General features: G+C 32.0%; 3 protein-coding genes across 4 annotated transcripts; 2 read left to right on the top strand and 1 right to left on the bottom strand.

The window, feature by feature from the left end:
* The first annotated feature begins 79872 nt into the window (after positions 1 to 79872).
* Positions 79873 to 94137, top strand: LOC107455323 (beta-1,3-galactosyltransferase 1). 2 transcript variants are annotated; one of them, XM_016072838.5, is made up of 3 exons: positions 79873 to 79949; positions 87530 to 87647; positions 92982 to 94137. In XM_016072838.5, exon 3 carries the CDS (start codon positions 92994 to 92996, stop codon positions 94023 to 94025), a length of 1032 nt encoding a protein of 343 aa, XP_015928324.1. In that variant the 5' UTR covers positions 79873 to 79949; positions 87530 to 87647; positions 92982 to 92993; the 3' UTR covers positions 94026 to 94137. The 2 variants fall into 2 exon arrangements, with proteins under 2 accessions (XP_015928324.1, XP_071037744.1); XM_071181643.2 differs by lacking the exon at positions 79873 to 79949 and adding an exon at positions 80059 to 80079.
* An 8464-nt stretch (positions 94138 to 102601) lies between these two features.
* On the bottom strand, positions 102602 to 111253 carry LOC107455329 (uncharacterized). The gene is made up of 5 exons (XM_043052370.3): positions 110950 to 111253; positions 109965 to 110042; positions 109714 to 109882; positions 106485 to 106837; positions 102602 to 103893 (listed from the first exon to the last, which is right to left on the bottom strand). Exons 3-5 carry the CDS (start codon positions 109751 to 109753, stop codon positions 103558 to 103560), a joined length of 729 nt encoding a protein of 242 aa, XP_042908304.2. The 5' UTR covers positions 109754 to 109882; positions 109965 to 110042; positions 110950 to 111253; the 3' UTR covers positions 102602 to 103557.
* Trp1 (translocation protein 1) lies at positions 111222 to 128820 on the top strand. Its single transcript, XM_016072851.5, has 8 exons — positions 111222 to 111684; positions 113371 to 113491; positions 116261 to 116366; positions 117954 to 118143; positions 118904 to 118990; positions 123008 to 123068; positions 125501 to 125620; positions 128142 to 128820. Exons 1-8 carry the CDS (start codon positions 111649 to 111651, stop codon positions 128528 to 128530), a joined length of 1110 nt encoding a protein of 369 aa, XP_015928337.3. The 5' UTR covers positions 111222 to 111648; the 3' UTR covers positions 128531 to 128820.
* The last annotated feature ends 15359 nt before the right edge of the window (positions 128821 to 144179 follow it).

Raw genomic sequence — 144179 nt, 5'->3', positions numbered from 1 at the left:
TCAATAAAATTCTAAAATTGCATGATAGCATAGAAAAATTTCTAAAAGGTTTCATTCACCATATGAAGGGGTTAGAATAGCATTTAGTAACACACCTGTTTTAGTTATTTCAGCATAAATGACAGACTGATGGTTAGACAGACGTACCAACTTGCTCTGAATTGCAGATAAATATTTTCTAGCAGCATTTATGTTTTAATATACCCACCATTACCTCTAAATAAATCTAAGGTTTATATAAAACACCACTTTTTACAGTTATAAGCCGTTTAAAAAAGCTTGTAAAATTAACCCAAAAATATGCAAAGATTAATTTTTAATTCTGGGCCATTTTTTAAAATATTTTGCAGAATCGAGAGTTGTCTTTTCAAATTTGTTTTCTACTAAGTGCATAACTAGCTTAAAAATATTTTAAGCTGTTTTTTAAATTAATTTCTGTAAATATTTTATTAAGGAAGACTGTATGGATGGTGTTTTCTACACTAGGGAGCGCTGCAAGCTCGGGACTGCCTAAATTTCCGGGTTACTGTTTCAGTTGTATTTTAAAGCCATTTGGCATCATTGGGCTTTGAGATTCTTGCAAACAATGCATTTGATTACTTATTACTTATGTTTACAATGCTAAGAATACTTGTGTTTACAATACTAAAAGTGTTAACACTAACGTAAGATGGTGCACAGCTTGCAACACGAACAAACAGTAATAAACAAATGGAAAGAGGCCAAATCAAGACTGCCAAAAAAGCGAGTTATTCAAAATCTAGCAACCATGTCACCTTTTTTAATAATAAATAACAAAATAACTAAAACAAATTTTCACTCCAAACTCCCCAGAATTACATAATAACATTAATATCTTATGAAATACGGCAGATTTGAGCTCAGAAATTATCTAGTTTATTTCTTTTATTGAAAACAAAATTATCCGTTTGAAAACATCGCCTATCAGAATAACATGCAGTAAGCAGCTGCAAACTTTTTAACCGGAACTAGAGTAGGTCCCAAGCTCGAGATTGTTATTGTTTACATTTCTATTGAAAACACCATCCATACAAAAATTCTAGTAGTATTTTTTATTCAAAAAAATTATATGATATACTTTCTCTTTTAACTTTTAAGACAACTGATATGAAAATATTTACCCCGACCTGCCCCAATTGAGGGCATACGGGTAAATGTTTATTAAAAGCCAAGTAAAGAACATAAAATACAAAAAATGCATAAAATACAAAAGTCAAATGGCAACAGCCCGTAAACTTTGCGGGCGAACAATACTCTTGAACAAAATTAGTTATCTACAATTAGTCAGAATATTAAATCTTTAAGAAAACTTGACAAATATATCGGGCATGTATGCCATGAAAAGTCCAGGTCAACAGACCCTAAAATAAGGATTAAAAGCACAATTAAATTTAAAACACCAGCAACATTAGAAGCAAATTAAAATATAAATTGCCTTTCCAGGTTAACAGACCCTTATATTGAGGCAATCAAATGGCATAAAATTTAAAAACTAATCATAGGGCAAATTGCCTATTAAGGAAACAATTAAACGAGTTACAAATAGTAAAATCATCAAAATAGTGTTGAAATAGTAAAAGTGGATTAAAATGGTGTGAATGACGAGGACAGTTCAAATCCAACCTAAGAACACCATGAGATTTAAAAAATTTTTAAAGTCACTAAAAGTCCAGTTTTAAGGATCATCCCGGCTAAAAATCAAAATCGCCGAACCAGAGTCTCCAGTGATGAGGTAATTAGAGTTGACTCAGGGGATATGGAAACGCTGACCCATACGGTAGTTGGACGGCCAGAGTTAGTAAAAATTTACAGTTGGTTTAATGTATTCTAAAGTTGTTTTGATAATGTCTTTGATGATTGATCTGCAGGTCAGGTTAGAGTAAATCTGGTGTTCTGTTTTGTTGTGAAAATTGTTGCCTCGTCGTGTTTGAAATTTAGGACATTGAAAAATTAGGTGATGGATGTCTTGTTGTGAGTTGCAATAAGTACATGTTGAAGATTTCCCGAAAAATCTTGCTTGGTGTGTGCCAAACACACCGTGGCCGGTTAAGAACTGATTAATATAAAAGTTTGCCTTTATTCTTGTAGTTTTTGGATCCTTAAAAAATTTGTAAGTCTGCCGTCCTTTAAGACAACTGATATAAGAAATTTTATGCATTTTGGTCTCCCAAAACCAAATTTTATTTTGAAAAATTCTTCAAATTGCCATCTTTCGAAAAACATTGTGCAAACATGATTTACCACTACCAACCACATAGATTAAGAACTATGGGATTCTCCAAGACAATCTCTTTTTACAAAAAATTCATCTCTCTCTGAAGGGGATAAAATTATTTTTTCTCTCTCTTGGCGTTTCTCGAAAGAAAGCTAACGTTAAAAACCTGTTGGTTTCGAAGGAAATTCCAGAGGTGATAATTTTGGAATTATAAAAATTTATTGTATTGGAAAATTGTGATAAGGTGTTTTGCCGAGATTGGTAGCGTGTATTTTATCAACATTTGAAATATATCATTCGTCAATAACAAAGAAAAGTGTCAAATTTAAACTTAACTTTAACAGGACTGGAAAATACAACTGGAAAACTTTAACTGGAAAATACAGGGAATTTAAAAATCACCTTAAATAACAGGCAAAAGGCAGGGAATTTCGAGTCTTTCTTTACAAACTGGTAAAATACTGGGAATTTGGATGATATTTCAGCTGTACTGAATTATTTCATTTATTATAGCATTATTTCTTTTAAGTACTCATTTTGAGCTGTTCTTTAAGTTTTTCCAGCAATTAAAACTAGTATAGCACAGTAACTCTCAAAAGCACAGTGATTGTGTGTTTTCTTTTAATATATTGTGTATAATATGTACAATGGGAAAAACACATGAATTTTTTTTTCCAGATTTGAATGGCTACCCTGTTTACTAAGCCTGTTTACAGTAGCTAATGAACTGTATTTACAATGTCGGGGGCCCCACTACAAGAAGTTGGATCATTCAGGGCTGCATTACCAAAATAAATATATAAAATGGAAAACCGCTGCTAGAATCAATACACTCCACCATGGTTATTTTGCATTAGCACAATTTAATGTTATTTATTGTAAAAAAAAAAAAAAAAAAAATCCATTCAGAATTTCTTTGACATAAGATTATCAAAAATGATCGGTTTTAAAAAAATTTAATTTTTGATATTCCACCAACATTTTTAATGCATTAATTAAAAATTCTCTTATATTGTCAGGCTTACGGGAACAGTATGTCTAATACTTCATCCCAAAAGATTTATAACATTTAAAGCTTACTGTCAGGTAATTAAAAGCATATTGACGGGTGTATTGGCATTCCTTACATTTTTATTTCATTATTTATTTTTTGTTTTGTCATGTTTTCCAGTTGCTAAATGTTGTATCAGCTCAATATGGATGACTCCCCATGTAGTAAATGGTTACTGATGAACATTATATCTGTTGGGTCACAAAGTCCTCCTTGTTCCCATAACAAATCATACCTCTGGGGGTACTGATCCAGGAGTTTCTTTCAGAGTGCGTAGCGTTTTTAAAAAGTGCTTACAGGGGCTTATTTTTGTTTTACGTTTTTAAAAGCCTTTAAAGGTGCTTTTTTTATTCGAGGTTTGTAAGAAGTGCTTAATTTTTTATCTTTTAAAATGAAATTTTTTCTTTGCCGTCTCGATTCTTGTTCTAAATTTCAAAAAAATGCATGATTTTTCATGATTTTCTCTGCAATATTTATCAGAGACTAGCTATTTTATCATGATTATGTAAAGGTTTTGTAAATGTTTTTGAATTTTCTTGATTTTTATGTTTACAAATTTATACTTTAAACGATAGACGAAAATTTGTTTTATTTTTGTACAGATCCTAATTATTAGTTTTTTTTTTCTTTTGGAACGTGATTAAAAATATTTTTTGAGTGCTTAAAAAGTACTTAAAAGGTGCTTATTTTTTGTTGAAAAATCTGGCTTCGCACCCCGTACTTGTCTTCTAGATTGGGTTCAAAATTACAAGACTATAGAGTTGAACATTAGTAGTCGTAAACCCTAAATTAGGTCGGCTGTTCAGCAACGGTTGTGAAATATGGATGGTTGACCGTGTAAAGCTAAGCGCTGATGGCGATATGGGTTAAAGCACGTCGTAAGACTTCCGTGTTACGACTTCCGACTGATTTTTACGCCTAAGCATAAAAAAAGGCACCATCCAATAATATTTTACCTTTAGTGTTTTCAATATAACACGTTCTTTCAACCTAACTGTCAACGAAACAAATAACAAATGAATTCAGAAGCCTCAGCAAGCTTGCTATGATGCTACCCAAAGAATAACAAATGGTACACAAATATAGCTGAATTAGGGATAAAACTCAGAACATGGCTAACTTTACGCTTTATTTATGCTGTGATATTAGTTTTGTTAAATTTTTTTCATGCTCAGGACCTGTTAGAATTTATAAATTAACAGAAAATTCTTGTGAAGGTGAGATTAATAGCAGATTTAAACACTAATCACAATAATAAAACTTCGTAAAACATTAGGCCTGTTCACCGCAAATCGTCTCGTAAGCATAACTTAAGCGGAGTGATACACCGGAAGTTCTTCCAGTTTTAGGAAGTTTATTATTGTTTATTATATTCAGTCAACCATCCATACAACTGCAAAAAAAGGAGGAAAAATTAAGCAAAGAAATACGCCAATTTCTGAAAACTAACATTGAACTTTGGCAAAAAAAAACTCCAGCTGAACAAGCAGTAAAATTCTAGTGAATCAGAATAATTTTCCAGTTGGAAAAATTTTCTGTCAAAATGTTTTGACACATCTTTAAGAATAATCTGAAAATAAGCCTGGTGAATCTGGTAAATCTATTACAATTGAGAGCGAAATAAAATTCAAGAATTGATTGTTACGATTGCCACCGATATGTTGACTGATTGCTACATATCATCTGATGAAAAGTGGCACTATACCTTGTATGTCGACTCACAACAACAAGTCTTTCTTATTTATCTTCATAATGTGTAAATAAAAATTTTATGTTTACTCAATTTTGCAAACTTAAAATACTGTTAAAGTGCGTCATTATAACAGTTCATAATAACAGATAAAATTTTTGTTAAATCAAATACACACATTTACACCCTTGTGCAAATTAATCGAAACAAAATTTTTTTCTTCGTGTTTTTTAAAGAAGATGTTTTGGGGTTGCTTCGGTTACAATGGGGTTGGACCTTTGCAGCCTATTGACGGTATGATGCGTTCTGAGTAGTACATTACTATTCTGGGTAAAAAAGTTGTTCCAGAGTTGAAGAAACGATACCCTGAAGGAACAGGTATTTTTCAACAGGATTTAGCTCCTTGCCATACGTCCAAAATTGTCAAGAAATTCATGTCTGAGAATCAAATTGAGACATTGGAATGGCCAGGGAACTCTCCGGATATCAACCCAATTGAGAATATCTGGGCCATATGCAAGAATCGCCTATTAAATATGGACTGTACAACTATGGAGAAGCTAATCACGGTGTTAATTCATGTGTGGTACAAGGACACAAATATTATAAATGACTGTAAAAAATTAGTGGAATCCATGCCGAATCGTGTCCAAATGTTAATAAGGTGTCGTGGAGATCATATTATGTACTAAAAATTTTTGAGTTTGTAAAAATTTAAATAAAATAGCATTTTCTCTTAGTTTTCTGAATTTATTGAGTTTGTTTCAAATAATTTCCACAAGGGTGTAGGTAGGTAGGTTACGTCGCGGTTGAGCTGCGCAACGGGCTATTGGTGCCTATCTAAGAAACATCCCTGAGAATGATCCGAAGGCATGCCATCGAAACTTTGATCCTCTGCTTAGGGGATGGGCCCCCTGCTATGGTATCCTGACGATTTGCGCACAAAGTCGAGCACTTTACGGCAAAACAGTTTAACGAGGACCGATACCGCGCACCCTCGGTCCATACGCAGCCAGTGGTCACCCACCTGCACACTGATAGCAGCCAGTGTTGCATGACTTCGGTGTTCTACTGGGAACCGTGTCTTTTTGATCAGTCCACTGCAGAACTACACACGTTTAATTTTAAATCAAAATTAATGTTAACACATTTTATGTTAAAATAGAAATAAAAAAGTATCCTACGTAGAGTCGATTGATTTTGCTTAGACTCGCTCTCTCAATGATAGGGATGTTTTAACAGCAAGCTTGAAAACAAAAGGAAGTGTAGTATCTTTTGACGTTATTAATAATAGTTAATGTTGATTTTATTTGTAAGTAGTTGCGTAACATAAAGGTGTCACACTTATTTATATGTATGTAATGTTAAAGTGATTATACATTAAATTAAATCCATAAATTAAGCTTATATCTAATCTATTAAAACCTTTCTCACAAAGAAGTTAATAATATTGACTTAATTATCTCAGAAAATGAGATGTAGCTTGGGAGCGTGATCAGCCTCACGTTACTAAGACGAATATTATTTAAATATGTTGTTTAGAAAGATATAAAAACCCTCTTTCCAAGGAAGGTCACACTGTCTCTTCTTTTATCTATAAACAAGCATGAAATGTGAACTTATGCGCTGCTGCATCTATTTTCAATAAGTATCAGCCACACTACGAAATTACAATGTTTATATGTATATGTTACGGGCAATGTAGTTATTTAGGTTAGTATTCAGAATGCTTACCTAGTTATTATGAATAATGACCATTAAAATTGGGCAATTTGATAAATTTGAATTACTTTACGATAATTTCTCACATTGCCCGGTCATTATAAATACCGCTATTATTTCTTTGGGCACTTTGATTAATTGACGGCAATGGGACAACCACGTGAGTGTGGTGTGATTCTGGCTGGCCAATGTTCACCGGTGAATGTTGACAATCAAATGAGTCGCTTTGGTGAATGTCCGAAATATTTATTACATCCAATTTGATACTAATTTATTGGTGGATATAATTACATTTATTCGATATTTTAATACTTACTGAAGATAGATTAGAACAAACATCAGTGTTTGGAGTATCGGGCAAATATATACCGGGCAATGGCACTTGATTTTAAAAAAAATATCAGTGTAGGGTATACCGGGCAGTGGCACTTTGACCTTAAAAAAACATCAGTGTAGGGTATACCGGGCAATGGCACTTGACCTTAAAAAAACATCAGTGTAGGGTATACCGGGCAGTGGCATTTGACCTTAAAAAAACATCAGTGTAGGGTATACCGAGCAGTGGCACTGAACCGTTTCATTTTTCACCTAAAAAAAAATAATTATCCATTCTTTCTTCGCAAACCCCATCAAAAACAACATGTAATAGTCCTTGGCATCTCCGGTGAGTCTTTTCCGGGCCTTGGGAGCCCAATTTTTCATGCTTTAAATTTTTAAAATTGACGTTCCATTGATTCAGGCTTAATGTATACGATCGCCATCTTAGCATGTATCTCTATGCAGAATTTTCCTATCGCTAATTTTCAGCACTTATAAATATTAATAAATGAATCTAAACTTAAAATTGCTTGTCCATTTCAATGCTAAAAACGATTATCTTAATGTCACTATACTTTGTTTTAATTTTCGGCGATCGTATTACTATTTTTCAGCAACTTTAAATTTTATTGTCATTTCTAGGTATAGGCCATCGCTATGTTAAATATTTTTTATTTTGTACTCTGACTTTGAGAGATATTTATTTAGACTTAATTGTTACTGTGTGCTCTAACTTTTTTATATGTCATGCCCCAACTCATGCTTAATGTATAACCACTTGTTTCAAAATTTTTAACCCATTACTTATTTTATTATTGATTTTCTAATAAACATCTTTTTCACATTTTCGGCGTTCTTTTTCAATGCAAATTATAGCCATTTTTATGTAAACAAACCTTAGCAATGATTACAGTAACAGTTAAGCTCTTACAATCACGCTACGCCCAGCTTTCAATAATCATTATTCTTTTCAATGAACCAATTGTAAATTTTTTAGCTTCTCTTCTAATGGGTATTATCATTCTTCTCAGAGTCAGAGTATAAACATATTTTTAAGAAACTCTTTCTTTATATCTTCTATTGTTTATCTATTAGCATTTATCATTATATTACATGACTTTTTATTAAAATCTTTTATACTTGTGTACTGTTGTGTCTTACTTATTTACACGATTATCAACAACAATCAAAAACTTCTCTTGGTCGCTTCAACCAATAAACAATCTTAGGTTATAGAACATCAACCTACTGTGAACCTCACTGTACCAAGTCATCTTCTTAGAGTATATGAAACAATCATCTAATGGTATGCTTATTGTTTATCTATTGTTTATTTTCATAGCGTTGGCCACCCAGTGTTTAATGTATAATGCTTAATTAGCTCTATTATGATTATTATGTTTTAGTTTATGTTATTTTTTCGCCATTTTATAATTTCTAACGTAACCATTGCCAGTTGCTTACCTTAATTTTCAACACATCATAGCTTTTCCCATATGACCGCATTAATCAATAGACATGGTAATAGTATGTGGAACTAGTTCTATCGCCATTTCAACTTTCTCCCTACAGCTTTAGCATTGTCGCTTTCTATCTTCCATTAGCGAGCTCTCAACTCAAATAAGAGTCTTTTCATAAGACCAACCTTCAAATAGCATTTTTGCACCTAGCTTGCACCAACCCTATCTTCTCTTATCCTAATAAAAAATTAAAAAATAATTCATAGTTCCATTAATCATATTGCATTCTCCATAGGCATCCAAACAAAGACAACTTTAAAAAAAAAAAAAAAAAAAAAAATTATTGCTCCTCCGCACTTTGGTAGCACCGACCTTCAAAACTTAAAATTCGCCTAAAATTAGGTAAACTTCACCAATTTATCAAAATCTTGAAAATTAATAAGTTTTAAAATAAAAAGGAATCAACTTTAGAATCTTATCATAAGATCAATCTTCAATTAACTTTGTTAGGCTTTTCCGCACCTTGTTAGCATCCACCCCCTCTTATTCTTTTCTAAATATCAATAATAACTCTCAATCTCACCAAACTAATTACAATCCATAGAGATTCAAAATGGACAACTCTTTTAAAATTATCTTTAGCTCATCCGCACATTGTCAGCACCGACCATTAAAACTTAAATTGTCTTAAATCTCAAACTTCCACCACCACCACCCCACTCCCATCCCCCCCGGCTCCCCCCCCCAAAAAAAAATCCACTGATCAAAATCTTTAACTTAATGTAAACCGGCACTTGTTTTCTCGCCAAAAACAGAACAACTTTTTTTTTTAATTATTGCTTTTTATAGGAATAACCAAAAATCCCCACTGACATAACTTCACCCTCAAACACCCCACCCCTCACTTCACCCCCCCCCCAAAAAAAAAAATTCAGATCAAAATCTTTTACTTAATGTAAACCTACCGATCAAAATCCTTAACTTAATGCAAATCGGTACTTGTTTTCTCGCCAAAACAGAACAACTTTTTTCTTTCCAAATATTGCTACTTTTAGGAACAAACCAAAAACCTTCGCTAACATAACTTCACCCTCACACCCCCCCCCCCACTTAACCCCCCACTCCCCCCCCCAAAAAAAAAAATTTAATTTTCAATCCCACCTGCTAACAAACAAGTGATTTATTATCACCTACTCACCCCATCAACTGGCAACGGTTAAGCCGAATCAAGGGAACGTCACCAACTCTTTATTACTTTCCTCAAAATTTGGAATAATCTTTCACACATCAATTCTCTGGCTCTCCCACGGGTTCTGGAGGGGACTCACCCCCGCCACTTTAATTAATAAAAATAAAAGTCCAAACTATTATCAGATAGAGCACTCTAAGTCAAAAAACAAAAGACATTAATCAAACCAAGAAATGAATTCACCCATAAGGAATTCGCAAAATCAAAATAAGGACTTACTTACCCCAACTTCACCAACAACAACAAGGAGTCCAAACCGCAGCATGCAACAAACTCCAAGAAGGGGATCTAATCATTACCGCAGCATGCAACTGACTTCAAGTAGGGGATTTCATCATAACCAACCACTTCCTCAAAACCACCAGACTCCTACTACCCCCATCATGACAAGGAGTTCATACCGCAGCAACCAACTGACTCCAAGAGCCCAACATGATTATAACAAATGTCCAACAACCTTGTTAACCATCGCACAATCTCATCTCCCAAAACCATCAATCAATAGAACTCGAACATTTCTACCAACTCCAAAAAATCAACCACCTCCGCATCCTGACAGTGCACGACAACCTTCTCATGCCTCCAACCTCAGCAGGATCAACGAACGAGAATCGATAGTATCGCTCAATTCTCAGCCACTATCTCCAATAGCTTGTAACAGTACCAGCCAACAAGAGAAACCAACCTTCACTATTCCGCAAACACTCGGAAATCAGGATCGGAACCTCCACCTATCTTCGTCTTCCACTTCCTCGGAAATCCAGCAAGGGTCACTAGGTGTAACTCTCCCCCTACACGACACCAGAGAACAACCTAACAACCATCAATTCTCTTCCGAGGCATTAAGGAAAACCAGACAAGAAGAAATATGTTCTACTATCTCGTTCCTGGAAAAGAGTATAGTCTCCATGAATTGCAATAAATACTACCTCCCATCCAAACACAGGTTTGACTGCATATCAGCACTCACCAAACTTCGTAAGCTAACGTCTCAACAATTTGCTTCAGTACAAGTCTCACCAACCAAAACCTCCATTTCAACGGAAACTAATACTGAAGAGCTTTTCGGTAACCAACAAGACAGTTTAGTCGAAAATAATCTTATCCCAGGATTTCTTCAATCACTTGATGAAAAACTTGAGAAAATTAACAAACGCCTCGAAAAACACGAATCATCCTTAACGACATCAAACATCAACAACCTAAATAATCCAGAACAATCCTCTTCAACTACAGAAAAAGAACTACATCCTACACCATTAGTCATAGAAGGAACAGTAGACAAAAACACAGACCTCATCCTCTTGAAACTTCGACAAAATTGTCCGAAACTAAAAGTAAAGAAAATCCACAAAAACAAGAAATACATCGAACTAATTTTCAACAACAGACATGAAAGAGAAACGGCTAACGCAGAACTACAAAATTCAGGTCTAACAATAAAGGACAAGCGAGAAAAATTAACACATCTTATTATGCTCAACGTCCCTCATCTCTACTCAATCGAAGAATTATTTCTAACTCTAAAAGATCAAATCAAATTCGACAACGACAAAGATATCATCTTACATATTAAAGACATCGAACATAAAAAAGATGTAAACAAACGTCACGTAATAGTTAAAGTCAACAAAAAAATTGCAGATCAACTCCTCCAACTAAATTCCTTCTATATAGGTCTTTCCAGATGCTTTATAAAAAAAAAGAATCCTTCTCCTCCGTTGCCATAAATGCCAAGAACTTGGTCACCATCAAGCAAATTGCTCAGCCCCCACAAGTGTGTGTGAAGCTTGCGGTTTCAAAGGACACGACTCCTCCCAATGCAAGGAGATCAGCAACTACTGTATCAACTGTTACAACTCGAATATTGAATTCAACATGTCCATTAACTGCAACCACGCAGCATCTTCTCCGACATGTCCAACATATATTCATCATCTCCAACATCTACGTAAAACGATTGCCAACAATCATAAAAAATGATTATCTTCACATACACTGGTTATCATAAATTAAGGAAAAATCACAAAAATAGCGATAACTCTTTCAAAAGTAAGCCAAACCGTGCAAAATTTGCATATGTTGTCCACTAAGAGTAGCTGAGTAAAATTGCAATATGCAAATTAGTGGCGCTGCACTCGGCTTACGTCATCTGCCTGGAGCATAAAAGTCCAAGTTTGAGAGAAAGCACACAAATTTTACTGTGATTGCGACATTGAAAATCTGAGATAGCCAATTCGTAATAATGACCTCTAGGCATCATTTGCCTGAAGAACTACGATGGAGAGCCATCGGGAGACTAGAGGCAGGGCAGAGTCAATCAGAAGTGGCCAGATGGCTAAATGTGAGTCCATCTGTGGTTCATAGACTTTGGAGGCAATTTCAAACCACAGATTCGGCATCTAGGAGGTTCAGTCAAGGACGGCCAACTGTTACGACCAGTGCCGATGACCGATATTTGACATTAAGTGCACGCAGGAATAGAACCGCTACTCCGACACATCTTAGATCCTCTCTTGCTGCAGCCACCGGAAGGTTGGTGTCAACGTCAACTGTGCGCAGAAGGCTCCACGAAGGTGGTCTGTATGCGAGACGACCAGCCATTTGCGTGCCGCTCACATCACGCCATAGGAGAGACCGTTTGCAGTGGGCCCGACAACATGTCCACTGGACGTCAGATCAATGGAGGCCTGTTCTCTTTACGGATGAGTCCAGGTTTAGTCTAGAAAGTGACAGTAGACGTTATTTGATATGGAGAGAACCTGGGACCCGTTATCATCCATCAAACATCCGTGAAAGAGATGCATACGGAAGAGGCAGTGTCTGTGTTTGGGGAGGCATATCCTTAGGAGGGCGCACATACCTCCAAGTCTTTCCAAGGGGAACCGTGAATGCTCAGGTTTATCGAGACAACATCCTTGATGCTTATGTGCGCCCATATGCCGGGGCAATTGGTGATTGCTTCCTGTTACAGGACGATAATGCAAGACCACACAGAGCTCGCATTGTTGATGATTATCTTCAACAGGAAACAATTACTCGCATGGAGTGGCCAGCTCGATCCCCGGACTTGAATCCTATCGAGCACGTTTGGGATGCTCTAGGGAGGCGTGTATCTGCCATCAATCCGCCCCCTCAGACCCTTGCCACGCTTGCAACTGCTTTACAAGAGCAATGGCTCTCACTTCCTATTGAACTGATAGACCGCATAATTGAAAGCATCACACATCGCTGTTTGTGCTGTATTGCTTCTAGAGGCAATCATATTCCATATTAAAGGTACTTTTTCTATTGCAAACCGATACTTCCAATTTGTTTATTTTATACATGTGCTAATTTCTATACTACTATTAATGTCTGATAATTTCTTTTTATGTTGTTTAATACCTTACTATGTGTTGTATATTGTGGGTAAGTTTCATAAAATTCCATGTGTAATTTCTTGAGTTATCGCGATTTTTGTGAATTTTCCTTAATTTATGATAACCAGTGTATGTTTTCAAACCTTTTTCACTGTTCTCAAATCTTCGAAATAATTCCCAATCCTATCCAAAATCAGACTTTACAAGTCCCCACATACAATTCTAGAACAAAAATTAACTCAAAATAACTTATGCTATGTTTTGTTTTCTTAAGTTTTACAGGCTCTTTTGTAACTGCTTGGAAGACTTCTATTCTATGTTTTATTTATTTTCTTTATTGTATTTTATTTTCTAACTCTTCTAACTTCACGGATATCTATGAATTCCTCATTGTACTTTTGGAACATTAACCTTAACTAAATTTACTTAAAAAAAAAAAAAAAAAAAAAAAAAAAAGAAACAAAATTATTAAACTATTACCGTACCGTAAAAAATCTATCTCATAAACATTCAAAAAGAAATTAGAATTCCTGGATATTTGCTTAGTTAAACATATCTAAATTGTAAAATGTCAACAACTCTATCTAAACTGCTGTTTGTAGAAAATGCAACACCATGAAGGAATCATCAGAATCAAATGAAATTCGCAGCAAATGTCAATTATAGGATATTATGCAAATTAATAAAGTTTCAGAGCAATCGCGCGTGCGTGGCGCGCGCAGCGCCCTCTGAATTGATGCTGAAAGCGTATAAATAAAGTGCTGTAGCGGGACGTTGAAAATAGTCTATGATTATTTGTTAGTGGCAAACGTTTAGTGAGACCTGAGTATGCCTCCACGACTGAAGAATAAGAAATTCAAGCAACTTACGGAGTTTGAACGAGGGAGGATAATCGGCCTTCGAGAAGGAGGATTTTCCTATCGCGCAATAGCAGCTCGTATGCAGCGGAACAGTTCCACAGTGATGCGAGTTTGGAAGCAGTGGACCGACGAGCACCGAACAACTCGAAAAACAGGCACTGGACGACAGAAGGTGACGTCAGAGCGCGATGATCGACACCTGCTCCGCATGGCGGTGAATGATCGCACAGCTTCCTCCAGGCAGCTGGCAGCACATTGGTCTACTGCTACAGGTGTACAATTGTCGGCTTCGTCAATTCGTCGTCGTCTGCTGCGCCGTGGATTGCGTGCAAGGGTGCCATTATACAGGATTCCCCTCACGGCGGATCATCGACGGCTGTGTCGGCAGTGGGCTCTTGAGCACAGAAACTGGCGAGCTGATTGGCACCAAGTTGTCTTTTCAGATGAATCACGCTTCAATTTGTAGACCCATGATGGCCGTGTTCGTGTTAGACGTTATGCCGGTTAACGCTGCCTTCCTGAGTGTATTATTGAACGACATAGTGGTCGAACACCCGGAGTTATGGTCTGGGGTGCGATTTCGTATCATGGACGATCCAATTTGATACGAATTGAGGGTAATCTCAATAGCAACAGATACGTCCGTGAAGTGCTACAGCCCGAAGTCGTTCCTTTCCTTCAAGGCATCCCTGGAGCTATCTTTCAGCAGGATAATGCACGCCCACATGTTGCGCGGACTGTTAGAGACTTCTGTTCACCACAACGCATGCAACTTCTTCCTTGGCCTGCTTATTCGCCGGATATGTCGCCTATTGAGCACGTGTGGGATATGGTTGGTCGGCGTCTCACTCGTGATCCGCGTCCTGCAGTTTCCAAAGACGAACTTTGGTTGCGCATACAAGCGATATGGAATTCTCTTCCTCAAGCAGATATTCAACATCTGTTTGACTCCATGCCACGTCGTATAGCAGCACTTATTGCAGCGCGTGGTGGCTGCACCAAATACTGATTTCGGACGCTTAATTTGTTTCTTTTGTTTTGAAAATTTCATCATTTATTTGTATCAGTACAAGTCGTTTCTGCATTAAATTTCATTTGATTCTGATGATTCTTTCATGGTGTTGCATTTTCTACAAACAGCAGTTTATTTTATTCATTCTTACCACTTTGTAAAATTATGCCAAAATTATATTTAGAAGTTTGTAAATATTTTTGCTTTCAATAAATTCTTGCTGACTGGGCTCGTTCCTAGGCTGGAGTGGAGCCGGACCAGTAGCCAAGCTTTGGGCTATATGGTAAAGGGTCCATAATGACCTAGGTACATGTCCAAAGCTTGGAGAAAAGAAAAAAAAAAGTGGCACTGAACCTTAAGAAAACATCAGTGTAGGGTATACCGGGCAAATGTATACCGGGCAGTGGCACTTGATCTTAAAAAAACATCAGTGTAGGATATACCGGGCAAATGTATACCGGGCAATGGCACTTAGCCAGACCTAGTATGACTAGACCTTTGGTAAATGTCCGAAATATATACTAGGTCTAGTGCCACTTTTGCTAAAGCTTAAATATTTAAAAAAAATTAAACAAAGCGTTTGAATCACTTTTAAACTGATACCGAAATTATTGCTTTAAAATTAAAAAAAAAATGATAAAAACTGCGCCAGATAAGCGTAATTGAAGTAGTTGCTTTATACAGCGCATGTGCGGGAAAAATTTTTAAAAAAAATTATCCAGGTGCATCTAAAAGTGGATGAATATCCCAAGACACTCTGTGGCTGTGTGTGACACAAATTGCCCACTTGACTTTTAGCATTATACATAATGACCGGGCTATTTAATAACTGCAACATAATTTATCATTTTGTCATATCCTTTTGGGCACTTTTTAAATTGCCCGGGCATTTTAAACAATGCCCAATTATTTACATTGCCCGTGACATATATATATATATATATTAGAATTACTATAGCCAATAAATGTTTTAATGGAATTCAAAAATACATATCATACAAAAATCATACAGCCATTTAAGGCTTTTTCGTTTTCATTAAAATTACAGATTCTGGTACGAAATATTTTGATTTTGTTCCTGTTTACAAAAAAAAACAACCTGTTTTAGCTGTGTTTTGAAAGGTAAGAGTATTTAAATAAGTTTGAACTTCCCTTTCTATTTTAAATGCATATTTCTAGTTTTTAGTGCATATTTGAATGCACGCTTTCCCCCTTTTTTAGTTCATGTAATACACTACCTATTTATTAATATCTTCATATTTTTTTATGAGCATCTGTATATATCTGTTTTATATCAGCATCTGTAAGTATATCTCTTTGCCAGAGCTTAATGGAATTATGTATTTAAATGAAAATGTCTCCAATTTAAAAATTTTTTAATTCAGTTTGTTAACACCATTCGTTACTCCTTCTCCACAAACTAATGATTTTGAATAGAGTCAAAGGGAGCGACCCCCCCCCCTTTCTGTTTTAACTATGGGTGAGTTCAAGTTTAAAAAAAAAACGACATTCTGAAAAGTTCCGTAATGAAAGGCTACAAAATCTTCGATACTGTCGGAATCATAGGGTCAAAATCCTAAAACACTTCCTTCCGCCATTGGAGAATATTTTGCTTTCCAATCCCTACCAATTAGAACAGAAAAAGCTTTGCATTACACACAATCAAAGTTTAACTCTGTAACTTAGATTGAAGGCGCGTTATATAAGTAAATCTTATATTACCAAAAAAATTCCGCAATCTAAAAAATAACCTCATTTCATTTCTCTCATCTCTTCAATATGCTCCTTCATGGTGGTTTACTTTTTATCATTCTGCTCCTCTCAATTTGTCTTTTCTCTCATTCCCTCTGAAGATAAAGATCCTACAAGACATCCTTTTGCCATTCAAGACTTTCTTCATTTCCAATCCCTAGCAGAGAGAACATAAAATGTTTTGCGTTATACACCGTCAAAGTTTAACACTACAACTTTGATTGAATACAAGTAATATAAGTAAACCTTATATTACCTGAAAAAAAAATTCCGCAATCAAAATAAGCTCTTCATTTCCTTTCTCTCATCTCTTCAATCTCACCCTCCATGTCGGTTTTCTTCTCATCATTCTGCTCTCCTCAATTTGTCTTTTCTCTCATTCCCTCTGAAGCTTGAGATCCTACAAGACATCCTTTCGCCATTCAAGATTTTCTTCCTTTCCATTCCCTACCAGAGAGAACAAAAAATGTCTTGAAATACACAGTATCAAAGTTGAACTCTATAACTTTGATTGAATACAAGTAATATAAGTAAACCTTATATTACCTGAAAAAAAATTCCGCAATCAAAATAAGCTCTTCATTTCCTTTCTCTCATCTCTTCAATCTCACCCTCCATGTTGGTTTTCTTATCATTCTGCTCCTCTCAATTTGTCTTTTCTCTCATTCCTTCTAAAGATTGAGATCCTACAAGACATCCTTTTGCCATTCAAGACTTTCTTCATTTCCAATCCCTAGCAGAGAGAACATAAAATGTTTTGCGTTATACACCGTCAAAGTTTAACACTACAACTTTGATTGAATACAAGTAATATAAGTAAACCTTATATTACCTGAAAAAAAAATTCCGCAATCAAAATAAGCTCTTCATTTCCTTTCTCTCATCTCTTCAATCTCACCCTCCATGTCGGTTTTCTTCTTATCATTCTGCTCTCCTCAATTTGTCTTTTCTCTCATTCCCTCTGAAGCTTGAGATCCTACAAGACATCCTTTCGCCATTCAAGATTTTCTTCCTTTCCATTCCCTACCAGAGAGAACAAAAAATGTCTTGCAATACACAGTATCAAAGTTGAACTCTATAACTTTGATTGAATACAAGTAATATAAGTAAACCTTATATTACCTGAAAAAAAAATTCCGCAATCAAAATAAGCTCTTCATTTCCTTTCTCTCATCTCTTCAATCTCACCCTCCATGTTGGTTTTCTTATCATTCTGCTCCTCTCAATTTGCCTTTTCTCTCATTCCTTCTAAAGATAGAGATCCTACAAGACATCCTTTTGCCATTCAAGACTTTCTTCATTTCCAATCCCTAGCAGAGAGAACATAAAATGTTTTGCGTTATACACCGTCAAAGTTTAACACTACAACTTTGATTGAATACAAGTAATATAAGTAAACCTTATATTACCTGAAAAAAAATTCCGCAATCAAAATAAGCTCTTCATTTCCTTTCACTCATCTCCTCAATCTCACCCTCCATGTTGGTTTTCTCCTTTTCATTCTGCTCCCCTCAATTTGTCTTTTCTCTCATTCCCTGTGAAGATTAAGATCCTACAAGACATCCTTTTGCCATTCAAGATTTTCTTCCTTTCCGATCTCTACCAGAGAGAACAAAAAATGTTTTGCGTTACACACCATCAAAGTTGAACTCTATAACTTTGATTGAATACAAGTAATATAAGTAAACCTTATATTACCTGAAAAAAAATTCCGCAATCAAAATAAGCTCTTCATTTCCTTTCTCTCATCTCTTTAATCTCACCCTCCATGTTGGTTTTCTTATCATTCTGCTCCTCTCAATTTGCCTTTTCTCTCATTCCTTCTAAAGATAGAGATCCTACAAGACATCCTTTTGCCATTCAAGACTTTCTTCATTTCCAATCCCTAGCAGAGAGAACATAAAATGTTTTGCGTTATACACCGTCAAAGTTTAACACTACAACTTTGATTGAATACAAGTAATATAAGTAAACCTTATATTACCTGAAAAAAAATTCCGCAATCAAAATAAGCTCTTCATTTCCTTTCTCTCATCTCTTTAATCTCACCCTCCATGTTGGTTTTCTTATCATTCTGCTCCTCTCAATTTGCCTTTTCTCTCATTCCTTCTAAAGATAGAGATCCTACAAGACATCCTTTTGCCATTCAAGACTTTCTTCATTTCCAATCCCTAGCAGAGAGAACATAAAATGTTTTGCGTTATACACCGTCAAAGTTTAACACTACAACTTTGATTGAATACAAGTAATATAAGTAAACCTTATATTACCTGAAAAAAAATTCCGCAATCAAAATAAGCTCTTCATTTCCTTTCTCTCATCTCTTTAATCTCACCCTCCATGTTGGTTTTCTTATCATTCTGCTCCTCTCAATTTGCCTTTTCTCTCATTCCTTCTAAAGATAGAGATCCTACAAGACATCCTTTTGTCATTCAAGACTTTCTTCATTTCCAATCCCTAGCAGAGAGAACATAAAATGTTTTGCGTTATACACCGTCAAAGTTTAACACTACAACTTTGATTGAATACAAGTAATATAAGTAAACCTTATATTACCTGAAAAAAAATTCCGCAATCAAAATAAGCTCTTCATTTCCCTTCTCTCATCTCTTCAATCTCACCCTCCATGTTGGTTTTCTTCTTTTCATTCTGCTCCCCTCAATTTGTCTTTTCTCTCATTCCCTGTGAAGATTAAGATCCTACAAGACATCCTTTTGCCATTCAAGATTTTCTTCCTTTCCGATCTGTACCAGAGAGAACAAAAAATGTTTTGCGTTACACACCATCAAAGTTGAACTCTATAACTTTGATTGAATACAAGTAATATAAGTAAAGATGATCTCCGAATCAGTAAAGATGACCTCCGAAAGATGATCTCCGATCTAAAGAATTAATGAAGATGATCTCCTTATATTACCTGAAAAAAAAATTCCGCAATCAAAATAAGCTCTTCATTTCCTTTCTCTCATCTCTTCAATCTCACCCTCCATGTTGGTTTTCTTCCTATCATTCTGCTCTCCTCAATTTGTCTTTTCTCTCATTCCCTCTGAATATTAAGATCCTACAAGAGATCCTTTTGCCATTCAAGACTTTTTTCCTTTCCAATCCTTACCAGAGAGAACAAAAAATACTTTGCGTTACACACCATCAAAGTTGAACTCTATAACTTTGATTGAATACAAGTAATATAAGTAAACCTTATATTACCTGAAAAAAAAATTCCGCAATCAAAATAAGCTCTTCATTTCATTTCTCTCATCTCTTCTATCTCACCCTTCATGGTGGTTTTCTTATCATTCTGCTCCTCTCAATTTGTCTTTTCTCTCATTCCCTGTGAAGATTAAGATCCTACAAGACATCCTTTTGCCATTCAAGATTTTCTTCCTTTCCGATCTGTACCTGAGAGAACAAAAAATGTTTTGCGTTACACACCATCAAAGTTGAACTCTATAACTTTGATTGAATACAAGTAATATAAGTAAAGATGATCTCCGAATCAGTAAAGATGACCTCCGAAAGATGATCTCCGATCTAAAGAATTAATGAAGATGATCTCCTTATATTACCTGAAAAAAAAATTCCGCAATCAAAATAAGCTCTTCATTTCCTTTCTCTCATCTCTTCAATCTCACCCTCCATGTTGGTTTTCTTCCTATCATTCTGCTCTCCTCAATTTGTCTTTTCTCTCATTCCCTCTGAATATTAAGATCCTACAAGAGATCCTTTTGCCATTCAAGACTTTTTTCCTTTCCAATCCTTACCAGAGAGAACAAAAAATACTTTGCGTTACACACCATCAAAGTTGAACTCTATAACTTTGATTGAATACAAGTAATATAAGTAAGGATGATCTCCGAATCAGTAAAGATGACCTCCGAAAGATGATCTCCGATCTAAAGAATTAATGAAGATGATCTCCTTATATTACCTGAAAAAAAAATTCCGCAATCAAAATAAGCTCTTCATTTCCTTTCTCTCATCTCTTCAATCTCACCATCCATGTTGGTTTTCTTCCTATCATTCTGCTCTCCTCAATTTGTCTTTTCTCTCATTCCCTCTGAATATTAAGATCCTACAAGAAATCCTTTTGCCATTCAAGACTTTTTTCCTTTCCAATCCTTACCAGAGAGAACAAAAAATACTTTGCGTTACACACCATCAAAGTTGAACTCTATAACTTTGATTGAATACAAGTAATATAAGTAAACCTTATATTACCTGAAAAAAAAATTCCGCAATCAAAATAAGCTCTTCATTTCATTTCTCTCATCTCTTCTATCTCACCCTTCATGGTGGTTTTCTTATCATTCTGCTCCTCTCAATTTGTCTTTTCTCTCATTCCCTGTGAAGATTAAGATCCTACAAGACATCCTTTTGCCATTCAAGATTTTCTTCTTTTCCGATCTGTACCAGAGAGAACAAAAAATGTTTTGCGTTACACACCATCAAAGTTGAACTCTATAACTTTGATTGAATACAAGTAATATAAGTAAAGATGATCTCCGAATCAGTAAAGATGACCTCCGAAAGATGATCTCCGATCTAAAGAATTAATGAAGATGATCTCCTTATATTACCTGAAAAAAAAATTCCGCAATCAAAATAAGCTCTTCATTTCCTTTCTCTCATCTCTTCAATCTCACCCTCCATGTTGGTTTTCTTCCTATCATTCTGCTCTCCTCAATTTGTCTTTTCTCTCATTCCCTCTGAATATTAAGATCCTACAAGAGATCCTTTTGCCATTCAAGACTTTTTTCCTTTCCAATCCTTACCAGAGAGAACAAAAAATACTTTGCGTTACACACCATCAAAGTTGAACTCTATAACTTTGATTGAATACAAGTAATATAAGTAAACCTTATATTACCTGAAAAAAAAATTCCGCAATCAAAATAAGCTCTTCATTTCATTTCTCTCATCTCTTCTATCTCACCCTTCATGGTGGTTTTCTTATCATTCTGCTCCTCTCAATTTGTCTTTTCTCTCATTCCCTGTGAAGATTAAGATCCTACAAGACATCCTTTTGCCATTCAAGATTTTCTTCTTTTCCGATCTGTACCAGAGAGAACAAAAAATGTTTTGCGTTACACACCATCAAAGTTGAACTCTATAACTTTGATTGAATACAAGTAATATAAGTAAAGATGATCTCCGAATCAGTAAAGATGACCTCCGAAAGATGATCTCCGATCTAAAGAATTAATGAAGATGATCTCCTTATATTACCTGAAAAAAAAATTCCGCAATCAAAATAAGCTCTTCATTTCCTTTCTCTCATCTCTTCAATCTCACCCTCCATGTTGGTTTTCTTCCTATCATTCTGCTCTCCTCAATTTGTCTTTTCTCTCATTCCCTCTGAATATTAAGATCCTACAAGAGATCCTTTTGCCATTCAAGACTTTTTTCCTTTCCAATCCTTACCAGAGAGAACAAAAAATACTTTGCGTTACACACCATCAAAGTTGAACTCTATAACTTTGATTGAATACAAGTAATATAAGTAAACCTTATATTACCTGAAAAAAAAATTCCGCAATCAAAATAAGCTCTTCATTTCATTTCTCTCATCTCTTCTATCTCACCCTTCATGGTGGTTTTCTTATCATTCTGCTCCTCTCAATTTGTCTTTTCTCTCATTCCCTGTGAAGATTAAGATCCTACAAGACATCCTTTTGCCATTCAAGATTTTCTTCCTTTCCGATCTGTACCTGAGAGAACAAAAAATGTTTTGCGTTACACACCATCAAAGTTGAACTCTATAACTTTGATTGAATACAAGTAATATAAGTAAACCTTATATTACCTGAAAATAAAATTCCGCAATCAAAATAAGCTCTTCATTTCCTTTCTCTCATCTCTTCAATCTCACCCTCCATGTTGGTTTTCTTCCTATCATTCTGCTCTCCTCAATTTGTCTTTTCTCTCATTCCCTCTGAATATTAAGATCCTACAAGAGATCCTTTTGCCATTCAAGACTTTTTTCCTTTCCAATCCTTACCAGAGAGAACAAAAAATACTTTGCGTTACACACCATCAAAGTTGAACTCTATAACTTTGATTGAATACAAGTAATATAAGTAAGGATGATCTCCGAATCAGTAAAGATGACCTCCGAAAGATGATCACCGATCTAAAGAATTAATGAAGATGATCTCCTTATATTACCTGAAAAAAAAATTCCGCAATCAAAATAAGCTCTTCATTTCCTTTCTCTCATCTCTTCAATCTCACCATCCATGTTGGTTTTCTTCCTATCATTCTGCTCTCCTCAATTTGTCTTTTCTCTCATTCCCTCTGAATATTAAGATCCTACAAGAGATCCTTTTGCCATTCAAGACTTTTTTCCTTTCCAATCCTTACCAGAGAGAACAAAAAATACTTTGCGTTACACACCATCAAAGTTGAACTCTATAACTTTGATTGAATACAAGTAATATAAGTAAACCTTATATTACCTGAAAAAAAAATTCCGCAATCAAAATAAGCTCTTCATTTCATTTCTCTCATCTCTTCTATCTCACCCTTCATGGTGGTTTTCTTATCATTCTGCTCCTCTCAATTTGTCTTTTCTCTCATTCCCTGTGAAGATTAAGATCCTACAAGACATCCTTTTGCCATTCAAGATTTTCTTCTTTTCCGATCTGTACCAGAGAGAACAAAAAATGTTTTGCGTTACACACCATCAAAGTTGAACTCTATAACTTTGATTGAATACAAGTAATATAAGTAAAGATGATCTCCGAATCAGTAAAGATGACCTCCGAAAGATGATCTCCGATCTAAAGAATTAATGAAGATGATCTCCTTATATTACCTGAAAAAAAAATTCCGCAATCAAAATAAGCTCTTCATTTCCTTTCTCTCATCTCTTCAATCTCACCCTCCATGTTGGTTTTCTTCCTATCATTCTGCTCTCCTCAATTTGTCTTTTCTCTCATTCCCTCTGAATATTAAGATCCTACAAGAGATCCTTTTGCCATTCAAGACTTTTTTCCTTTCCAATCCTTACCAGAGAGAACAAAAAATACTTTGCGTTACACACCATCAAAGTTGAACTCTATAACTTTGATTGAATACAAGTAATATAAGTAAACCTTATATTACCTGAAAAAAAAATTCCGCAATCAAAATAAGCTCTTCATTTCATTTCTCTCATCTCTTCTATCTCACCCTTCATGGTGGTTTTCTTATCATTCTGCTCCTCTCAATTTGTCTTTTCTCTCATTCCCTGTGAAGATTAAGATCCTACAAGACATCCTTTTGCCATTCAAGATTTTCTTCCTTTCCGATCTGTACCTGAGAGAACAAAAAATGTTTTGCGTTACACACCATCAAAGTTGAACTCTATAACTTTGATTGAATACAAGTAATATAAGTAAACCTTATATTACCTGAAAATAAAATTCCGCAATCAAAATAAGCTCTTCATTTCCTTTCTCTCATCTCTTCAATCTCACCCTCCATGTTGGTTTTCTTCCTATCATTCTGCTCTCCTCAATTTGTCTTTTCTCTCATTCCCTCTGAATATTAAGATCCTACAAGAGATCCTTTTGCCATTCAAGACTTTTTTCCTTTCCAATCCTTACCAGAGAGAACAAAAAACACTTTGCGTTACACACCATCAAAGTTGAACTCTATAACTTTGATTGAATACAAGTAATATAAGTAAAGATGATCTCCGAATCAGTAAAGATGACCTCCGAAAGATGATCTCCGATCTAAAGAATTAATGAAGATGATCTCCTTATATTACCTGAAAAAAAAATTCCGCAATCAAAATAAGCTCTTCATTTCCTTTCTCTCATCTCTTCAATCTCACCCTCCATGTTGGTTTTCTTCCTATCATTCTGCTCTCCTCAATTTGTCTTTTCTCTCATTCCCTCTGAATATTAAGATCCTACAAGAGATCCTTTTGCCATTCAAGACTTTTTTCCTTTCCAATCCTTACCAGAGAGAACAAAAAATACTTTGCGTTACACACCATCAAAGTTGAACTCTATAACTTTGATTGAATACAAGTAATATAAGTAAACCTTATATTACCTGAAAAAAAAATTCCGCAATCAAAATAAGCTCTTCATTTCATTTCTCTCATCTCTTCTATCTCACCCTTCATGGTGGTTTTCTTATCATTCTGCTCCTCTCAATTTGTCTTTTCTCTCATTCCCTGTGAAGATTAAGATCCTACAAGACATCCTTTTGCCATTCAAGATTTTCTTCCTTTCCGATCTGTACCAGAGAGAACAAAAAATGTTTTGCGTTACACACCTTCAAAGTTGAACTCTATAACTTTGATTGAATACAAGTAATATAAGTAAAGATGATCTCCGAATCAGTAAAGATGACCTCCGAAAGATGATCTCCGATCTAAAGAATTAATGAAGATGATCTCCTTATATTACCTGAAAAAAAAATTCCGCAATCAAAATAAGCTCTTCATTTCCTTTCTCTCATCTCTTCAATCTCACCCTCCATGTTGGTTTTCTTCCTATCATTCTGCTCTCCTCAATTTGTCTTTTCTCTCATTCCCTCTGAATATTAAGATCCTACAAGAGATCCTTTTGCCATTCAAGACTTTTTTCCTTTCCAATCCTTACCAGAGAGAACAAAAAATACTTTGCGTTACACACCATCAAAGTTGAACTCTATAACTTTGATTGAATACAAGTAATATAAGTAAACCTTATATTACCTGAAAAAAAAATTCCGCAATCAAAATAAGCTCTTCATTTCATTTCTCTCATCTCTTCTATCTCACCCTTCATGGTGGTTTTCTTATCATTCTGCTCCTCTCAATTTGTCTTTTCTCTCATTCCCTGTAAAGATTAAGATCCTACAAGACATCCTTTTGCCATTCAAGATTTTCTTCCTTTCCGATCTGTACCTGAGAGAACAAAAAATGTTTTGCGTTACACACCATCAAAGTTGAACTCTATAACTTTGATTGAATACAAGTAATATAAGTAAACCTTATATTACCTGAAAATAAAATTCCGCAATCAAAATAAGCTCTTCATTTCCTTTCTCTCATCTCTTCAATCTCACCCTCCATGTTGGTTTTCTTCCTATCATTCTGCTCTCCTCAATTTGTCTTTTCTCTCATTCCCTCTGAATATTAAGATCCTACAAGAGATCCTTTTGCCATTCAAGACTTTTTTCCTTTCCAATCCTTACCAGAGAGAACAAAAAATACTTTGCGTTACACACCATCAAAGTTGAACTCTATAACTTTGATTGAATACAAGTAATATAAGTAAAGATGATCTCCGAATCAGTAAAGATGACCTCCGAAAGATGATCTCCGATCTAAAGAATTAATGAAGATGATCTCCTTATATTACCTGAAAAAAAAATTCCGCAATCAAAATAAGCTCTTCATTTCCTTTCTCTCATCTCTTCAATCTCACCCTCCATGTTGGTTTTCTTCCTATCATTCTGCTCTCCTCAATTTGTCTTTTCTCTCATTCCCTCTGAATATTAAGATCCTACAAGAGATCCTTTTGCCATTCAAGACTTTTTTCCTTTCCAATCCTTACCAGAGAGAACAAAAAATACTTTGCGTTACACACCATCAAAGTTGAACTCTATAACTTTGATTGAATACAAGTAATATAAGTAAACCTTATATTACCTGAAAAAAAAATTCCGCAATCAAAATAAGCTCTTCATTTCATTTCTCTCATCTCTTCTATCTCACCCTTCATGGTGGTTTTCTTATCATTCTGCTCCTCTCAATTTGTCTTTTCTCTCATTCCCTGTGAAGATTAAGATCCTACAAGACATCCTTTTGCCATTCAAGATTTTCTTCCTTTCCGATCTGTACCAGAGAGAACAAAAAATGTTTTGCGTTACACACCATCAAAGTTGAACTCTATAACTTTGATTGAATACAAGTAATATAAGTGAAGATGATCTCCGAATCAGTAAAGATGACCTCCGAAAGATGATCTCCGATCTAAAGAATTAATGAAGATGATCTCCTTATATTACCTGAAAAAAAAATTCCGCAATCAAAATAAGCTCTTCATTTCCTTTCTCTCATCTCTTCAATCTCACCCTCCATGTTGGTTTTCTTCCTATCATTCTGCTCTCCTCAATTTGTCTTTTCTCTCATTCCCTCTGAATATTAAGATCCTACAAGAGATCCTTTTGCCATTCAAGACTTTTTTCCTTTCCAATCCTTACCAGAGAGAACAAAAAATACTTTGCGTTACACACCATCAAAGTTGAACTCTATAACTTTGATTGGATACAAGTAATATAAGTAAACCTTATATTACCTGAAAAAAAAATTCCGCAATCAAAATAAGCTCTTCATTTCATTTCTCTCATCTCTTCTATCTCACCCTTCATGGTGGTTTTCTTATCATTCTGCTCCTCTCAATTTGTCTTTTCTCTCATTCCCTGTGAAGATTAAGATCCTACAAGACATCCTTTTGCCATTCAAGATTTTCTTCCTTTCCGATCTGTACCAGAGAGAAAAAAAAATGTTTTGCGTTACACACCATCAAAGTTGAACTCTATAACTTTGATTGAATACAAGTAATATAAGTAAAGATGATCTCCGAATCAGTAAAGATGACCTCCGAAAGATGATCTCCGATCTAAAGAATTAATGAAGATGATCTCCTTATATTACCTGAAAAAAAAATTCCGCAATCAAAATAAGCTCTTCATTTCCTTTCTCTCATCTCTTCAATCTCACCCTCCATGTTGGTTTTCTTCCTATCATTCTGCTCTCCTCAATTTGTCTTTTCTCTCATTCCCTCTGAATATTAAAATCCTACAAGAGATCCTTTTGCCATTCAAGACTTTTTTCCTTTCCAATCCTTACCAGAGAGAACAAAAAATACTTTGCGTTACACACCATCAAAGTTGAACTCTATAACTTTGATTGAATACAAGTAATATAAGTAAACCTTATATTACCTGGAAAAAAAATTCCGCAATCAAAATAAGCTCTTCATTTCATTTCTCTCATCTCTTCTATCTCACCCTTCATGGTGGTTTTCTTATCATTCTGCTCCTCTCAATTTGTCTTTTCTCTCATTCCCTGTGAAGATTAAGATCCTACAAGACATCCTTTTGCCATTCAAGATTTTCTTCCTTTCCGATCTGTACCTGAGAGAACAAAAAATGTTTTGCGTTACACACCATCAAAGTTGAACTCTATAACTTTGATTGAATACAAGTAATATAAGTAAAGATGATCTCCGAATCAGTAAAGATGACCTCCGAAAGATGATCTCCGATCTAAAGAATTAATGAAGATGATCTCCTTATATTACCTGAAAAAAAAATTCCGCAATCAAAATAAGCTCTTCATTTCCTTTCTCTCATCTCTTCAATCTCACCCTCCATGTTGGTTTTCTTCCTATCATTCTGCTCTCCTCAATTTGTCTTTTCTCTCATTCCCTCTGAATATTAAGATCCTACAAGAGATCCTTTTGCCATTCAAGACTTTTTTCCTTTCCAATCCTTACCAGAGAGAACAAAAAATACTTTGCGTTACACACCATCAAAGTTGAACTCTATAACTTTGATTGAATACAAGTAATATAAGTAAAGATGATCTCCGAATCAGTAAAGATGACCTCCGAAAGATGATCTCCGATCTAAAGAATTAATGAAGATGATCTCCTTATATTACCTGAAAAAAAAATTCCGCAATCAAAATAAGCTCTTCATTTCCTTTCTCTCATCTCTTCAATCTCACCCTCCATGTTGGTTTTCTTCCTATCATTCTGCTCTCCTCAATTTGTCTTTTCTCTCATTCCCTCTGAATATTAAGATCCTACAAGAGATCCTTTTGCCATTCAAGACTTTTTCCTTTCCAATCCTTACCAGAGAGAACAAAAAATACTTTGCGTTACACACCATCAAAGTTGAACTCTATAACTTTGATTGAATACAAGTAATATAAGTAAAGATGATCTCCGAATCAGTAAAGATGACCTCCGAAAGATGATCTCCGATCTAAAGAATTAATGAAGATGATCTCCTTATATTACCTGAAAAAAAAATTCCGCAATCAAAATAAGCTCTTCATTTCCTTTCTCTCATCTCTTCAATCTCACCCTCCATGTTGGTTTTCTTCCTATCATTCTGCTCTCCTCAATTTGTCTTTTCTCTCATTCCCTCTGAATATTAAGATCCTACAAGAGATCCTTTTGCCATTCAAGACTTTTTTCCTTTCCAATCCTTACCAGAGAGAACAAAAAATACTTTGCGTTACACACCATCAAAGTTGAACTCTATAACTTTGATTGAATACAAGTAATATAAGTAAACCTTATATTACCTGAAAAAAAAATTCCGCAATCAAAATAAGCTCTTCATTTCATTTCTCTCATCTCTTCTATCTCACCCTTCATGGTGGTTTTCTTATCATTCTGCTCCTCTCAATTTGTCTTTTCTCTCATTCCCTGTGAAGATTAAGATCCTACAAGACATCCTTTTGCCATTCAAGATTTTCTTCCGTTCCGATCTGTACCAGAGAGAACAAAAAATGTTTTGCGTTACACACCATCAAAGTTGAACTCTATAACTTTGATTGAATACAAGTAATATAAGTAAAGATGATCTCCGAATCAGTAAAGATGACCTCCGAAAGATGATCTCCGATCTAAAGAATTAATGAAGATGATCTCCTTATATTACCTGAAAAAAAAATTCCGCAATCAAAATAAGCTCTTCATTTCCTTTCTCTCATCTCTTCAATCTCACCCTCCATGTTGGTTTTCTTCCTATCATTCTGCTCTCCTCAATTTGTCTTTTCTCTCATTCCCTCTGAATATTAAGATCCTACAAGAGATCCTTTTGCCATTCAAGACTTTTTTCCTTTCCAATCCTTACCAGAGAGAACAAAAAATACTTTGCGTTACACACCATCAAAGTTGAACTCTATAACTTTGATTGAATACAAGTAATATAAGTAAACCTTATATTACCTGAAAAAAAAATTCCGCAATCAAAATAAGCTCTTCATTTCATTTCTCTCATCTCTTCTATCTCACCCTTCATGGTGGTTTTCTTATCATTCTGCTCCTCTCAATTTGTCTTTTCTCTCATTCCCTGTGAAGATTAAGATCCTACAAGACATCCTTTTGCCATTCAAGATTTTCTTCCTTTCCGATCTGTACCAGAGAGAACAAAAACAGTTTTGCGTTACACACCATCAAAGTTGAACTCTATAACTTTGATTGAATACAAGTAATATAAGTAAAGATGATCTCCGAATCAGTAAAGATGACCTCCGAAAGATGATCTCCGATCTAAAGAATTAATGAAGATGATCTCCTTATATTACCTGAAAAAAAAATTCCGCAATCAAAATAAGCTCTTCATTTCCTTTCTCTCATCTCTTCAATCTCACCCTCCATGTTGGTTTTCTTCCTATCATTCTGCTCTCCTCAATTTGTCTTTTCTCTCATTCCCTCTGAATATTAAGATCCTACAAGAGATCCTTTTGCCATTCAAGACTTTTTTCCTTTCCAATCCTTACCAGAGAGAACAAAAAATACTTTGCGTTACACACCATCAAAGTTGAACTCTATAACTTTGATTGAATACAAGTAATATAAGTAAACCTTATATTACCTGAAAAAAAAATTCCGCAATCAAAATAAGCTCTTCATTTCATTTCTCTCATCTCTTCTATCTCACCCTTCATGGTGGTTTTCTTATCATTCTGCTCCTCTCAATTTGTCTTTTCTCTCATTCCCTCTGAAGATTAAGATCCTACAAGACATCCTTTTGCCATTCAAGATTTTCTTCCTTTCCGATCTGTACCAGAGAGAACAAAAAATGTTTTGCGTTACACACCATCAAAGTTGAACTCTATAACTTTGATTGAATACAAGTAATATAAGTAAAGATGATCTCCGAATCAGTAAAGATGACCTCCGAAAGATGATCTCCGATCTAAAGAATTAATGAAGATGATCTCCTTATATTACCTGAAAAAAAAATTCCGCAATCAAAATAAGCTCTTCATTTCCTTTCTCTCATCTCTTCAATCTCACCCTCCATGTTGGTTTTCTTCCTATCATTCTGCTCTCCTCAATTTGTCTTTTCTCTCATTCCCTCTGAATATTAAGATCCTACAAGAGATCCTTTTGCCATTCAAGACTTTTTTCCTTTCCAATCCTTACCAGAGAGAACAAAAAATACTTTGCGTTACACACCATCAAAGTTGAACTCTATAACTTTGATTGAATACAAGTAATATAAGTAAAGATGATCTCCGAATCAGTAAAGATGACCTCCGAAAGATGATCTCCGATCTAAAGAATTAATGAAGATGATCTCCTTATATTACCTGAAAAAAAAATTCCGCAATCAAAATAAGCTCTTCATTTCCTTTCTCTCATCTCTTCAATCTCACCCTCCATGTTGGTTTTCTTCCTATCATTCTGCTCTCCTCAATTTGTCTTTTCTCTCATTCCCTCTGAATATTAAGATCCTACAAGAGATCCTTTTGCCATTCAAGACTTTTTTCCTTTCCAATCCTTACCAGAGAGAACAAAAAATACTTTGCGTTACACACCATCAAAGTTGAACTCTATAACTTTGATTGAATACAAGTAATATAAGTAAACCTTATATTACCTGAAAAAAAAATTCCGCAATCAAAATAAGCTCTTCATTTCATTTCTCTCATCTCTTCTATCTCACCCTTCATGGTGGTTTTCTTATCATTCTGCTCCTCTCAATTTGTCTTTTCTCTCATTCCCTGTGAAGATTAAGATCCTACAAGACATCCTTTTGCCATTCAAGATTTTCTTCCTTTCCGATCTGTACCAGAGAGAACAAAAAATGTTTTGCGTTACACACCATCAAAGTTGAACTCTATAACTTTGATTGAATACAAGTAATATAAGTAAAGATGATCTCCGAATCAGTAAAGATGACCTCCGAAAGATGATCTCCGATCTAAAGAATTAATGAAGATGATCTCCTTATATTACCTGAAAAAAAAATTCCGCAATCAAAATAAGCTCTTCATTTCCTTTCTCTCATCTCTTCAATCTCACCCTCCATGTTGGTTTTCTTCCTATCATTCTGCTCTCCTCAATTTGTCTTTTCTCTCATTCCCTCTGAATATTAAGATCCTACAAGAGATCCTTTTGCCATTCAAGACTTTTTTCCTTTCCAATCCTTACCAGAGAGAACAAAAAATACTTTGCGTTACACACCATCAAAGTTGAACTCTATAACTTTGATTGAATACAAGTAATATAAGTAAACCTTATATTACCTGAAAAAAAAATTCCGCAATCAAAATAAGCTCTTCATTTCATTTCTCTCATCTCTTCTATCTCACCCTTCATGGTGGTTTTCTTATCATTCTGCTCCTCTCAATTTGTCTTTTCTCACATTCCCTGTGAAGATTAAGATCCTACAAGACATCCTTTTGCCATTCAAGATTTTCTTCCTTTCCGATCTGTACCAGAGAGAACAAAAAATGTTTTGCGTTACACACCATCAAAGTTGAACTCTATAACTTTGATTGAATACAAGTAATATAAGTAAAGATGATCTCCGAATCAGTAAAGATGACCTCCGAAAGATGATCTCCGATCTAAAGAATTAATGAAGATGATCTCCTTATATTACCTGAAAAAAAAATTCCGCAATCAAAATAAGCTCTTCATTTCCTTTCTCTCATCTCTTCAATCTCACCCTCCATGTTGGTTTTCTTCCTATCATTCTGCTCTCCTCAATTTGTCTTTTCTCTCATTCCCTCTGAATATTAAGATCCTACAAGAGATCCTTTTGCCATTCAAGACTTTTTTCCTTTCCAATCCTTACCAGAGAGAACAAAAAATACTTTGCGTTACACAACATCAAAGTTGAACTCTATAACTTTGATTGAATACAAGTAATATAAGTAAACCTTATATTACCTGAAAAAAAAATTCCGCAATCAAAATAAGCTCTTCATTTCCTTTCTCTCATCTCTTCAATCTCACCCTCCATGTTGGTTTTCTTCCTATCATTCTGCTCCCCTCAATTTGTCTTTTCTCTCATTCCCTCTGAATATTAAGATCCTACAAGAGATCCTTTTGCCATTCAAGACTTTTTTCCTTTCCAATCCTTACCAGAGAGAACAAAAAATACTTTGCGTTACACACCATCAAAGTTGAACTCTATAACTTTGATTGAATACAAGTAATATAAGTAAACCTTATATTACCTGAAAAAAAAATTCCGCAATCAAAATAAGCTCTTCATTTCCTTTCTCTCATCTCTTCAATCTCACCCTCCATGTTGGTTTTCTTCCTATCATTCTGCTCTCCTCAATTTGTCTTTTCTCTCATTCCCTCTGAATATTAAGATCCTACAAGAGATCCTTTTGCCATTCAAGACTTTTTTCCTTTCCAATCCTTACCAGAGAGAACAAAAAATACTTTGCGTTACACACCATCAAAGTTGAACTCTATAACTTTGATTGAATACAAGTAATATAAGTAAAGATGATCTCCGAATCAGTAAAGATGACCTCCGAAAGATGATCTCCGATCTAAAGAATTAATGAAGATGATCTCCTTATATTACCTGAAAAAAAATTCCGCAATCAAAATAAGCTCTTCATTTCCTTTCTCTCATCTCTTCAATCTCACCCTCCATGTTGGTTTTCTTCCTATCATTCTGCTCTCCTCAATTTGTCTTTTCTCTCATTCCCTCTGAATATTAAGATCCTACAAGAGATCCTTTTGCCATTCAAGACTTTTTTCCTTTCCAATCCTTACCAGAGAGAACAAAAAATACTTTGCGTTACACACCATCAAAGTTGAACTCTATAACTTTGATTGAATACAAGTAATATAAGTAAACCTTATATTACCTGAAAAAAAAATTCCGCAATCAAAATAAGCTCTTCATTTCCTTTCTCTCATCTCTTCAATCTCACCCTCCATGTTGGTTTTCTTCCTATCATTCTGCTCCCCTCAATTTGTCTTTTCTCTCATTCCCTCTGAATATTAAGATCCTACAAGAGATCCTTTTGCCATTCAAGACTTTTTTCCTTTCCAATCCTTACCAGAGAGAACAAAAAATACTTTGCGTTACACACCATCAAAGTTGAACTCTATAACTTTGATTGAATACAAGTAATATAAGTAAACCTTATATTACCTGAAAAAAAAATTCCGCAATCAAAATAAGCTCTTCATTTCCTTTCTCTCATCTCTTCAATCTCACCCTCCATGTTGGTTTTCTTCCTATCATTCTCCTCTCCTCAATTTGTCTTTTCTCTCATTCCCTCTGAATATTAAGATCCTACAAGAGATCCTTTTGCCATTCAAGACTTTTTTCCTTTCCAATCCTTACCAGAGAGAACAAAAAATACTTTGCGTTACACACCATCAAAGTTGAACTCTATAACTTTGATTGAATACAAGTAATATAAGTAAACCTTATATTACCTGAAAAAAAAATTCCGCAATCAAAATAAGCTCTTCATTTCCTTTCTCTCATCTCTTCAATCTCACCCTCCATGTTGGTTTTCTTCCTATCATTCTGCTCTCCTCAATTTGTCTTTTCTCTCATTCCCTCTGAATATTAAGATCCTACAAGAGATCCTTTTGCCATTCAAGACTTTTTTCCTTTCCAATCCTTACCAGAGAGAACAAAAAATACTTTGCGTTACACACCATCAAAGTTGAACTCTATAACTTTGATTGAATACAAGTAATATAAGTAAAGATGATCTCCGAATCAGTAAAGATGACCTCCGAAAGATGATCTCCGATCTAAAGAATTAATGAAGATGATCTCCTTATATTACCTGAAAAAAAAATTCCGCAATCAAAATAAGCTCTTCATTTCCTTTCTCTCATCTCTTCAATCTCACCCTCCATGTTGGTTTTCTTCCTATCATTCTGCTCTCCTCAATTTGTCTTTTCTCTCATTCCCTCTGAATATTAAGATCCTACAAGAGATCCTTTTGCCATTCAAGACTTTTTTCCTTTCCAATCCTTACCAGAGAGAACAAAAAATACTTTGCGTTACACACCATCAAAGTTGAACTCTATAACTTTGATTGAATACAAGTAATATAAGTAAACCTTATATTACCTGAAAAAAAAATTCCGCAATCAAAATAAGCTCTTCATTTCATTTCTCTCATCTCTTCTATCTCACCCTTCATGGTGGTTTTCTTATCATTCTGCTCCTCTCAATTTGTCTTTTCTCTCATTCCCTGTGAAGATTAAGATCCTACAAGACATCCTTTTGCCATTCAAGATTTTCTTCCTTTCCGATCTGTACCAGAGAGAACAAAAAATGTTTTGCGTTACACACCATCAAAGTTGAACTCTATAACTTTGATTGAATACAAGTAATATAAGTAAACCTTATATTACCTGAAAATAAAATTCCGCAATCAAAATAAGCTCTTCATTTCCTTTCTCTCATCTCTTCAATCTCACCCTCCATGTTGGTTTTCTTCCTATCATTCTGCTCTCATCAATTTGTCTTTTCTCTCATTCCCTCTGAATACTAAGATCCTACAAGAGATCCTTTTGCCATTCAAGACTTTTTTCCTTTCCAATCCTTACCAGAGAGAACAAAAAATACTTTGCGTTACACACCATCAAAGTTGAACTCTATAACTTTGATTGAATACAAGTAATATAAGTAAAGATGATCTCCGAATCAGTAAAGATGACCTCCGAAAGATGATCTCCGATCTAAAGAATTAATGAAGATGATCTCCTTATATTACCTGAAAAAAAAATTCCGCAATCAAAATAAGCTCTTCATTTCCTTTCTCTCATCTCTTCAATCTCACCCTCCATGTTGGTTTTCTTCCTATCATTCTGCTCTCCTCAATTTGTCTTTTCTCTCATTCCCTCTGAATATTAAGATCCTACAAGAGATCCTTTTGCCATTCAAGACTTTTTTCCTTTCCAATCCTTACCAGAGAGAACAAAAAATACTTTGCGTTACACACCATCAAAGTTGAACTCTATAACTTTGATTGAATACAAGTAATATAAGTAAACCTTATATTACCTGAAAAAAAAATTCCGCAATCAAAATAAGCTCTTCATTTCATTTCTCTCATCTCTTCTATCTCACCCTTCATGGTGGTTTTCTTATCATTCTGCTCCTCTCAATTTGTCTTTTCTCTCATTCCCTGTGAAGATTAAGATCCTACAAGACATCCTTTTGCCATTCAAGATTTTCTTCCTTTCCGATCTGTACCAGAGAGAACAAAAAATGTTTTGCGTTACACACCATCAAAGTTGAACTCTATAACTTTGATTGAATACAAGTAATATAAGTAAAGATGATCTCCGAATCAGTAAAGATGACCTCCGAAAGATGATCTCCGATCTAAAGAATTAATGAAGATGATCTCCTTATATTACCTGAAAAAAAAATTCCGCAATCAAAATAAGCTCTTAATTTCCTTTCTCTCATCTCTTCAATCTCACCCTCCATGTTGGTTTTCTTCCTATCATTCTGCTCTCCTCAATTTGTCTTTTCTCTCATTCCCTCTGAATATTAAGATCCTACAAGAGATCCTTTTGCCATTCAAGACTTTTTTCCTTTCCAATCCTTACCAGAGAGAACAAAAAATACTTTGCGTTACACACCATCAAAGTTGAACTCTATAACTTTGATTGAATACAAGTAATATAAGTAAACCTTATATTACCTGAAAAAAAAATTCCGCAATCAAAATAAGCTCTTCATTTCATTTCTCTCATCTCTTCTATCTCACCCTTCATGGTGGTTTTCTTATCATTCTGCTCCTCTCAATTTGTCTTTTCTCTCATTCCCTGTGAAGATTAAGATCCTACAAGACATCCTTTTGCCATTCAAGATTTTCTTCCTTTCCGATCTGTACCTGAGAGAACAAAAAATGTTTTGCGTTACACACCATCAAAGTTGAACTCTATAACTTTGATTGAATACAAGTAATATAAGTAAACCTTATATTACCTGAAAATAAAATTCCGCAATCAAAATAAGCTCTTCATTTCCTTTCTCTCATCTCTTCAATCTCACCCTCCATGTTGGTTTTCTTCCTATCATTCTGCTCTCCTCAATTTGTCTTTTCTCTCATTCCCTCTGAATATTAAGATCCTACAAGAGATCCTTTTGCCATTCAAGACTTTTTTCCTTTCCAATCCTTACCAGAGAGAACAAAAAATACTTTGCGTTACACACCATCAAAGTTGAACTCTATAACTTTGATTGAATACAAGTAATATAAGTAAAGATGATCTCCGAATCAGTAAAGATGACCTCCGAAAGATGATCTCCGATCTAAAGAATTAATGAAGATGATCTCCTTATATTACCTGAAAAAAAAATTCCGCAATCAAAATAAGCTCTTCATTTCCTTTCTCTCATCTCTTCAATCTCACCCTCCATGTTGGTTTTCTTCCTATCATTCTGCTCTCCTCAATTTGTCTTTTCTCTCATTCCCTCTGAATATTAAAATCCTACAAGAGATCCTTTTGCCATTCAAGACTTTTTTCCTTTCCAATCCTTACCAGAGAGAACAAAAAATACTTTGCGTTACACACCATCAAAGTTGAACTCTATAACTTTGATTGAATACAAGTAATATAAGTAAACCTTATATTACCTGAAAAAAAAATTCCGCAATCAAAATAAGCTCTTCATTTCCTTTCTCTCATCTCTTCAATCTCACCCTCCATGTTGGTTTTCTTCCTATCATTCTGCTCTCCTCAATTTGTCTTTTCTCTCATTCCCTCTGAATATTAAGATCCTACAAGAGATCCTTTTGCCATTCAAGACTTTTTTCCTTTCCAATCCTTACCAGAGAGAACAAAAAATACTTTGCGTTACACACCATCAAAGTTGAACTCTATAACTTTGATTGAATACAAGTAATATAAGTAAAGATGATCTCCGAATCAGTAAAGATGACCTCCGAAAGATGATCTCCGATCTAAAGAATTAATGAAGATGATCTCCTTATATTACCTGAAAAAAAAATTCCGCAATCAAAATAAGCTCTTCATTTCCTTTCTCTCATCTCTTCAATCTCACCCTCCATGTTGGTTTTCTTCCTATCATTCTGCTCTCCTCAATTTGTCTTTTCTCTCATTCCCTCTGAATATTAAGATCCTACAAGAGATCCTTTTGCCATTCAAGACTTTTTTCCTTTCCAATCCTTACCAGAGAGAACAAAAAATACTTTGCGTTACACACCATCAAAGTTGAACTCTATAACTTTGATTGAATACAAGTAATATAAGTAAACCTTATATTACCTGAAAAAAAAATTCCGCAATCAAAATAAGCTCTTCATTTCATTTCTCTCATCTCTTCTATCTCACCCTTCATGGTGGTTTTCTTATCATTCTGCTCCTCTCAATTTGTCTTTTCTCTCATTCCCTGTGAAGATTAAGATCCTACAAGACATCCTTTTGCCATTCAAGATTTTCTTCCTTTCCGATCTGTACCAGAGAGAACAAAAAATGTTTTGCGTTACACACCATCAAAGTTGAACTCTATAACTTTGATTGAATACAAGTAATATAAGTAAAGATGATCTCCGAATCAGTAAAGATGACCTCCGAAAGATGATCTCCGATCTAAAGAATTAATGAAGATGATCTCCTTATATTACCTGGAAAAAAAATTCCGCAATCAAAATAAGCTCTTCATTTCCTTTCTCTCATCTCTTCAATCTCACCCTCCATGTTGGTTTTCTTCCTATCATTCTGCTCTCCTCAATTTGTCTTTTCTCTCATTCCCTCTGAATATTAAGATCCTACAAGAGATCCTTTTGCCATTCAAGACTTTTTTCCTTTCCAATCCTTACCAGAGAGAACAAAAAATACTTTGCGTTACACACCATCAAAGTTGAACTCTATAACTTTGATTGAATACAAGTAATATAAGTAAAGATGATCTCCGAATCAGTAAAGATGACCTCCGAAAGATGATCTCCGATCTAAAGAATTAATGAAGATGATCTCCTTATATTACCTGAAAAAAAAATTCCGCAATCAAAATAAGCTCTTCATTTCCTTTCTCTCATCTCTTCAATCTCACCCTCCATGTTGGTTTTCTTCCTATCATTCTGCTCTCCTCAATTTGTCTTTTCTCTCATTCCCTCTGAATATTAAGATCCTACAAGAGATCCTTTTGCCATTCAAGACTTTTTTCCTTTCCAATCCTTACCAGAGAGAACAAAAAATACTTTGCGTTACACACCATCAAAGTTGAACTCTATAACTTTGATTGAATACAAGTAATATAAGTAAACCTTATATTACCTGAAAAAAAAATTCCGCAATCAAAATAAGCTCTTCATTTCATTTCTCTCATCTCTTCTATCTCACCCTTCATGGTGGTTTTCTTATCATTCTGCTCCTCTCAATTTGTCTTTTCTCTCATTCCCTGTGAAGATTAAGATCCTACAAGACATCCTTTTGCCATTCAAGATTTTCTTCCTTTCCGATCTGTACCAGAGAGAAAAAAAAATGTTTTGCGTTACACACCATCAAAGTTGAACTCTATAACTTTGATTGAATACAAGTAATATAAGTAAAGATGATCTCCGAATCAGTAAAGATGACCTCCGAAAGATGATCTCCGATCTAAAGAATTAATGAAGATGATCTCCTTATATTACCTGAAAAAAAAATTCCGCAATCAAAATAAGCTCTTCATTTCCTTTCTCTCATCTCTTCAATCTCACCCTCCATGTTGGTTTTCTTCCTATCATTCTGCTCTCCTCAATTTGTCTTTTCTCTCATTCCCTCTGAATATTAAGATCCTACAAGAGATCCTTTTGCCATTCAAGACTTTTTTCCTTTCCAATCCTTACCAGAGAGAACAAAAAATACTTTGCGTTACACACCATCAAAGTTGAACTCTATAACTTTGATTGAATACAAGTAATATAAGTAAACCTTATATTACCTGAAAAAAAAATTCCGCAATCAAAATAAGCTCTTCATTTCATTTCTCTCATCTCTTCTATCTCACCCTTCATGGTGGTTTTCTTATCATTCTGCTCCTCTCAATTTGTCTTTTCTCTCATTCCCTGTGAAGATTAAGATCCTACAAGACATCCTTTTGCCATTCAAGATTTTCTTCCTTTCCGATCTGTACCAGAGAGAACAAAAAATGTTTTGCGTTACACACCATCAAAGTTGAACTCTATAACTTTGATTGAATACAAGTAATATAAGTAAACCTTATATTACCTGAAAAAAAAATTCCGCAATCAAAATAAGCTCTTCATTTCATTTCTCTCATCTCTTCTATCTCACCCTTCATGGTGGTTTTCTTATCATTCTGCTCCTCTCAATTTGTCTTTTCTCTCATTCCCTCTGAAGATTAAGATCCTACAAGACATCCTTTTGCCATTCAAGATTTTCTTCCTTTCCGATCTGTACCAGAGAGAACAAAAAATGTTTTGCGTTACACACCATCAAAGTTGAACTCTATAACTTTGATTGAATACAAGTAATATAAGTAAAGATGATCTCCGAATCAGTAAAGATGACCTCCGAAAGATGATCTCCGATCTAAAGAATTAATGAAGATGATCTCCTTATATTACCTGAAAAAAAAATTCCGCAATCAAAATAAGCTCTTCATTTCCTTTCTCTCATCTCTTCAATCTCACCCTCCATGTTGGTTTTCTTCCTATCATTCTGCTCTCCTCAATTTGTCTTTTCTCTCATTCCCTCTGAATATTAAGATCCTACAAGAGATCCTTTTGCCATTCAAGACTTTTTTCCTTTCCAATCCTTACCAGAGAGAACAAAAAATACTTTGCGTTACACACCATCAAAGTTGAACTCTATAACTTTGATTGAATACAAGTAATATAAGTAAACCTTATATTACCTGAAAAAAAAATTCCGCAATCAAAATAAGCTCTTCATTTCATTTCTCTCATCTCTTCTATCTCACCCTTCATGGTGGTTTTCTTATCATTCTGCTCCTCTCAATTTGTCTTTTCTCACATTCCCTGTGAAGATTAAGATCCTACAAGACATCCTTTTGCCATTCAAGATTTTCTTCCTTTCCGATCTGTACCAGAGAGAACAAAAAATGTTTTGCGTTACACACCATCAAAGTTGAACTCTATAACTTTGATTGAATACAAGTAATATAAGTAAAGATGATCTCCGAATCAGTAAAGATGACCTCCGAAAGATGATCTCCGATCTAAAGAATTAATGAAGATGATCTCCTTATATTACCTGAAAAAAAAATTCCGCAATCAAAATAAGCTCTTCATTTCCTTTCTCTCATCTCTTCAATCTCACCCTCCATGTTGGTTTTCTTCCTATCATTCTGCTCTCCTCAATTTGTCTTTTCTCTCATTCCCTCTGAATATTAAGATCCTACAAGAGATCCTTTTGCCATTCAAGACTTTTTTCCTTTCCAATCCTTACCAGAGAGAACAAAAAATACTTTGCGTTACACACCATCAAAGTTGAACTCTATAACTTTGATTGAATACAAGTAATATAAGTAAAGATGATCTCCGAATCAGTAAAGATGACCTCCGAAAGATGATCTCCGATCTAAAGAATTAATGAAGATGATCTCCTTATATTACCTGAAAAAAAAATTCCGCAATCAAAATAAGCTCTTCATTTCCTTTCTCTCATCTCTTCAATCTCACCCTCCATGTTGGTTTTCTTCCTATCATTCTGCTCTCCTCAATTTGTCTTTTCTCTCATTCCCTCTGAATATTAAGATCCTACAAGAGATCCTTTTGCCATTCAAGACTTTTTTCCTTTCCAATCCTTACCAGAGAGAACAAAAAATACTTTGCGTTACACACCATCAAAGTTGAACTCTATAACTTTGATTGAATACAAGTAATATAAGTAAACCTTATATTACCTGAAAAAAAAATTCCGCAATCAAAATAAGCTCTTCATTTCATTTCTCTCATCTCTTCTATCTCACCCTTCATGGTGGTTTTCTTATCATTCTGCTCCTCTCAATTTGTCTTTTCTCTCATTCCCTGTGAAGATTAAGATCCTACAAGACATCCTTTTGCCATTCAAGATTTTCTTCCTTTCCGATCTGTACCAGAGAGAACAAAAAATGTTTTGCGTTACACACCATCAAAGTTGAACTCTATAACTTTGATTGAATACAAGTAATATAAGTATAGATGATCTCCGAATCAGTAAAGATGACCTCCGAAAGATGATCTCCGATCTAAAGAATTAATGAAGATGATCTCCTTATATTACCTGAAAAAAAAATTCCGCAATCAAAATAAGCTCTTCATTTCCTTTCTCTCATCTCTTCAATCTCACCCTCCATGTTGGTTTTCTTCCTATCATTCTGCTCTCCTCAATTTGTCTTTTCTCTCATTCCCTCTGAATATTAAGATCCTACAAGAGATCCTTTTGCCATTCAAGACTTTTTTCCTTTCCAATCCTTACCAGAGAGAACAAAAAATACTTTGCGTTACACACCATCAAAGTTGAACTCTATAACTTTGATTGAATACAAGTAATATAAGTAAACCTTATATTACCTGAAAAAAAAATTCCGCAATCAAAATAAGCTCTTCATTTCCTTTCTCTCATCTCTTCAATCTCACCCTCCATGTTGGTTTTCTTCCTATCATTCTGCTCTCCTCAATTTGTCTTTTCTCTCATTCCCTCTGAATATTAAGATCCTACAAGAGATCCTTTTGCCATTCAAGACTTTTTTCCTTTCCAATCCTTACCAGAGAGAACAAAAAATACTTTGCGTTACACACCATCAAAGTTGAACTCTATAACTTTGATTGAATACAAGTAATATAAGTAAACCTTATATTACCTGAAAAAAAAATTCCGCAATCAAAATAAGCTCTTCATTTCCTTTCTCTCATCTCTTCAATCTCACCCTCCATGTTGGTTTTCTTCCTATCATTCTACTCTCCTCAATTTGTCTTTTCTCTCATTCCCTCTGAATATTAAGATCCTACAAGAGATCCTTTTGCCATTCAAGACTTTTTTCCTTTCCAATCCTTACCAGAGAGAACAAAAAATACTTTGCGTTACACACCATCAAAGTTGAACTCTATAACTTTGATTGAATACAAGTAATATAAGTAAACCTTATATTACCTGAAAAAAAAATTCCGCAATCAAAATAAGCTCTTCATTTCCTTTCTCTCATCTCTTCAATCTCACCCTCCATGTTGGTTTTCTTCCTATCATTCTGCTCTCCTCAATTTGTCTTTTCTCTCATTCCCTCTGAATATTAAGATCCTACAAGAGATCCTTTTGCCATTCAAGACTTTTTTCCTTTCCAATCCTTACCAGAGAGAACAAAAAATACTTTGCGTTACACACCATCAAAGTTGAACTCTATAACTTTGATTGAATACAAGTAATATAAGTAAACCTTATATTACCTGAAAAAAAAATTCCGCAATCAAAATAAGCTCTTCATTTCATTTCTCTCATCTCTTCTATCTCACCCTTCATGGTGGTTTTCTTATCATTCTGCTCCTCTCAATTTGTCTTTTCTCTCATTCCCTGTGAAGATTAAGATCCTACAAGACATCCTTTTGCCATTCAAGATTTTCTTCCTTTCCGATCTGTACCAGAGAGAACAAAAAATGTTTTGCGTTACACACCATCAAAGTTGAACTCTATAACTTTGATTGAATACAAGTAATATAAGTAAACCTTATATTACCTGAAAAAAAAATTCCGCAATCAAAATAAGCTCTTCATTTCATTTCTCTCATTTCTTCTATCTCACCCTTCATGGTGGTTTTCTTATCATTCTGCTCCTCTCAATTTGTCTTTTCTCTCATTCCCTCTGAAGATTAAGATCCTACAAGACATCCTTTTGCCATTCAAGATTTTCTTCCTTTCCGATCTGTACCAGAGAGAACAAAAAATGTTTTGCGTTACACACCATCAAAGTTGAACTCTATAACTTTGATTGAATACAAGTAATATAAGTAAAGATGATCTCCGAATCAGTAAAGATGACCTCCGAAAGATGATCTCCGATCTAAAGAATTAATGAAGATGATCTCCTTATATTACCTGAAAAAAAAATTCCGCAATCAAAATAAGCTCTTCATTTCCTTTCTCTCATCTCTTCAATCTCACCCTCCATGTTGGTTTTCTTCCTATCATTCTGCTCTCCTCAATTTGTCTTTTCTCTCATTCCCTCTGAATATTAAGATCCTACAAGAGATCCTTTTGCCATTCAAGACTTTTTTCCTTTCCAATCCTTACCAGAGAGAACAAAAAATACTTTGCGTTACACACCATCAAAGTTGAACTCTATAACTTTGATTGAATACAAGTAATATAAGTAAACCTTATATTACCTGAAAAAAAAATTCCGCAATCAAAATAAGCTCTTCATTTCATTTCTCTCATCTCTTCTATCTCACCCTTCATGGTGGTTTTCTTATCATTCTGCTCCTCTCAATTTGTCTTTTCTCACATTCCCTGTGAAGATTAAGATCCTACAAGACATCCTTTTGCCATTCAAGATTTTCTTCCTTTCCGATCTGTACCAGAGAGAACAAAAAATGTTTTGCGTTACACACCATCAAAGTTGAACTCTATAACTTTGATTGAATACAAGTAATATAAGTAAAGATGATCTCCGAATCAGTAAAGATGACCTCCGAAAGATGATCTCCGATCTAAAGAATTAATGAAGATGATCTCCTTATATTACCTGAAAAAAAAATTCCGCAATCAAAATAAGCTCTTCATTTCCTTTCTCTCATCTCTTCAATCTCACCCTCCATGTTGGTTTTCTTCCTATCATTCTGCTCTCCTCAATTTGTCTTTTCTCTCATTCCCTCTGAATATTAAGATCCTACAAGAGATCCTTTTGCCATTCAAGACTTTTTTCCTTTCCAATCCTTACCAGAGAGAACAAAAAATACTTTGCGTTACACACCATCAAAGTTGAACTCTATAACTTTGATTGAATACAAGTAATATAAGTAAAGATGATCTCCGAATCAGTAAAGATGACCTCCGAAAGATGATCTCCGATCTAAAGAATTAATGAAGATGATCTCCTTATATTACCTGAAAAAAAAATTCCGCAATCAAAATAAGCTCTTCATTTCCTTTCTCTCATCTCTTCAATCTCACCCTCCATGTTGGTTTTCTTCCTATCATTCTGCTCTCCTCAATTTGTCTTTTCTCTCATTCCCTCTGAATATTAAGATCCTACAAGAGATCCTTTTGCCATTCAAGACTTTTTTCCTTTCCAATCCTTACCAGAGAGAACAAAAAATACTTTGCGTTACACACCATCAAAGTTGAACTCTATAACTTTGATTGAATACAAGTAATATAAGTAAACCTTATATTACCTGAAAAAAAAATTCCGCAATCAAAATAAGCTCTTCATTTCATTTCTCTCATCTCTTCTATCTCACCCTTCATGGTGGTTTTCTTATCATTCTGCTCCTCTCAATTTGTCTTTTCTCTCATTCCCTGTGAAGATTAAGATCCTACAAGACATCCTTTTGCCATTCAAGATTTTCTTCCTTTCCGATCTGTACCAGAGAGAACAAAAAATGTTTTGCGTTACACACCATCAAAGTTGAACTCTATAACTTTGATTGAATACAAGTAATATAAGTATAGATGATCTCCGAATCAGTAAAGATGACCTCCGAAAGATGATCTCCGATCTAAAGAATTAATGAAGATGATCTCCTTATATTACCTGAAAAAAAAATTCCGCAATCAAAATAAGCTCTTCATTTCCTTTCTCTCATCTCTTCAATCTCACCCTCCATGTTGGTTTTCTTCCTATCATTTTGCTCTCCTCAATTTGTCTTTTCTCTCATTCCCTCTGAATATTAAGATCCTACAAGAGATCCTTTTGCCATTCAAGACTTTTTTCCTTTCCAATCCTTACCAGAGAGAACAAAAAATACTTTGCGTTACACACCATCAAAGTTGAACTCTATAACTTTGATTGAATACAAGTAATATAAGTAAACCTTATATTACCTGAAAAAAAAATTCCGCAATCAAAATAAGCTCTTCATTTCCTTTCTCTCATCTCTTCAATCTCACCCTCCATGTTGGTTTTCTTCCTATCATTCTGCTCTCCTCAATTTGTCTTTTCTCTCATTCCCTCTGAATATTAAGATCCTACAAGAGATCCTTTTGCCATTCAAGACTTTTTTCCTTTCCAATCCTTACCAGAGAGAACAAAAAATACTTTGCGTTACACACCATCAAAGTTGAACTCTATAACTTTGATTGAATACAAGTAATATAAGTAAACCTTATATTACCTGAAAAAAAAATTCCGCAATCAAAATAAGCTCTTCATTTCCTTTCTCTCATCTCTTCAATCTCACCCTCCATGTTGGTTTTCTTCCTATCATTCTACTCTCCTCAATTTGTCTTTTCTCTCATTCCCTCTGAATATTAAGATCCTACAAGAGATCCTTTTGCCATTCAAGACTTTTTTCCTTTCCAATCCTTACCAGAGAGAACAAAAAATACTTTGCGTTACACACCATCAAAGTTGAACTCTATAACTTTGATTGAATACAAGTAATATAAGTAAACCTTATATTACCTGAAAAAAAAATTCCGCAATCAAAATAAGCTCTTCATTTCCTTTCTCTCATCTCTTCAATCTCACCCTCCATGTTGGTTTTCTTCCTATCATTCTGCTCTCCTCAATTTGTCTTTTCTCTCATTCCCTCTGAATATTAAGATCCTACAAGAGATCCTTTTGCCATTCAAGACTTTTTTCCTTTCCAATCCTTACCAGAGAGAACAAAAAATACTTTGCGTTACACACCATCAAAGTTGAACTCTATAACTTTGATTGAATACAAGTAATATAAGTAAAGATGATCTCCGAATCAGTAAAGATGACCTCCGAAAGATGATCTCCGATCTAAAGAATTAATGAAGATGATCTCCTTATATTACCTGAAAAAAAAATTCCGCAATCAAAATAAGCTCTTCATTTCCTTTCTCTCATCTCTTCAATCTCACCCTCCATGTTGGTTTTCTTCCTATCATTCTGCTCTCCTCAATTTGTCTTTTCTCTCATTCCCTCTGAATATTAAGATCCTACAAGAGATCCTTTTGCCATTCAAGACTTTTTTCCTTTCCAATCCTTACCAGAGAGAACAAAAAATACTTTGCGTTACACACCATCAAAGTTGAACTCTATAACTTTGATTGAATACAAGTAATATAAGTAAACCTTATATTACCTGAAAAAAAAATTCCGCAATCAAAATAAGCTCTTCATTTCATTTCTCTCATCTCTTCTATCTCACCCTTCATGGTGGTTTTCTTATCATTCTGCTCCTCTCAATTTGTCTTTTCTCTCATTCCCTCTGAATATTAAGATCCTACAAGAGATCCTTTTGCCATTCAAGACTTTTTTCCTTTCCAATCCTTACCAGAGAGAACAAAAAATACTTTGCGTTACACACCATCAAAGTTGAACTCTATAACTTTGATTGAATACAAGTAATATAAGTAAACCTTATATTACCTGAAAAAAAAATTCCGCAATCAAAATAAGCTCTTCATTTCATTTCTCTCATCTCTTCTATCTCACCCTTCATGGTGGTTTTCTTATCATTCTGCTCCTCTCAATTTGTCTTTTCTCACATTCCCTGTGAAGATTAAGATCCTACAAGACATCCTTTTGCCATTCAAGATTTTCTTCCTTTCCGATCTGTACCAGAGAGAACAAAAAATGTTTTGCGTTACACACCATCAAAGTTGAACTCTATAACTTTGATTGAATACAAGTAATATAAGTAAAGATGATCTCCGAATCAGTAAAGATGACCTCCGAAAGATGATCTCCGATCTAAAGAATTAATGAAGATGATCTCCTTATATTACCTGAAAAAAAAATTCCGCAATCAAAATAAGCTCTTCATTTCCTTTCTCTCATCTCTTCAATCTCACCCTCCATGTTGGTTTTCTTCCTATCATTCTGCTCTCCTCAATTTGTCTTTTCTCTCATTCCCTCTGAATATTAAGATCCTACAAGAGATCCTTTTGCCATTCAAGACTTTTTTCCTTTCCAATCCTTACCAGAGAGAACAAAAAATACTTTGCGTTACACACCATCAAAGTTGAACTCTATAACTTTGATTGAATACAAGTAATATAAGTAAAGATGATCTCCGAATCAGTAAAGATGACCTCCGAAAGATGATCTCCGATCTAAAGAATTAATGAAGATGATCTCCTTATATTACCTGAAAAAAAAATTCCGCAATCAAAATAAGCTCTTCATTTCCTTTCTCTCATCTCTTCAATCTCACCCTCCATGTTGGTTTTCTTCCTATCATTCTGCTCTCCTCAATTTGTCTTTTCTCTCATTCCCTCTGAATATTAAGATCCTACAAGAGATCCTTTTGCCATTCAAGACTTTTTTCCTTTCCAATCCTTACCAGAGAGAACAAAAAATACTTTGCGTTACACACCATCAAAGTTGAACTCTATAACTTTGATTGAATACAAGTAATATAAGTAAACCTTATATTACCTGAAAAAAAAATTCCGCAATCAAAATAAGCTCTTCATTTCATTTCTCTCATCTCTTCTATCTCACCCTTCATGGTGGTTTTCTTATCATTCTGCTCCTCTCAATTTGTCTTTTCTCTCATTCCCTGTGAAGATTAAGATCCTACAAGACATCCTTTTGCCATTCAAGATTTTCTTCCTTTCCGATCTGTACCAGAGAGAACAAAAAATGTTTTGCGTTACACACCATCAAAGTTGAACTCTATAACTTTGATTGAATACAAGTAATATAAGTATAGATGATCTCCGAATCAGTAAAGATGACCTCCGAAAGATGATCTCCGATCTAAAGAATTAATGAAGATGATCTCCTTATATTACCTGAAAAAAAAATTCCGCAATCAAAATAAGCTCTTCATTTCCTTTCTCTCATCTCTTCAATCTCACCCTCCATGTTGGTTTTCTTCCTATCATTCTGCTCTCCTCAATTTGTCTTTTCTCTCATTCCCTCTGAATATTAAGATCCTACAAGAGATCCTTTTGCCATTCAAGACTTTTTTCCTTTCCAATCCTTACCAGAGAGAACAAAAAATACTTTGCGTTACACACCATCAAAGTTGAACTCTATAACTTTGATTGAATACAAGTAATATAAGTAAACCTTATATTACCTGAAAAAAAAATTCCGCAATCAAAATAAGCTCTTCATTTCCTTTCTCTCATCTCTTCAATCTCACCCTCCATGTTGGTTTTCTTCCTATCATTCTGCTCTCCTCAATTTGTCTTTTCTCTCATTCCCTCTGAATATTAAGATCCTACAAGAGATCCTTTTGCCATTCAAGACTTTTTTCCTTTCCAATCCTTACCAGAGAGAACAAAAAATACTTTGCGTTACACACCATCAAAGTTGAACTCTATAACTTTGATTGAATACAAGTAATATAAGTAAACCTTATATTACCTGAAAAAAAAATTCCGCAATCAAAATAAGCTCTTCATTTCCTTTCTCTCATCTCTTCAATCTCACCCTCCATGTTGGTTTTCTTCCTATCATTCTACTCTCCTCAATTTGTCTTTTCTCTCATTCCCTCTGAATATTAAGATCCTACAAGAGATCCTTTTGCCATTCAAGACTTTTTTCCTTTCCAATCCTTACCAGAGAGAACAAAAAATACTTTGCGTTACACACCATCAAAGTTGAACTCTATAACTTTGATTGAATACAAGTAATATAAGTAAACCTTATATTACCTGAAAAAAAAATTCCGCAATCAAAATAAGCTCTTCATTTCCTTTCTCTCATCTCTTCAATCTCACCCTCCATGTTGGTTTTCTTCCTATCATTCTGCTCTCCTCAATTTGTCTTTTCTCTCATTCCCTCTGAATATTAAGATCCTACAAGAGATCCTTTTGCCATTCAAGACTTTTTTCCTTTCCAATCCTTACCAGAGAGAACAAAAAATACTTTGCGTTACACACCATCAAAGTTGAACTCTATAACTTTGATTGAATACAAGTAATATAAGTAAAGATGATCTCCGAATCAGTAAAGATGACCTCCGAAAGATGATCTCCGATCTAAAGAATTAATGAAGATGATCTCCTTATATTACCTGAAAAAAAAATTCCGCAATCAAAATAAGCTCTTCATTTCCTTTCTCTCATCTCTTCAATCTCACCCTCCATGTTGGTTTTCTTCCTATCATTCTGCTCTCCTCAATTTGTCTTTTCTCTCATTCCCTCTGAATATTAAGATCCTACAAGAGATCCTTTTGCCATTCAAGACTTTTTTCCTTTCCAATCCTTACCAGAGAGAACAAAAAATACTTTGCGTTACACACCATCAAAGTTGAACTCTATAACTTTGATTGAATACAAGTAATATAAGTAAACCTTATATTACCTGAAAAAAAAATTCCGCAATCAAAATAAGCTCTTCATTTCATTTCTCTCATCTCTTCTATCTCACCCTTCATGGTGGTTTTCTTATCATTCTGCTCCTCTCAATTTGTCTTTTCTCTCATTCCCTGTGAAGATTAAGATCCTACAAGACATCCTTTTGCCATTCAAGATTTTCTTCCTTTCCGATCTGTACCAGAGAGAACAAAAAATGTTTTGCGTTACACACCATCAAAGTTGAACTCTATAACTTTGATTGAATACAAGTAATATAAGTATAGATGATCTCCGAATCAGTAAAGATGACCTCCGAAAGATGATCTCCGATCTAAAGAATTAATGAAGATGATCTCCTTATATTACCTGAAAAAAAAATTCCGCAATCAAAATAAGCTCTTCATTTCCTTTCTCTCATCTCTTCAATCTCACCCTCCATGTTGGTTTTCTTCCTATCATTCTGCTCTCCTCAATTTGTCTTTTCTCTCATTCCCTCTGAATATTAAGATCCTACAAGAGATCCTTTTGCCATTCAAGACTTTTTTCCTTTCCAATCCTTACCAGAGAGAACAAAAAATACTTTGCGTTACACACCATCAAAGTTGAACTCTATAACTTTGATTGAATACAAGTAATATAAGTAAACCTTATATTACCTGAAAAAAAAATTCCGCAATCAAAATAAGCTCTTCATTTCCTTTCTCTCATCTCTTCAATCTCACCCTCCATGTTGGTTTTCTTCCTATCATTCTGCTCCCCTCAATTTGTCTTTTCTCTCATTCCCTCTGAATATTAAGATCCTACAAGAGATCCTTTTGCCATTCAAGACTTTTTTCCTTTCCAATCCTTACCAGAGAGAACAAAAAATACTTTGCGTTACACACCATCAAAGTTGAACTCTATAACTTTGATTGAATACAAGTAATATAAGTAAACCTTATATTACCTGAAAAAAAAATTCCGCAATCAAAATAAGCTCTTCATTTCCTTTCTCTCATCTCTTCAATCTCACCCTCCATGTTGGTTTTCTTCCTATCATTCTACTCTCCTCAATTTGTCTTTTCTCTCATTCCCTCTGAATATTAAGATCCTACAAGAGATCCTTTTGCCATTCAAGACTTTTTTCCTTTCCAATCCTTACCAGAGAGAACAAAAAATACTTTGCGTTACACACCATCAAAGTTGAACTCTATAACTTTGATTGAATACAAGTAATATAAGTAAACCTTATATTACCTGAAAAAAAAATTCCGCAATCAAAATAAGCTCTTCATTTCATTTCTCTCATCTCTTCTATCTCACCCTTCATGGTGGTTTTCTTATCATTCTGCTCCTCTCAATTTGTCTTTTCTCTCATTCCCTCTGAAGATTAAGATCCTACAAGAGATCCTTTTGCCATTCAAGACTTTCTTCCTTTCCAATCCCTACCAGAGAGAACAAAAAATACTTTGCGTTATACACCATCAAAGTTGAACTCTATAACTTTGATTGAATACAAGTAATATAAATAAAATTTATATTACCTGAAAAGAAATTTTGCATATATCTGAGAAAACTCTTCTTATTCCTTCCTCACAAGGTGGTTTTCTGATTTTGTATCCCCTTTTATTTCGTATTTCCTCTCACTAGTTCTGAAGATTTAAACCCTGAAAGACAATCTGTCTTCATAGAAGAATTTTTCTATTCTAAGCCCTACCAGAGAGAAAAACAAATGCTTTGCATTACACATCAAAGTTCAATGATTTAACATAGATTGAATGCAAGTAATATTAATAAAATTTGTATTACCTGAAATTTTGCGCAAATCTGAGAAAACTTTTCATTGTCTTTCCTTCCATGATTGTTCAATTTCTTATCTTTCTATCTCTTTTATTTTGTTCTTAGAACTTAACTTTTTGTAAAAGGGAAACATAATGAAACATGATTTCTATAGATCTGCTATTTAACTCTACACAATTATTATTTTATCAGAGTATTCTACTAAATATTTATTTTTTGAATCTAAGTAAACATATACATAAATTCGGGATTCCAAACTAATATACATAAAAATCTGTAAAAGTTGAAACAAGGAAATCGTTTTTTTATCCCCTAACGATTAATTTGAGTTTATCTTTTTTATGCTTTACTTTAGGTAAGGGTTCTAAAATATATGTAAAAGATTTGTTCCAGCAATATATATTTCTACTTTGTACTTTATCATTATACCTTAGAACATTGCATGTTTAGTTAAATTTATTCTTCGATTCTGTAGGTTTTAAAAATATGTTCTAATGATAACTATAATTTTGAAAACAATCATTTCCGGTTAATCGTTATTAAAAATACTTCCTAACGAATGGTTTAATTACAGCATTAAATACCGTTTAAATACCGCATGTTATTCTTAAAATATAATTATTATCATAGACAACGGAAATTTTACCAGATTTCTTTCTCCGTGTAAGATTTCCGAAAACCTTTATTATGTTTTACTTTCAATTTGTCTCAGTTTCCTCCCGTAATCAAACAAGTTTGCATTGGTCATTGAAATTCGATGGAATTTTAGGGAACGTCTGGTACATTTTATTTCTTGACAAACTAAGAAGTATAAATTTAAGCTTTCGTTCCATTTGCGTATGTTTTAATACCATTCTGTTTATCGCGGAGGAATTTGCATCATGTCATAATCATTTTTGTTTTTGCGAAACACATTATTTTGAATGAATTTTATCAGCGTCTTGTGTAACAAAAAAAACCGCGATAATAGCACAAAGTAACGGTAGCAGATGATTAAGGCCCAAAATAAACCGCCATATTGAGACTGAGCATTTTAGGCATTAAATTTTAATATTAAGTTCTTCAAGTTTATCAAAAAAAAAAAAATGTCGTCCATTAAAATTAAAATTTTTAACCATTTGCACAAAAGGAAAATTTTCTAATTTCTCAGATGGCTAAAAATACATAAAGAATTGTTGTATTTTTTTTTCTTCATATTTTGATGAATTTAGAATAAAGAAAAGGTAGTGAAATGAGGCAGTATAATGAAAAATGGGATATTTTTGTTTATTGCTTGAACAACACAGAAGGTCCAAATCCAAACGGTTCGGAAGTTGAAGCCGAATATAAGCCGTTTTGATTAAGTCGATTACAGATTAAGAAAATTAAAGTAAATGTAAGCAATAATGGAAAGTACCAACGCAAAATGAAGTGGTAAAAGATAATAGGTGTGCTGTATAAAGACTTTTTTCTGCGTTGGTACAAAACTGGTGAATTAGGTAAGAAAATGTTTCTGAAATAACTGGTGAATTGGGTGAAGAAAAGAATTTGCAATTTAAAACAGTAAATTGCAACAAAAGAAATATTCAACCTATTTTAGAAAATAGTGAAATGGCAGTTGAAAAAAAATTTATGTTAGGGATCATAAAATCAGCAGCTTCTGCAACTGCTGGCACTAATGCAGCTTGGTACTAATGAAGATAATCCTTTGAGAGACATTAGTGCAACCTAAATTGTCGACAAATTTATCAATTTTCTACAGTTTGTTCACCAGGAGTTGGCACTTGGCTCCACCTCCTCAGAAGCAGAGTTCATTGCAGCGTTGGAGTAAGAGGAGAAACATGACTGACAACCCTTAATGCTCGCCAAACACAAACAATGAATTCTTCTTGGATCACTTACTTCGCATTTTCATTCGCTGTTATACCAATTATTATTCTAGCTAATAATCGTTTTAAATAGACATGCAATTTTACTTTTTGTCTCTGAAAATATGGGTTTATTGCCATCCTTTAAATATGACTGTTATTATGAAGTTGGTAAAAGTGATCTAGGTTTCATGTCAATTCTTGTTTTCTTATTTCTTTTTGACTGGAAAACAAATCGTATGATTCGAGAAAAAATGGCTTGCAACTATCAGAGATTTCTATTCAAAATAATCTATTACAAAAATAATTTTCAATAAATAATACTTACTTTTATTATTTAATTTTAATTTGATAAGAAATTTTATAGCAATATTTTTGCTTCTCTTTAAACTTTTACCAGTTCTTTATACTCTGAAGTAAGATTTTATCAAAGTCCGAAAAAAAAATTCAAGTTGTTTATTAATCACAGAATTGAAATAAAGCAGCTAACACTTTATGACACAACTATTTAATCTTAAGCAGAAATAGTTGTCTTTAATTTATAGTGAAACTTTTTAACTAAAACCATGACATAGTTGAATTTTAATGCTTGTAAATTAAACAAGGAGGAAAAAATAATTTTATTTCTTTATAATTGCTACTTCACACGTTTAGGTTATGCTTATAGTTTTTTAACATATATTAATTATAAATATTAAACTCTATTGTATTCAAGAAAACACCAAACAAATGCATAAGTAGTTTAGTTTCAAAAATAGTTATACGTATTGTAAAGAAAGAATATAATTTATTTTTGAATATCATTAGGCCGTTAGCTGACATTATTTCGTTTTTCTTTTAAATTTTATGAAATAAATATTTAATTAAACACTTTGTCTTACAATTTTAAATCATCTTTCTAACCTTTCAAATCTTAGGTCAACAGCTTCTTTTATTTCATCAGTCTTTGAAAACTTTTTCTCAACTTCAAAAAATAACCTTCACACACGAAATCCAGAAGCAAAATGAACTCAATAATGATTTTTACTTATTGTTCAAATTAGCTTGCAACAATGGAAACTTTTAAAGCAAATATTAATTGTTCCTTCTGACTGTAATTGTTTAAATACGTCTGTTAGCTCTGTTGAAAGATTGTGTGCACAAAAAGGTGATTAAAAAATACCTTAATAGCCATTGTTAAAGAGTGACTTTTTAAATTTTTAAAAAACACAAAGAATCAGGGTTTACATAGTTTTTCTATTTAATTCTATATAATTTGCTCTTTATCAGAGTTTTTTTTTCAAACTCCATCTTAAATATATATTTTTAAAATCCTTGTAAGAATTTATACAGTTTACGGATTTCATATCATACTAGATTATGTTCTGCTAAATATACAGCAATCGTTTCATTTTATTCCCTAAATGATATTTTGAGTTATTCTTTTGTTTTACTTTGGTATGGTTTTTTAAAAGAAATATTTATGCTAATATATGTATTCAAAAAATTGGACAAGTGAGTCAACGGATTGCCCAAGACCAAACTAAAGGAAAACAGGGCTATAGGGTACATGTGCTATCAGAATTGAAGAAATCAGACTATTTTAACTAGTTTCTATTTACCATGTTTTTCAAATTAAAGGAAATAAATACAGCCACTGCAACTTCTGAGTTAAAAGTTCTAAAATTAAAGGGACGTTAAAACATTTAAAATTTCCAAAAGTCTAATGTTTATAATATTTGCCTTCAAGCAGTCTCGATTTCCTCCTTAAATGAAACATATTTGCATTGCATGCATAGTAGTTGATTGAATAGCCATAGCAGTTCATAGAACATTTTGCATATTTTACTTATAAGCCAATGAAAAAGCATAAAATTTACATCTGTCGTGAAGCTATTTTATTCCTAACACAGTATATTTATGTCACGTCATTTTCATTTTTCTTTTCATGGAACACATTTTATCAGTCTTACATCTCAGGAATACCTCATCTATAATCCAAAGTAACCGTAACAGATGATTAAGATTAGAGATTCAGTTCTAGTCACGAAACCGTATACCGTAACAAAACCATAATAACCATCATAATCCATGACACACAATTAAAATACTAGTACATTATTAGCCAAATAGAAATTGAAAATTTCAAATAATTTGTTTTAATTATTAACTTCTTAAATTTCAACAAACAAATTCTTAAACTCTAGAAATGCAAAATTTTCTCCCATTAGAGCAAAAGAAGAAAAAATTCTTGTCTCTAGATGACTTCAAATAACTAAAGAAATTCTTATTCATTCGTAAATATGTATTTTCTACATATTGTGAGATTAAAAAAAAATAAAGTGCAGTTAGATAGAAAAAAAATAGCAGTTAGATAGATGAAAAAAAGTGAAGATGAAATAGTAATAATGGTTTGATTTTAATACAGGGCTATTAATAACTCTGTCAGATATTTCAAAACGCTAAATTTGAAAAGAAAAAACTGAAATGTATAAAGCAGAAGTGAGTCTTGCTGTTATTACTGAAACAGTTACGGATTTACTTTAAGTTGTTGTTTTTGATAGTGTTGTAATAATTATATTCTAAGAGAAACGAGTGCTGGCATTGATTTATTTTGTAAGGATAAAATAACCTCAAGCATGTTTACTGGTGAAAGGCCTTTGCTAAATCGCCGTCTGAAATAAGTCTGAATGATTACCTCTTTTCGGTAGTTGAAGCTAAATGTAAATATGGGCAGGTTTTGACTCTATCGATTGCTAATTAAGCTAATAAAAATAAATGTCTGACAAGTAATGAAAGTAATGCTTGAATGAAAAGTGCCAATGCAAGTCGAGTGGTAAAAAAGTAAATGGTTTGTGCTGTAAAATGACGCAATCACAAAAAAAAAGTTTTCGCGGTTTGTATACAAAACTGATGAATTAAATAAAAAAAAATTGTACTGGAATAAAGAGAGAAAAATTATGAAAAGAAAAAAAAATTATTTTATTTTAAAAAATAGTAAAAGAAATATTCGACCTAGATTAGAAAATTGAGAAATGACTCTTAAAAAATAATATTGGTAATCCGAAGCATCTTGTACTAATGGGACTAAGGAATAATCACTTGAAAAATATTGGCGAAATCAAAATTGTCGAAGCCAAGAAACTAAAGATTTTGAATGAAATCGATTGAAGAAAGTATTTGGGAAAGTAGTTCAAAATAAAAAGAGTTTCAGATAGATTATAAAATTAGGACAAAAATTTAAATTGTTAACTCTAGAAATGGAAAGAAAGAAACTAATACCATTGACATGAAGAGTTTAAAGAAAAGAACAAAGAATCGCCAACTAGCCCGATAGTCTCAAAAGTACATCAAGAAAAAGATGAAAAGACTGGAATTCACTTCAAGTTAATAGGCCTTGAAATTATGTGTAATAAAAATTAAATCAAAATTTGAATATTATATTTAAATAAAATAGTGTTCTTCCATCCTTTAAATAAATATTTTTTCATCATTTCTCTACGTATTATGTTAGTTCCACTAACATTCATTTATTTATAAACTTATTACATTGGCAGAGTCCGGTATGTTTTAAAATATGGTGATATGATAAGTTGTGTATTAATTGAAAAAAACGAAATTTGGTTTTGTGAATTTTATGTCAGTTAGAGTAAAACCTGTTCTGTTTTTTAACATGTTATAAATTTATTACTCTATACTAAGAGCGGAGTTTACAATTTATTTTAATTAAAAATATAAAAGTAAAAATTTAAAACTTAAACTACCTAATAGCTTTTACAAAGTATAAATGCTTCTCTAGGCATTGTTTTATTTTATATTTATTTTAAGTTTTATTTTATATTAAATGTTTTATGTACGTAATCATGTATTTTATTATTATTAAAACCATAACATCAAGCATATTTTATGAAGTATGGGTTAATAGTCATAGAAAAATATAAAACTTAACTTAGGATAACATTACAACTTTATCGTAAACAACAGCAGCAAATAACTGCAGCTGGTTTTTAAAACAGAATAAATTAGACATTTTGTAGCTAACTCTTATTATCCAAAATAATATTAGCTATGCATTAATCTTTGAGATAAACTTGCTTAGTTTTTTCTTGAATAAACATAACTTTTCAATATCGTTTTCCAACAAAAAAATGAAAAATTTTTAAGATGACATAATAAATTAAAAACAAAACTTCATATGATACTATCTTATTTTTAAATTGAAAGTACCAACAGATGAAAATCACGGAAATAAAGGCTTTTTTTAGTGATAGCTTTCCGGGTAGAATATGAATTTCTAAAAAATCTTGATCAAAAAATAAAACTATGTTTTTTCCTTCGATCAATCAGCTTTATTAAGTAGTTAATTCAAAGGATACCGAGAAATAGCAGTCATAATTTATAAAATAACATTAATGTTATTAATATCAGACAATGACCTGCACATTCATACTGGATAATAACCCATTTGGTTAAAAACTTTGTGACAGAGTTAGAAGAACTTCATATTACTCGTACTTTAGTAAATTGTCGAAATTAAAGCTAATAAAATTAATTAACTCACAGTTCTTCATCAAGATTCAATATTTTATTTTCTTGTGATTTATATCAAACCTCTTCACACAACAGCGAGGTAAAAAAAATGGCAATAATATGAGACTTAATCATTATTTAAAATAATTTACAACAATGAATACTTACATTACAAACATAAAAGTAGTTTTTTTTTTTTTAAGTTTTGAAATAACTATTGTTGCTTTATTGTTGCCGTCAGGAAAGTCAACGCAACAATACAATGTATGGAAACAAATAATTTCTTTATTTTTAAATACATTTAATGTGAGACCCATACTAGAATGGATTTGAATTTTTTGCCAACTTGCAGTGCATATGCAATATATTTAAAAAAAAAATGAGAAAGCTCATGTAATATTGAAAAAAACTTAAATTTAGAAACTTTTAAATGGTCTCAAAAATCATAAATAAAATTAGATAAAAAAGATATTTTAGTAATAAACTAAATTGTGAATTTATAAATCTTAAATACAAATAAAACAATCAAAACTTTTAAAAAAGGAAATTGAAATTCAGTTTTTTTTTATAGCATACGCTTTGATACGTTATCATGAATGTATTGTTTATTGATGATAATTTAAGCAAAAATATCTACTACACTGCTTATCAATTGCTTAGGAACAACTGATTTATACAAATAGCGTGGATTTATGCAATACGCGTTCGTTAAAATATTAAATCAAAATTCAGTTATTTTTTTTTATCTAGCGTATACTTTGAAACTTTGTTATAAATGTATTAGAAACATTTTTAAGTTTGTTGAAAACAATTTAAACAAAAATATCTACTACACCGCTTAACAAATGCTAAGAGACACCTGATTTATGCAGATAGCGTTCCCGGCAGCCGAGCAATATTAGTAAAATCAAGTGCAAAAGGGCGTAATACAGAGAACTCGTTTTCTGTATAAAGGACAGCGCTCACAAACTCTTCATTTATTCAAAAATTTATGTAGTTCAGTGTTTGACCAAAATAGCACGGTTAGTTGTTAAACTTATTTCACTGAAATTCAGTGCAATGTTGCAATAATGGCGTACAAAATGTTAGAAAGACTTCAATTGAGGGTTTACAATTATGGACGACTAGTTATAGACTACTGGAAGCAGCTCAAAGTGTCCCCATTGTGGCCACAGCGATGGGAGTGTTAAAAAGTGTCATCTCAAGATTAATAAAAGATCGCTGAAGGTGGAATTGCTATGCAAAAGCATGAGTGTAGTCATGGTAGCAATATTATGCCTCAGGAGGATCTATATGTATCCCTAGTGGCGATCGAAAAGGAACAGAAACGTTACTCCTAGGCGCGTAGCTGCAGACCTTGCAATCGCTATTGGTACACATGTATCTGTCAGAGCTATCTTACGAGGATTAAATCAAGTTGGCTTGTATGCAAGGAAGCCAGTTCGATGTATCCAACTTGAGCGACGCCATCGTCTAGAAAGATTATGTTAGGCACGTATTGCTTGTGGTCGCAATCAGTGTCCCTGTGTGTTTTTCGATGAATTCCGTTTCGCTGTGACGCGGGATCCAGAGAGGGGGAACACAATATGCCCTACTGTATGTTCATGAATCGAGCCTCGTCCTGCTCGGTGGGCAACGTCTTTTAGACGGCTAAGACCTGAGTGGTTCGTGGAAGGCAGATTGGGGCCCCCTGAGCGATGCGAATCAAGGTGAGATTCGATTGCAAAAGAAGGGGACTCCGGCGTCTTGAGGACGAGCCTCACCACACTCAGAGAGATGTCTGCACGGAACGGTGATCATGAGGATAGCCGGCCCCGCTCGCTACCGCCCGCCGAGCCCCAGCCACCTCGTCCGAATGCGTAAGGAAGCATTTCAACTTGCAGGAGTGTAGCCGTGTCGGTTTAGTAGCGGACCTTCAGTCCGACGTGACCATTTTCAAAGTCTACGTCGGACCAAAAGGGAGCGCCCGTGCAAGCGGGGTCGAAACCCTCCCTAGAGCCTCGTGCTCTAAGCGATTGGTGCACAGGGAAGTACCGGGTTAACAGCCAAGGGAAAGTCCCGCGCTCGAACTCCCCCCGACTCTGGTGGGCGGGACCGGCAATTGAAAGTCGTTAAAGCCGGAGTTGATTTTGCTTGGTCCGGTTCCGCGGCTGCGTGTTTTGCGTGGTTGTAGTCGGTCAGGGTGCCTACGCACCCCTGCAAACGAGCAGCGACCCTTGTAGTGCGGCGTTAGGGTAACACCATGCGGCCGGTCGTTCTCGGATTCACAATGTATGTTCATGAAAGTGATCAGTATGGCCCTGGAATGCTGGTGTGGGCCGACATCATGCACAATTGTAGAAAATCGCTTCATATACCTGACATAATAAATATTCTATATTTATATAATATATCGTCTAATTTATCCAATCGTCGAATTTATATTATATATCGTCTAATTGAATCCATTGATACACGATTGTAAGCAAGTGCAAACCGGTTTCAACAGCGCAAAAGCAAAAAAGCTGTATATTATCACCTGATAATTAAGATTTTATATAGAATCTTATAGTGCGTCTAATAATTTAACCAGGGACTGTATTTGTATTATAAACATAGTTCATACTTAATAAGTAATAACAGTAAAAGAATTATTATTATTGCACTGTCATTGTTTGATATTTTTAAACAAAATATATAAAATAAATGCATAATTTGAAAAAGTTAAAATATTTCCGTGATGCTTAAAAAAATAACTTATTTATTTTTAACAGTAAGCATAAAGTGTTTTACAGCAAATATACTGTATGCTATCTGGATTTTAAACTATTTTTACTTACAGTTTTTAATCAGATTTAACAATTTCATACACACTAAAGCTACAGCACATGATCATTTAAGCTACAGCACCTTCATCATTTAATCTGCAAAACTTACAAATTTTGGAATTCAAATACAGCCGACATCCACAAATGCTGAAGAGGAAATGAACTTTAAAATGTATTTTAGTTATTGTTGAAATCCATTTTAGTTATTGTTGAAGTGAGTTTCAACAATGTACGCTAATACGAAAACATGATCTTGTAGCTCATTAGTTAAATCAATTGTTTTACTATGTCAATTGTTTGGTAAAACAATGGTATATATGTGTTACCGGCAAAGTATGAAATGCCGGCATTATGTACAATGCCTAGGCATTATATATAATGCCGGACGTTTTTAGGCAAAGTATGAAATAAGAGAAGTATTACATTCTTTCAATAGGCATTATATATAATGCCTAGGCATTTTATATATTGCCGGATGCTATTTAGGCAAAGTAGGAAATAAACGTCTTGATGAGGTTATTATGTAAATGGTGTGCATGTTACTGTGATTGACCGAAATCGGCGGTTGTTGACTTTCACCGGTGAATGTTGACAATCACATACTCGCTTTGGTGAATGTCTGAAATATTTATTACATCCGATTTGATATTAATTTATTCGTGGATATAAATACATTTATTCGATATTTTGATACTTACTGACGATAGATTGGAAGAAACATCAGTGTTTGGAGTATCGGGAAAATGCGTACCGGGCACTGGCACTTGACCTTAAAAAATATCAGTGTATGGTATACCGGGCAAATGTATACCGAGCAGTGGCACTTGACCTTAAAAAAATAGCAGTGTAGGATATACCGGGCAATGGCACTTGACCTTAAAAAAACATCTGTGTTGAATTAGATCTGATAATTGCACTAAATTTAGTTCAAATGTAACTCTTGATTCCATCTAAAGTTACTCTGAAATTATTATTAAATTTTAAAATTTTAAAACTGACTCTTAAGGACGAAACATATTCAGTTTCGTTCGTAAGAATTAGTTTATACATTTTTTAACCAATAAAAGTTAGCAAAAAGTGGAGTTAGTGTAAATGAAACTGAAAGTGATTTTAACAAAAATTACATATATTTTTAGCTGAATTATTATGTTTTTAAAGTCTAGTAATGCGACATTCGTAAAAGATCAAATAGACTTTTACATACATTTTTAGAAAAGAAACAATTACACATATTGAGGGCAAAATCGGCGGCGGCTCTTCGAAAAGAGGTGGATGGCTGGTCGACACGAAACCCGACTAAATTCAAAAATTTTGTTCTGAATAAAATTTTTGAGAAATCAATCTTCACAGTCATCTTACCATTCAGAAAATACAACATTCATTTTATCTGTTACCCAGCATTCAGTAAAATATAATATACAGTCGAAGGCCATATTTACCCATACACACTATAAGATTCTATGTAAAAATATAATTATCAGGTGATACTATACAAGCTGTATTGATTTTACGTGACTGAAACCGGTTTGCATTTGTTTATGTTCGTGTATTAATTGGTTAACATTGCACTGCGGGCCAGAAGACTATGATCTTTGGCCAAAAGTCAAAAATTAAATTTTCAACTAAAATATGTGTAGGCAGTTTTAATATAGCCCAAATTAAGTATTCATAATCATTCCAAACATTATAATTTACTTTTTGGACCGACGAGAGTACAATGTAATGAAAAATATGTTAATTTTTCTTTTAAATGTAACTTTTAAATTTTTGTTTCAGAAATATATATAGGAATTTCTCCTTACTGTTACATTTTTATCATAGTAATTAGGAATTATTAAAAAAAGGTTTTTAGTATATTCCGGGTTGTCGTAAGTTTACACGCTTTGCCGAAAATTTACAAGGTTGCCGTAAGTTTACATGCTTTCTGGGCTGTGAGGACAAGGAGTGCTTCGGGTGCAAAGCTTGGTCTCTATGTTCTGTCTATGATTAAATTGGTGATATATTTGGTGTATGATTAATAGGGAAAAGCAAAACTTGAGTAAAAGGTGAAAACTTAAACCATTGAATACTTTGTTTAATAAACTCGAAACAAATTTAATGAAAACAAACCAAATTACAAACAACATATGCATACTTTGGTAGCTCCGAATTTCTATTGACTTAACAGTAATTTTTCTTTACTTAAATTTTTATCTAATTATAATGAATCTATTAATTTATTTTTACTGTCTTGATTACCAGTAATTTTTCTTTACTTAAATTTTTAGCTAATTATGATGAATCAATTAATTTATTTTTAGTGACTTTATTCCCAGTAATTTTTCTTCACTTAAATTTTTATCTAGTTATGATGAATCTATTAATTTATTTTTAATAACTTTATTATAAGAAATTTTTCTTCACTTAAATTTTTATCTAATTATGATGAATCTATAAATTTATTTTTAGTGACTTTATTATCAGAAATTTTTCTTCACTTAAATTTTTATCTAATTATGATGAATCTATAAATTTATTTTTACTGACTTTATTACCAGTAATTTTTCTTTACTTAAATTTTTATCTAATTATGATGAATCTATTAATTTATTTTTACTGACTTTATTACCAGAAATTTTTCTTCACTTAAATTTTTATCTAATTATAATGAATCTATTCATTTATTTTGAAAAGTCTTGATTATCAGAAATTTTTCATTACTTAAATTTTTATCTAATTATGATGAATCCATCAATTTATTTTTTCTGACTTTATTACCAGAAGTTTTTCTTCACTTAAATTTTTATCTAATTATGATGAATCCATTAATTTATTTTTAGTGATTTTATTATCAGAAATTTTTCTTCACTTAAATTTTTATCTAATTATATTGAATCTATTAATTTATTTTTACTGACTTTATTATCAGAAATTTTTCATCACTTAAATTTTTGTCTAATTATGATGAATTTATAAATTTATTTTTAGTGACTTTAAAACCAGTAATTTTTTTTCACTTAAATTTTTGTCTAATTACGATGATTCTATTAATTATTTTTTCTGGCGTGCATTTTTCTGACATTTTTATGACATGACAACCAGTTATTTTTTTTTACTTAAATATTTATCTAATTATGATGAATCTATTAATTTATTTTTATTGACTTTATAATCAGAAATTTTTCATTACTTAAATTTTTATCTAATTACGATGAATCTATCAATTTATTTTTACTGTCTTGATTACCAGTAATTTTTCGTTACTTGAATATTTATCTAATTATGATGAATCTATTAATTTATTTTTACTGACTTAATTATCAGAAATTTTTTTTCACTTAAATTTTTATCTAATTATGATGAATCTATTAATTTATTTTCAGTGCTATCTACGCTTTCTTTTTAACTTAAAAGAAATAGGTTTCTCGGCATTTTTGAGAATCAGCCCTTACATATTGATTATATTATCCTCATCTTATCCCTTTAATCGTAAGATAATCAAGTAATCAAGGTTACCTTTTTTTGTGTGCGGTAGGATAGGGAATATTTTTTCATTATAATAAAAGAAATAAAATCGTTTCTTTCTTTCTTTTCTTTTTTAATAAAACAATCATTTCATGTTTCTAAACCACTTATTGAATTCCGAAAAAAGTATACAAAGCTAAAGCCCATTTTATCCTACTTTTTGTATTTTAATTTTATCTTTATTGACTATTAAAGTCTGTGTGTGATAGATTCTATTTATTGCACACTCGTATTTAGAATTCCGTAAGATCCGTTTTTTTAGAATTTCGTAAAAATCCGTTTTTTTTTTCATGCTCCCTTTTTCATGTTGGTGGTTTAGAATGATTTTAAAACTTCTCCCAACTTTTCATACATAAAGTTATAAAGAAAGCGATACACGTGTGGATATTCTGAAGAAAAAAAAAAGGAATTATAAGAGCTTGGAATGGATCGAGACGGAGAAGCACGTTCTTCAATCGGGGGGGAACATAAGAGTGCAGGTGAGAAGGATCAATCAATAAGTCACGTGACACGGATCTTTCGAAGGGTTGCTACAAATTTTTCTCGCCAAGTGGCTGCTACGTGTTGAAGGCACTTGCCCGTAAACGAATGAATGAAGAAAGCAATGAAGAGCTTTCCCGAAATGAAGGAACTATTTTATAAGATAGGAGTAATGAAAGATTAGAAGAGAAGAGGTTTCTTTTTCAATTTAACTGTTGATTTTTACCCAGAAAGCATGTAACTTTGCGCCAGAATATACATTTTATTGTCACCAAAATATTTGTACTAAAAACCTTTTTTCAATAAAACAAAAGTATTGCAGTTTCAAGCCTTTCATCCTAAAAGGATTTATATTTTTTCAGGTTTTTTTTAAAAAAGTATTGTCATTTAGGTCCCTAATGACGTTTTAGCTCACTAGCGATAGGATCAGATTGCATTGTCCATTAAAATTTCATGACAAGGTGGATTTTAGTTGAGCATACAAGACTTTGCGAAAAGAAACCTTATAATGACCTAGATTTAAGGTTATTTTCACCTCGAGACTAGCTTTATTAAAGGATTTTCTCACGCTTGAAAACCCTAAGTCAATCTCGATTTAAGGTTTTTATATAGAAGGTTGTTTTCCATGGCTTTGGGTTAGGCTAATGTAAGTAGAATAGAGCAGATTGTCTCAGATCTCGTTTTAAGGCTTACACGTAAACCGCATAACAAACCTTTTTAGGTTTACATTAAAAAGCTTTTCCTGAAAGAAAATAAACCTTATTTTGCTATCTGGGAAGTTAGTCTAGAAAAAGAACCAGCATTAAAAATTAAAGTTAATACAGTGAATTCGCGATAACTCGAATCTGATAGGACTGACGAAAAACTTCGACATATCGGAAGTTCGACTTACCGTTAGTTTCGGTTTTGGACTTTCAAAATATTGTTGGATTATTTAATTAATGTTTATTAATTACAAATCTTCTAAATGCTTACAATATTTAAGATCATTTTTCTGACAAGCCATTTACGATAAGACTGTTTGAAGCACTTTATGATACCCTAGTTCATCGGCTGCAACTTTGCTGTTGTGTTTGGCGGGAGAAACTGCAAGTTTACTGCTTTCAAATTTGGTAGATCACTATGCGCTGTGCATTTATCCATAAAGAGTATCAGTTTTCTTTTCTTAGCGAAGAATTTCTGATCCAATTTTCTTACATAGTCTTCATATAATACTGATGTCATCCAAAACTTTTTGTTAGACTTGTAATCCAAAGGATACGTTTTTACATTCTTGAAACATCGGGGGATTTCGGTATTTTCCGATAGCAAGTAAGGGCAATTTCTCTGTCCCAGACGAATTTCCTCCAACTAGGACAGTCAAACGTTCCTTGCTCATTTTACCCCCTGAGCAGTTTTCATTATTAAACATCATAGTCTTATTTGGAAGACATTTAAAAAATAAACCAATTTCATCAATATTGAAAACATCATTTTAGCTCTATCCTTGAAGTAAATTTGGTAACGTTTCATTTAACCACTGTTCACAGACTTCAAGAGGAACAGCTTTAGCTTCTCCATTAAGAGTGCGAAAGACATTGTGTGTGTGTTGCAAAGGAAGGGACAAGATATCAGTTCCTAGGTTTTTTTCTTGCTTCCAAAGATCCCTAAAAAATCGAGTTAAAGGGAGTAAAATTCGAGTAATCGAGAATAATTAACATGAAATTGAAGATAAAAGGGTCGGGATCTCATAAAAAAATCGAGTTATAGTAATATTCGAGTTATCGTACTTCGAGTTATAGCGAATTGACTGTAATAATTATGCTTCCTATTTTTAAAATTTTTTTTTAAATTTTAAAACCGGCATTGAACAACCTACCTATATTTTAGGTTTACGACTATCAATAGCCAACGTAGTTTTGAATCCAACCCAGGACACAAACCCAGATAGCAAAATAAGGTTTATTTTCCCCCAGCAAAAACCTTTCAATGCAAACCTAAAAGCTTTTGTTATGCGGTTTACGTGCAAACCTTCTAACCTTGAAACGAGATCTGTGACCATCTGCTCCATTCTACTCACATTACCCTAATCCAAAACCTTGGAAAACAACCTTCTATATAAAAACCTTAAATCAAGGTTGACTTAGGGTTTTCAAGCGTGAAAAAATTTCTTTAATAAAGCTAGTCTCGAGGTGAAAATAACCTTAAATCTAGGTCATTATAAGGTTTCTTTTCGCAAAGTCTTGTATGCTCATCTAAAATCCACCTTGTCATGAAATTTTAATGGACAATGCAATTTGATCCTATCGCTAGTGTGACGTCAAATAAAACGTCATTATGGATCTAAGTGACAATACTTTTTTAAAAAAACTTTAAGAAATAATTTTTAATCCATTTAGGATGAAAGGTTTGAAACTGCAATATTTTTGCATTATTGAAAAAAGGTTCTTAGTACGACCATTTTCGTGACTATAAAAGGAAACACAAGGTTGCCGACACAAGGTTGTCGTAAGGTTACATGCTTTCTGAAAAGGCAACTCCTGGATCAAGTACTGCGACAACTTAGCTTAGCTTTTCTTGATGGAACTAACCCGCATTTGCGTTACACGGAGAAGTGGAAAGGAAAACCTAAAGTTAGCCAGGCGGCAAAGAAATTCTATTCCATTATCCGTTTATCACTGAGAATATTTTATGTCAGCACCGTGATAGGGGCGAGCACCAGAATTCAGTTCAACCAGCTATCGCTGAGATTCGAACCTGGGTCACTTTATTTTGAGGGGAGTATTTTATCCCCGGAGACATTGGGGCTCTTACAGTATGTTTATTAGCAATATATTATTTTTAAAAAATCTTCTGTTCAGGAGATATGAAAGATTCGTGTTCTCGCTACTGGCAGAGTCTCTTAAATGTTTTGTTTTCTTAGTTCTGTGGGGATTTAATTTTAGACTATGTCAACCATCATCTATCAAAAGTTACCTCAAGATAGAATCAAGTTAACATGTCTTATATACTAGTGAATTGGTATTCAATATTTATAGTGGTACATTTCCGTTACTTGGTAAGAGTTCCAAATGCGTAGGTAGGTACTTAATATACGTCGCACTGGAGCTGCACAATGGGCTATTGTCTGGAAAACATCACTGAAGATGATCCGAAGGCATGCCACACAATTTTGATCCTCTACAGAGGGGATGCCTCTTCTGCTTTGGTAGCCCGACTACCAGCGTGTGAAGTCGAGCACTTTACGGTAAAACAGTTTAACGAGGACCGATACCGCGCACCTTCTGTCTATACGCAAGCTGATCAAAGTGATCACTTACCCGCTAACTGACCGCAGCCAGTGATGCTTGACTTCGGTGTTCTATTGGGAACCGCGTCTTTACTTTCAGTATACTGCGGGACTCAGTTATGTAACGAGTTCTGCGTGAAGAAGCAACTATGAGTTCCTTATTAGGTGTAGAAAGTGGCTTCTTTAGTGTTGAATAAGAATGGGGGAAACATTTACTTTTTATTTATTGTTGCGCCTGCATATGCAGGCTCATTATAATGCATGGCTTATAAGCCGTAGATTATAATGAGTGGCTTGCCAAGTTGAAGAACAGATAAGGAAGGGTTTCATAAAGATACATCCAGGGTTATTGCGGGATTCGAACCCTCATCCCCCACACTACCGAGTGTTTGGCTGGGAGACCTCGAAGTACTTACTTTTTGGCAAGGTCAAAAATTAACTTTGCTATTTTACGAAATGAAAATTTTTTATGTTACTTTTATGGTGGATTGAGTCACAGCATCTGTTATACATATACATATCTATTACAACTATACAAAATTAGTATACTATTCAAAGGTCAGTGAGAGGGGGAGGGTGATCACTTGGATCAGTCTACATAGGGTCAGAGGGTGTGCGGTATTGGTCCTCGTTAAAATGTTCTACCGTAAAGTGCTAGACTTCGCACGTAGGTCAATGTGGTGGTGCCATCCCCTGTGCAGAGAATCAAAATTATGATGGCATGTCTTTGGATCATCCTCAGGGATGTTTCCCAGACCGTCGCCAAAATCCCATTGAGCAGCTTTAGTGCCACGTAAATGAACTACAGCAACAACAATATATTTAGAAACAATGGCTTCCGCTAAACCAACGAGAAAATAATATTTTTAAATACCTCTGAATTAAAAAAAAAACGAAACTCTAGCTTCGTATTTGTTTACAAATGTGTTCATTTAGCTTAAAGTTGAATGTTATATTTTTAGGGCCCACTGTATACCCACAATCCTGTATGCATTCGCACATTCTTTACTTATATATATATATGTGTGTGTTACGGTGAAACACCGAAATCTGGAGAATATCGACATTCACCGGTGAATGTCAACATTCACATAGTCGCTTGGTGTATGTCCGAAATATTTGCTAAATACCCTTATTTCTGACTCTCACCGGTGAATGTCAACAATCACATAGTCGCTTTGGTGAATGTTCGAAATATTTGTTATATCCAATTTCATATTAATTTATTCGTTAATATTATTATATTTACTTGATATATTTATATTTATTTGATATAATTATATTTATTCTATATTTTGATACTTACTGACGATAGATTAGAAGAAACATCAGTGTTTGGAGTATCGGGCAAATATATACCGGGCAATGGCACTTAACCTTAAAAAAACATCAGTGTAGGGTATACCGGGCAGTGGCACTTAAACTTAAAAAAACATCAGTGTAGGGTTAAAATATCGAATAAATGTAATTATATCCACGAATAAATTCATATCAAATCGAATGTAATAAATATTTCGGACATTCACCAAAGCATATCTGTGATTGTCGACATACACCGGTGAGGGTCCGAATGTACAAGAATGTAATGAAATATTCGATCTTTCACCGAAGTATTTGTTGTTTGTCGACATTCACCGGTGAAAGTCAACAACCACCGAATTCGGTCCTTCGCCGTGACATATATATATATAGATTTGTTCGTGTTAATCTATAGTTGTTATTCCTACTCAGTTACAGGGAAAATAATTAGGATTTAAGTGTAGTATTTATATTCTTATGCTAAACATGGAGTATCCATGATACATAAAATACTAATGCATATGTACGTCTATTGTCACCAAACCGATGACATTTCTTTTTCGATTTGACAACAAAGAACAGAAATCAAATGAGCAGTCATAGGCACGGAAAAGAAAGAAATATTTACTTTAAAATTTGATTTCTCAGGAACAATTTGACCGATTTCGTTTAAATTTTCCATTTTGCGTTCTTTAAAGTGGCGTAGAAATTTGTATGTCTCTCAATTCAAATTTTTCACCTATTACTGAATGAAATGATAAAATTTGTAAATATTAATTAATTTTTTTTGCATGGAATTGTTTTGGAATAAATGAATTATGCGTAAAATTTTTTGATTCACTTGAAAATCTATCGAGATATGATGAAATACACAACGCGTGAATTTAACTGTAAGAGGTCCTAACTGTCGACCGCTCTCCTGACAAAACTAGGGGATTATATTTCATAGATTGTGGCTAACGCCCTCCCCCATATTTCGAGAGACAAGAATCCAAATCCGTCGGAAAAAAAATTTATGTTTATTGAGAGAAAATACGTTTTCGTATCCGATTTCGAAACTTAAAATGTCGCCTGCATTAATTAGATTTAGCGTATTTGAGGTCACCCCTTCGAACCTTTAAGATCCGATCATTAGATCAAAAGTTATACGGAGTCTTCCCGCAATTACAATTTATTTTTATTCGTACTTGCAAATATTACAATTAATCGTGTGAAAAACTCCCATAATTTGATGACTTTGAATCCATTATTTGTGACCAGAAAGTTGTGAAAATCTATCTTAATAATTTAATATCTTAATCATAGAAACATATTTTAAGGCAGTGGCTCCCAATTACTTTCGACTATGAAACCCTAAATAATCGATCTTTTTTTGTCGGAATTTCGAAATTTAATCAAATATATGGTTCATTAGCAAATTTGAACACATTAAAGTATGTGGGTACTTTATTTACGTCACGCTAGAGCTGTACAAGTTCCAATCTATTCCTTTAATTGACACATAATTTGCTAGCCCATCGTTTTTGCAATTAAACTTTGCAACTTTGAACGTTCTTTATTTTTCGAGGTAAAATTTGTATAGTTGTTTGAAAGTAATTTTGCGGACACACCACCTTGTTCCATAAATCTCTTTAAACATGCCACAAAGGCGTCTGGTGTTAAATCAGCCCCAATTTCGAGATGAACTGTTTTTATGACTAAGTATACGGAATAACACCTATTTTTTATGATAAATTCCCTTCCTATGATGTTTATATTTAATAAAGAATGGGCCACAAAAATCTGCACCTGAACAATTAAATGGAAAGCCAGAAGTCTCTCTCTCTCTGGGTAAATTATCCATTAATTGTTCAACTTCTATGGGTTCAACTTGGCCCGGGATAGCCTAGTAGGTAGTGCGTTGGACTCCTGCTCGTGAGAAAGAGTTCGAATCCAGCAGACAGAAGAATGCCCATGCATTAAATGGTGACTAGTGCACGTTAAATTCCTCGGGCTCACAGAGTCCTCCAAGTTCCCATAACAAATCATTACCTCTGGGGGAGCCTTGATGGCTCAGGAGATAGAGATTTCGCCTTCCAATTGTGTGAACCGGGTTCGAATCCCAGCGATGGTTGGTCGATATGAATTCCGCATGCGACTTGCACCGCCCACTATACTGACGTCAAAATATCCTCAGTGGCAGAGGGATCATGTGTCAGAGTCCCCTTGCCATCAGGCTAACCGTGGGGGTTTTTCGCAGTTTTCCTCTCTATGTAACGCAAATGCGGGTTAGTTGGATTAAAAAATCCTCCACGAAGGCATATTTCTTCCAACATTTGATGTAGGAGTTCCCTTGTCTTCTGGATTAGGTTCGAAATTATAAGGCTACAAATTTGAACATTGGTAGTCGTAAATCCCAAAAAATTGGGTCGGCTGTTCAACGACTGTTATAAAATAAAATAAAACACCTCTGGAGGTACTGATCTAGGATTTCCCTTGTTCTCTGGATTGGATTCAAAATTACAAGGCCACGGTGTTGAACATTGATAGTCGTAAACCCTAAATTGGGCAGGCTGTTCAACGACGGTTATTACATAATATGGGTTTAACTTTAAAAAAAGAGCACTTTCTCAATCATGCCTCAACGGACCAAATATTTTATTTGACATAATGTGGCAAAGCAGTTGGACCTAAATGAAAATATTGTATTCTGAAATTTGTTTAGTTAATTTATGACTTATAAGTACAATAATTGTCAATTTGCTATTAAGACTTCCATTAGAATTTATTATTTTACCTTTGACACTTAGTACTTCATCCCTGTCAAAAAAAAAAAAAAAAAAAAGGAAGGAGAAGGAAAAAAAATTATTTAACCATTTTATTTTGCTTTGATCAGGAATGATTTATCTTACGTCTTACACGCTCTATTTCTTCTGGAAATTCTTGTCTTAAAATATTTTTATTATAAATAATTCATTCTGGTGGATTTCTTCAAAAGTCTAAGGTCCCAGGTGTTTTAAGATGGACATTTCAGGTTGTTCACGAATCTGATACTTTACAACCTGCGATATTTAATTATAATTATTACTAACATTAATTTAGTCCTTAATAAAAGGTTTAAAAGTCACGGAAAGTTAAGTGAATGTAAGTCACTTTGTTCTGATTATTCAAAGTTTACTAGAGAATTTTCTTATTATGGCGGGCGCAGGAATTTCACGATTGAGATAATCTCGATCATTGAGAAAAATAGGACAGAGAATCTGATTGAGAAAACACAAGTTATCTCAATCAGATTCACTGTCTACTTGAAATAAGATTTCGCGAGATTCCCGCAGTGGACTGATCGTCAAGACACGGTTCCCAATGGAACACCGAAGTCAAGCATCACTGGCTGTGGTCAGTGTGCGGGAGGATGACCACATGGATCAGACTACGAAGGGGTAGAGGGTGTGCGGTATTGGTTCTCGTTAAACTGTTCTGTTATAAATTACTCGACTTCGCGCTACCGAAGTGGGGATGCCATCCCCTCAGCAGAGGATCAAAATTGTGATGGCATGTCCTCGGGTCAGCCTCAGGGATGTTTCCCAGACCGTAGCCAATTGTCCATTGTCAGCTCTAGTGCGACGTAAATAAACTACACCTAAAAGATCTGCGGGATTGTTGTCAGATTAGAAGATAGGTAATGCCAATCTTGAATGTTTGTCAAGTCTCCTATTTTCGCTGTGCGGCTCGCAACGAAACTGTTTAGAAGTAACGGCTTCTTCGTATCCGATAGAGAACAATCGTTAAATCACTCTGCTGGAAGATGTCAACAGTATTAAATTATAAGAAACCTTTTCCCTTTGGTTACCAGCTTTTGCAGCACATTGCAGTTTTAACTTCGATGTTGAAGCACGCTTCAGCGGCGATAAGCGTGATTTGCTACAAACCAGGTTTGTGTCCCGCAGTGGACTGATCGTAAGGACAGGGTTCCCAGTAGAACACCGAAGTCAAGCATCACTGGCTGAGGCCAGTAAGCGGGTGGTTGACCACTTTGATCAGCCTGCGTAGGGATCGAGTGTGTCCTGTATCGGTCCTCGTTAAGCTGTTCTACAGTAAACTTTATGCGCAGGTCGTTTGGTTACCGAAGCAAGGGGGCCACCCCCTCTGCAGAGGATCAAAATTCCGATGGCATGTCTTCGGATTATTCTCAGGGATGTTTCCTAGACAGTCTGAGCCCACAAGGACAATTGCTCACAAGGACAAAAAGACACATGAATGGTGCAACGCGCATTTTCCGGACATGATATCATCTGAAGGATGGCCACCCTACTAACCAGATCTCAATTCCATGGAGTGCAGTGCACGGTCCATTTTGGACTCTGCACTAAACCACACAAAAGTTTGAACTCTCTAATGCAGTTGCTTCGGCTTTAATGGGGTGAATTAAAGATAGATTTGCAGTGAATTGATAAAAATTTCAATAAGCGTTTGCGCCTCTGTATCGCTGCAAAAGAAAAAAATCGCTGCACTTTAAAAAAAAATTAAATTTAATTATTAGTAAAAGTCTACTATTATTATTATTTTTATATTTTTAATAAAATTATATTAAAAACTGATTATCCATTTTTTTTGTTACTCCTTGTTATGAGAAAACAATTCTTTTAGTTTTAAACTTTTAACTCAGAAAACATTCAAAATTCAAAACGTAATAATGCCTTTAAATTCGGGATATAAAATAGTTTTACAGGAAAGCAAAGCTCATATTAATTTTATGCCGATGACGATAAAACAAAAACATGGAAATTAATGTGGGAAAACTGAATCCTAGCATATGATTTTTCCGACTGACTGGCTATAGACCTGATAAAGCGATCGCACCGTGGGCCCAGCCGAAGTCGTGGACCTACCTTAGAAGTGGGGCCCTATAAACCCATGTGATTTTGAACAACAACAACAACAAAAAAGCATTAAAAAAAACAATATAGTTTTAAAACATACCTTGTCATAATTTATTTTATTATTGGCATTATGAATAAAATATTTGTTAAGAATTTTATTTAATGAATAAGTCAGAAAGCTGCGTAAGGGCGTCACAATTTAAGCAACCATAGAAACTGCATCTTCAACCGTTACGCATAAAATTCTGAGTTTACAAACTTTTGAGTGAATAAATCGGGACCCCAACTACAAAATTTTGAGACCCTTTTCAAATTAGTCCTCTCTCTAAAAAAAATGAGACCCCTTTTAAATCACTCCTCTCACTAAAAAAAAATTTAGACCCCTTTCAAATCTGTCCTCTCTCTAAAAAAATTTTTTTGAGGCCCCCCTCTCAAATCAGTCCTCTCCCTAAAAAATAAATTTGAAACCCCTTTCAAACCAGTCCTCTCTAAAAAAAAAATTGAGACCCCTTTCAAATCAGTCCTCTAAAAAAAATTGAGACTTCTTTCAAATCAGTCCTCTCTCTAAGAAAAATTTTTGAGACCCCTTTCAAATCAGTCCTCTCTCTAAAAAAAATTTGAGAACCCCTTCAAATCAGTCCTCTCTAAAAAAAAATTTGAGACCCCTTTCAAATCAGTCCTCTCTAAAAAAAATTTTTTTTGCGACCCCTTTTAAATAAGTCCTCTCTAAAAAAATTGAGACCCCTTTCAAACCAGTCCTTCAAAAAAAAATTTTGATATCCCTTTCAAATCTGTCCTCTCTCAAAAAAAAAATTGAGATACCTTTCAAATCAGTCCTCTCTCTAAAAAAAATTGAGATCCCTTTCAAATCAGTCCTCTCTCTAAAAAAAATTGAGACCCCTTTCAAATCAGTCCTTCAAAAAAAATTGAGTACCTTTCAAATCAGTCCTCTCTAAAAAAAATTGAGACCCCTTTCAAATCTGTCCCCTCTAAAAAAATTTTTTTGAGACCTCTTTTAAATCAGTCCTCTCTCTAAAAAAATTGAGACCCCTTTAAAATCTGTCCTCTCTCTAAAAAAATTTTTAAGGCCCCTTTCAAATAAGTCCTCTCTAAAAAAAATTTGAGACCCATTTCAAATCAGTCCTCTCTAAAAGAATTTTTTTGAGACCCCTTTCAAATCAGTCTTCTCTGAAAAAAAAATTGGGACCCCTTTCAAATCAATCCTCTTTTTAAAAAAAAATTGAGACCCCTTTCAAATCAGTCCTCTCTCTAAAAAAAATTGAGACCCCTTTCAAATCAGTCCTCTCTAAAAAAAAAATTGAGACCCCTTTCAAATCAGTCCTCTTTTAAAAAAAAAATTGAGGCCCCTTTCAAATCAGTCCTCTCTCTAAAAAAAAAAAAGAAGGAAAGATATTCCTATACAAAATAATACTGTTTTATATTTTAATTTTGCACAAAAAATGAATATATTATAGCATTAACACAGCTTTATCAATGTTAATTTAAGAAAAAATAGGAGCTCCTTGAAAAAAAATTACATCATTCACAGTCAATTTTTCGTAATTCATTGGCGTGCGCACAGGTCTGAGGGGTCCCCCTCACCCAATGTATCCTTAAAAACTTTAAGAATATCAGATTTTATAATCTTTAATCAAATTTAGTTAAAATCGGTAAAAATCAAAGCAATAAATTATTTTGTAGTTCTTTTTTCTTTTCTTCTTATTCAAACCTTTCCTCACTTGTTATTTTCAGCAAATGGTAAGATAATTAACGCCTTTTCAAAGAGGAAAAAAAAAGGAAATTGAAGAGCTGTTACTTTGTTTCCTGAAATGCAGGACCACCTAGAAAATTGCTTAACTGATCAGATCAAATTTTAAGAACATTTAGGTCGAACTTGAATGGAAAAAAGCATGATGTTTAACAACTATTATTGAATTTTCTCACGTATAGTGCCCAGAGGGGATGAGGAGACATTTATTTTCAAGACGATTTCTATGGAATATGTTGGCGGTCTCAACATTCTTTTCGTTCCACAGATTTGTCTCCTTTTTCCAGGACTTATAGATGTAATGGCAATGATTATGACTCCTGAGCAGCAAAAAATTGTATTTGAGTTGAGTTGAGCTGTTTTCATCTATACCTTTAGAAATGTGTTTCGTAAATTGCTGCAACATCTCGAAATAATGAAATAAGTTGAGTTAAATCAACTGATTTTAAATTAGTTACTCAAAGAAAACTAGTTGCATAAAAAGTAATAGCTAATGACACTCATAACAATGCGGGGCCGAAATAGCCTGGTTGGCAGGGCGCTGGACTCACTTTCGTGAGAACAGAGGTTCGAATCCAGCCGGCCGAAGACTTCCAATGTAGTAAATAGTGAGTGGTGCACGTTAAATTTGACAAACAAATATACCTCCTATAACAAATTATATCTCTGAGGGTACTGAATTGGAGATTGATCGCTCTCTGGTTCAAGTTAAAATTACGATCTGTGGATGAATGTATGTATGAATGGGTCCGCTCTTTAGACGGCTGTGCCGTATGGGTGAGCCAGAAGTCGAATTTTTGGTCATAGATGGCGCCACTCGAAAACAAAAACAATCGCGCCCTTTGCCTTAATGATCTACAAATAAAAGAAAAAAAACTCATCACAATGTAGACATTTCAATATTTTTTACTGATTCGGATGGTCATTGGTTTTACTGTCGTTTTTTTTATAATTTTTTTTCTTCATTTATATGAATTCTTAAAAGTTGAAATGCACCTCGTGCTAGAAAATTAAAAGCAAACATTTTTGATTCAGTAATTTAAATATAGATTGAGTAAAAACAAAACCCGTTAATTTTTTTTCTTGGGGGGGGGGTTGCACTAGTTTAAACAATATTTGAAACTGCTTTGACAGTCCAGGGTTGAGAAAAAATGAAATTTATTTTTGGAAACATAGCAAAATAGTTCCATTTCATTTATTTTATTGATAATAATTAAATTAAGGTCTAACAAAATAAATTTTTTAATTTTTTTTTACAATAAATTTTAAAATAAACTGTGTCGAGTAAAAAGTCAGTGCTTTAAAATTAAATATAAAATATTAAGCTCTTTGAAGAATGTTTAAAATTTCATATAAATTTTGCAAATCAAGTCACTAAGCGAAATCAATAACACTTTATTAGCATTTCTAAGAAATAAAATTGCTATGTTAGAAAATTGCAGAAATTATTTCCTTATAAATACGTAACTAAATTATTGTTTTAAATTTTGTTATTAAATGAAATTTGATGTACTTTTACTGTATACAACTCTGTCCAAAATAAAACTAACCGTGAACTAAATTCTATAAAATAGTACTTCAATTTAAGTGACATTTGCATAAAAGTCGACTTTCCGTACAGGTTGGTGGCTCATATTGTTTGCGCATTAAGTGAATATAAATTTATTCATGAATATTGAGCAGCACAGACTACAAGAGAACTTCTCTCTTAAGCATTGGAACAAACTAACCTTCACGGTGAACTTTTTGACTAACCTGTATTTGCGTTAAATGGAGAGGAAAACCTCGATGACTTTCCATGGTTCGGCAGACGGCAAGGGGATTCTAACCCATGAGTATATTTCACGTCAGCATTGTGATCGGGGAGCGCCGTGAGCGGAATCGAATTGAGCAGCCATCGCAGGGATTCCAACCTGGGTTACCTTATTCGGAAGCTATAGCTTTTATTCCCATAAGCCACCGCGGGTGCCGTGATGGCTCAGGGAATTGAGCGTTCTCCTTCCTATAAGGTGAAACGGGTTCGAATCCCGGCTCTGGTTAGTAGATGCGAATTCTTGCACCACCACACTGCTGACGTAAAATATCCTCAGTGGTTGACTGTTCATGGGTTCATGGGGGTCCCTTTGTCGTCAGACTAACCATGGGAGGTTTCTGTGGTTTTCCTCTCCATGTAACGCAAATGCGGGTTTAGTTCCATCAAAAAGATCTCCGGGAAGGCAAATTTCTCCCATTACTTGCTCGAGGAGTTTCCTTGTCTTCTGAATTGGGTTCAAAATTACAAGGTGGTGGAGTTGAACATTAGTAGTCGTAAACCCAAAAATTGGGTCAACTGTTCAACGACGGTTATAAAATAAGCCACCGCAGCTCTTTCCGAAAACAATTGAAGAAAACTCTTCAAACATTTTGTTAGATTTTGTCGAAACAATAATAATATTAAAAAGGAAATTGGATGCTGCATTTCGTTTATTCTATGCGGAGCACAGTTCGATTTAAAAATTTAATTTTAATATGATTCTAAACTGCATTGCAATAATTTAAATTAATTTTGAAATTTTTAGATATGATGTACTAAATTTAGGTTCTTACAAATTAAGAATGAATTTTAAGATTTAATATGGAAAGACAAAATTTGCAATAAATACACCTTTTTGAAAAATCTGAAGCATCTTGAAATGAAAGCAAAGAGTGTTTTTCAATAGTCAACTGTACCATTTATATGCGAACAACAAAGGGAGGGGAAAGACGCCCCTTAATTTCGAACGCAACTATTTTAACCAAATAAAATTTAATTACTATTAGTATTTAATAATTCTATTTAGCAGTTATTTACAGAAATCATAATGAAAAATTTTATTTATAATTTTTCTACTCGGTTTAATAATTTTCCTTGACACTTTTTTTTTTGTCAAGAAGTTTTTTTTTAAGTATGATCAAGTTCGACAGTGCTCAACTTTCAGCCGAAACTAATGGCATGTTCTGAATTGAAATTTTTTTCTCATTTATTTTGACTAGCCATATTTAATAACTTTTTGTTTCTTGTACTTATACAAGTATAGTATAAATCTATATAACTGTAGTGTTTCGATTTATATATATATATATATATATATATATATATATATATATATATATATATATATATAAGTTCAAAATGTAGAGAAAACAAGGGCAAAATTACGAAACAATGAAAAAAGGGGGAAAAAAGAGGAGAAATAATAATAAAAATAACAAAAAACCGGAAAAAAGGACAAGCACTCTTTTTTGCGGATATAATCTTGTGAGCTGATGAAAAGATTATATCTTTTATTTTCCAGATTTGAAATTTTTTTAAAAAAAATTTTTTGTCCTTTTTTTCTTATATATATATATTCCTTATATATATATTTCTTATATATATATAACGGTTTTTATATATATATATATATATATATATATATATATATATATATATATATATATATATATATATATATATATATATATATATATATATATATATATATATATAGTTTTCCTGAGAAACTTTGCTCCAATTTAATCCTTGTTTCTTAGCTGCCCAACATACACTCTTACTTAAGAAAAGTGTAATTAATAACCTCCCAACAGAAAACCAATAAACAAAATAGCGTCAATGTCGCCAAATGGCGATAACATTTGATCCCCCGGAACTGGGAAACGCCTTCTCCACGCTTTACCTCATCTCCCAGACTATCTTCTCATCTTGGAATTGGGTGAGTGTTGTTGTTTATATTTTGTCACGCATTTTATCCTTTTCATTTATCCCTTTAGAGCAGGTTAATTTCAAATGTCGACATTCTGTTGCCAATTACTATCACTCATTTTTACAAGCATCTGTTAAAGGTTCAGAAGCAAAGCGTTGTCACTTTTTTTAAAATTTCATTTTTCGGGTCCGAATTTATTCGTTAAATTTCAAAACGATGCTCTCGTGAACATCACATTTCATATAATGAAAGAAAAACTCAAAATAATTGAAAATAAATTTTTACTAGTATAAGCGTTGTGAATTAATTATTAATAGTTTTCGTAATAAGATCTGATTTAAATTTATTCGCTTAATTTCAAATTGATACTCTTGTAAATTTCCCATTTCAGATAATTAGAGGAAAATAATTTGCATTCAAAAACGTATTTTTTATTTATAAAAAAAGTAAGGAATCTGTTTGAATTAATAGAAATTTTAATAATTTGTATAATTATTGTAAACTTGAGCAAAAAAAATTTTTGAGATAGAAATTATGTAATGAGCTACCTGTTTTTTTGGAAAGATTATTAATGTTTAAAATTTATAATTTAATTTTGGTTGAATTAATTTTTTTCGTAAATCATTTATGGTGTCAACATGTTTCAGATATGAATATGAATATCAAAAATCGTATTATTTTTCTTCTGAAAAAGTAAATTAGAAAAAAAAACCCCGTTTCTATTTAAATGTTCTAAAAAAGTTGGGGGATATGAACCCTGGTTACTATCTCGTAACATTGGTCCACTCTAGACGATGAGTATGAAGATTCCTATTCGATAATTTTGCTATAAATAATTAAAATTCCCACTGTAAATAATTAATATATTTTTTTCATTGCAAAATCCCTGAAAACAAAAGAATAAGTTGTTTTAGCTGAGGTGTCATTAAAAAACTATGTATAATACAGTTTTACTTATGTACAACTTTTATAAGTGAAAATAATTTACCTCTATATTTTAGTAACAGTCGATTTTACTGAGGTGGCTATAAATATTGATTTTTCTTAAAATATTTTTTCAAAGTTAATCGTCATTAGAGACCGTTTACTAGTAGTTGATCTTACGTATTGAAATATTTTGTTTAAACTAGTTTAACTTAACAAAATATGCATTTGACCTATTTTAGAATTTTCATTTATATTTATGTTTTAATTATAGTTGCATTAATTCACAATGAGTCTTACCTTTGAGAGAAAACAACCACCTTCAAAACATTTTCGAAATGAAAAAGTTCAAAATTCCACATATCAACATTTATGCAGTTGAAAATCATATGATTTACAAGCTGAAACTGTCCATTATCTTGCTTCTTTATGTAAACAAAATGATATCTCTCTCTTTTTCGTTTAAAATAATTTTTTCTGTCAATTTGTTTGTCCCAAGAAAATCTGTCATTTTCCTGGATACTTTTATTTAGTGGTTTATAACCAAAATAGATAGAGCCAGCAATCAATATCTTATGTGAATAAATTGATTAGATACCCTCCTATCTGAACATGTCTTGTTGCATGAATAAAGAACCAATTTTCTGGTTCAAAATCTATTTCAAAAAATTCTTCATGATGAGTAGGTTTTTGTGTTGTCATTTTCTTGGCTTCTTGAAATCATTAATAACGTAAACTACATAGATTTATCTAAGTTATTTTAAGAAATCCTGTTGTTTTCTGCAGAATGTAAACGTCTTAGGACAAAATATTAAATTGAAGTAAAGTTATATGCTATAAAATGGCGAATTTGTCATTATCCTGGTTGTCATTTTCCTGGCTTACGAATGCCAGGACATTGAAGTGTTACCAAAAATTTCTTTTAACTGCTAATAGTGTAAGGAGGAAAAGCAAATATTAACCTAATACCAAGTTTATGTATGATTGTAATATGGTTTGATGAAATCAAAGCTATTTATTTATTTAATTACTGATCATTATACACAATTTTATTCTGTACATATCAGCAACCAAAAAAAAATTTGATTCCTTTTACAGTGGATAAAAAGAATTAATTTAAGCAATTTATGGTCCATCTAACATAAAGGCTTAAGTTGAGTTACTTACTATTAACTTAAAGTGACTGTTTTTTAAACTTCTAAGCTAAATATGTCATTTTCCTGGCATTCAAAATTTGGGGAATTTCTATTTTATTTTTTTTTTCTCGAGTAAATGTCAATAAAATACACTGCTGTCTGTAAGATATTAATAAATGTAACTAAAGAAGCATACAAAAAAATTTTTTAGATTATTTTGAAGACTTTAAATTTGAAGAAATGTTTTGGTCCGAATTGTCATGTTTAAAAAAAATCACTTCAATAAGTAATTCATTTTAGTGAATGCATTATGTGATGTTAGACGTAATATAGTTAAGTTATTTTCAAAATATGTGTATCCATTCAAATTATAATAACTTAAATGGCTCAGTCATTCATTCACAGCTCGTTTAATTTCATGCATATGTTTCATGATTGTAAAACTTATATAGTTTGTCTAAAGTTGGAACTCCCCTAGCCATTCGCCTGGATCGGTGATGGTGATTATGGTAACTAGGTATAACTATTTCAAGTAGGGTATGGGGTCGGCGAAATAAAGGGAATGTTTTTCTTCAGTCTATTGTGTTAGCCCTCGAGGGAGGAGAAACTACCCTCCCTGAAATGCGTTATTCTTGTTTCCCTAGCAGAAGATGGGCTCAGTCTTTGTGGCGGGGGGAGTTCTTACCTTAGACAAACTATACTTAGACTGAGAAATTTTTCGAAGTACTTGCCCGTGAAGCGGACACTTCACTTCTTTATAGATGATACTGCCCTTGGGTGATGGATATAATATCAGCAAAATTGTAAAACGAATAAAAACAAAACATGCATTCTCCTATATTTAAAGTAATAACAAACTGAATGATTAACATTGGATTCTCTTTAATAATCTAGATGTGTTTGGTCGCAACAGCATGTGAAAAATACGAGCGATGTTTTCAAAAAACCGAACATTTTTCGTAATTGGATATGGTTATGGTTATTTTACTAATGGATATGGTTAAATATTGTCCTTAAATTGAGGAATCTTTAATACTCTCAAGTTGCAAATGTTTTGGAATATTTTTCTTTTAAATTTTATGTGGAAAAACATTTTAAAGGAAATGTTATCTTCGACAATACGAAACGTAATAATAATATAATAATGTCCCTTAAAATAAGTCCACTTATTTTCTGGGCCGTCCTTAATTTTTGGGGCCATTTTCCGAATTTCCTTAAAAAAGACATACCATCCTTTTATCAATTTTTTTTAAAAATCCTTTATTAGAGAGATTTAAAAATAAAAGAAATAATTATTAGCTAAACTAGAAATAATTAATATAACAGGTAGTTAAGCTAAACAGATTTCCTTTGTAGTTAAACTAGTGTAAAAATTTGTTAATTAATTAAATCTACGGTTTATTTATAAATTTTCTTTTAACACTTTGTGTAAAAACGCTTTATGGTATTTTAATATAAAAACCTTTGATGTTGAACCTTGAATCTGAAAATGTTTAATTTTTTCGATTAAATGTAATGAAATCATTATTTCATTAAAAAAAATATTTTGAGTTTGAGTTTTTTTTCTCTATCTCTTTAATACAAAACTAAAAAAGAACGAAGAAATAGTTATTTGAAGGATGAGTTTCAAGAAAAGGTGATTACTATGTTTACTGAAATAAGCTATAAAAAAAATTAGCACTTTAACATTACATAAACAATTCTAGGAATTTTACCAATAAAAACGGTTACAGCATTGGAACTATTTCAATACTGCATACAAAGCATCATCATCAGTTTCAAAACAAAGATATTCATTTTGAGTCTTAAAGCTATATTTTACAGTATTTAAATTGTCGTATGTATATTTTCATCAATATTTATTAGTGCTAATTATGTTATTTGCATTTCTATTAGTTTACGTTATCTTGTAAGTCGTAGTGAAAAGGATTCATTTTGAGTCTTATAACTGTTGTTTACAGTATAAAAATCATTGTTTTTAAAGATTGTTGATATTGATTTGTTATAATTTACGTTATTTGTATTTCTATTTGAGTTTTGGTTAAAGAGATTCATTTTTAGTTTTGTAACTGTTGTGTGTTTATTGCATTAAAATAGCTGTATGTATGTTGACTATTTTTATTAGTTATAATTATGTTACTCGCATTTCTATTAGTTTTTATGAACTAATAAGTCTTTGTAAAAGATATTATTATTTTGAATCTTGTAGCTGTTGTTTACAGTATGAAAACAGTTTTTATACTGTATGTATCAGGAAATAGTTTTAAAATAGTTCTTTTTAATATTCAGTTTGAGATTTGTTTTAAGTCTTGAAGCTGTTCTTTACAGAATTAAAATAGTTTTCATACCGTAATTGTAAACAAAGTTAATAGTTTTAAAATAGTTCTTTTTAATATTCATTCTGAGATTCGTTTTAAGTCTTGTAACTGTTGTTTACAGCATTAAAATAGTTTTCATACTGTAAATATCAGTTAATAGTTTTAAAATAGTTCTTTTTAATATTCATTCTGAAATTCGTTTTAAGTCTTGTAACTGTTGTTTACAGCATTAAAATAGTTTTCATACTGTAAATATCAGTTAATAGTTTTAAAATAGTTCTTTTTAATATTCATTCTGAGATTCGTTTTAAGTCTTGTAACTGTTGTTTACAGAATTAAAATAGTTTTCATACTGTAATAGTAAATAAAGTCAATAGTTTTAAAATAGTTCTTTTTAATAATCATTCTGAGATTCTTTTTAAGTTTTATAACTGTTGTTTAACCTTTTGGGGACGGGTGATTCATAAAAGCATTCGTACAAAATCAGAATCAGGATGTAAATAAAAAAAAAAAAAAAAAAAAAAAAAACTGTAGCTTAAATGCAGGCGTTGCTAATTTGACAGACTTATTTTGCTTTTACTTTAATTATTGTTAGTTTAATCATATATATAATCAATGTTAGTTCAAAGTATAACTAAATAGTTTTATTTTGAACTAAAGTAATGGTGAATTAAATAAATCAAACAATTATAACCCCGCCCACAAATATACTGTTAAAGAACTACTTTGGTTACCAGTTTTATCTTTTTACCCTGATTGATACTGTTTTATGCTGGCACGTATTTGTGACAGTCGGCGCGAAAGGGTTAAAGCATTAAAATAGTTTTCAGATCGTGATAGTAAACGAAGTTAAGGTTTTAAAATAGTTCTTTTTAATATTTTTTATTAGTGATAATTAATTTGCATTTCTATTACTTTACATAAACTAATAAGACTTGGTAAAATATAAATGGTAACACTAATTGTCCATAAAAAGTGACCTCGTGTGGTCCACTCGTCTGGCTAATTCAAATAAAATTTCGGTGTTGTTCGTGATTTAATTTAAAACGATTGAAACAAACTATCAGAGCTCAAGGAAGCCTCTTTAGAAAAAAAAACATCACATAAAATTGAAACAATAGTTTCAACTTAAACAGCGGTGTTAGGCTGAGATGAAGAAAATCGTGTTATACGCGGCCTGTCTAAAAAGTATCCGACCTTAATTTTTCCCACGCTAAGTAATTATTCTAAAGCGGCACCATCGTGCACGGTGGAAGGAGGAACCTTAATGCACATGCTTGATTTTTTTCACCGCGTTCGGTTGTGCCAGTCGCTGGCTGGTGGTCGCCAAGTAAGGTGCTGTTCGTAGTGTTCGTCGGATTTAGTTTTCTAGTAAGATGACTAAACAAATTGAGCAAAGATATTGCATCAAATTCTGCCAAAAGCTTGGTGATTCTCAAAGCCAAACAATTCGTAAGATTCAGCAGGTGTTTGGAGAAGAAGCGATGGGTGTAACACAAATTAAGGAGTGGTTCATCCGATTCAAAGATGGCCGCACATCAGCGGAGAGTGAGTAGCGTTGTGGCAGACCCCAAACAGCTCGCAGTGCAGCTAATGTTGAGAGGTTGCGAAATTTGGTGATGGCAGATCGTCGTTTGACAGTGTGGGAGATTGCAGAAGAGGTTGGAGTGAGTAGAGATTCTGCACAAGCAATTTTGCGTGATGATTTGAACATGATCTGAGTAGCTGCGAAATTTGTATACAAGTTGTTGTCCCTGGAACAAAAAGACCTCCGTTTTGACGTTGCACAGGACCTTCTGGACACAGCCAACACTGATCCTGGGTTTCTGAATACCGTGAAAACTGGAGATGAGTCATGGATGTACGGGTACGACCTAGAAACAAAAAGACAGTCGTCGCGATGGAAGCATCCCGATTCTCCAAAGCCGAAGAAAGCGAAGCAGGTGCGAAGCAAAATCAAGGTGATGCTGACTGCTTTCTTTGATGTCCGTGGAATTGTGCATCGCGAATACGCACATTAAGGACAAACAGTGACAAAGGAGTACTGTGAAGATGTTCTCCGGCGACTCCGTGAGGCAGTTCGGCGCAAAAGACCAGACTTGTGGAAGGCGAACAACTGGCACTTGCATCATGCAACGCCTCTGCACATTCATCCCAATTGATCCACACTTTCTTAGCCAAACATGGAATTACAACCATTCGCCAACCTCCCTACTCTTCCGACCTTGCGACTTCTGGTTGTTTCCAAAATTGAAGACGCCGCTGAAAGGATCCCGTTTTGAGAGCAAAGAAGAGATAATGCGGAAAGCGACGACGGAGTTGAACACCATTCCAAAAGAAGACTTCCAGATGTGTTTCCACCAGTCGAAGGATCGGTGGGCTAAGCGTGTGGAAGCACAAGGGGCCTACTTTGAAGGGGATTAGGGTCCCAACTCCATCAGATATTTGAAATATTTTTTCTGGCCAAAGGTCGGATACTTTTCAGACAGGCCTCGTATATGCTTTTAGTTTGTCGGCGATTTATCTCTATTGAACAAGACTCTGGCAACAACATGAGAAGGAAAACGGAATGATTTGTATGCTGCTTTTTTCTCTCTTCATCTCTGTCTAGCTTCACCCCTATTATGACTAAAAAATATTGTTCCAGCAGCATATTTATTTGCTTATTTGCTTGTTATGAGGATTGCGTTTCAATAAGAAGGGTAGGTGTTGCCATTTGAAAATTTGAAATTTATTCTTTCCAACCATAAATGGATGATCTCAATTGTTTTAGTTAAATCATCAGAATCTAAAAACGTTCGATCTTTAAACAACAATTAAAGATGTAATTTTATTTCGATTTGTCGATAGCGGTTTATACAAACCTGTCATTAAAATAAAAGAAGATCTTCATTTCTATATCAGAAAAAAAATATTTATATATGAATATTTTTCTTTTCTAGCGGGGAAAAAAAAAAAAAAAAAAAAAAAAAAAAAAAAAAAAAAAAAAACGTTAAGTATTGAAAACGTAAGTAGCATCTTGCATGCATCTACGTTTATCATGTTCCGAAACGTACATTTATGCACGTATCTTCAGTTTGATACCATTTACCAAAATCAATTTCGTTTTTATGCTCTCTCTTTCTCCACCCCCCAAAGTGTCCTTCGGGGTGGGATTTTTAGGAGAAATCTGAAATCGATTTATTTACGGTATCGAATTTTTCCCCTCTAGATCATCAAATGGTGTCCTTGTTTCACGGTGTTTGGATTTTAATCAGCTGATGGGCAGAGGATGTTACAATATTCAGCAGGATGGAAAGGTAGAAGAAAAAACAGAAAGGAAGAAAAAGGTAAAAGCCATTTTTAAATTCCGTCAATTATTAGAGGAAAAGAGTCACGCGATGACCCGTGGTCGTATATTAGTTTGTTTTTCACTTATCCTCCCATGGTAACTCTCCATTCCATTTTACTTTGTAATAATACGATGGATAACGACATCTGAATGCGTGATGTCAGTGTAATAGTTTGAATTTCTTAGGTTATTCTGCCGATTTTTATTAGTAAAATAAATATTAATTCACATTTCAAATATGCAAATAATTAAAGCAAACGATATCCTAATAATCAGTGCAAATTATAATTAATATGCTAATATTATCATTGCTGACGATAATTAATATGGTAATAATTAGTGCAAACGACAATTAATATGCTAAAATTAGTGCAAACTATAATTTACATGCCAATAATTAGTTGAAACGATATCTTAAGTTACCTAAAAAAACCTATTTTGTCTGGAAATACTTTGTTACTTTGTTATGAGACGATGGATAACGACATTGTAATTCATTTACATGGGAGATGCAAATTTTGTGTAATAGTTTGAATTCCTTAGGTTATCCTGCAGAATTTTATTTGTAAAATAAATATTAATTCATATTTTAAAGGAGAATATATAAATAATTAGTGCAAACGATATCCTAATAATCAGTGCGAACTGTAATCAATATGCTAATATTATCAGTGTGGACGATAATTAATATGCTAATAATTAGTTGAAACGATATCTTAAGTTACCTAAAAAAACGAACTTTCTCTGGAAATTCTTTTTTAGACGGATTTTTAATTCTACAAATATCGTAGTATAGATGAGCTCAGACTCAGTTTTAGAGACAATAAAATTTTATATCGTATTTTTTTTGGAGACTATATAATCCTTAGAGACATAAATCTGAATTCGAAAACTTCTTTTGGTTAATTAGCCCGGACCTCGTTTCGTCTTTAGTAACCGCAATTTAGTAAATTAACATTTAAGCGGCTTACTTGAGAACACAGTCAGGATGATTCGGAAGATGAGCATTTACTTCCATTAAGGCGATCCTGGTTCAAATATCGGAGGTGGTCTATTCAATGATTACAAGACTCATTTTTATACTGCAGTGATGGGTTCATCACGGGTACGGGTTAGAATACTCTTGCCATTGGACTAACAGTTAGAGGTTTTCCTGTTCTTCTCTTTATGTAATATAAAGAACGGTTAGTTCCATTAAAAAGTTCTCAACTCGTGTCTGATCCAGGAGTTCCCTTGTCTTCTAGATTGAGTTCAAAATTACAAGGTCTAATATTACAGCCGAGATAGATTGACTGTTCAACGCCAATTAGAAATTGAAAAGAAAAGTCGTAGATTGGAGCCCCTTAATTATAAAATATAACCCTTTTTACCTTACCTTTTATGTATACATATAAAACACATAGCCATACAAATAAAACTAAAAAAAACGTGTCTATACAAAGATCAACGTAAATTTTAATATTGGATATTTTATTAATGACTCCAGAAATATTGAACTTTAAGATATAGACAGTTATTAACTCTCAAATAAAATAGCTTTTTTTTCTTTTTAAATTATTTTTTTAGATAAATTACCTTTTCATAATCAAGTTTCAAAACAGCGTGCAAAAAGTTTTTGTTAAACTTAAAAAAATGCATAAAAAGTCGAAGAAATACAAAGGGCTCAAACATTCGACCACTAGTTTTAGTGGGTCAGTGGTACTAACGTTAATCTGGCAAAATAACAATAGTGTGACAACTATAAAATAAATAAATAAATAAAAGTTACCTTACTCGTATATTATGAAATTAAGATATATTAGTTTAGCAAAACATATTTATCAATTAGTTAAAGGTTCAGTTATTTAAAAGCAAGTATAGCAACACTAGTTATAAACAAAGCAATGCAATAAGTATATAATATAAGTTTATGAACAAAAACTCAACATAATCTTACAACTTAATATCTTCAACCATTCCTGAAATACCGGTATCGAAAGTATTAAAAGATATTTTAAATGAAAATGGATTCAGTAGCTATCTAGAGTTTTAAATTTTCTCTTTTTCAACAAGTTCGCTCTTAACAAGATTATTAATACAGTGAAACCAGTCAAGTTGACCACCTTTGTAAGATGACCACCAGTCTAACTTAATGTCTATTATCCAAAACCGAAACTTAATTAAGAGGAGTAAAACTTTTGTAATTCTACCACTTGTATATCTTGTATACTGACCGCTGAAATAAACCAAGTTTATCTTGGGGTGCTTTTGAATAATTTTCCAAACCCTTCTTAAGTTGACAAGATAAAAACGTATTCTGCGCTATTATGCAATTGTTATAGATTCTTATAGGTTTGAAATAGCAAGGAGTTTTACTTACTTAGGATCAATTATTACTATTGAGAACAAAATGTCTCCTAAGATTTAGGAGAAAAAAAACCCTACTCTATTCGGCAAATAGGGCTGTCTATGGAATGAGAAGATTTATTACATCTATGTTCCTTCTTGGAACAAAGTTCTTTATTTACAAAACTTAGGCCAAATTACGAAACATAATTTACAAAACTTTGGCCTTAATTTACAAAACTTATGCTTCTGAAGCTTGGACAATGGCAAAACTGGAAGTAAATTGTATCTCAATGTTTGAGAGAAAGATTTTGCGGAGTATACTTGGTGGTATAAAAAGGAAAAAAAAATAGCTGGAGAAGGAGATTTAACTTTGAACTGTACAAGATTTATAAACATCACGATATTATTAAATACATAAAAATAAATAGGATGAATTGGATGGCCCACGTAATTCAAATGAGCCATGACAATACAGTAAAAAAGATATTGCTTTTTAGACCCACTGGAACAAGAAAGCAAAGGAGGCAGCAGTTGAGATGGGCTGATTCGGCGGAGTCTGATTTTCTTGCAACTAATGAAATGAATTGGAGATCAGAGATAAATCAGAACGGTTATGGAGAAATCTTCAAAGGAAGGCATTGGCCCACATTGGGCTGTCTGGTCAACTATAATGATGATAATGTTATGCATTAGAATTTAACCGAGTAAAGGAAATAATATAAAAAGCTAACTTAATTCCTTCTTTTTCGCTCCCCCGACAAAATGGCGGAGTAAAGTTTCACTCTCTATTTCTCGTGCGCTTGATATTTCCGGGCTGGGGTGTTTAAAATAAACGCTCTTAAAAGTTTAAAACAATCTATTTCTTTTGCCCGGAATCATGCTTATTTCACAAACATTGCACCAGTTGGGAGTAACTATTTGTAATGTGTTCAGAGATATTTAGTTTACTTTAAACTAGATGTCAGCAATCATCAAACATGTATATTTGAAATTTATCTTAAAATTAAAAACGAATACATATATTGTATATACACTATATTTTACATAATTTTCTTCAATAAAAAAGAGTCACTTTTAAGACAGGTTTCTTCAAAATTATACGATCATTAAACTTCTTTGTCAGTTGATCTTTGAAAAGCTATTAAGAGCTTTTGTTAAAGTAAATTTGCAAGTTATTAGAGAACTTTATGTTATATTCATTTCAGCTTACAAATCATATCAGTTTATTATTAAATTAAAGCAAGAAAATACTTTAAAGAAAGAATTTAATTTACACGACACAGGCCACAAGGGCTCATACATTTTTGATGACCACCATCGCGGGCAATCCCGAGCAGCACAAAAGAGTCAAGCAATCTCGGACTCAGGACCAAAGGCCCCGAGTCACGCAAAACAAAGCAACAATGTGTGAGTCAAATCATTTCTCATTTCTTAAGATACATGAGGTACTACCACATTTAAAAAAGTTTAATTACATTCATTTTTATTGGTAAAAAATAAGAAACGTGTTAATAATGAAAATACAAGGATTGATCAGCATCGATAAGTTCAAATAGAAAATCGCTAACTTACACAGTTTTCGTTGCAATTTTACTTTCAGTAAATAGTGTTTAGTAAATGTATGCAAACAGAAATGCTTTTGTTACAGAAATAAATTTATTTTTAAGTACAGCAGCTTGATCTTATTCGTTTCCGATTATAAAGTCAATTATTATTATTATTATTATTTTTACAAAAAAAAGTTTGTAGTATTTTTATTTAGACAGGTATCGCAGTTTTGGCCTTCCTTATTTAGCTGTATTGTTTGATATTACGTAGTACAATTGTTAGAGATACAGTGAAACCTGTATAAGTTGTTTTGTAACTTTCGGGACAGAAATTTAATGGTCCACTTGCGAAAGTGGTGAGCGCGACACAGGCCACAGGAGAAATTTATTAGCCTTCGCCAGTTTGGTACTTGACCTTTAAAATTTACTTAGCAGGTTTCCCTGCACTATATTTTTCTATTTATGAAGATATTGATGAATATTTGTTAGCATATTCATTATTAATTTTTATTTTGAAAATATACTAGAAAAACTGTAAAACCAACCACATTTAACACATGAGGCCAAATTCGAGGGTACACACATATAAAATAAAGAAGTCTGCTGTAGAAAATACGATCCATAACTGATTAAACGGTTGATCTCGGAAAAGCGGTGACTGGCAGGGTCTCATTTAGAAAGTTGGAGGTGATAGGCACAGAAATGTTAGGTGCATCATTGGTCCTAAAATGTACATGCAAAAAAAGCTTCTAAATTTTTTAGAAAGCCGGGATAGCCAGGTCGGTTGGGCGTTGGGCCCATGTCGGAGAGTTCGTGGGTTTGAACTCCGCCGGCCGAAGACTCCCCGTGTAGTAAAGTGGCTGATGCACGTTAAATCTGACGAATCGCAAAAATCCTCCATGTTCCCATAACAAATCAACACCTCTGGTGGTACTGGATTGGAGATCGATAGCTCTCTGATTCAGATCAAAATTACGATCTGTGGATGAATGAATGGATGTATGAATGGGTCCACCCTATAAGCGGGTGCAACATATGGTGTGACAGAGGTCGAATCCTTGGCTATAGATGGCGCCACCGAAAAACAAGAAACGCATACTCTGCCTTAAAAATTTTCTCTGTTGCACCAAGCTTGCCCGTGTGGCAAGTGGCATCAGAAACAACACAACAAATTTTTTAGAATATAAGTAAATTATGATAGATTAGTAAATTTTCAATTTTTCTTAACACTCATAATTCTAATAGACAATTCTTCAGGAAAAAAACACACAAAGAAATATTTTAAGCATTTTGGAGCCCCAGTCATGTAAGGGTCCTAGGCCTTGGACTCTCAGGCCTTATGATAAATCAGGCCCTGGTGACTGGGAAAGTATCGCTCCAAATTATTTGAACTCTTTTAGCAAATTCAGTGCAACTGCTCTTTGATTTCACTTTGTAAGTTTGAATTCCTTTTTCAGTGGACCTGAGAGATGAACATTCGTCGACTGACGACTCTATTGCTGCTGCTGTGTTTGAATTTGCTAGTTGGCTTCATGTACATTCAACCCACCAGAATAATGACATTGATTGGCAACCCTACAGTCAATGAAACTGAAATTTTTACAGAAAGTTCCCTTCCAATAAACGAAAGCCAAAAAGTTCCACAGACACCAGAAATGAACTTCCCGCTCTTTTTCAACTTCACGCTGAATCCTTACGATTTATGTTCAAAACATTCCAACAACAAAACGAAGTTATCTCTCCTCATTCTCGTTTGCACGGCCATTCCAAATATCAGACAAAGACAAGCTATCCGAGCGACTTGGGGATCAATAGCTGCCGCAAATAACAACTCGGGTTATGTTCGACTGGCATTTTTATTAGGCTCGACAACTGTTCTCCAAGAACAAGTCGAAGAAGAATTTTATCAGTATAGTGACATTATACAGCAGAGTTTCATTGATTCCTATCAAAATCTAACTTTAAAATCACTGATGCTTTTACAATGGGTATCACAGTTTTGTCCAAACGTTCAGTATGTCTTAAAGACAGATGACGATATGTATGTGAACGTTGCAAATTTATTGAATATGCTGATTCGAGTGCCGGTAAAATCTAATGTGATGTACGGAGTGCTATTTAAAAAAGCTAAGCCTAACAGGAATTCTGCAGCAAAATGGTTTGTACCAAAGAAACAGTTCGACGGAAGCGTTTTCCCGGATTACCTTTCCGGAACTGGTTACGTCATGAGTCGCGATGTTCTTCCAAAACTTCTTGACGCAAGTGCGGCTCTACCGTTTCTCGTGATGGAGGACGTTTTTATTACAGGCTTGTGTGCGAGTGAGAGTCATGTCAGACGCTTCAACGTCAGAGGGTTCGCTTACTGGAGAAGGCCACCGACGGGCTGTGCTTTTAAGGACGTCATCACAGGTCACCATGTCACTCCGAGTGACATGAAAAAAATATGGAAAGAACTACAAAAGAGACCACTAATATGTCGCAAATCGAAAAAGAAAATATAAAACCGAGATATTTTTGGTGCAAATTTTGTTATCAACTGCTGATTGTAATGTTTTAATTCTGAGTTAAGAAATATATATCTTCAAGAGCATTTATTAAAGTGTTTTAAATAATGTACGAATAACGTCGATCTCTTTTCACATTTTAGAAATAATTTGTTTAAATGAAGAAAAAAATTAAATGTTAACAATAATGCCTGTTTAACTGTCCATGGCCATGGTTGACTCTTTAGAGTCTTTTCTATGTAATAACGTTGTGCGTTAATCGAGTGCCTATATAGATATATACCATACTTTTCCTACCTTTGACCCTTCCCTTTTTTCAATTGTATAGAAATGTACTACGATATTTCCCCTTTTCTTAATATTTTTCGTGCTTAATTGTTCAAAATATTTTTTTAAAATTTCCATGACGCTTTTTTTAAGAACTATGTTTTCAGTTCCATATAGTTTCTTAACCTTAAAGATTTTTACCTACTTAAAAATTAAGACATAAACTAACGTACTTCCTTCTACTATGACTCTCCACACGCTAATGGTGAAAGCAAAGATTATATAATTATTCTTATTCTTAATAAATTCTTAATTATTCTTTGGTGAAAGTATGCGGAGTGTTGCCATAGGTAGAGAGTTTTGTTCTAAGCCACCTGCAACTTATTTCGATCACCAATACACGATGTTCCGTATAGGCTATTCTTTCTACATGTTTTCAAATGCCAGATAAAAATAAAATAGACATTAGAGGTCGCAAATTGTTATTAAATCGAGGAAAAAAGCAAAAACGTTAATGAAAATAATAAATAAGAGCCAGTTTGATGACCGTAGAAAGCTCGGAGGTTTTTCTAATTCTTCGCATTTCAATGTCTTTCCCTTCTCTATGGCAATCAAGAAGAACAGATACTTCCAGATACATTCAAAACAGACATTCAAGATAAATTGAACGCAATTACATCATGTTAATTAATCTTCAACTGTTTATTAGGTAGAAAAGGTAGGTTTTTTTTCCAAGTGGTTTGGCAAACTTCGACTATGATGGAAAAGGCAGAAAAATATCTTATTGAAAATTGCGCACCTGTGACTGAGGATGATCATTACTTATGTCACCAAAGACGATAAGAGTCTCAAAATGGAAAACCGATTTAACTCGTAAAGGGTAGTCGAAATCTGGAAAATTTGGTCCCCATAGTCTGGTCAGGCGAGCGATCCTAAGTTCGGACCCCTTAATGCTAATTTCAATTTTTGCGTTTTTAGAGACATATTTTTAAAACTAATTAAACTATTAAAAAAAATAGTGCGTGGAGTCCCTCCGCGCGGAAGAAGTTAAACTTCGCAATCTGCGACGTTCATTGTAGAAGAATCAGCAGTCGTAGAAGGATCACTAGTTCTATTCAGCGACTCTTTTTCCTGCTCCGCTCGCTTCCATGCTCTGTAATAACGGTAATATTGTGTATTTTTCCCTCGTGGATCTCTTGAACCAGTGGAAGTGCTTCTGGTTGCCTCATCGTCTCGCCCTGGAAAATGTGTTTGCATTAATAATGTATGTGAATGAGTCATAATGTAATTTCAGAAGAGAAACAATCAATTGATATTCACAAGAGACGTACCTTGACATAACCTTATAAATCCGTCGCATTGTCCGTGGGATTGTTTTCACTCATTTTTTACAATTGTTATCCACTAAATTTGAAAATAAAAAATACTACCCTATTAAATTATATGTGTATCAAAACAAACTAAAAAAATATTTTTAGAAAAGCAATACTTTTATTATTTTTATGCTAGTGAGAAACAAAACAATATGGAAATGAATGAGAGAAAACTGGATCCTACCACGTGATTTCCCGGCCAATAAAAATGTACCGTTAAACGTTTAACGCAACCTTGTTGGAAGTCGCATAAGAAGTATAACTTCCAAATATCGCACCCACTCAGAGAACCCGTTTACCCAAAGATAAATTCGTGCAAAAATAATTTTTAACATTTATTATTTAATTTAATTGAGGATGAAAAAATTGTGAATTATTAGGTATAAATTTTTTATACCATATTAATCTACATAATTTTCTATTAAAAAATCTGAATAATTTGGTGGCAATGAAGAAATATTTAAATGGAGCGATTAATATTTAAATGTGGTTAACTTACAAAAATAACTTGACTTACGTGCGCGTAGTGTAAAATTTCATTAATATTTTTTACGCTAGTAATCGATCGCTAATCTTTTTTTTTTTTTTAAATGTAAAATACGATATTTCTTTTTTAGTCGTCTAGAAAAATAAAAATAGTGCGTGGAGTCCCTCCGCTCCGAAGAAGTTAAACTTCGCAACCTGCGACGCTAATTGTAGAAGAATCAGCAGTCGTAGAAGGATCACTAGTTCTATTCAACGACTCTTTTTCCTGCTCCGCTCGCTTCCGTGCTCTGTAATCACGGTAATATTGTGCATTTTGAACCAGTAGAAGTGCTTGTGGTTGCCTCATCGTCTCGCCCTGGAAAATTTAGTAATAATGTATGTGAATGCGTCATAATGTAATTTCAGAAGAGAAAACCTAACAATCAATTGATATTCACAAGAGACGTACCTTGACATAACCTTAAATCCGTCGCATTGTCCGTGGGATTATTTTCACTCATTTTTTACAATTGTTATCCACTAAGTTTGAAAATAAAAAGTACTACCCTATTAAATTATATGTGCATCAAAACAAACTAAAAACATATTTATAGAAAAACAATACTTTTATGATTTTTATTATTTTTATGCTAGTTAGAACCAAAACAATATGGAAATGAATAAAGGAAAACAGGATCCTACCACGTGATTTCCCGGTCAATAAAAATTTACCGTTAAACGTTAAACGCAACCTTGTTGGAAGTCGCATAAGAAGTATAACTTCAAAAATTAATAAAACATTTTATAGAACAGAAACATTTTATTAAATGAATGACGAATTTTATAAAAGCATGTTTCTGATCGATTGTGATTATGCATCAGATTGTGATTATAATTAATGTAATTACATTTTATTTCTTAGTTTGTTTTCTCAATAATTGTTACAATTTCAATAATATTCATACGCATGCATAGATTTGGAACAATATATAAACATAATTTTTTTTTTCAATATATATTTTATAATTATTTATACGATTATGTAGTCAACATTTTTAAGCATCTTAAAATTTCTCATCATCTCAAACATCGTTTTGGTCTTAAAATAAATATTTTAATCCCCTGTTCGCGTTTGTTTCTCAGAACTATTTCGCCTACTATTTAAATTTCATTTTTAAAAATTTTATTCATTACGCTATCGCGTATATAATTTTATTATTAATATACTAATCAATTTTTTTTAGTACTTTAATTTAGGTTTTCCTTTGAAGTAAAATTTTTTTTATAACTATTGTCAAGTTTTTATTAGAAGAAAACTTAGAATTATTGTCTGCTAGCTGAGAGCAAAATCATGGTAAGAAATTAAAAACAATTCGCTGTTTAAAATTATTCGATGCAAAACAGCTGATTATTTACTAAGCACACTGGCCATTCACAGAACTATTCAACTAATTATTTTAGTATATTTTTTATTCTTTCCTTATGCTACCACGCAGATTTTTTTCCGATAATATTTCTTAAAGCTTACTAAAAGTTTTTCGTTAAATTAACACTCGTTGTAATTGCTAAGTTTTTTTTTTTTCGAATCTCAGAACTACAGCCAGTTAGCTGTTCAAAATTTAAGAATATTTTCGAATCCAACTGAACTGGATCCAATTATACAGTGCAAAACATCTGATACATATTAGTGCATAATATACATATTAGTGCAACCCAAATATATGTATTAGGTTGCATAATATGCATATTAGTACAACCCAAATATACGTATTAGGTTGCATAATATACATATTAGTGTAACCCAAAAAACCACAACTATTTGCATTGGTTTTTAAATGAATAATCAAATCGCAATTTTATTTTGACGTTCAAACTTATATCTTACACAGTTTATTTTAAAAAAGCTGTTCTTTTTTCAAAAAAAAAGTAGTTGAAAAAAATGTGCTTTTGCTAAAATTACATTTCAACTTAAGCACAATTCCCAAGATATTATTTTAGCATAATTTGTTATTAGGAAAATGCCTTATTTTGATAAACAGCAAATACTAAAAATTGAAATTTGTAAAACGATTCCGAAGTCGTGCCAAATTTAGAATTCTTCTGATTTAAAAATTCTAATAAACAATACGCAATTTTCGAAACATATTATTGCTTGTAAGCAAAAACGTGAATAAATCATATAGATTGAATTCACAAGCCAGCGAAATTGAAGTTATGCATTAAGTTGGTGAATTTATTTTTGAGATATGGGACCAGAAAGGTCCCGTAAATACTTCTTGAGTTGTGAATAAAAGAGAATTTCATCATTTGAACGATATTTTTGCTTTTATTGTTTTAATTAAGAATCAGAAATTCTAACCTACAGTTCAAACTGGATCGTTTTCAATTCAGGTGAACTGAATATCAAAAATAAAGAGGATTCAAACTGATTGACACGGTCCCAAAAGTTAGAGTTAAAGTAAGAAAAAAAACGATGCCAAGGCCCATACTTACCAAGGCTGGAAAAGCCAAAGAACGTAGACGGGAATACCTTAAGCTTTACACACAAACGGAAAAACGAAAGGATTCCTCTCGCAAACGCAGACATGAAGCCCGTCCCTCACAAAAGTACCAACGTGATTGAGAGAATTGAATCCAACCGAAGAGCGAATGGTGACTCTCCGAACCCCTTTCATGCAAATACGAGAACTGGGTGTTGATCACCAGTTAGGGAAAAAAAGGGTTCATTGTCAACGAACCCAATAACTTGCACAAGACCGTAGACTGTCTTCCACGCAACATAAATTATTCATTCACCATTCATGTAAAATTGAAAAGAAGTCTAGCTTTCAAATCATATTTCATGTATGAATTTATGAATCCGAAACGGGTGTATGATGCAGCTTACCATCTCCATCAAACACCATTGTACCAATCTGAAAATGCTAATATAGGTCTCGATTGGCTGTTCAATGTATATACAGTCATCAAAAGAATTTACACAGAATGTGTCTGAGCTGCATTTAAATATGTCTGCGAAATTGGGGGCCCAGCAGTTCAGGATTAACAGTTAAAGATGTCCAAGATGAGAACACAATAAAGTTTCTTTTCCAAAAAATATTAGGCAACAACAATTTTACCAATGGGTAACCTGTGATCACCGCAAGGGGATCACAATTTTCTTCATTTTGCAGTGAATCGCATTTTCAATTTATTTAAAGTATTAAAACCGCTTAAATTTTTTTTATAAATAATAAAATTGAGCCGCGATGGCTCAGGGGATAGAGCGTTCGCCTTCCAATGAGGCGAACCGTGTTCGAATCCCAGTCGATACGAATTCCGCATCCGACTTGCACCGACCGCAGTGCTGACGTGAAATATTCTCAGTGGTAGACGGATCATGGGTTAGAGTCCCCTTGCTGTCAGGCTAACCGTGAGAGGTTCTCGGGGTTTTCCTCTCCATGTAACGCAAATGCGGGTTATCTCCGTCAAAAAGTCCTCCACGAAGGCAAATTTCTCCCAATACTCGATCCAGGAGTTCCCTTGTCTTCTGGATTGGATTCAAAATTTCAAGGCTACAGAGTTGAACAATATAGTAGTCGTAAACTCATAAAATTTGGTCGGCTGTTCAACGACGGTTATAAAAATATAAATTTGATAATTCTATTGCATAAATTAACCGAAATTAGGGTTTTTTAAAATTGTAATCTAAACAACATAAAAATAAACAAAAAGCTAAATACCGTAAGCAAAAATTACTCAATTTCAACCTTTAAAAATAAGTGTTAGTATATTTAATCTGAATCGAAATAAAGTTTGAGAAAACGAAATAATGTGTCGTTCGCATGCAACTCTCAGAGAGAGCTAACGATTTTCGTCCAAAATTATTTTATGATATTTATATCGTTTGCGTTATAGGAGATTATATTTTGAATGCATAAATTTGTAACATATTACTTGACTAGATAACATTGTTTATCCTAAGGATCCAATACAGCTATTATGCAGCACTATGCATTTATTTAATTTCGATTCCTGTTGCTTGGGAACATTCGAAACTTCAATTGTAAATAGAATTTTTTTCATGTCCTTAAGTCCCGCAGTGGACTGATCGTTAAGACGCGGTTCCCAGCAGATCACCGAAGTCAAGCATCACTGGCTGCGGTCAGTGTGCGGGTGGGTGACCACTTGGGTCAGTCTGCGCAGGGGCCGAGGGTGTGCGGTATTGGTCGTCGTTAAACTGTGCTACCGTAAAGTGCTCGACTTCGCGCAGGTCGTCGGGCTACCGAAGCGGGGGTGCCATCCCCTCTGCAGAGGATCAAAATTGTGATGGCATGTCTTCGGATCATCCTCCGGGATGTTTCCCAGACCGTCGCCAATAGCCCATTGTGCAGCTCTAGTGCGACGTAAATTAACAACAACAACAACAATCATGTCCTTAAGAAATGTTATTAAGGCTAGGAGTAAAAAAAAAATTGTACTGCATTTTCTTAGAATGTAGTGACTAATTAATATTTTTTCAATCTAAGAAACTATGCTTTTATCTTTGTAAAACTTAATTTAATATCGCGTGAAGTAATTTAATAAACTGAGCTGCTAAATGAATAATTCCAAGAAACTAAGTAGATAAGAATAAAAACTTCATTGATTTAAAAAATAGACGATAATAAAAGTAGACATGTTTTGAGCGTCCTATAATTAACGGTCCAAATCATTCACACCTGTCGAGTCTTGAGAACGGGCGCCTATTTTTAAACGCTCGAAACATGTCAACTTTTATTTCCCTCTTCATAGTTTTTGAATCCAATGAAGTTTTTATCATCAATTATACTATCAATTTATCATCAATTTGGGTCTTGATCATTATTTTGATAAGGATTTTATGCCCGTCAAAGTAAACATATCCATTTTAATATTTTAACAGGATTCATGTGGTCTTTAAAAAAGTAAGAGCACTGTAGCATCAATATTATAACTATGACGTTATCTTTAACTTTAAAATTTTACGACTAGATATTTTGAGTTAATGAAATTGAATATTTTATCTTTTAAATTTTTGTGCCACCAGAGGAACCTTACGAACACTGTTTTAAAGGAGAGAATCGTATCAGATATATGTAAGAAAACAAAGAAATCATAGTAGCATTGTTTGGTGATAAATGTAGCTTTTCGTAATTGAAGAACATGTTGTGCAAATGCTGAATTTGCGGCAATCGGTTTCAGAATGTATCGAAACATTAGGATGCTATTTGCAAATCACCTTAATCCAAAGAAAACCATGTAACCTAAATATCTGGCAGAGGAAAGCGATTTTTTAAACAATGAATTGAATCCTATCTAATATGCAACATATTATTCTTAAAGATAGCATATTTCAATGTTTTTAAAATGCCACTTAACAATCAGCGATTCCATCAGTTACAGAAAAAAAGAAATATCGTAAATTGTATAAAACCTTGAATGTGCATTAGAATTACGATACAATCAAAAAATTTTCCAGGCACTTTTTTTGTTTCTTTTAACTTTCTGGCCTAAAAGACTCGATGAAAGTTGTAAAAATGATTAACCCCAAAATTTTGTATATAGTTATAAAAAGTTATGTAAATTTGATTTTAGTTTGAAATCCTTGTATAAGTAAAGTAAAAACAACGTGAAAAACCCAAATAATGTCAGATAAAAAGTTCACGCATTCAAGTTTTAAAAGCTTAGAAAATCATAATTTATAAATCGATTTTCTTTTCAAAAGAAAAAAAATCTTTAGTTTTTTGGTCAGAAATCAGCTGAAAAATCGTTTATTACCTTGAAAGTTCGAGATATTTTCTATTTACATATAAACCTTCTCCAAGCAATAACAGAACATTATTTCAATTTTTTTATAGTATGGGCTTGCTTATTTAACAAGAGTAAAATTAGGTATTCCTCTCTTGAAGTAGTCTATGGGTTATTTTAAAATAAGCAACAGCGAGAGGAGGTGGATAATGTCTCAATCACAAGTCAATTGTTTAACGTGTACCATCCATAGAAGCAGGAGTGTTCAAATCGAAGCAAGAGTTTGTCAAGGTAGGCGCGTTCAGATTTCACCCGAAGGTCACCAATCGGGTGATAGTAATTATCGAAAATGTCAACATTCATCTATAAAAAAGTTCCCTAACATAAAATTGAGTTAACATGTCTTGTATTCCAGTGAATTGGAATTTTATTTTTGTAGTGTTAGACATACTACATGGCACCCTTGAACAGAGATGGATACTTAGAATCAATCTTTGATCACAAATCTATAGATTTGTGAATAACAATCTTAAGCATGTAAAAACCAGGGAAAAAAAAAACACAGCATACTCTCATAGGAGCACAAGTCAAGTATTTATTAATAAACGATTTGAAGATTATTATTATTATCTGCCGGATGTTATTGACTTTTAGTTTGTTACTCTTCACCTTCATTAACTTTAAGCTGCTGATAAAATAGGAAGAAAAAAAAAATCCGAATAACACTAAATGACACAAATTTTATTTAAACTATAGCATAGCACATAAAATAATTAGACATAGATAATACTGAGAACTGTTAAAACCATCAAAAAGAAATAAAATACTATATACTAGAAATATAATGCATTAATATATACAAATTTATACTGTAATATTTACTCTCATGTAAACACTTGACATGTAAACTATCTTATGCGTGTTATATTCATAGAATTGAATAGTCAGGATTGTCACTCCTGGAGAAAAAAAATCCCTGTTTTCCTTCTATATATTATACACAATATATTAAGAGGAAAAAAACAATTCATGCGTTCTTGCGCGAGCTACATTGGGCTAACTACATTTATTAGTTTCAATTGCTGGAAAAACTCAGAGGAAAAAGAACAGCTGAAATATGCTTAAATATCCCATAGATTACACTTCGAGTGGTCAACATTTTTTAAGACGAAAATAAGAAACAAAATTCCCTTTTTTTCCGAAGTTTGTAAAGAATCCGAATTCCCTGAATTTCCCCATGGAGTGGGAACCCTGATAGTACTTCATTTTAGGTTGGTTTACCTATTTAAGAAATTAAGTTGACATATTTTTTTATGAAATTTTCTCAAGTGTATTAGAATCTTAGATTATTGGATTTCACCACGAGAAACTGGGAAAACCAAGCACAAGTGGCCCAAATAACGTTAAAGCATGTTTAAGAATTCCCTCTACAACTACATTTGAGGTTTTTTTTTTTTTTTTTGCAAAACTACATTTTGTGCAGAGCTAGTACACTACTCTTATTTTGAACCTAAATAACCCAAAAGCATGTTAAAAATTTTTTTTTCTTCTTCTCTACCACTACATTTGAGGTTCTTTTGCAACACTACATCTTGTGCACAACTGGTTCAGTTACTCTTATTTTGTATCTAGATCAATAATAGGAAGGGTCACATACAAAGTCATTAACAAAACAGTCAAGACTTTTTAGCAATAACACTCATTAACAATTCTTGCAGAGTATTTCTTTCTTTTTCTAGTTCTTCTGCGAGTGATGACAACTCTTTGTTTTCCTTCTCAAGTTCTTTAAGCCTTTCAACCATCTTAGAGTTTATCTGCTTGCGTGTTTTCCTAGATTTTTGTGAGGCAATATTGTTCTTTTTTCTCATTTCTAGATATTTCCTCCCTGCAACACTTTCTCCGGTTTCACTCCCTCCAGGTTCTTGAAGTAGATCATCATCCAGAGAATTTCTTTCGTCCAACAAATCAAACAATGTGTTTGTTGTCGAAGAAACCTCTGCAGATCCAGAAACCTAGAATAGAGCAATTAATTAATGCATGGAATAAAAACAGAAAACTTTTTTTTTTTTTACCATCCTATCACTTAAAAAAATAATTATTGGATTATCTTAATTAGAAGATTCCACATAAATATTAATATAAGCTAATACTGAGATTTCTTTGGCTTAGCAGTTTCTATGATGACTTTTTGATTGAGCAATCTCAAGCTATCATTTGCTTCTTTGGATATCCTTTATTCATCCTCAAAAAACTGTTTAAATGTGAATTTTTACTTTTTAAACTTTAAGAGCTTATTTTGAGGGTGTAATAAATATTTTAAAACTTAAATTCCAGAGGAAAATAAATGGAAATGAAATAGAAATAACACCTTTCGGATTTCAGTTTTTGGAATGCAAGCTAACACATAATTATAATTTTATTTTGAAATTTTTAGTATGTTATTTTAATTTTAGAACACATGAGAAGAGAGAAAAGAACTGCACATGCAGTTTTGAGGGTTGGCAAGTAATTGGGGTTTTAGACGCCCTAAACTGGTTTTTAATAGGACATGTGGGGGTTTACAGTCTTTAACTGACTAAAACTGTCTTAAAGTGTTCAAAACCTTGAAAATTGGTAAAGGTAAAAATTCTATATTTGTAACCATTGTACACATAATAATGACATATACTATTATTAAATATTTGATACTTTTTATACAATTTGCCTTAATTTATTAAAAGAAAATAATATAATAGGAAAAGAGAATAACTTTAGAAGCTTCACAATTTAATGAACAACAAAAGTGAATACCTTATCCTTTAAATACAAATAAATATGCTTTTAATACTGATAGATTATCAGGGTGGCCACTCGAATCAGATTTCAAATTTCCCTGATTTTTCCAGGTTTTCCAGATAAAAATCTTAAAATTTCCAGGTTTTTGTTTCTTTTTTCTTATAAAGTATAGGATGTGTACAAGAAAAGTGTCTATATTATAAAATATTTTATTCAAAATGTTACTTTTTTAACATATCATACTTGAAAAAAATAATTTATTTTGACAATTTTCAAGATTTTTTATTTATTTTTTAATGTTTTGGTACAAAATTTTGAATCAAAAATCATACATTGACCAACAAAGGAGCCTTTTTTTAAAATTAAAATATGTTATAAGAGGTTAAAATAAAATAGAAAAATTGCCATTAATGCAACAATTGTAACAATTTGTCGACAAACATTGCTGTTAGCGATTGTAAAAAAAATGTGTGATTCGTTGGTTTGCTCAGAAAAAATAATTCACAGATTTCTTTGAATGGGAGTAGAAAAAGAAAAAGAGTGCAATATAAAATCTATTATCATAAAATTTAACCAACTAATTTTTGGAGAATTTTATAAAGTTAAAAATACAAAAACATTTTGTCAAAATCGAGGAAAAAAATAACCACCAAAGCATCGGAACAAACTTGAGCCATAAATGGATTCAGCCCAAGGACAGAATTTAAAAACAGAAGCTAATATCCTAATCCCTTTTTCCACCAGAATCTTTCCTAAATTTTCCTAAATTCCCATAGCGGTCAAACGTTTCCACATTTGTTTAGCAACCGTGGGAGAATTTTATATGGCATTCTAGTTTAACAGAACTATAATGGAGCAAATTTTGATGCTAGCAAAGTATTGCTAAGTTGATGATATTTCAACTGTTTGGCGATACATTTCCGTTAAAAAAAAGTGGGTATAATGGATGAAATAATTTAAATTAAGAAAATTAGCAAATAATTTAAATTAGTGAAATTAAAAAAATTATCAAAGAAAAATTTCCAGCTTTTCTTTAAAATTCCCTGATTTTTCCAGGTTTTTATCCAAATTTCCCTGATATTTCCAGGTTTTTTCCAGTATAAAAAAATTCCCTGATAATTCCAGGTTTTCAAGGTTTTCCAGGTGGGTGGCCACCCTGATTATGTTTTGAAATTACACAAATTACTAAAAACTGTTATACTTTGCATCTTCATATTTATAGATTTTAAATTTAAAAAACAGTAAAGAAAGAGTTGAAGATATATAGTAAAATATTTAAATTTTTTTTTTTACGAAAACAAAACCTTGTTTTCATTCTGTTTCTTGTTTAAAAATTAACTTTTTTATCTTTCAAAATATCTTTTTAAAAATTGTGATATAATTTGAATAAAAAGGGATTTGGACAGAGCAGTTTAAATTGTGGATTAATTCATTTTGTCCTAAATCTAGCCAACTCTGGCAGAAACTATACGTAAGAGAATTAAGTTTTCTTTGGAATCACTCTAAGATATTATATAGTTTCGAAATTCAAATTTATTTTGGAGAAACTGAAAAGCAAAGTTGCTTTTTTTCTCTTTCTAAATAATGAGTAAAAACCTACATCAATATCTTGATTTATTTACTGATCTAAGCATACATAATGGTTTTCACTGTTAAAAATAAATTAAAACTAACCAGGATAAGCTTGAAGAGAAGTTTCCAATCAAAGAAAAACAAAATTGTTAATAAAAATATATTTCACTAATAAACTTAAACCTGCACGCGATAGTCATTCAAAGAAAAATCTTTTTAGAGAGGTCTTTTCTATGAGAGTCCCAAATATATTTACCTCAAAACTGTCATTCTTCGGAAGTTGTGCACCATCAACAAAAGTTCCCAAATCGTAAGAGAGCTCTTTGCCAAGGATATCAGCTTCCATAAAAATCAGATCACCTTGAATAGTGGTATTATTTAAATATTGAGACAATTCACTGTCAGGAATAGCAGTGTTCATATTTAATAAAGAAACATCCATGGCCTTTTCTGCCATCACATCACCCTTCAGATCTAAATTCATGCTTGTGTTATTAACAGTTGAATCACTTATCTCATTAAAAGAATCAAGAAATTTGAAGTCCATAAATTCTTGACTTAGAAAACACTGATCACCCAAATGATCCGAGAAATTTCCAAACTCTAAATCTATAAAAAAAAGGGCAATAATTAATAATAAACATAAAGAATATGATTTTAACATTGCAAGAACAGTCTAACCTATAATAACCAAAAAGAAAACTAAATTAATTTGAGGCATGCTAGTAATTAATACACTTGTTAGTAAAATTATGCATAAAGTAATTTGTAACTAGTCTAGAAATCACAAAATGATTTCTATTAATATAGTTATGAGATGGAACATTAATATGCTTGGGTAAATATTTAATAATATTCAAGATGATTACATTGAGAATGTTAAAGCTATCGAAAATATCTTTGAAAAAAAAATGACCTTAAACAAAATGAATTTCCTTTAGTTTTATCTAAACATAAGTAAGGATTAAGACTTTAGAAGTGCTTGAGTATTATATATATTTTTTTCATTAAAAGTAAATTATAAGGTCATTAGTCATTTAAGTTTGGTGTGAATAAGATTAGGCCAATTCAAAGTTATGCGTCGTGCATTAATATAAAATCAAATCAAACTTTTTGAGCTTGAAATGTACTATAATTAATATTTAATGTGATTAATTTATCATACTAATACAAATTAAATACATCAAAAAATAAGTTCCTTTTTTTATATATTTCAATGATTTATATTAAAATTCATTTAGTGAAAGAGTTTGAAAAAGCCTAACTAACAATATTACCTACTGAAAGCAACTTAATCAAAAAGAGATATCTTCGATGCAGAAAAAAATTAAAAGCAGGAAAGAATAATAAGTATATATATAACAGTTATGAAAATTGTATCTACCTAAATATATCAAACTAGAATGGTGATTATAATCTAAAATACATAATTTTTTCTTTTATTTGTACCCTTATATTTTAGGAACAAATAATTATTTAGTTATACTTTTATATTCTTATTCCATTTCTCACAAACAAATGGTTACTTACAATATACTTTTATACCTCTACCCAATTTCTCAAGAACAAATAGCTACTTGACAATACTTTTTTTGGCATGCATACTGTCACTGTTATTTTGATGATTGTTATAAACAGAACACAGCAAGCAACTTTCTAAACATGCCATTAGTTAACTTATGGTTAGTTAACTAACTCAAACCTGAATTGCTAGTCAAACAGAAGAATAAAATTCAATGACTTTTCTAGATATGTTTAGTATTCATAATTAGTTGAAAGAGTTCAGAATTAAACAGCACTATGGTAGAGCAACTTTAATTTGTTAGAGCTGATGTGCATTAAGATATTTTAATAACTGCTAAGTTTGACAAAATATTTCAGACTATTTTATTTTCCTCTTGATTTGTTAAACCAATGCTTTTTTAATTATTAGCTTCAATGGTTTCGAAAATTATTTTATTATTTCAGGATTGCAAGTGGTTAGAATATCAATTTCTTTTTTAGATTATGTATAATCTAAAAATGCTTTATTTTATGTTCATTGAGTTTTGGGGATAATCAAAACATTTCAGATTTTCAAATTCATGACTTATTCCAAGGATTTTTCATAACTTAATAAAGTTACTATTTTCTCCTACAAAAAGAGAACAATAAATTTAAAAAAGCATTATAATAACATTTATTGAAATGATAGGTATAACCAAAACTGTTATACTCTGCATCTTCATATTTATAGATTTCAAACTTAAAAAACAGTGAAGAAAGAGTTGAAGCAATAAAATAACTGAAAAAACACAAAAGCGAATCATTTTTTTCTGCAGAATTATGTTTGGTTTTCTTGTTCATCAGAAAGGAAAAAAAAAATACTCCAAATTTTTCTGTTCTCATTTCGGAATAAAATATTCTCCAATGACTGGCTTTGCTTCAGCTAGAATTTTAAATTGATTATAAAAAAAAAACTAATAAAATTCTAAAATCACAGAAGTTTAAAAGATAATTTGCTATAGAAATGCTTTTTCTTCAACTTTTTTGAAAGAACACCATAATTTTAAAGAACATGATGAAAAGTTTTTATATTTTAACAAAATAAAATTGTGAGTGGGGATCTTATTAAAAATTCAGATGAAATTGGGTGGAGATGGCGGGAATTCCATTTTAAAAATGAGATTTTTCGGCTACCTAAATCCTTGACTGTCCAGGTAGACAGACACCTTGTTTATTTCATGTATGTGAAAGTTTTTAGTTAGATTTCAAACAATATGACATGTTAGTTATAATACAGTGTTTTCACTACAGCACAAGAACCTCGCATATTTTTTTCTTTTCTAGCATTAAAAAATTATTACCGCAAGAGATTCGAGCATTCTATAAATCAATTTCAAAATTCGCGAATTTCAGAAAAAGCTACAAATTATGCCATTTAGAATAAAATCCGTTTTTTTCTGTCTTGGATCTTTCATTATTTTCAACATCTGCCCCATTATCTAGCTTCCCTATTTACCAGTATTGTTCAGAACCTTTTCGAACAACAGAACACAACCACAGAGCCCCTTTCAGAACGCATTTCTCTGTAACCACGTGTTTACCGTAGGTAAGGCTTCTTCATGTGAAGTTTTTTATGTGCTAATGTAAGATGGACAAATACCTTGTAAAGGCAAAATCTTATATGATGATGCACCAAAAATATTCAATGCTTTAAATAATAGAAGACGTTAAAATGTATTATAATTAAAAAAAAGATTTTTTTTCAAGAGTTTGTGTTTTTTTAAGTTTTTAGAAATCTCACTTAACTTCTTGAAATCTCATCCTGTTTTTGAGAAAGGGGGAGAAATTCTCACCCATTTTTTTTAAAATGATGAATACACTGTATAATAACTTATTAAAACATAACTTTTTTGATGGCTAGAAGATAACTAAGCTGTAAAATCATGGGGGAAAATGAATAAGGCATAAACAGGAATAAAAAATTAAAACATTTTGATTACCTTTATCACCCTGGCTGAGTATATCTTCTATTGAAAACATGCTTGACAGCGCATTTGTTTCTGCTGAAACACTTGTGGTGTCCACCCCAAAGGGTGGACATCTGACTCCTTGTAAACTGCTGCTTATCTTCTCCGCACATTGACACACAGTTGTAAGACATTGCAAGCACTACCAACAAAACATAGATTTAGAACAAATTAGAGAGTCTAGAGTGTCAAATATTTTAATAAATAGAGGGAAAAAAAAGTACCTGATTTTCAAACTCTTCTTCAAAAAATAATATGGTCCTTACACACCTGCACTAGATAGCAAAAATATCTTCTTTCACCTGAAATTAAACTTTAGATTAGAGATTCGAAACTTTGTCAGCTGAATTCAGTTATCAACTATAGAAAGAAGATATTTAATTTAAGACTAACTATGGAAAGAAGATTAAGATCCAGATTTCTTATATCCTACTTGATATTAAAAATCTGGAGTTAGTTGACAACTTTGCAGGGGGATATTTAGGGATCTGTGCCGCCAACTACAATCGCCAAGATGCCAAATAGATTTTAAACTTGCAAATAAAAAAAACAAAACAAACATGAAGATGCTTGCCCCGGGGGTTGCTACGAGTTATACCTTTTGAGTTGGTCCCTTTCTGTGATGTCTTTTTTAGTTTGAAGTTAAGTTTCAAGACTTTGCGATTATTCTGCCACAGGTTATGATACGGAAATTCCCCCCTTAGCAGAAACTATACAGCTCAGCTCTTATTTATCAATAAATTTACTAACAAAAATGTTATCTCTTACTTAACAAAGGGTAAATGTCTAACTTAGACGATAAACGTTATATTACCTTAAAATCTCTAGACTAACAGTAAATAAAAAATTCCAGATAATTGATTTAAAATAAAGCTATATGACAAAAAAAAAGGTTTTAAAACTTATTTACAACATACTAACATAAAACACTCGCTCATAAAACTGCTCTCAGACTAGCGCAAACAAAAAGTTGTTACGCCCCTCAAATGATTAGACATTTTATTGCTTTTAATGAGGAGGAGACATCAGATACGTAATAATAATGATGGAAAAACATTAAATAAAAAGGCTTTAATATATCTATGCATTTAAAAAAAAAAGTCTTTCAGAAGTGATATCAAACCGATCTTAATATTATTTTCACGTTAAAAAAGAACAAAAATAATGATTACTTAATAACAGTTATTAATTCATAACTATAATGCTTACCTGTTAAAGAAAACGATTTAATCAGATGACTTCCACCCAATTAAGTTTTAAAAAGATGAATTTAATAGAAACTGAAGATCACTAGTTCACTGAAAATCTCGCAGATTATAACTTATTGAACTGATTCACAGATTGAAACTGATTATCATAAAATTTACGTTCTATTTATAAGTTTTAAGGTGACGTCATTTTTAACCAATCAAAAATTAAGCTGATGATGTCATGATTTTATCTTATCAAAAAAAGTAGACGCGCGCATTGAAGAGAAAATGCAAAGGTGTAAAAAAAAGTTGCGCACTGTAGTTGAGAGTATTATCAATGAATAATCTCTAAAATTATTTAATAAAGTTTCAAAAATAAAATCCTATTTAATTACACAAGCAGTGTGCATACACTCATACTTTTTTTTAATTAAAGGAAAAAAGAAATCGTTATTTTCAAAATTAAATAAATATGTAAGCGCTCTCTCTTGATCGGCAGCCTGGCAGCCTTTTTCTATTGTTGCCAAAGCAAAAAGTATTATTCGTTTCCGTTTTGTTATTGTTTTAGAAATTAATATTATATATGAACAGATGTCTCGGGTAGATGAAAACAGTCATCCGGAAACGCTTGACATTAAACATAAACCTGTTCTATTGTTTTGACGTCAAGCAATAAGCTCTGACTGGTCGTCATCACTTTTAAAATTATTTCATTGCCATGGCCGAACGTCGAAAAAATAAAAAGAAAAAAGAGGTAAATAATATATTTATTTAAAATGATTTCAATTGTTTATAATGTAAATGTTGGCTATTTTGCTGTGTCGATGAACTTTATCCGTATGTGGTTAAATCTTTTTGAGACAGATTGGCTTGAGCAAATAATAAATGCAAATATTTTGTGCTTTGATAAATATTTATTTAATCGTGGATTCTTAAATAATTTTTTTTTAAATATTATGAAGTTGTGTGAAATCTTTTATTACAAGTATATTTCAAAGATTTAATGACATTTTCTATTATGTCCAAAAATATTTCATAAATATTTCCTTATTTTAAGTACATTAAAGTGTAGAATCAGGTGCCCTTTGGATTGGGCTCGTTACCTTGGAACGTTTACTATATATAATCTTCGATTTTCTTATTATTTCTATCTAATTTTCTTATTGTTAGAAAATCTCACTTTTAAGCAAGGTTTTTGACCTACCAACAAAACCAAAAAAAATGTTTTTTTCTTTTCCTCTTAAAAAATAAACGAAATCTGCCCATTCTTATATATTATTATTTCTTGTGTGGCTTATCAATAATGATACATAATATACTAGCAAATGTAACCCTACTTTTAAAACTTAATTTATTTAGATAAATATTTATGTAACTTTGAATTAATAAAATTTATTTTTGCTTCAATGTTAAGAAAAAAGCATTTTTTGTAAAAACAATCTCAACCTTTCTAATGTGTTCGTTTTGAATTGAACAGGTGCAGAGTACAGGCTGGACTAACACTTGGTCTTTCTTTTCCATTCATAATAAACAATTTTTCAAGAAACGAATAAAATAAGAATTTATAATAAATATTACAAAATATTGAAAATTGAAGTTTTTTATTCTTTTTAAAAGTATATTTGTTTTATAAAAGACAAATATTTAATTGAAATATCTTTTTAGCATTGTGAAATCTTAGATAAACGGACTCTCATGAGGCAGAAAAAATGGTCTGTTTCAAAGAGTTGGTCGTTTGCGGGGAGAGTACACTAATAACAAAGTTCAAAGCCGTAATTTGCATTTAGAATAATTGCAATGTTATAGAAGTAATTAAATAATCTACGGTCTTTTTCTATTTTGCCGCCATTAAAGAACCCACGTCAAAGTTACAGGGTGCAAGTAAATTCAATTAATTTTATTTATCTTTTATTATTTTTATTTTTTAGATGACAAATATTTTTTTGGAAGAATAAAAAAAATTAAATAGCTAAATTTGCTTGAAAACGAACGACGACTTGCTTGAAACTTGATGACGAAATGCAAAAGTACTTTATCTGTGATAACTATATTTAATTTTTTACAAATTTATTTGCTCAAAAATGTAGTTAGTATCTTTAGGTTCAGTAGCAGATATTGGTCCCCAGCCCTCAAGACTTCTGAATAGGTGATATTTCTATATCTGTATCTGTCTTTGCCAGCTGAATTTGCCCTGTTGTTTAACATTAAATTATATAAAAATCATGCTAGTTTGCCCCAAGCTGGTTGCGAGTTCCACCAATAGATAGCTCTTCTTTTTGGTGCAGGAGCCAATATGAATATCTTCACAAGAATTACCTGTCTTTTTCATATTCCAGTTACATTTTAGCAGTCCACTTATGATATCAAGCACTGTGGTGTATTCAATGTATTTATCATAAATTGATTAATGAGAATGTGTTACTGCATATTATTTTTGCAGGTTGATGTAAAGTTGGATGATAAACCTTCCAAAGAAGAATATGCTGTTGCAAAGTACTTAAAACAGACTCTTCCAGAAAAGAAAACTACATTATTAGGTCACAAAGTTGAATATTTTATAGGTAATAAAAATTATTTCTTTACTTTAATAATGTTTTGAAATAATTTTGACTTTTGGCATTAATTATAATTTTAATAAATAATAAAATTAATAATTACTGCCATTTAGAATTTAAAAGAAATCTTTACGCCACAAAGTTGAATATTTTATAAGTTATAAGAGTTTAAAAAATCACCAGCCTACCATAGTTACATAATAATGTTAGTTTTAAACTAATTTTGACTATTTCAAGTTTGCAATATCTGTTGTAATTTCTTTTATTTTTTTACTTCAAATATTTGAAGTTTAATATTAAATTTTTAAGCTTTGTTTTTAGTGCTTAAAAGTACAATACTCTCTCATCACTATATTATTAATTTATATTTAGTGTTCCGCTATTATGTTAAATAATATAGAAATATTTTACTATCTGTTAATATTTGCTAAACATCAGTTGCACTTAAATAATTACCGTACTACTGGTACCCTTGGTTGCATAATTTATAAAACTAATCTGCAGCACTATCTTCCAGAAACTTATCTTAACACAGTCAGACGGAGATTATTATTATACGAAATTTAGCAAAATAAAACTATACTGAAACGAATCCCTATACAGTAAATCCTGCAATCAAATAATTCAGGTTTTTAATTCTTATTAAAAACAAGTTTAGAAAAGTTTTAAGAAGGAGTTTTGATAATATTTCCCCATTCGTTTGCCTGTTTTTTTAAAAATAAACATAAAACTTTGTGAGAAATAATATGCAGCGAAATTTAGACTGTTTTCACTATCTGGCTGTGTTCTGGAGAGTTTCTACTATGGGGCTGGTACTGTATTAATAAGTGAGTGGAATACTTGTATAGGTTCTAAGGTACAAAGTTTTTTTACATCCTTTCAGAATGAGTGAAAACAAATAAAATAACATTTTGTAAATACAAATGAAAATAATCTTATGTTTTGTAAGCGACACTGATACAAAAATTAATGTTTTTAGCGTTTTTAAACATCAGTTATGGATGGTTTAGTGAATGTAAACAATAACTAGCTTCTTAAAACCGGAAAAAATTTAGAAAACTTCCAATGTATCCCTCCATTTATGTTATGCTTACGATGCGATGCATGAACAGGCTTGATATTCTAGAAAGTTTTATTATTTTGCTTTGTTAGTTTTATTATTCACAACTAATTTCACCATTCATAAGAGTTTTCTGTAATTTATAAATTCTAAAAGGTCGTTACCCGTAAATAAATATGAGAAAGTTAACATCACAACATAATGTAAGGTTTACCATGTTTTGACCGTTATCTTATGTTTTTGTAAAATATCAGCGTTAGTTATTTTTTGGGTAGAATCCTACTCTTGTGGAGTGTTTCGAATTCGTTTGCTGTTTGTATCACTGACAGTTAAATCGAAAGAATGTGTTATATTGTAAACACTACAAGTATAATAATATTGGATGGCCCGTTTTTTTAAACTTAGTCTTAATAATCAATCGAAAGTAGTAACCCTGAAGTCTTGAAGTGAATTTTAACCCCTAGTTCCACCTGGGTTTAGCTTTATACAGTCATCCACCCATAGCAATAACGGTTAAAAAATTGTCTGCCAGTATCCTCTCGATTACTACATTTTTCATCAAAAATGCACTCTGTGTGCATTTTTTTAATTATTTTTTAAAAATAAATATAGAATAATTATGAATATTTCATAATATTTTGAAAATTACTTATTTCACGCTTGTTTCTTTAAAAAATTTCTTCATTTTAGAAGTAAACCTTTTAATATTCACCATATTATGGGGAATGCTACAAAATAAATGCCTTATATTATTAATATGAACAGTATTTTTAAATATTGAAAATTTTCAATTTTTGAAAAAGTAACCGTATGGTTTACAAAATAGTCACCTTTAAAAGAGCTACCACAGGCCACTGGGCAGTAGGAAAATGTCCTAATTTTGCACTGTAGTCCCCTCATGATGCAGGTGTTCATTGTTTGCTATTAAGAACAAAGTTATTAGTTACTACCTAGGTTGGTTAAAAACCCTGCACTTAATGCAATTTATGTGAAAAATACTCTAAAGTTATTCAGGGTGTGTAGTGTTTTTTAAAATGCTTAAAGGTGCTTATTTTTTATTTACTTTTTTAAAAGCCCTTAAAGGTTCTTTTTTTAGTTGGAGGTTGGTAAAAATGCTTAATTTTCCGTCTTTCAAAATAAGATTTTTTTCTTTGCAGTTTCGATCATCACCATAAATTGCAAAAAGAAAAAAAGAAAAGAAAAAAAACATGATTTTTACAATTTTCTCTGCAGTTTTTTTGAGAAACTAGTTATTTTTCCATGATTATGTAAAGTCTTAGAAATTTTTTTTGCCTTTTTATTATATGCATATGTATAATATGTTTGATGTAGTATTGTACTCATATAAATGGAGGTCTTTAAACAATAAGAAGAAATAGTTTTTATAATTGCATGTATCCTGATTATGATTTTTTTTTTTGTTTTTGTTTTTGAAAAGTTGTAAAAAATATTTTTGAGTGTTAAAAAAGTGCTTAAATTGTGCTTATTATTATTATTTTTTGAAAAACCTGTCTACACACCCTGTTATTGTTATCTGATGTATTACAGTATACATAATTTGAAAAATAAAGTTTTGACGAATTTCTTTTTTATTTCAAATAGAATATTTTTCATCTTTTGATTACAATGTTCAAATTTTTTTTTTTTTGGTTTATTATTTTTTCAATGGTTAAGATGGTAACCAGAATGTTAAGAATTATAAATTTTTCTTTCAGGTTCTAAAGCTGTTGACTGTTTAGCTGACTCACAATGGGCTAAAGAAAACAAAAAAGGAGAATTAAATTTTTCAAATAGAGATATTGCTGTTGATTTCATGGCCAGGTATGTTTGTAAATTTTTGGTTATTTATTTTTTATTGAAATTATAGTTTATAAATGTGTGATCTGTTTGATTGAATTACTATGTTTATGTGTATATTTAGGACTAGACTAGGATCTTGATTACTGTTTTGGTTTTCTATTTTACAGAAAGAATTTCTAAATAATTATAATTCAGTTTTTTACTAAACAAATATTGAAGAATGTAATTTACTTATTTATTTTTTGAATTACAAAAGTATAACATTTCAAAAATTCCTACATTTTTCTAATTGTTTCATTCACTTTTTTGTTCAACATATATTGACCTTATTTTGAAGTGTGCTGTTTTATTTTAAAGAAAATTAGATTATGGTTTATAAATAAATTCATAACTATAAATTATGAAACTATAGTTTACAGTATGCCACAAAGAAAATATTGTTTACTATGGTTTTAAACTTTTAGTATTATAATTAAAATGGTGCTAAATGAAAATGGAATTTCATATGACTTATAAATATTTTAAGAGTAAATTATTCTGAATTGATAATTGCGAATATCAATTAAAAGTAATTAGAAAAGGAATAGTAATGTCCAAATAAAAACTTAAATTAAGTAGTATGTAACATTGCTGTTTGTTTAACATAACCTAGTTGATCTGTCGTAATGATCCAATTGATTTCCTATGTTGGCATAATAAATAACCATTCATCTAAACTGAAGTACAAAATGCAACTAAAGATACACATAGATGGCTCAACTGTAATACTTGTGAGAAAAATAATAAAATTAAAACAATACTACTCACCCTTTCATTTCCTCTGAGAAGTTGAAGACTGGCTGTTCAAAAGCAAATTGACCATGAAAAAAACTAAGCAAACGATTTGTCTCATTGCCTATTTGTTTAAATTTATACAATGTAGCATAATTTTGTGTAAAATTTGAATCAACAAAACATGTTGTGATGTCAGACGACGTCACCATCTGTCATTATTAACAAAGCATTGACTACAGTCGTAGTTGCTGAACGGCGGCGCTGCCTCACCAATCCAGAGAGTACATAAACACGTTACTAATAGATGTTCATCAATAATCTTTATTACTTAATACTAGCATGTTATTTGTTATCTTTTGTTGCTTTATTAAATATATATTTTAAGTTTATCATGTTCCGTAATTGGAATACTTCGTCAAGGATACACACAGTCAAACACGCTTGAATGCTATGCTGTTTTAAATTATTAACAGTCAAATACTATTTTAAATTTATTACAAATATATTTAAATTGCAAAATGAACATAGAATTAATCCAAGTTATTTTTATGTAACAAATTTATTTAAGCATTTAAAATTCAAGTAAATTTAAAATTAAATTTAATTGATGTTAAAGAAAATTACAAATAATATGTAATATGCAAATTTTAAATTTACAAAAAAGTAATATACAAATATAAATAATTTGTAATATACTACTGTATATTACAAATTATTTATATTTATATTACAATTTATTTGTAATATAATAATAATTTGTAATATGCAAATATTAAATTGTAATATCCAAATTAATTAAAAAAAGTACAGTTTTTTTTCTTCTTAATATTCTAGACTTCTGGAGCATAAGTTTTTTCATAGAGCAAAGAAAATAGTTGTACAAAAAGAACCAAAGAAAAAGAAAAAAGAAGTTGAAGAAGCTGCTCAGGACTCCGGTGTTGAAAAAGAAAAGGAATCTAAAAAGTCATCCAAGAAAGCAAAATCTGATAATGTTGAAAAAGTAGAGGAGAAAGATACCCCTAAAGTATAAAATCAATTTATTTATTTAAGATTAAGATGTCTTTTGTCTTTTTAATGTGTTTATATATCCAATATAACTTAAGTTGAAAGTTCGCTCATTTTACAAATAAGGATAAAAGCATTTTAGTATTTTTTTAATGGATTTTTTTTATTGATTTGAGAACATTCAATTGCTTGAAAATAAAACTCTGTTCAATTAAAGATTAAAAAGGCTTTCTTCCATCAAACTAATGTTATAAAAACTTTCTATAGTGTCCAGCTTCTATTAAAATCTTGTTTGTTCTGAGATATCTTATTTTAGAAGGCAATTTATTTCATATATCTGAATATCTAGACTTTGTAGAAAAGTGCTTCTTTTAATAAATTACTTTGCTATTCCCATTTATTGTGCAAACATTAATGTTTCTATTTTGAATTATAAAATTATTTTTCTACCTGTTTTAGGAATTTTTTTAAATAATTTATTTTATTCAAGGAATACAACTGTATCCTGCTCTATAAATACTCCTATTTTAGAAGGCAATTTATTTTATAAATATGAATGTTTACACTTTGTAGAAAAGTGTTTCTTTTAATAAATTACTTTGCTATTCCCCATTTATTGCTCAAACATTAATGTTTCTATTTTGGATTATAAAACTGTCTTTCTAACTGTTTTAAACATTTTTTTAAATAATTAATTTTATTCGAAGAATATGACTGTATCCTGCTGTAATAAATACCAATATTAAGAAATTCTTAATGTAGTGAAAATTTTCTTGCAGGAAAAAGATATTGTTGAGAAGAAAAAGGAAAAGAAGAAAATAAAGTTAGATATGCACTTAGAACAGTTTTTCATCGATAGCAATGAGGTTAGTTTTTGATTTTGTCAAGATGTTAAAATTTAATAGATATTAAATGTTTACCCCCTTTCAACTAATTACTCTTTTGGTGTCGGTAGCAGCTGGAATTTAATTATTTGTATTGACTATGACTTGACTATTGCATTGACTATGACGCATTCATTGATTATCCAAAACTGAAAACAATTTTTCTTCTAATGCTTTCAAATCTGCGGTTTCAAAGCCTTGAAACTCATGCAAATTTTTTTTTTAAGATTTTGGATAAACACACTTACAAAATTAAACTTTATTTATACATATGAGGGCCATGGCCTCTGTATATCTACATCTTAGGTTCAGGGTATCCGCGCACCTGGAAAGTCATGAAAAATCATGGAATGTTATGAATTTCGGTATTGAGCAAAATTTGTCATGAAATGTCATGATTTTAACTATTTATTTAAGAAAATCATGGCAAGTCATGGATTTAGGTCGCTGACAAGTCTAGTTTTTAAAATGGAATTTAAAAATTACCCCACCCCCCATTTCATGTTGTTCCGAATATCTGAATTTGTAATAAAATCCCCACTCACAGTCATATTTTATTAAAATATAAAATGTTTTATCATGTTCTTTAAAAGTTATGGTGTTCTTTCAAAAAATGAAAGAAAAAACATCTTTTCTAGAGCAAATTATCTTTTAAACTTCTGTGATTTCAGAATTTTTGTTATTATTTTTATTTTATCAATTTAAAATTCTAGCTGAAGCAAGCCAGTTATTGGCGAATTTTTTTTAATTCCGAAATGAGAACAGAAAAATCAGGAGTATTTCTTTCCTTTCGGATGAACAAGAAAAGTATCTTTGGAATATAATTCTGCAGAAAAAAATTTTTTTGCTTTTGTATTTTTTTCAGTTCTTTTATTGCTTCAGCTCTTTCTTTGCTCTGTTTTTTTAAATTTAAAATCTTTAAATATGAAGATACAGAGTATAACAGTTTTGGTTATACCTATCATTTCAATTTATGTTATTATAATGCTTTTTTAAATTTCTTGTGTTTTTGTTAGAGAAAATAGTAACTTCGTTAAGTCATGAAAAATTCTAGGAATTAGTCATGGAAAGTCATGAATTTGAAAATCTAAAATGTAGCAGATACCCTGTAGATTTCTTTTTTTTCCTTTTCTTTTTGAACTACTTCCGGGTCAAAGCTATTAAGTAGGCACCAGCATCTCAGGAACGAAATATCCCCATAACCTTTGCAATATATATATTTTTTTTAATTTCTGTTTATGGACTTTAAGAAAGCAAATTATATATACAGTGCACTCCTGATGATCCGGGTTAATCACCGGGACAGGTCGCACGGACAATAGAAAAACACGGATAATCCGAAAACTCCTTTTATTAAAGAAAAATTTAATATCAGTACAAAAAATATAAAAATTACTGACAATTGCATGCATAACATCAAACTAGGAATTTTCCTTATTAAAAAATGTGTAATGCGTCTTCGCCATATATCGATACACATATTTTACGAACCGCAGTAACGTCACCGTAATCAAATCCTCCCATATAATCTAATAAAGTTTCCACAGAGCAGCAGAATGAGAAATTGTATTTCATTCATTTACTACATCTTCGGCATCAGTTACTATCATCACTATTTGATTTAACAACATAACGATGTCTTCATCAGTCAAATACTGGAAGCCAGGCTCACATGCATCACTTTGAAACCAATCTTCTAAATTTTCTTCATGAAGAATTTCAAAACCTTAGATTTCTTTTGCTTTTTCAAGAATACTGTATCATATTTTTCTTGAACATCTGAAGAGGATTGTTCATCAAGCGTTATTATTTTTCTCCACGATCAGGATAACGTAGATGATTTTCCATATCATCCATAACGTAGACGATTTGTTCCATATGCTGCAATCCAATAACGAATATTGCTTTCCAAAAATTTGGTAGTGTTATAACTTCATGAATCAAATTTTTTTAATCTTGAAAATGTTTCTCTTTATATTTTTTGTGTGACTCTGGAATGAGCACGGATAATCCGCAAACCGGATAATCGAGAGTGTACTGTACTTAATATTCATTCTTTAATTTTGAATTTAACTTCATCAGGCAGTTTTATTCATTGAGAATCTTTCTGCATTTAATTTGTTATTCCTTTTCTTTTGATTATTAAAATAGTTTAGTTGACTTTTGTGTTAATTTTGCCTACGCATCACATTATGTATGTTTAGATTTTACAATGCATTAAAAACCATGCGCACCACAAGTTACGTATCAATCTTTATCAAATGGTAATTAAATGTATGCTGATACAACAATTTAAACTCAATGATTGTAATTGGATAGTCAATCATATGGTTTAAATTCATTCATTAAAAAGTCTCAATTTTAGAGTTATGTTTATGAATTGCTTATCTTGTTACAAACCCCTATGATTTTTTGAGCTAGTAATTGTATTTTTATTTTCTTATAATGCATTATTAGCATTAGACGATTAATTTGTAGATGCTATCTATTTTAGCTTTCAGAAAGTAAAGGAAAAAAGAAATAATGCAATGGGAAAATCGTTATAAAAATATTCTCTTCGTGTCTTTGTTTGTGCTCATGTATAAGTCTATCTCATGTATAAGGTTATCCCCCCACTTTCCGAAAAGAAAATCAGAAGCCTACTCTACAATTTGCAATACAAGTGCTTTCAGAGAAATCGATAATTTTCTTTTTCAAAATTTTTTCCAGGCATTTAAAAATAAAGAAAACATTTCATTATTAATTTAATAAAACTTTCAAACTGTATCAAAGTTTGTTTCTGAGTCAGGTTCACTGAATGTTTCGTTAATGTCTTTTTCGGTCATTGGCACCAATCATCATCATAAACACCAACCAAACAGCACAGTTATTTGTAGTCTCCAGAAAGAAAATAACTTTTAAGTTTAAGCCCAGCACTATAAGACATTTTTTAAAAAATAATTCCGCATAGTATTAGAAAAATGAAACTCAAAAGAAGGAGAGGAAAGAAACACTTGCCGTCGTGTTAAAGTAAGATAAAAACTATCTGCAGCAAAGCTGAGGCGGGACACAAAGGATAGAATTTGGAGGATGGAAAGGTGAGAAAAGCTTTCACCACTCTCGCTACAAAACCAGTTCAAACCTGATAGAGGGGGGTAAATATTGATTGCTCCTGTCTTCTGATGGTTCATTCCATGTCACTTTGTTCCTCAACACTAGAAAATTTTCTGTCTGCCTCTCTGGTGGGAATTTGTTTCTTCGGGAAAAATAAGTTGCTGAAAAAATTTGCGAACTTTCTGACTTTCCACTTTTTATCTTTATTTATTTATTTTTTGTTTATATACGAGTACATAATATTTTCTTCACAATTTGTAGGTGTATTTATATCAATCTATTTCAGCTTTTTGCATTGCTATTGTTTGATACTAAACCAACCAATGTTATTTCTTATTGCACATGTGAAATAATTGAAAATTATTATTTCCTGAAGTCATTTAGCAAAAGTTATTTCATTGTTTAGGTTGAATAAAAGGCAGAGACAATTTAAATAATACCTATCTACCTTATTGAAACTGAGCTGTAATTTGAGGAAGGGAATTAAAGTCCAGACAGTATTTATATTTAACAGTTAATTCTATTTATTGTAAAAAAAAAAAAGAAAGTCTATTACCTTGTACAATTGTTTGGGGAAATTGTTTTTTGTTTATGCTTTCTTACATAAGCACGGAACTTGCTTATCTTTCTCGCATAAGTATAGGATCTCTTTATGTTGTTTAAAATTTGCAATGCTATTGTTTATAACGTATAAATAATCTCAAAGATATTGTAGAAAAAGCATGATAAGTTTGATTATCAAAGTATTTTTTAAGGTGTGCAAAATTCAGCTGCTAAAGTAAAATATTTTTGCATGTTTTTAAATGGTTTTTGTTTCTATTTGTTTTTATAGTGTGATGAAATACTTAGTATAGTTATATGAAGAAAATGTGAAAGAAATTTTTATTGTTTTTTTTTATTCTACAGCCCTACGTTTGGATTTATGATCCAATACCACTAAGAACATGGATCACTGGTACGCTGATGGGTATGGAATTTTTCTATATATTGGACTATTAAGGATTATTACTGTATATTTTTGAGTATAAGCTAAGAGTTTTAAAGACTTTCATGTGGGATGGAGGTTGGTTTATATTCATATTCCCAGGGTTGCCACTCCACAGGGAGAACAGGGTAAACCTGGAAAATACAGGGAATTTAAGAACAACCTGAAATAACAGGAAAAATGCAGGGAATTTTTATTTTTTCTTTACAAACTGGGAAAAATACAGGAAATTAAATTTTTTTCTTCTTATTTTCATCTTTTAAGTGTCAACTCAAAGCATTATGGGATATTTAAGGATGATATTTCAGTTATACTGAACTATTTCATTTACTATAGCATTATTTAAGTATGTTCAGCTGTTCTTTTCTTTCCTCTAAGTTTTTTCCTCTAAGTTTTTCCCTCAATTTAAATTGGTATAGTTAGCCTAATATAGCTGACACAAGAGCACACTAATTGTGTTTCCTCTTAATATATTGAGTGTTATATGTACAGGAAAAAACAGGGAATTTTTTTCCAGATTTGAGTGGCAAGCTTCATCCACCAATTTTGATAAATTCCAAGAGAACATTGCGAATAGAAATACTTCTCATTTTGTTGAACATTACATACAATCAAAGTAATACAATTAAATCACATTATTACGAACCTGAGGTATAATAAACACTTGGTTGTAGCAAACTTTTTTAGTGACCTCATACAAACTCCTACTTTTCTAATGTAATTTTATGTGCCCAGTGGACAGCTGAGAAATCAGTATTTGTTTATTGTGAACTCTAGTTTAACTGATTGCTACTCCACAAGGAGAACAGGGAAAATCTGGAAAATACAGGGAATTTAAAAATCAGCTAAAATAACAGGGAAAATGCAAGGAATTTTGAATTTTTCTTTACAGACGGGGACAAAATAGGGGATTTTATTTCTTATTTTTGTCTTTTAAAAAATGCATACCTCTCAAAGTGCAATGTATGGGATATTTAACGATAGGTGAACTATATTATATTATTTCATTTATTATAGCATTATTTGTTTTGTGTTGAGCTGTTTCTTTTTCCCCCAAGATTTTCCAGCAACTAAAACTATCGTCTTTATCCTAATATAGTTCACAAGAACGGAGTGAATGTGTGTTTCCTCATAATATATTGTGTATAATATGCACAGGGAAAACAGAGAGAATTTTTTTACAGATATCAGTGGCAACCCTGTTTAATTGTCACTGATGTTTCTTTTTCCTCCTTCAATACTTTAACTTAATGCTTGAAAGAGTTACAACAGCAAATACTGTATCTGAAATATTATATCGGAAGTTAAACATAGGAAGATTTGGAGAAGACTTAAAAGAGAATATTGAAGATTGTGAAATACCTGCTACTTCTATCTCAAAAAAGAAACATAATGCATATAAAATACTCATTTTTTTTTCCATGTAGAATTATGGGTCTGAAAATTCTGAATTCTTTACTAATTGTTGAACTCTATTTTGAAATCGAATTGTATTCAAGTGGAAACAACTAAATTCACCAAAAGAATGTAAAAATAAAATCAAGTTTTTGCTATTAAGTAATTGCTTTTTTTTTTAAATATTTGATTTATTATCTACTTGATTACTTAATAACTTATTAAAAAATTAAGTGCTATAACAATCATTGTTTTCGACAATACTGTCATATACTAAAAATGATCAATGAATTTCAATTTAACCGTTTGTTATAATGGATTTATTGCTAGATTCACTGAAAATTTATTGTTGTGTTATTTGATTATAGTTGGCAAATTCAGCTGCACGGAAATTCCTCTGTATAAAAAAGACAATCTGTTTTGACTTTTTAATTTTGAAATTGAAGCTTTTTATATTTATTAATATTACATTATTTCCTGATATTATCAACAAAAAAAAAAAAAAGCATAGTGTGAGAGCGAGAAACAAATATGAGAGAGAAAAATATTTTACAGCCATTGAACTCTTATTTAAGTAATTATAATATGACTTGTATATTTTTAAAAATTTATAGTATCTCAGGCATTAATTGATAAAAATTAAATATTTTTTTTAAAAAATCTTGAACCTTTCACTATAACTCTGATTCTAAAGGTTGTTTCTCTATTGATAATCACATTTTCACAGCTGCAATGTTCATATCAATTTTTTAACAATTAGTATTGCAATTAGCATTACAAAAGTAAAATTGTATATGTGAAAAGAGTTTATAAATTGCATTTACAATGGCTGAACATTTAATTAAACATTTAATCTCTGTATTCAATTTCTTGTGATAGGTACCTAGTTATTTTTAGTGGATTTGAGTATTTTAAATCTAGTAATTTATAATTTTGTAAATTTTAATGTTTTCAAATGATGTAATAAATTTATAGTAAATTTGTGCTCACAAACTAATTGTTCCTGTTGTTTATTATAGTTGTGGCAGCTGTACTTCTATGCCTCTTTCCATTATGGCCTCAAACGATAAGACATTATATTTATTATCTAAGTGTTGCCGCTGCTTGTTTCCTTGTTTTCATTATTGGTTTAGCTGTTTGTAAGTATATTCCCTTTTATAGTCCTGCTCTGTACAGTTTTTTTTAAAAGTTTAATTATAGTAGAGTCTCGATTATCCGAGCCCCGATTATTCGAGTTTCCGTTTTAATTGAGCTATCAAATATTCTAAGGATTTTTTTTTCCGATCTAGTTCATTTTTTACTTTTAAAACTACCGCTGAAAAAATTCTGAATTTTATCTTCCTAACACTCTGGAAAATAAGCTGACGAGCAACACGAGATTACCGATGATTGTTAATTTTGTAAATTATGAAAATGAATCTAGCAAGATGATGAAGACAGTGACGATGAAAATCAACATATAAAAATCTCTCATACAGATGGACTAAAAGCTATTGAAAGTGCTATTAAATATATATAGAACAACAAGAACCAGCCTTGTTATCCCTAAACAAATGGCGCAACATAACTGCAGAAAAGCACCTAAGTCATGGAAAACAAAAAACGATTAAGGACTTATTTAAGTAAAAACTCTTTAATTCTCGTAAAGTATGCTCGTTAAATGTTTTCAAGTGAGCTTTTTAATTATAATATGAATTGTATGTGGTGTACTAATATAAATTTTGTATTTGTTAAATATATTACATTTATACCTACTCGTTTACTTTCCTTTTTTATACTCTTCGCTTTAACTGAGTTTTTTGGTTATCCGAGTTAAAAAAGTTAATGAATAACATGACTAATACAAATTTCTGATATTAAAATTTCATTATTAGCTGTACTTGCCAGTTAGAGATAAGTTTGATTTCTAAGAGATTACAAATCTAATCAGGTTTATTGTGGAGGGGATTTGATGAATACTGCATTGAAACTGAATGACTATTTACAATTTAAAGCAGTTTGATCATCTTATCCGTGATTTGTATATTTTTTTCTGTGGATATATTTATTATATTCTGGTATAACTAACTGTCTTACATCAAGCCTTTATTTTGCATTGTCTGAAATATTTCCTAATTACAACTGATCCCTCTCTAACTTTATGTTTTTTTAATAAAAAATATAATTTGAAAAGTTCATAAGAAGAAAAACAAAAGTGTCTAGATAGTCTGTATTTTTCAAAAAATGTTAGTATTTCAGAAACCCTGCTAGGAAAAAATAAGTCTTCTAGTTGGAAACTATTGAATCTATTTAATTTTTACATTTAAATTGCATTTTTAGGATAGATTTTTGCACAATTCTTTTTTTAAATTTTTTTTTTATTGTGTCCATGGACTAAATGTCCATGGACACAATAAATGGCCTCGTGTGCCTTCAAAACAGCATCCGCAAGCTCCAATACATCATTACTGTAAAGGATCTCGCGAAGTTCTGAAGCCAGTGGCACCATACCCAGTTGTGAAACATATGGGGTAAAGGCTGGGCACTCGAGAAAGTGATCCTGGGTAAGTTGGACATCGGTGCAGTTCTTGCAGGGAATGGTTTATTTCATCGGGAAGCACAGTTTTTAATGTTTGTAAAGTTCGGGGGTGCACAATTCTTAATATTTTATAATTCATTTATCATAGATAATTATCACATCTTAATACTAATTTGGGGAAAATCGGGTAATTATTAGTTTAGTAATTTACTATTGGGGAAAAAATGAACTTATTTGAATTCTTAATAACCTTCACAATAAAAGAAGGATGACTGGAACCTTAAAACAACATTTCTTGATGTTGCGAGATCGCTTCACTCATTAAACAATAACTCTCACCACATAAGCCATCTCTAGGGGGTGATCAGCCTGCGTAGGGACTGTGGGTGTGTGGTATCAGTCCTCGGTAGACTGTTCTACCGTAAAGTGCTCGACTTCGGGTGCAGGGCATTGGAATACCAAAGCAGGGGAACCATCCCCTCTGCAGAGGATCGAAATTGCGAGGGCATGTCTTCAACTCATACCCAGGGATGTTTCCCAGACTGTCACCAATAGCCCATTGTGCAGCTCTAGTACAATGTAAATGAAGTATAGTTCGTTCACCAGGAGTTAGCACTTGGCTCCCCCTTCATCACATGGTATCCGACTATACCATCTCGTTATTTGTGGGAGAAGGATGTGAACAATCCTGAACAAGGTTGTTATTTGGCGATCATATGACAAAAATATTTATTTCGCAATTTTAATGTGCATTTTTCAACATTAACTATTTCATAAATTAAATAATATTTCTTTCTTTTGAGTGAATAGTTTGTCCATTTTGAGACATTTTACTGGGAAAACAGTAGTTTTTCAATTTCAAATATATTTAATTAGCTAGAGTAATGAAAGGTATATTAGCAGATGATAAAGTAATAAATGTAAGTGACTGAAAAAGAGCTCAATGTTTGCATTTGGCGTACATTAAGGGTTGTCACATGTTCAAATGCGGAAATGTTTCTCTTCTTACTCCCGCGCTGAAATTTACTCTGCGTTTGAGGAGGTGGTGCCAAGTCCTGGTGAATGAACTATACCTACCTATGTTAAAATATGTTTAAATCAATTTTATACTTTGATTAGATATGTTTTCTTTTCTATTACAGTGCGTCTGGTTGTATTTGTCTTGGTGTGGATAGTTACTTTTGGAAAGCACCACTTGTGGCTCTTGCCGAATCTCACCGAAGATGTAGGGTTTTTCGAATCCTTCTGGCCTCTCTATCACTATGAGTATAAAGGCTCTAAAGAAAAAAAAGTTGACACCAAAGAAAAACCTTCCAAAGGAGAGGAGAAAAAAGTTGAAGAAGAAGAAGACAATAATAAAGAAGAGTCTCAGGGGGAGGAGGAAGAAGAAGAAAAGAATAACGAGCATAGTCAGTCAGAATCGGAGAAGAGTGAGGGTGAGGCCCAGAAAACGGACAATGGCTTCGAATTTTTAGAAGCTGAAGAAGGGAGTGCCACAGACGAGCAGGACGAAGATCGCAAGACGAAGTGACCTGGTGACGGACGTTCGATTCATGGCATTTACTCCTGTATTACATTTAGAGGATATTGCTGCAATGTGTCAGATGACTTTTCACTATTTTTATATGCATATATTTAAATGTTTTAAATTATAAGAAAAAATGTGTTTAAAAAATTTTTAGGTTAAATGTTTTGATCTGGGAATACAGAATATTGTGTTTTACTTTTATGTTTCTTTGTGTTTCAATAGAACAAAACATTCCAACCAGTGTTGTGTCAACCAAAAGTATTTTTGAATTATAATTAAACACATATTATGAATCTCTGTAGTTGATATTTTACTTGTTTCTAATCATTTTTATAATTTAATTGCTCTGATTGTTTTCGTAATTTAAAGTAACCCAAATTACTTTCATGGAGTGGGATGGATAATTTTTTACACACAACTGCTGCAATGTTTATATTGAGGAGGTAAAATTATTAAGATGTTTGACATTATACATATACAGTGATACTTAGGGCCAGGAGTGCCATTTTGCCAAGAGGTGCCTATGCAAAAATTAAAAAAATATGTTGTGCAACATTTATATTTTGTTGTAACCTCATATTATATTGTGCTTATGAAATTAAAACTTGGCTCCAACTTTTTTTTTTACTTAACAATGGTGATGATGTTATAGCATGTAGTATGACAGGCTGAATGTTAAGCACATTATGTTGAAATTCATAATTATCATTTAATGTGCCAAATCACTTTAAACTGCTTTAACCAAATGTTACCAATTAATTATTAGTAGTAAAATAGCAAATTATTAGTAAAATTTATTTCTTAGCTAATCAAGATATAAAACCATTTGGATCCTTGAATAAGTTATCAGTCAGCTGCATCAGGACAAATATAACTCAAGTGTATATGATTCAGTTATGTTATTAATTGTTTTTACCAAAATCTATAATATATATGTTTTAATTTAGTATTGAAATAGCAATTAGCATGACTGGAAAAATACGGTTATTTATGTTTTGTAAATCAAAAATTTATTAATGAAATATGAGGACGAAAGATAAAAAAATTACCACTAGCGTCCAGTTTTTTTTAATTTTATATGTAACTTATATACACTTTAAAGTACCTGTATGCACACAAGTATACTCTATTCTGTAGTGTTATTTAGTTGTTCATCAAAACTAAGGCAGTACAAAAAATTTATTCTCGGCTAAATTAAAAGATTATGAATCACTTTGTGAATCATTTTATTTATTCGATTTACAACATGAATCAAAGTACATGTATATAAAATGTCAGGGGCTGAAGATTTTCATGTGATTGAGAACCTGATAAATGAAATATTTTTACCCTCAAAATGCTTGCTGATCAGGATTCGCATGCGAAAAAAATCGGCAATTATAATATTCCATAATACTAGATACTCCACACGCATCATTAACTAAATTTTGAAAACGTGATTTCATGTTAAGGCAATTCTTATTGAATGCGGTTCACTCACTTTCGACCACCGTTGAGAATCTGATTAATGATTTTTTCGCAGGGAAATAATTTTCATTAACCAGGAACTCATTCTCCCGTGATGGCTATTGCAGTGAGATTGGCCCTGTAGAGGCTGTTCTTGCTGCGTGCGATTTACATATATGCACGTCAGAATGTTTAGAAATGTATTAAGTCACAGTGGACACCATAAAGCACGGTTCCCTGTAGATCACGAAAATCCAGCATCACTGGCAGTGGTAAGTTCATGAAAAGGTGACCACTTTGATCGGCCTACGAAAGCACCAAGAATGCCTGGTATTGGCCCTTGTAAAACTATTCTATCGTAATGTGCTTGAATGGTCTGACTACTAAAGCGGGCGAAACATCTCCTCTGTAGAGGACCAAAATTGTGATTGTTTGCCTTCGGATCATCCTCAAGGGTGTTTCCTTGACCGTCCCCAGTAACCTTTTATGCTACTCTTGAATGATATATAAATTAAGTTCTACTAACACTGTAAGGCTGTGGTAGTTTGAGTGGTTGGAGAATAGAACTCCGATCCTGAGTTGCAGGGGTTTGATCCTCGACTCCACTAAGACCCTTCGAGTTCATTTGATATACGTGCTTGTAAAATCTGTGAAATTAAAATTTTTGTGCTCGATCGCTGAGAAGTACGATGGGTACAGAGATCTGGAGAAAATTTCCTTTCCCTTCAGGTTCATTTCTAAATTGAGGAAGTGGCCTCATAGGGCACTTTCCAATATTCGCACTGATTTGCAGCACCGACCTTTCCAATATTACAACTGGTTGAACCGCACCGATCGTTCCTATAAATTGTGGTGCATGTCTTCGGATAATCTTCATGTTTGCCATACCGTAGCCAATACCCCGTTGTGTAGCTCTAGTGCAAGTACCTACCTATACCTATTCTCACTTAAAAACAAAATTATCTATTTGAAAATATCGCCTCCTGAATAAGCTGTAGTAAGCAGTTTTATACTTTCTAACCGAAAGTGAAGCAGGTCAAGAGCTCGAGATTTTTGTTGTTTACACTTATATCGAGAACACCACCCATGTTCAATATGGTAGTGTATAGCGTGAGGATGCCTGTGAATCCTCAGGAAACAGGATGATCCCTCAAGGCATGTTTTCAAGCATGCGCAGTATACTAATCATAATGAGTAACGCCTCCTCCCTGTCCTTCTTACAGACGTCTACAGAACAGAAAATGGCGCGCTCATTTCCAGAATCAAAGCTCATTTCAAATCAAAGCTTATCAAGAAATAATAAAAGATTATTAAAAGGGTATGTAATTATATTTTATTCGAAGTATTGATTTTCTGCCTTTTCATTAGAAATATGTATTTCCTTAATTGTTGAATGATCATCTTTTTTAATTAATTAATGAACGTTGAATAAATAAAAAGCTTTGCAAGAATCTATGTTCAGTTTCTTTCCTATTTTCTTTATTTGATGTTAAATGTACAATGTAATGACTGGTGATTAATACGTTAAAATGCAAAAATTGCGAACAGAAATCCGAATAAATTATTTATAGTTTGTAAGTGCAAATATATTTATACAATCCTTAGTATTTAACGATCATTCAATGTAAAGAAAAGGCAGCATTTCATGTATTGAATAAAATATATTTACTGCTCATAATAAGATCTCTTTTGTTCACTCGTTTTTCATTGACTCAAGAGTCTTCACATGATTATTTAATAAAAAATACAAAAGAAATATTTCATAATCATAACAAAATGTGACCCAAGCATACTCGTGATACAATTGGTGTGACTAATATAATGCCTGTTTCCTTAATTAGACTAAGCAATAATGTAAAATTTGAGGCACTTATTTATTGAGTGTAGGTAAATTTTCCGTCATATTTGAGGGGAGTATGAGTTCATGACAAAGTAATGAATTTAAAAAGTTTGGGCCAATATTTTTAACTTCAATGCGAAATAGAATAGACTTGATTAAAATCATCGACAAAATAAGGATATTTTTGCACTAAATTGACTAACATAATTCGAATTAATTAGCACATAATTTTTGTATTCTTTTCCCAAACCCAATGTATTTAATTACAAATTTACACAAATCATTTTAAAAATTTCTTATATTTCAATAACGCCTCTGTAGATGGCACCACCACTATCTTTCTATCTAAACTTTTTTTTAACTGATGCTTCCCTTCCCTTCACCAACCTTTTGAGAAAGGATACGCATGAACGAAAAACTTACAAAATAGGCTGTTTACTCGACAGCTGGTAGCAATAAGTTATGAAAGATAAGATGATTGAGAGGATCCTAAATATTTCAGATTAGAGTCAAAAAAATTAAACTTATAAGCATTCAAAAATGAAAAGTATTTAGGTGCACCTAAAAAAAGCAATCACAGGACGTAGCATAAATAATTTATGTAGTTTCATTATAAATATGTTTTGTGATAAAAATTGTTTAAGATTTTTGCCCTATTGTTCAAGTAAACAGCTGAGTTTGAAAATTGAAATGAAATACATGAACAGTAAGAATAATTAATAAGTTCGAAAATAGGTACAACAGTTACAGTTGAAATATCAATATTAAGTTTTATTGTGATAATAATGTTGTTCGACTAACACATTTATTCTCTAAACTAGATTGTATTTAATAATTATTTGCATTTTTTTCCACGTTTTATTCATTAAAAGTGATTAATTCTTACACAGTTGAAAATTTAAATGTAACGTAATCTTTAAAAAAAAAATTCCAATACAAATTTTACAATTTGTTTTCAACTTCAGAAATTCCATTTCCATCCATCTGTACACATGCCACATTTATATCAAAAATAATTTTTCCATTAAGTTTTGTTTTACTGATCAAAAAAAATTCCTATTGTCCATATTTTCTTGCTTCTCAATTACATTCATTATTTTAAAGTTTTGATGTGAAAAAATTCAAAATTGATATACTTTTCTAACAGGTATTTTTGTAATGGAAATGTTTACATCCTGGCTTAAAGACTGAGAATTAATATTATTTGATTATGTTTTAGACTTAGGTGCGCCCCCCCCCACAGCAAAAATTATAAATGCACTCAATCTTAGACTAAACACAATTTTTTGAAAAATATATTATATGAGACAAGAACACTGTGAAGAGATAATCGGGAATTTACAGTCATTCATTTTATTTTTAATTTATAATCATTCATTTTATTCTAATTTATAAAAATTTATAGATTTTAATTTAAATTATTTTTATATGAAATAGCAAAGAATTAATAATCGCGATGAAAAGGCGAAATTTAGAAAAGTACACTGTTACTGAGTAACAACATTGAATTCATCTATAGTAGAGTGCACTACCATTCTGAATGAAGGGCTACGTTCCAAGTATTTGAATAGATTAGATATAATTTTAATGTAAACATAAGTGTTTTACACACAGCTCTTTTCATCAGTCACTAAGTGATAAATTTCTATTAAATTAAATTCTTTTAAATAATTATAATTCTTTTTTATTATCTTAATTCATTCAACTAATTCTTTCTTTTTTATCAGTTAGCTTTGTAATATATTTGCATAAAATTAAATTCTCTTAAGCATTAACAACTGAAGAAAACCAAAATAATACTCTCATAAATAAAAATATTTCCTTTTTATCAAAAATAAATGAATAAATAGATACATTTATCGAAAAATATAAAGATGGGGAAAAAGTGACGGTTTTATATCACATCAAGTATCATAAAAGTATAATTTAAAATCAATTAACTGTAATGTTCTTGAATGAAAGTAAAAAATAAAGAGATAAATATTTTTTGAGAACATAACTGCAAAGTAAATATTTTAAGTAAAGAAATCGTATGGGGTAATTTAAATTTTAAAATAAAATTTTTTAAAAAAAACACGTATAATTGCTCAAAATAAGATTTAATATTAATTTAGGATTAAGTTCTATATATTCTTAACCTTAGGACATTGCTAATTAGTGAATTATAAGAGATTTCATGAATATTAAATCATAAAAGTTTTTTCTTCTTATTTTTTTAAACTACCAAAAATTAGAAATTAAGCTCAAAAAATTAAAAACGCATTAAATCCTACAGTCGAATTTTGCGTTTTGTAACAATGTTATTGTATTGAAAAAATCAAAAAAGGGAAATAATGGCTATTTTAAAAGAAAAAAAAAAAGATTGTAAAATAACATGCTGGATGGACGATGAAATCGGCAGTAGTAAAACACATCAAAATTAATGATTAAAATGCCTCGAAAGTTGCAAGTCGTTTTATTGCGGGATTAAAAATAACAGGATTTTTGAAACCCTGTGGAGAAGCCTAGCAATAACAGTTGAAAGAACAATAAAAAATTTCTTAGATTTTTGATGAATTTGGCACAAATCAAGTGCATTATTGCGATTTAGTGTCGTGTTAATATATATTAAAAGTATGGTATTTTCAAAACCATGAGAAAATGCGTATTGCCGAAAACAAGCAATGGAAAAATAGCCTGTTTTTACGATAAGACTGACATAAATAACGTACTTCAAAAGAGATTATTACTTGCCCGATTTGAAAGTCTCGAGCCGTTATAATATTGCATTTAAGAGATCGGACAAGAAACATTTGGAAATCCGACTCAGGGGGGTGGGGTAGCTCTTGAAAATTTTACTTCCGATAAAACGCGATCGAAAATAACTTGAATTAACTTTGAAATGGACTGAAATAAAGAGCTTTAAAAGCATTACTAAAATTCGAAATTCACGCATTAATTCTGCCGAGGTAAAATTATCGGGATTTTAAAAACTATGAAAATTTGTAGTAAAAAACAACGAAAAGAGCTATAAAAAAACTACAATGATTTAAATTTGGCGCGTTCAAAGACTCATTTGCAATTTAAAATTCCTAATCTTTTTTTCTTCCTTACTTTTTTCTTCCTTTTTTTGTGAAAAAAAATGTATAGTTTTTATTTTATTCATGTTTTTATTTTATTTATATGTTTAAGAAAGACCGCAGGCCGTAGAAGGCTCATCAATATAGATGAAATTTATTAATTCTGGAATCATGCGTCCTTTAAACCTCGTGTATTCTCCCCCCCCCCGCACCGCGGTGGTAGATGAGGTGTTATTAGTTAAAATAATTAGTATTTAAGAACATTTGTTATTTTATTTCATTTACTGAAGTGTGTATTTGCATAAAACTAAAACGGTGGTTTATTTTTTTAAAGATTTGACAGCTGCAAAGAAAATGCCATTTAGAATGCTTTAGAACATACAAGAGCATTTCATGTACTTTTATTTCTTCTTCTTTTTTAAATTCTCTTTGGCGCCTGGGGTCCCAGGCAATCAGGGGGGGGGGGATTAGCTCTTGATAATTTGAGTTCCAATTAATTGTATTAAAACAAAAATCTACGAAGAAACACATTGCCTTGTAAATCTTTTAAAATAAATATATTATACTGAATAAATAGTATATATTTTTTTCTTTTTTCAAATTGTGATACTCAAAAAGTGACCGGAAACCAAATTCTCTACATTTCAATGAGGTGTTTAGGCACTCAACTTTCATTTCCTTTTCAATTTGCTCCCCTCTTTTCCTTTGATTGTTCGCACTTCCAAAAACATCATGAAGTCCCAGGGGCGCCCTTGGGCAAGTAAAAGGAACACGGACCATAAATTTTACTAGTCTAAAAGGCTATTTATAGAAAAGCGTGTCTAATTAAAAGAGTTTTATTCGATTGGTTTCTGTTAGTTGATTTAAGACTGTTGGCATCGTTTTTAGCTATAATCTACATCCATGCTAGCTTATGGGAGAAGTAATTTTCACTTTTTCTCAAAAACTTATTACCGTCTGACATCTTAATATACGTATCATATTAAAAGATCTCATTAAAACTTAATCACCTAATGTTTCAAATTATTTTAAATTGTTATTATAAATTTTTAGAGCAATATCCATGATGTGTTTATGAAGTTATTTTTTTAGCTATTCATGAACTTGAAAAAAAAAACACAAAAAACATAAATACATAATTGATTTCTGTTGCCTACAATAAGAAAAAAAAAAAACTTCTGTGACTGAAAATTACCACATGAGCACTTAGGGTGCCTTGGGTGAAGTAACTTTGGGATATCTAATTTATAGTTTTAAAATCAACTAAAATACATTCAATTCTAGAGCATAGCAAATTTTTTTGATATCAAATATAGACAAAAATTTTAAAAACATCCCTAGAGATTTCTGATAGAAATTATTTGTGAAAAACATTTTTAGAAGGGGAATAAAAAAAATCTGAAATTAATTCCTTAGCTATACTATATAGAAATTTCTAGCTAGAACTTATAATAGTCTAGCTATATTAAGTTCTAGTTATAACAGTTATAACTCAGATTCGCTGATTATTATAAAAAATGGGGACTTTAATGAGATATTTAATTCTTTTGCATTGTTATTTTATGTATTTTTATGAAATATTTTCTGTAACATTTCAAGCAACGTAAATCATTTTAACGATAAATTTTACAATATAATAATTACTTATTTTAGTTTGGACATTTTAATTTATCGTTTTAGTTATGTTCTAATATATTAAATGACATTAAAAATATTAAATAATGCATGAGATAATTTTAAACTATTTTGTAATAATATATTGATCAATATTTTACTTTATTCTAAATTTAATATTTGTTTTAGTTTAATTTTTATGAAATTTATTTTGCTTATAAAGTTTACTTTAGCTATAGAACGAATAGTTCAAAATTCTCAATCATGTATAAAAAGAACTACTCTTGACGTTTACTTATTCACACTTTTTGCTTCGCTATATAGGGGCTATCTGAAGACATTAGATACATTTTTCGATCTAGTTTTTCATGCTTAATTGCATGAGATAAATTTCAAGTGTGTGGCATAATTGGTTTTAAAGCTGTAAGAAGTTTCTTTTAAATAAATATACTTTATAAAAAAAAAAAACGCATTTTAAATATTAGTCCATTAGAATAAGAAAGAAAAAATGCATTGGGAACAATATTTATAATTAAATACGATTAGGAATAAGCAGTGTAAAATGCATGAATAAAAACTTAAAACCCTCTATTCGATTCCTGTTACATATCTCATTCTATTTAACACACATAGGAGGGGACATCCTTTTTTTTTCTTAGAAAACTGTTAGTTTATTTTAAGTATTTATGCATATACGTATGCATACGGATTCATATTTGTATATCTATACACATGTATACATATTTATGGATACGTAATATGTTTACGAACGTAATATGTATACGTATGTATATTTATATATAAATGTGTTTATAAAACTTAAAGTAGACAAACAGTTTTCTAGAAACAAAAAGTGTGTAAAAATTTCTTAAAAAAAAAAGGTCGATAGATAATGCCCTTTTACAATTAATATTTTCGGAGATATCAATAGTTCCTTCTCAATGTAAATATTTTTTAACTTTTAAATAACTATTTTTTAAAATAATTTAAAATCAAAGATCAGGAACAGATAAATTCTAAAAAAGAAAAAGCGAAACGAATGACGCCAACCGTTACCAAAAATTCTAATTAAATAGCATTACATAAGCTGAAACGTAATTTGCTTTTTTCAGGCAGACACTGCAATTGTCTATCCATCGACGTTGATCATTTATGTTTTGACGTATAATGCGGTTTTCGGAATTTTATGTTATGCAATATTTAATTTAATTATGAGCATACGATTATTTTAAGAAATTTCATATTTAAAATTTTTTATTTTTTAATATTTTAGAATTTATACAAGCAGAAATTCAAATTTGAACCATTCGAATTCGTGGCTTCAAAAATTCATCATTTTACAGCTAATATTTTCACGTTCAAAGAAAATAAAAAAATAAATTTAGAGTTAAAATAACTCTTATAAAACTTATTTCCGCATCAATAACACTTTCAGAATATTCCTGATATATTTCACTAAAATGGGCAAATTTTCATATTTTACTATACCCTTGTTTCTCTACGGGGGCGGTGGGAGTATGCTGAGGGGCAGGGAACTCGTTTTGGGCTGTAGGGGGGCGTTGGATATGTTATGGGCGGTAGGGTGGCAAAGAGCATTGTTAGTCATTCAAATTTAGTTTTAAAACTCCCAAATAAAATTATTAAATTAAGATTAATTTAATAAGTAAAATAAATCTTAAATTAATATTAAATGAAAAAATAAGAATATTCGATACATCATTTGCACCAGCAATAAGACGAACTTGTACGACACCTTTTCTCCGTTTCGAAACAGTATTACACAGCGCATGAGTCATTTATTTTTGCCTCTGACTTTTTCAAACCATTTGGCGTATGGTTCTAACTCATTTAAGCCGTTTGGCGAAAATTTGATTCATAAATTTCTTATTTCTGGGAACGGCTTATTTATTTTGAATAAAACTTTTTTTTTTTTTTTTTACTATCGAGCAATAAATTAGCGGTTTTATTTTCATCAAATTTAGATTGGCACAGACCTTCGAGAGTTACATATTCATTAGATCTATTTTTAGATTTTAGTGCGGGGTGACTACTGTGTTCTGAACTATTGGACGGATAGACGTCAATTTGATATTCATATTCGCTTAATAACTTTAAATCGAAAGTGCTATGCTGTTTAGTTTTTTTTTAAAAGTAAAGTCATTATTAGAACGAGAGGAAATTATTATTATTTTTTTAAAATTCGAGTGTATTCCATTTTTGCTTTATTAGGATCCAAGGCTCATACCATAGGCGAAGAGTTGATACTTCCATCTATTAAGGAAGTCTTAGAAACAGTTTTACATCATCCAGCCGCATCTAATGTAATAAAAAATATTCCATTAAGCAACGATACAGTGCGGCGACGAATTGATGAGATGGCGGAAGACGTTGAGGATTCCTTATGCAAACTTTTGATATTGAATGAATTTTCCCTGCAAATTGATGAATCAACTTTGCCAAGTAATGAGGCTTTATTGTTGGCGTATGTCCGGTTTGTTGAGGAAGGAGAATTTTTTCTAGATAGGCTCTTTGCCCGAAGCTTGATTATAGATACCAAAGGAGAATCTATTTTTAACACTGTCAAAGATTATTTTAAAGAGAAAAACATTACTTTTACGAATATTATGTCTGTTGCCACTGATGAAGCTCCAGCAATGGTGGGTCGACATGGTGGGTTTATCGCCTTTTTGAAGAAGGAGGTACCAGATATTTTAGCTGTTCACTGTGTGATTCACAGACAGCATTTAGTTGGAAAAAATCTCAGTGACCGCTTGCATCAGTCACTGCAATACGTTATCTCTGCTGTGAACAAAATTCGCAGTAATGCTCTTAACGATCGATTATTCAGACAGCTATGACCTGTCTCAATAGGTTTTGAAATCTTTTCGACTCTGTGCTTGAGTTCCTGGAAGACAAAGATGTAGCTCTGAGAGACAGATTGCTAGAATTTAAGATAGACGTTGCCTACATGACGGATTTATTTGCAAAATTTAATGGTGTTAATTTAAAATTTCAAGGCAACGAACTAAATTTGATCACTTCAAAATCAGTTATTTCTGCCTTTCTAAAAAAACTCATTTTGTGGAAGCAGAATTTTGGTAGGAATGAGTTTAGCCAATTTCCGATCTTATCGGATCTTAAAAAGAATGGTGAAATTTCCTCTAGTGATATACAGGAATATTGTCAACATCTTGAGTCTTTTTACATGGGCTTTTCTAATCGTTTTAAAGATGTGTTGACCCTGGAAGTCCCTCAATGGGTTATGAACCCTTACGTGAATATTGAAGCAGCAGAGGTTCATATTCAGGAGGAATTGGTCGAACTTTCAACTTATGAAACTTTGAAAGCTAGCTTCCAGAATGGTGATCGTCTCACAGAATTTTGGCTTCAAGATAACATAAGTCGTCTCTACCCTGGACTGTGCTGTGACGGATCTAGTCACAAAAAAGAGAAATCGACTCGAAATCGTGCAACGAGGGGACTTGCGTCTTCACCTCACTGAAAATATTGAACCGAATGTTAAGAAACTAGCTCTGAACCATCAAGCAAAATCATCCCACTGACATAGTTACTTGATTGCTTGGTTGATACCACGTTTCAGTGTAAAAAATTATTTTTGATGTTTTTTTAATTATCTAATTAAGTTTAAATAACTCTTTTTAGCATAGATTTCTTTGTTTGTTTTCTCATTACCGTATTTATTTTGATTATAATAAATAGATTACCTGTCGGGAGAAAAGTATCGAGTTAACGTTCACACTATTTTTTTTTTAAAAACCAAACAATGTTAACGCGTAAGAATATTGCTTAAAAATGTTACCTCTTATAATTCAGCTCACCCTATGCTCCAAATAACTGAATTTTCACAAAAGGGGCGTTTAAACTTTTTTTTTGCTCCTTATGGGGGCGGCAGCGTTAAAAAGGTTGAGAACCTATATGTACTATACCATAGTTTATTGCTTTTGACATGAAGAAGAGTTAGATATTCCTCTATGGGCTGTCGCGCCACTGAGTTCAGTTTTTAGTACATCGTGTAACATATCATGTAAACAAGAAAAAGAAAAAAAACCGAGAGCAATATTATTTTTTACCAGATAACGGCCTAATTGCGAGGACATTATGGTCATGGATATAGATCCATAATGTTCGTTGCGACTCAGTCTTCATATTTCCCTTCTACAAAACAAGCATGAATTTAATGATGGAGCCTAAGTGGAGTAATAGTTATTTAAAAAAGCAGTTAATAAGTAAAATTATATGCAATTTTTTAAGTAATAGTAATTATTGAAAAATAATAGAGTAATAGTTAATCACAATTTAATTAAAAAGCAATAGTTAGTAGTTATTTAAAATTTTTATAGAAATATTTAAGGTTGTCAGGAAAAAAGGAGAATGTAATACATTATAAAACATCCCTTTCTGTGACCTTGCTTTTTACTGATCATAAAATGAAAATAGTGGAGATAATGATCATGAGAGTAATAATTTTCTCGCTTTTTCGCTGCATTAGTTTGAATTTATTCAACCCCTAACTGAAAATACTGTGGAATGACTCTTCCAGGTGACAATATTGAATACAAGCAATATCTTTGCTGTGCAATCAATATTTTGCTTACACCATAATTAACAAGCATTTTAGCTGACTAATTTATTGTGTTTATTCACGTACTTTAAAAGAGCTAAATAAAATAACTTTTTTAATACAGTTTCAATAAACGTTTTTTCGCTATAGAAACATTGCTGTTCTATATTTAAATTTGCAGATTTCATTTACAATAGGAATTTTAAATTACATTTGAACAAACCAGTTATTAAAGAATAATAATGAAATTGAAAAAAAATATTTTGCTGGAACTTTCCAAAGATATCATTTAATTTTGTAAGCAATACAAAATAGATAACAAAAGAAACACAGAAATGCAAAAGAGATAATATTCCACGGCAGATAACAGTCAGGTGAAGAGTAGAAGGTTAAACCCTTTGACGCAGAATTTTCATTCAAAATATTTTTTATTATTTCGTAATAATTAAAGTCAAAAAAAGTAAAAAACTTAATATTTTGAATTATAATAATTTATGGTTATGAAATAGAGAAAACTAAATGTAGATAAGGATACTAGTGTCCATTGCGAAGCATGGACTGACGGCGCACTTCCAAACAATGCCTTTCCAAATTTGCACTTATTTGTAATCATTTAAACATAAGGGAACATAAGTAGTTCAACATGTAAATTTCTTTAATTTTCAAAATTAATTATTGATAAATTTTTGAATGTAAATAAAAAAACATTTTTTCAAACTACTTTTTTTTGGATTTTAATAGAAATATAATTCCGATAATCTAACAGATTTTTTTAGTAACTATTAGACGGTTAATAAAAAAACCATGTTTCTATTAGTAATTAAACTGTCTGAAAAAATATATAAAAGGGACGTCACTCTTTCTTTTAAACTGTGTGCATCTTTGACGACAAATGAAGAATCATAACTTAAAAAGTGTATTTAAAAACCAACAAAAAACATATTTATAACAAGATAACATGCTAGCAATTAAGTAACCAAAGATTATCTGTAAACATCTATTAGTAAAGTCTTTATAAGGGAACATAAGTAAAGTCTGGATCGGTGAGGCAGCGCCGCTGTTCGACTGTCGTCATTGATTTGTTCAGAGCCGTTTTTATGTTTTTCGGGGCCCTGTGCCTGTCGTTATTTGGGAGTCCTTTATGATTAATTTTAGTATAAAATTTTTTTAGCTTAAATCATTTTTAAAAAATTATTTTACTTTAAGGTTGAAAAACAAATACATTATTATAAAAGCGTTAATACATAATTAGTATTGACAGTTTAAGGTAACAGTACTTTTCATGGTTTTTGAGAGTCTTCTGTCACATCATTAAAATTCATTTCCTGCCAGACATCATATTCAATGCTCATGATTGACAAATAATTAAATCTTTTTTAAATAAAAAAAAAAGAAGTGTATGAAGAAGAAAATATAAAGGGATAATAGCTCAATGCCCTGAAACCTTTCGTTTTCGAAGCACTACTCAAGTATTTCGTTCAAGCACTTTTTTCACATTGAAAATGAAAATTTAAAAACTAATTGTACTACTGAACTCCAAATTATCTTTTTCAGTTAAAAGTAGAGAGAGTGAGAAAGAGAAGCTAGATGATTTTTCGTGGGAAAATTAAAAAAAAAAAAAATGAAGAATTAGAATCAAGATTGAAGCTTTAATTTTTTATAAAGGATAGGTTGGGATAGAATTTTTGTTGTTTACAATACAAAATTACTTCATAATTTTCTTACAAAAACTAGTTTTTCATTCACCTGTTATACCATCTATTTACATGGAAGTATTTGTTTTAAATTTTTTTTTAGTGTTTCAGTCTCATAATTCCTTCATTATTATTCTTTGAATTTACACTAGGGAGAATTTCATTTAACAATAATAATAATATATTTTCTAAGCAAACAATGTCATCGTAAAGGAATTTTTTTTATTTAATAATAATATATTTATTAGTAGCTATGAATTTTGATTTCATAAATGAATTTTTGCAATATAAATTTAGAATTATGGTTAATATTTTTTTATTCGCTAAATTTAAAAATTTTAAATTTATAATTACATATTCATAATAATTATTTTAATTGTACAAATAATAATTTTGTATTATTTTTATATAAAAGAAAAATATCAATTTACTAATTTCGTTTTTTAAACTTGCTTCTCAAAAAACAGGTGTGGTCAATACATTTAAGAAAACAAGTATTATTAGAAACACATAATTCAAATTTTCTGTCATATAAAAATTTTAATTTTTTAAAAATAAAAAGAAACATAAAGTATGTTCTAGTATGTATGTATAGAAAGAAACATTTGTATTGTTCTACTGTTGTTGGCTGGCATACAAAAATCCCCTTTCCAAGAATTGTGTAGCTGGTGCAGTAATTGAGTAAAACAAACCACCCCTTTAGAAATCAAGTTTCGAGTCCCCTTCTACAAGAACGTATTAATTCAATCATTTGCCACATGCCTTGGGCCAGGCCCATCCTTAAAAACGGCTCTGGATTTGTTAATAATGACGGAAAGTGGCGTCGGCTGGCATCACTACAGCTTCGCCAGCGCCAGATGGTTAATGATTTCTCTCTTGATGGGGAATTAGGGAAACAGAGAGCATCTCTGAATTATCCATATTTCAAGCAAGAACCATATTTCAAGTTTCAATATTATATGTGCAGTTGATTTTTATATATATAAAAAAATAATAAATAAATAAAACGTTATAATATAAATTTTTTTTAACAGTTTGAAATACGTTTTACTGTTAAAGTTACAATGAGTACTATAGATAATGAAAAGAGTAAGCAAAACATTTATCCAAAGTTCCTAAATCAGATTTTTTTCTCAGTTTGCATTATTATAATAGTAAAAAGTAAAATTATGGAAATAAAATCACTATAGACTATTTTAAGAAATTTTTTTCGTGACTCATCGAATTTCAGTAGAAGAAAGAATGCAAAAAAAAAAAAAAAGAAAAAATAATAATAATAATAATGAATAAATAATAAATGAAAGTACTACGTGCAACATCAAATGTTTTCAATTGGAGAAAATTGTGAAATATTTTCTTAAATAAAATAAACAAAGGTTTTAACTCTACGATGAATATTTATGATACACTGATGTGA

Source organism: Parasteatoda tepidariorum, chromosome 4 (assembly GCF_982258835.1).
Source record: "Parasteatoda tepidariorum strain Cologne lab strain chromosome 4, Ptep-v5.0, whole genome shotgun sequence".
NCBI lineage: Eukaryota > Metazoa > Arthropoda > Arachnida > Araneae > Theridiidae > Parasteatoda > Parasteatoda tepidariorum.
Note: the sequence above shows the minus strand (reverse complement) of the source record. Positions and strands in the feature narration are given on the sequence as shown.

Coding starts and splice junctions, on each gene's coding strand:
- LOC107455323 (XM_016072838.5), top strand. CDS start 92,994: ATGAACATTCGTCGACTGACGACTCTATTGCTGCTGCTGTGTTTGAAT.
- LOC107455329 (XM_043052370.3), bottom strand. CDS start 109,753: ATGTTTTCAATAGAAGATATACTCAGCCAGGGTGATAAAG. Junction 106,838..109,713: donor ACTCAGCCAGGGTGATAAAG/GTAATCAAAATG, acceptor TTTTTTTTATAG/ATTTAGAGTTTGGAAATTTC. Junction 103,894..106,484: donor CGAAGAATGACAGTTTTGAG/GTAAATATATTT, acceptor GCTCTATTCTAG/GTTTCTGGATCTGCAGAGGT.
- Trp1 (XM_016072851.5), top strand. CDS start 111,649: ATGGCCGAACGTCGAAAAAATAAAAAGAAAAAAGAG. Junction 118,991..123,007: donor TTTTCATCGATAGCAATGAG/GTTAGTTTTTGA, acceptor TTTATTCTACAG/CCCTACGTTTGGATTTATGA. Junction 125,621..128,141: donor CATTATTGGTTTAGCTGTTT/GTAAGTATATTC, acceptor TTTCTATTACAG/TGCGTCTGGTTGTATTTGTC.